Source organism: Nuphar pumila, chromosome 15 (assembly GCF_984573655.1).
Source record: "Nuphar pumila chromosome 15, dmNupPumi1.hap1.1, whole genome shotgun sequence".
Taxonomy (NCBI): Eukaryota; Viridiplantae; Streptophyta; class Magnoliopsida; order Nymphaeales; family Nymphaeaceae; genus Nuphar; species Nuphar pumila.
The window spans coordinates 13270394-13403357 of record NC_143263.1 but is presented as its reverse complement, the minus strand read 5'-3'; the positions used below and the strand labels follow the sequence as shown (position 1 = coordinate 13403357).

General features: G+C 37.4%; 2 protein-coding genes and 1 pseudogene across 3 annotated transcripts in view; 2 read left to right on the top strand and 1 right to left on the bottom strand.

Annotated features, from left to right (window-relative positions):
• The first annotated feature begins 17836 nt into the window (after positions 1 to 17836).
• LOC149814557 (MYB-like transcription factor ETC3) lies at positions 17837 to 22657 on the top strand. The gene is made up of 3 exons (XM_089989783.1): positions 17837 to 17974; positions 18137 to 18224; positions 22387 to 22657. Exons 1-3 carry the CDS (start codon positions 17911 to 17913, stop codon positions 22478 to 22480), a joined length of 246 nt encoding a protein of 81 aa, XP_089845909.1. The 5' UTR covers positions 17837 to 17910; the 3' UTR covers positions 22481 to 22657.
• An 18304-nt stretch (positions 22658 to 40961) lies between these two features.
• LOC149814556 (uncharacterized) lies at positions 40962 to 128369 on the bottom strand (annotated as a pseudogene). Its single transcript, XR_016428120.1, has 17 exons — positions 128043 to 128369; positions 121277 to 121350; positions 86248 to 86328; positions 86080 to 86169; positions 85742 to 85885; positions 85495 to 85582; positions 80400 to 80754; positions 79968 to 80215; positions 78933 to 79039; positions 66123 to 66836; positions 65400 to 65493; positions 65229 to 65315; positions 64961 to 65035; positions 64777 to 64851; positions 63296 to 63376; positions 49790 to 50017; positions 40962 to 41357 (listed from the first exon to the last, which is right to left on the bottom strand). The product of XR_016428120.1 is annotated as an uncharacterized LOC149814556 (transcript).
• Positions 128370 to 129339: 970 nt separating this feature from the next.
• The window catches only part of LOC149814555 (uncharacterized), a 5875-nt gene continuing 2250 nt past the window's right edge, over positions 129340 to 132964 (top strand). The window contains exon 1 of the mRNA XM_089990383.1: positions 129340 to 129684. Within this exon, the coding sequence (XP_089846509.1) occupies positions 129340 to 129684 (345 nt within the window). The remainder of the gene's footprint in view (positions 129685 to 132964) is intronic.

The window sequence follows — 132964 nt, the reverse complement described above, 5'->3', positions numbered from 1 at the left end:
TTTAAAAATCGAGATTCAAAACCTGTTATTTTGCACCGTCAGGATTTTAGCAGAATCAGGACCAACTTGCGGAAGCGATTTCTCCCTAACCAGAGATGATTTTTCCGATCCGTAAAAAGAGTTGTTTTCTAAATTGAATCTAGTTTGTTCATACCAAATTTCAGCGATTTCTATGGTGTTTTCATACCAGTTTCGGGTAAAAACCATAACCCTGTCACCCTGTGTCATTTTAACGGCTCAGATTTTGATCCATTTTGTTTGAATTTTATTTTCCTAATGGAAGATCATTTTTCAATTCTGTAAAACGGGTTCTTTTTGTTTATGTGTCTAGTTTATCCCTGTAAATTTTCAGAATTTTTCATGGTCAATTACTATTTTATTTTGATTAAATACCAGAACCTTGTATCCAGATTTTATAAATGTTCTGATTTTGGCCCCCATATCATGACTGTTGTAGCACTTCTTCAACAAATCGTTATTTGATTGGCAATATTCTTCAGCAAATTATTATTATAATTTTTTTGAGTCTCTAATGAGTCTCTACTATGATTTGTAGTATTTTTGGCTCTCCAACGAGTCTCACAATGATTTATAGTGTTGTTCGATCTTTTAACTATGATTTATAGTGCTTTCGGGTCTCCAACGAGCCCCACAACGATTTGTAGTGTTTTTCGGTCTTTTAACTATGATTTATAATATTTTCGGGTCTCTAACTAGACCCACAACGATTTATAGTGTTGTTGGACCTCGCTATAGCGATTTGTAGTGTTTCTCGCTAAACACTACAACGATTTGTGATACAAATCGCTATCCGAATCAGGACCAACTTGTCAGGGTCATATCTCCCTAACCAGAGATCGGATTTCAAATCCGTAAAAAGTGGTGTCTTCGTTATGAAGTCTAGTTTATTCTTGTAAATTTGCAGCGATTTCTATGGTCATTTGATACCTCATTTGGATCTAAAACCAGACCCCTATCAGTCTGCCTTATTTGAGTGACATAGGTTTTTATTTCATTTTGTAAGAGTCATATCTCCCCAACGAAAGATAATTTTTCAAATCCGTAAAAAGGGTTTTCTTCCTCTATGTGTCCAGTTTATATCTGGAAAGTTTTATAACTTTTTATGCTCATTTGATATTTCGAACCTGTTAAAAACTGAGACATGTTATAAAATGTTATAAAACTTAAAAAGTTTGAAACTTCCTCTATGTGTCTCGATTTTTAACAGGTTTGAAATATCAAATGAGTATAAAAAGTTATAAAACTTTCCATATATAAACTAGACACATAGAAAAAGAAAACCCTTTTTACGGATTTGGAAAATGATCATCCGTTGGGGAGATATGACTCTTACAAAATGAAATAAAAACCTATGTCACTCAAATAAGGCAGACTGATAGGGGTCTGGTTTTAGATCCAAATGAGGTATCAAATGACCATAGAAATCGCTGAAAATTTACAGGAATAAACTAGACTTCATAACAAAGACACTACTTTTTACGGATTTGAAATCCGATCTGTGGTTAGGGAGATATGACCCTGACAAGTTGGTCCTGATTCGGATAGCGATTTGTATCACAAATCGCTGTAGTGTTTAGCGAGAAACACTACAAATCGCTAAACACTACAGCGATTTGTGATACAAATCGCTATCCGAATCAGGACCAACTTGTCAGGGCCATATCTCCTTAACCAGAGATCGGATTTCAAATCCGTAAAAAGTGGTATCTTTGTTATGAAGTCTAGTTTATTCCTGTAAATTTTCAGCGATTTCTATGGTCATTTGATACCCCATTTGGATCTACAACCAGACCCCTATCAGTCTGTCTTATTTGAGTGACATAGGTTTTTATTTCATTTTGTAAGAGTCATATCTCCCCAACGGAAGATCATTTTCCAAATCCGTAAAAAGGGTTTTCTTCCTTTATGTGTTTAGTTTATATCTAGAAAGTTTTATAACTTTTTATGCTCATTTGATATTTCAAACCTGTTAAAAATTGAGACTCATAGAGGAAGTTTCAAACTTTTTAAGTTTTATAACATTTTATAACATGTCTCGGTTTTTAACAGGTTCGAAATATCAAATGAGCATAAAAAGTTATAAAACTTTCTAGATATAAACTAGACACATAGAGGAAGAAAACCCTTTTTACGGATTTGAAAAATTATCTTTTGTTGGGGAGATATGACTCTTACAAAATGAAATAAAAACCTATGTCACTCAAATAAGGCAGACTGATAGAGGTCTGGTTTTAGATCCAAATGAGGTATCAAATGACCATAGAAATCGCTGCAAATTTACAAGAAAAACTAGACTTCATAACGAAGACACCACTTTTTACGGATTTGAAATCCGATCTCTGGTTAGGGAGATATGACCCTGACAAGTTGGTCATAATTCAGATAGCGATTTGTATCACAAATCGCTGTAGTGTTTAGCGAGAAACACTACAAATCGCTATAGCGAGATCCAACAACACTATAAATCGCTGTGGGTCTCGTTAGAGACCCGAAAATAGTATAAATCATAGTTAAAAGACCGAAAAACACTACAAATCGTTGTGGAGCTCGTTGGAGACCCCAAAGCACTATAAATCATAGTTAAAAGATCGAAAACACTATAAATCATTATGAGGCTCGTTGAAGACCTAAAAATACTATAAATCATAGTAGAGACTCATTAGAGACTCAAAAAAATCATAACAATAATTTGCTGAAGAATATTGCCAAACAAATAACGATTTGTTGAAGAAGTGCTACAATAGTCATGATATGGGGGCCAAAATCAGAACATTTATAAAATCTGGATACAAGGTTCTGGTATTTAATCAAAATAAAATAATAATTGACCATGAAAAATTCTGAAAATTTACAGGGATGAACTAGACACATAAACGAAGAGAACCCGTTTTACAGAATTGAAAAATGATCTTCCATTAGGAAACTAAAATTCAAACAAAATGGATCAAAATATGAGCCATTAAAATGACACAAGGTGATAGGGTTATGGTTTTTGACCCGAAACTGGTACGAACACACCGTAGAAATCGCTAATATTTGGTATGAGCAAACTAGATTCAATTTAGAAAACAACCCTTTTTACGGATCGGAAAGATCATCTCTGGTTAGGGAGAAACCACTTCCGCAAGTTGGTCCTGATTCTGCTAAAATCCTGACGGTGTAAAATAACAGGTTTTGAATCTCGATTTTTAAAGTGGGTCAAACAAACTCAGAATGATCTGATTTTTGGTGGAGAGCATGAAGACATATGCATGAAGTTGCAGTAAAAATTTAAAATTAAAATGAGCTCTGGTTACATACAAATCGATAGATCTAAAATGCACAAGAATTCAAAGTATAATCTAGAAAGCAACTGAACATGATGAAAGCAAACTGCACATGCGTGAATGTTCAAACATGAGATCTAATGCCTTAAAATATGAATGGGTAAAAACTTTGAATCAGACTCCACAACTCTTCAAGTTGAATGATGCTACCCACGTTGGGAGGAGCCCCCAGACCCCTCTCCTATAAGGGTAAAAACTCTGAATCAGGATCTACAACTCATTTAGTTGAATGATGCTACCCACGCTGGGATGAACCCCCGGACCCCCCTCTTGTAAGGGCAAAAACTCTAAATCAGGCACATAAGTAGAGAGAGAAGGGAGAGAGAGTGAGAGGGTTGGTGTTCATGGCCTTCTCCAGGAGGAACCCTTTACCTCCCTTAATTTCCTCTAGAGAGAGAGAGAGGGTTTTACAGTGTTTTACGAAGAAGGAAGAAGAAGAAGATGACGATGGAGCAATGTAGGATCGTCTGTTGGATGTGCACAGAAGTAGAGAGAGAAGCGAGAGAGAGTGAGAGAGTTGTTGTTCATGGCCTTCTCCAGGAAGAACTCTTTGTTTCCCTTGATTTCTTCTCTAGAGAGAGAGAGGGTTTTACAGTGTTTTACGGAGAAAGAAGAAGAAGACATGCTTGTCCTTTTTTTGAACAGAAAAAGAAGAAGACTTTGAAGAGTCAACATCATCCTCGACTTTCTGGATGGAGGACATGTTTGTCCTTTTTTTGAATTGTTTGTTTTTTCTTTTTTGAATGAAGGGCATTTTTGTTATTTTCTCAAACCATCACTTTATAAGAAGAATAGCAAGAAAGGGTACTTAAGTCTTTGCAACAACACAGTTATGTCAACATACACGGGAATACGAGCCCGATGTGCTTGTATACGTGGTGCTCATTCAAAGCCCCGAACACAGACGTGGGATTCGGTGAATCATCGGGGGCGAACATACACAACCCAATTCATAGAACAAACATCTCAATATTCATCTAACAAAAACAGAAGTTGCAAAAAGAGTACCTTAAACAATTAGAAACAATGAAACTCAGTTTCTTAGAATGAAATTAAACCCCAAAGCTACAAGCATCCTTTTTCAAAAATGTGTTATGGTACCATACTTCTAACAAAACATGGGCTACTCCACAGTATTCCTTTATCTCGATCCCCTTCTCTCCCACCTTCTTTTATACACTAGAAGACTGCCAATTTCACCGTAGCTTTGTTTTTTCTTAGTAAAAGAAGAATTAGGAGAACCATAAACTACTGATCTCCAATAATTGCGTTTCCAGATCACCCAATTTCCTCATGCTTTAACAGTTCTTTTTTGCTTCTTGGCAACCTTCAGCTTTCCCTGTTTCTGACCAGCACTGGAAAACCCCATTGAAATACAGAGAGAGAGAGAGAGAGAGAGAGAGAGAGAGAGAGAGAGAGAGAGAGAGAGAGAGAGAGAGAGAGAGAGATTTGTAATGTGTTACCTCAGAGGGTGAACGGAGTGGTGTGGATGGAGGAAGAGGGCAAGGAAGACGGCGCCATCTCCTAGTCGAGGGACACCGCGGAGGGCAAGGACGAGCTCAGAGCTCTCCCATCCTTCAAGTCCCTGCTCGACGACGACTGCTACATCTAGAACATCGTCACCCACCATGACGAAGCCAAGGACCTCGCCGTCCTCGCCCCTTCCTCGAACCGGGCCCACCGCACCGTCGACTCCTCCTCCTCCTGCTCCCCTTCCTCCGTCTTCAACCTCGAACCCTCCTTCCTCCCACAGAAACCCTGCCTTTCTTCCCTCCTCAACGCCGACTGCTCCAATCCGTTCGACCCCGGCATCGATCTCGGCTGCCACGGCGGGTTCTTGGCCTCCTTGCAAGGAAACCTTAACCTCAATCCGGCCGCAGATGCGAGCGATCACCTGGGCTCAATGATCCCTGGCTGCAGGTTAGGCGTCCTAAATGGTGGAGGAGGAGAGGAGAGGAGAGAGAGAGAGAGAGAGAGAGAGAGAGAGAGAGCTTGCTCTAAATGGGCTTTTTTATATAGCAAATTAGCAACGGATTCAAGACAAAAAATTTCTATCGCAAAATCTGTTGCTAATTAGTGACGGTTTAGAAATAAAAAAAAAAATTATCGCGACATCCCTCGCTACTTTATGACAGATTAGTGAAACAAAAAATCATCACTAATCTGTGTCTAATTTGCAACAGATTTTGAAACAAAATTTTTTCGTTGCTACGTAGCGACGGTCAATTTTATGAACAACTAGTTTTTTTGAGCTAATTTGTCGCAAATTTGCGACGAATTATTTTCATCGCAAATTTCTGTCGCTAATTAACATTTTTCTTTTAGTGTTACCCTGTTGGGGTTAAAGTGATTCCTCAGTCATGATAATCTCAGACTTTCTTTACATCATCCTTCACTCCCAAATAAATATCACACATGTGCTTCAAATCTCCCCACCAATGTCCACTCATTGACTCCTCATAATACTTAAATCTGGTGATTTGTGTTATGACCTCCAACATAATGGTCATCTCAATATGTCTGAACTAGAATGTGTTGGTTGTCACATTCCAGAACTACACAACAACCTCTATGAGGAGGTGACAAATGTTTCATAGTGTAATCTCTAAATTTTTTTGAAAATGCATATGATACTGATAGATATAGGAATGACTCGTGCTTGAAACTAGTTGAATCAGTGCATGTGGCCTGTATGATCACTCTCTTCACCTTGCAACTTCTATAGTATATATATGTCAATTTAATAAGTGATTGAATGTAAAATAGAAAATAATTTCAAATATCTTATAAACATTTATATAAAAAATAACAAATGACCAAAGTACCTATTCAGGAAAACCATACTTTCTTCCCTACTTTGATCTCTTCCTTGGAGCTAGCACTTTCTTCTCCGCATCCTTCCCTTACTGAGGTGCATCCTTCTTTTTTTGCAGAGTTTCTCTTCCTCTTGCTGAGGTGTCTCATCCCCTTGTGGAGGTTCCTCCCCCCATTCTCCTTGTTAAGGTGCCTCCTCCGCCTCTCTATCATCCATATTCTTTGAGGCCACGTCTTCAACTTTATCTATTCAGTCATTAAGGTTGGCAACAACCTCTGAGTTAGTGCATGGGTCAAACTTCTTGTTCGTTAGGTCACACTAAAAAGCACAAAATTTATTCATCAATGAGAATAAATTATTAGTCATAGATACCATTACTACACCAACAACACCACCACTACATAATAAAACAACTTAAAAAAAATTAAGCTATGAACTAAACTAAAACCATGAGCCTCAAACCTCTAGGATTTAGAAGATGAAAGTGCTCATAGCCATCAAACAATGTTTGTGTATAGTCCATATTAGTTGTAGCAACCATTATTACACCAGCAACAACAACACTGCATAAAAAACAACTTAAAGGAAATTAAGCTATGAACTAAACTAAAACCATGAGCCTCAGACCTCTAGGATTTAGAAGATGAAAGTGCTCATAGCTATCAAACAATGTTTGTATATAGTCCATATTAGTCGTAGCTACCATTACTACACCAACAACAACACCACTCCATACAAAACAACTTAAATGAAATTAAGCTATGAACTAAACTAAAACCATGAGCCTCAGACCTCTAGGATTTAGAAGATGAAAGTGCGCATAGCCATCAAACAATATTTGCATATAGTCTAGAAAAGCTAAGCTAAAAAAATAAGCTTAAAAAGCATCAAACAATGTTTAATTATATCAGATAAGAAAAAATTTTGCAATGCCTCTAGGATTTAGAAGATGAAAGTGCTCATAGTTAACTCATTATCTCACTGTAGAAGCAAGAGCCTCAAGCCATTTAACGAAGTAGTTGAACCACTATCCAGTTGTGTTAATAAAACCCACTCTTTATGAAGGTAAACTAGTACTACTGTAGTTTCTTTTTTTTGCATGAAGGATAAAGAGAGGAACAAAAGAAAAGATGCAACAATATAAAAAAAAGTTATGTTCTTCGTATTTGGTAAACATTAAGAAAAAGGGTTAGTAAAAAACTCATCAAAAATATTATGCTTACTGAAAAGCTCATCATTAAGAATGTGCTTATCGAAAAATTCACCGATGAAAAGAAAAAGTGGCTGAAAATAGTTTCCAAAAAAATTGCCAGATTTTCTTGCGAAAAATCAAGAAAGGGACCATAAAGAAACTATAGAATATGTAAAAATAACCCTGGGGTGTGAACAATCATTTTTTATACCTTTGAAAAGTCATATTTATTATAGTATAAAAAATACAAACATGAAAGAACATCACACATTTAGATATGCGGTATTTGTGTTGTTAGTAACATATTTGCGTATCTCCACACAATTAGATATGTGATCTTATTATAAAATATATGATTTTACTGCATTATTTGTGAAGTTACGACTAAAGGAGGCTTGCATAAGTTATATTTGCATGCTTCACGAGGACCACACAAAATAAGGTACTAATATATATTTAAGTGACGATTAAAGAAAGAAGATTTGTACGGTCTTCAACAACTTTGTTACCAGATATATGTGATTTTATTAAGGTATTTATGAAGTTACAATCTTAAAAAGGTGCACAAAATTTGTTTTTTTGTGCTTTATGAAGACTGAAAAAAATAGGTGTGAACATACACTTAAGTGATGGTTAAAGAAAGGAGAAATGAGGTTCATACGATTTTTTGTGACTTTGGTATAAAATATGAAATTTTACTAAGACATTTGTGATTTTATGATTAATAGATAAGACCACATAAATAACATAATTTTTTGCATGCTTCTTGATAGCAAAAAATAAAAAGTGTGTGGACCTCTTTTTAAGTGAGAGTTTGCGATACCCGATGAGCAAAACGAACTTTGTGAGTTTCGCACATGCGAAGGGTAAAAAGGTCCAAACGAAATTGGTTATCTGTGGTTTTGATCATCTTAAGGATTTTGGCAAATTGTGTGGTTTTTAGAAAAACATATCATTTTTACCATACAGTGTATTAGTTTTCCGTACGAAGATGAGAGAGTAGAACCGAACTATTGTATATGTTCAGCCCTATCACACAACCACGGCTCTTGTGCGGACCCCCTATGAAACAAAAGGTGTCCTAAGATAACAGTGGCAGATATAAAACATCCGCAGTTTTTTTCAATTGAGTTCCGCAATGGATTTTTCAAATGCGTAATTGTTCATAGATTGACACTTTCAACAAGTTAGGTGACACACGATGTGCTTCACAACCTAAGAAGGTGGATCAGTCCACTCGGACACCAAAAAACATGAGAGAGAGAGAGAGAGAGAGAGAGAGAGAGAGAGAGAGAGAGAGAGAGAGAAAGAGAGTGTGGAGGGAGGGTCAGAAAAGTACAGAAAAAAGCAAAAGATGACTCACTTTTTGCCAGATCCTTTTCGTTCATAGAAGATTAGAAAAGGTCTAGGAATTCACAGAAATGGTGGATCTACTCGGGCTGGATCTCAAATTTAGTTGAATTGTCAAGGTTTTTGAACAGAAGAGAGCGTAGTAGTGAATTGCCCAGTGCTATTTTCTGTTGCTTGCTACTACCAGAACCATCAGAAATGTTAGCCGCTTGACCAGAATGCCCTAGCGATAGTGTTGAAATATTTGATTTGTAAAAAATATAGAAAAGCAACGCCTGACTTTAAAGTTTGGTTGTTCCTGCAATTTATCGCCACCTGTAAATTTACTGTACTTTTCTTGTGGTTGAACCAAGGTTACCACAAACTTCACTTGCATGTAGGAAACCCGTTTCATAAGAAACCTATTCGAAAATGTGAAACAATGGTCAGAAAACTTATGTGGGAAACTCATAGGAAATACGTTTCATGGGAGAAACCAATTTTCCATCAATTTCGAAACACATCTACTTTGTATAAAAACATATTTTTCATGTATTTCTCTTAAATAAAAATCTTTTTGAATAATAAAAAGCTGAGACAAATACACACATATACAAGTTCCAGGCTTCACATGAGCCTAAAAAGTTCTCACTTTCTGTTTCCGTTTCCCAAAAAATATCCCATTTCCGTTTCCCTTCCCCTTCCTGCCAAGCCCGTAGTGAATAAGTTGTCTGATCATCTTCTGTTTTCTTCAAATTAAGAGAGAAGCATACAATCACGTATAGTGCTGCCGGTGGGTTGGATTTGGTTTGTAGCTGGCAGGTCCTACAATTGGTCTATCATTCGGCCATTCACAATGTCGAAGCTCTCGTTGGTCGAAAAATCTCAGTGAGAAATATCTGTTGTCAAATCAAATTTTATCTTTTGCAAAATTCTCAGAAACATATATATATATATATACGAAACTGTAAATTGTATATAAGATTATAAAATATCACATTTTTTATAGTGTTAATATCAGATAAAATGCAATATTTTCAAAATAAGTGGTGCATTGAAATTATTGTAACTTTTCTTAAATATATCACCCTTCTGACATAACAATAAATTTGTGATATTTTCAAAATATAGCTGATATATGTGAGATCAGTCACCCTTACCTTGTCAATGTTTGATATGTAACTAAAATCTGTCTGTCATTTACGGGCCGTCGTTCAGGGCAGATAGGGATGGCAGTGTACCAGGGGGAAGGCGCGTTTGGACCAGGAATGGAGGATATGAAATGGACATGGAGGTTAAAATCAAAACTCGTGCGAGAATGGAGGTAGGGATGGACTTACGCTTTTCCCCGCCCCACTCTCCGATCCTTCTTTAGTGCTGGTAGTGGACCGAAGAGAAATGGAGCCCTGCCCTGCCTTGCCCCGTTTGGACCGGGAAATGAAGGACATAAAACAAGGATGAAGGTTAAAATCAAAACCCGTGCGAGGATGGAAGGTAGGATTTTGAAACGGGGCGAGGGTGGAGACCTTGTCCCCCGCCCCTGTCCACTGCCATCCCTAAGGGCCGAGTCCTTTGTGATCATTGGGGTCATATTTTTGCTTTGCTGCAATTGGGTGTCCTTTCACTTTAGAGGTCATTCCTCTAGCATGCTGGTTGTATTTGGGCTATTAAATAAGGTTGGTGAAGGGATGTATTGGGTTAATAAACCAGAGGACTGTTTTCCAGAAATAAACATATCAAATGTAATTGTATTGTATTGATTTGTTAGGGGGGCGGTTTACCGCATCTTGTTGAATAAAAGAAAAAAACTAAAGTGTATATGTCTTTGTCAGGAGAAACTTTTTGTTATGAAGTAGTTCACCTCAAACGTGCTGATTTCAGATATTAATTATGGTACTATTTGCACATGAGATCAGGTGGCGGATATTATATACCAACTTTGGAGCCCTCACAAGTCTTACAGCCATTTAAGGCTCAAGGGAAAGGGGAATGTTTCTACATAAAAACGGGTAATTTCTGTGCACACAAACAGTTCTTAGGGTCCCACAGTTTCTCTGCAACACCCATTTTTATCATATCATATGTCAGTCTTAGCTGTTGAACCAATGGCTACAATTAGCTCACAATGGCACCTAGAATTTGAACTAATCGTAGCCGTCAAGATGCATCAATTGGACAGCTAGGATCTGACATATGATGCTCGGCTGGAAGTTTGTTGCAGTGTTGCTTTCTCGATTCTCTGCTGGAAGTTTTGAATTGGGATGCAAACATTCCCCCAAATGCCCACCGTATGATAGGCCATACTTATCAGGATACGAAATGGCTACAGAAGATGTGAAGTGGAAGTAGGAAAGCAAGTGCCAAAAAGTAGTATTAAATGGGAAGGGAGAGCCCCAAGGGGGGTTGGCGTGGTATGGTGGGGCAATGGCTGCTAGACGGGCAGTCAAGGTTTGGTTCTCATGGGTGTCACCCTTCTGCTCTAGCCAATGAGTAGCATAGGCCTTGGGAGCAGGGGTTGTAGCTAGGGATGGCAGTGGGGCGGGGCGGGGGATAAGGTCTCCACCCCCGCCCCACCTCAAGATTTTATCCTCCACCCCGCCCCGCCTCCCTGGCGGGGATGGATTTTATCCTCCACCCCCGCCTTCATCCCCGTTTCATGTCCTCCATCCCCGGTTCAAACAGGGATGAGGCGGGGATATTGCGGGGAAAAGTGGTCGGGGCTGGGTTGAGGCGGGGATCGTGGCGGGGACGGGGCGGGGCGGAGAAAAGTGCACGTCCATCCCCGTTTCATACCCTTCATCCCCGGTCCAAACAGGGCGAGGCGGGGCCCCGCTTTCCCCCGGTCCACTGCCATCCCTAGTCGTAGCCTCAGAGTTTTACGACGATAACTGTAGGTATGGCAGGCTGAGCCTGGATGACCAGGTCTTAATACCCGGTGTGGTTTCTTTAGGTTATAAATTAAAAAAAAAAAATTGTGGATGGAGATTCATTTTAAAAGAGATTGAAATAAAAAAAAAAATTAAGAAGTCAGGAAACGATGAGAAAATGAAGAAGAAGCTATGGAGAAATAAAAATTAATAGATTTAATATGAAAAACATAAAAAACAATGGAGAAGCAAAGGGGAAGCACGTAAGAAGTAGTAGGAATCGAATAAAAAGCAAGAGAAGCGAGTGGAAAGCGTGTGCGCTTCACAAAAATTAAAGCGAGTTTCTCCCATACTTGCTTCGAAAATATGCTTCTTGGGTAGCGTGCTTCCTCCTCTAAGTGGGTTCTTTCTGTGACTATAGGATAAACACTTTCAAGCGCTCTTACATTTTAGGCTTGGCTCTCATCCATCCATTTGATATGCCTTTAGATGCCATTGATTCAAAGCACAAACGGTTCTCATGGGCGAGCCCTATTAGTCTGGTCCGTTACAATATTTCCATGATGGTCAACCATATTTTTACAAATTTTCATCATACCGAAAAAGGTCAATAAAAGGCTGGTTAATATTTTCCAAAATTTCATTTGGAGTGGGAAGGCCGATGGAAAGTCTAGACCTTTGCTGCCTTGGGATGTTGTTTAGCAACCCTTCGGGGGTGGAGTTCTTGGGTGCACCACCTTGGCTGTTTTAATAAGGCACTTGTTTATAGATGGTTGTGGGTAATTGGTAAGAACGAAGGAAGGATTAGTTATGGAATTAGGTGGAAACACAAAAGTGGAAGGGAGGATATGGTTTATAGAAGGGTTGGTCGCAAGTGGTTGGGGAGTTTTCTTGTTTCGTAAAGGTAATTATTTGGGATGGTTGTAACACCTTTTTTGGCTTGATGCGTAGAGGGGTGAGCGACCTCTAAGGGAGGAATACCCAAACTTGTATCATGCAGCCTTTAAAAAGTATCGTAGGGTACATAAATTCAATTTAGGTCCAAATTGATTTGTGCAAATTCACATCCACTCCGGATCCAAATTTGACTTTTAAATCTAAATTCAAATCTCATATACAAATTCACATTAAATTAAATAAAAAAATCACACTTAATTAAATTTAATTTCAAATTCAATTAAGACTCAAATTAATGTGTAATTCAAATTTAAATTGACACTCATATTAAATTTTAATTTAATCAAATTAAAGTATAGAATTTATCATTTAATTAATTAATAAAAAAATCAAAGGTATTACAACTACCACAATTTTTTTTTATTATGACTAGCAATGTCTTGTCAATTTTGAGTGTATTGAGAATTTTTAGTTTGATTGGTATTTTTTTCTCTTGTTGAAATTCCTTGAATCCACGCCCCTTTTAATTGAAGTGTTGACTCTCATTTCCTCTCTTCTTGTATTGACCACACTCACCAAAATAGGTCACTTGGGATTGATCAAAGCAAGGGTATTAATTATATCTTTATAAGAAGAAACATGAGGTCTTAACATACTCACAAACAATTTGGAACCCTAGCCTAACCCTTGCAACAACCAAAATGTTTTAACCTTGTTCTCAACCGGTGTTTCAATAGTAGCAAGGTCATTACTGTAAAACCCATAATTTTTAAAGATTATTAATAAATAAAGAACTTATTTTTTTATCTTTAAATTAGAAATGTGTTTCTAGCTTTTGAATTTCATTTATTTATTTATTACATATTCATTTATTCATTCAAGTCAATCAGGATATAATTTGCATTTATAGAACTATTTTGGGCTATAAATCACTATATATATATATTATATTTAAATATATTTTTGATGAAGTTTGTAAATTATTGGAGTGTATTTGTGTGTTATTTGGCTCTTGGTAATGATTTATAGGGTAATTTGCTATTTTTGGCTAATCTTGTTATAATTGGCATTTTTTGGGAGTTTTTGGCATTTGTGATTGCACACGAAGGGTTCGTTGTATTGCTTGGGTAGCGGTCTTTGCGGACTTTGAAACTCCTCAGTCTTTTGAGTTTCGATTCATTGTTCTTCACATTATTAAGGTCAGATACCTTAACTGAACTTATAGAGAGTATGTTTAGGTACTAATTGTGTAAGCATGATGTTGCACTGAATATCTAAATAAATTACAAATATAAGTTTTGCTCACACACTTCACTTAGTTGTGAATATCTAGGACTCTTATGATTGTAGTTCGAAGATCATGCTTGTCATGATTGTAGTTAGTAGAATATGGAGTGTGTTTGTTGTAGGTACACATATATGTGGGTTTGAATGCCTATGCACTTATGAATGTATAATATGTACGCAATGTGTGTCATCATACTTTAGTTTGCACATACTATGTTGCTTTATGTGTTTCTATGAATTCGATACATGGTGCACATATAACTACTATGGATATGTATAAGTCATGTTTGATGCATATTGTGAATGTTATATATATTGTTTTGTCATATAATGAACTCATTTATTCTTGTATAGAAGAAAGTATGCGAATGTTATAAATTGTTTTGAACTTGTATGTCTTGTTTGCTTGAGAAATATATGTGTATGATATACTGTAGGATTGTCAATGAGATTTTGACCAACCCTTACACAATTATATCTAAGGTGATATATCGATTCATGTGGTGAAAAATGCATATGACTTTTATCATGTGTGAAAATATCAAATTACGTAGGAGTTATGTATGTTGAGGTTTAGTTGTTTCGTATTATGAAATGTGCATGTTCACGTATGCATGCATAAAACTCATGTTTTGTTTACACATACTCCGAGATTCAATTTACGAAGAGCAATGTTCTTTGGGGCGATGATATGATGCGTAAGATAATATGCTTATGTATGATATGATTTAAATGCCACGTGAAATGAAATTGTGAATGCATGCGATGCATGTTTAAGTTCAATAGTGAACTTTGGTTTATGAAGCCTTATTGGTTAAATGTGTGATTTTATAATTTTAATGTCATATGAAGTGATGTATGGTGTGATGCTTTGATTGTATACATGCTTATGCCCGTGTTGATGGCTATCGACCCTCAGAGTGGTCAATTGTATTGATGCATGTATCACAATAGTTTTCACTGGATATGGTACCCATTGAGAAACTGTTATCAAAGGATTCTCTGTGAGGGTGTGCATGACCAGATTAGGTGATCCGGCTAGAGCGGTAAGTCTCTGTGAGGAAGTGCATTATCAAAGAGCGGGTAGCCCTCAAAGATGATATATTCCTGTGAGGAAGTGCATTGTCCAAGACCAGTCAGACCATGCGTCTAAGGCGGTAACTCCTTGTGAAGTTGTACATTTCTCAGACCAGGTGATTCGACATGGATTTTGTAAATCTTTATTATGAATAAATGAAATGTTATGATGAATTGTGATGATCTTCTGAGTTGATTGAGATAGTCAATTATGAATCTATAGATTTGACTTTTCTATTATAGCATGATTATATATTGAACTCAGATATGATAATCAGATCCTTATTGATTTTAGATCTTGATATGAGGTTATGATTGTGACTTTTATGTTAGCGTATAGGTGAATGACACATCACGCCTACAAATGACTAGTTTTGACTTATTAGGTGAATGATACATCACACCTACATAGTTTCATTACAAATGATTGTCTGAGTAAATATATCACATCTGTGTATCATGATTGATGTGTATCATGAATATATAACTAAATTACTTGTAAGGTATGTGTGTGTGTTTCACGTTGGAATGGTCAAATGTGATTTGATTTATTATTTATAAGAATTATGAATACATATGAAAATGATGCAATGATCTGAATGTCTTATATATATATGTGATGACTTGAATGCATATAGATTATGCTTTATTACGTGAGTTAAGGTTGAATAAAATATTAAGTGATGAAATGCTTTTAAATGATTTATCTTCGAATGCTTGAAATGAATGACTCATAAGACATTGTTCCTTTATCTATCACTTGACGATGGATGCATATTATATCTTTACCTTTAAATGCTTGATATGTTTTCTTTAAGTTTGAGTTTGAGTTGCTTTACTAGAATTTAGCGAGTCTGACCCCGTTTTATGGGAAACAAGTAATGCAGGTAAAATATGATAAGTAGTTTGAGCGAAGGGCTAGTCGAGCTGCATCCTCGAGGGTTCACTCTTACCTTGCGATCTTGGTATTCATGATCTTTTCGTTTTAAGTACTTGATCATATAGAAACTGAAGTATTGTTTTATACTCTGATCTGAAACAAAATTAAAACTCTTCATATTTTAGTCTTATATTGTACGTGGTTTGAAATGTGCATATCCCGTACATTTTGATTTGATTGTTATCTTTAGTGTAACCACGTCCAAAGTCTTAACCGTTTTTAAAAATCATTTCCGCATTATAAGATCTGATTTACTTATACTTATAAAAAAAAATTGGTTTCAAAATTTTAATATGTGAACTATAATTAAGGTTAAACTTTTTGGGGCATTACAAATGGTATCAGAGTAGTTTGGTAACAGTGGCCACGAGATGCGAGTAAGACGATCGTCGCAAGTAAGGTATTCATTTCTAAATCCTATAGATGCACATATATGAAAGATGTCAATATTAAATGTGAAAGACCTGTATGATATGTGATGTTTGAAATGTTGTTGATGTTTCAAATCCAAATTTGACTTTTAAATCTAAATTCAAATCTCATATCCAAATTCACATTAAATTATATTCAAATTAAATTAAATAAAAAAATCACACTTCATTAAATCTAATTTCAAATTCAAATTCAATTAAGACTCAAATTAATGTGTAATTCAAATTTAAATTGACACTCATATTAAATTTTAATTTAACCAAATTAAAGCATAAAATTTGTCATTTAATTAATTAATAAAAAAAAACAAAGGTATTACAACTATCAGGATTTTGTTTTATTATGACTAGCAATGTCTTGTTGATTTTGAATGTATTGAGAGTTTTTAGCTTGACTGGTATTTTTCTCTCTTGTTGGAATTCCTCCAATCCACGCTCCCTTGAATTGAAGTGTTGATTATCATTTCCTCTCTTCCTGTATTGACTATACTCATGAAAGTAGGTCACTTGGGGTTGATGAAAGCAAGGGTATTATATCTTTATAGGAAAGAACATGAGGTTTTAACATAGTGACAAACAATTTGGGACCCTAGCCTAACCCTTGCAACAACCAAAATGTTTTAACCTTGTTCTCAACCGGTGTAGCAAGGTCATTACAGTTATGAATCCTGAGAGTGAAAGAGGAGAGACAAGCTACACTGGTGGGAATCAAATCTTGACAGCTTGTTTAGCAGCCAAAGGCCCCCACCCCACTAAGCCAACCCCCCTTGGGAGCTGATAATAATTTTTAATTGTCACTTACCATAACTGAAAAACACGGAAGCAGATCAGGTCATGTTGGACATGAGCGTTTTTGCTCATGCCGATATCGTGGCCATCCGATTTGCATTTTAAAAAGCTCAAAAGTCCACAAAACCACGTGGCATTCATCCAAAATGCAAACAGACGGCCACGATGTCGGCATGAGCAAAAACGCTCATGTTCAGCATGACCTGATCTGCTTCCGAAAAACACGCCTTTGGATTACTTCCTTGATTCGATGCTTTGTGGTTTTCCATAACTGATATACACTGTGCCACTCATTTCTTTGTCACATTCCATAGCTGGCTCTTATGTGTACTTTCTTTCATTCAATGCATTGTCACTTACCATAAACACTTTCTGCCTTCATTCATTGCATTGCCAATCACCATAGCTGGCTCACACTGTTTTGGATTCCTCTCATCTGTACAAAAATTTACCCGATCCTGATTGGTCATCAAATCGTCTTCCTTAGCTCTATGAAAAACCAAATTCTGCATATCTTGAATTTCAATAAGATTTAGATGACCAGCCACACCAATCTGTAGGAGCCCACTGCTTGGCTGGCCTTGTCTTAGTTGATCTAGGAACTTCATTGTGTTTGAAAGATTTGGAAATTAGAATTAATCGTCTCTACTGACTTTCGCTCGCGTTCGGCACAGTACGTAACAGCTGGGGTTGACAGTGCAACTACTGGTCAACCCCTTCTCTTGTTTGTTGGGTGATCACCTGTCGTTCATACTTGGAACTCGGTTCTCCAACAGTTTTTCTCTTGCATCGATGATGATCGTCCCGAACAGAGGTAACTCTTATTAAACCCCTCCCATTCCCTCATTCAATATTCCTCAACAACTCTTTCCTTTCTTCACCAAGTTTTCCTCACCGCAATCCCTCCCTCCCATTTGTGTCAACTCCTTTTTGGGTTAGATGGTAGGCATGAGTAATAAGCGTCGTCGAAAGATGGCGAAAACTTATAGATGTGATTCCGAGGGTTGGTTTTCTTTTCTTTTTCTCCGTTTCCTTTCATTTCATTTCATGGTTCTTTTTAATTTGCTGTGTTTTTTTTTTATCTTAACTTGGCATCAGTTAAGGTGGAGAGAGTGTCTTTTGTGTCTCTTTTGAAGTTAAAAAGGATTTGTGGTTTCATTGACAGAGGTGAGTAGCATTGAGTGGGAGTGCATCAAGATGACGGAGCAAGAAGAAGATCTCATTTACAGGATGCACAGGCTTGTTGGTAACAGGTGACTCTCCTGAACATCAATTAACCTTGTTTTTTTGTTTTTTTTATGGGGAAGGAATCCTCACCGAGAACCGGCCTCCCTGCCAGGTAAAAACTTGAACTCAGGGTCGAGGATACGACCACCCAGCTTAGGTGCACCCCAACCTTTTTTTTTTTGTTTATTCTCGGTTTTTCTTTTGGCTACTTTCATTTTTTCTCTTATAGCCTGTTTGTTTAGGAACGTGAAAACCACCCAGAGAGGTGTAAACCCCGGCTTACCCCTTGAGCCCAGAGAGCCACAGGATTCGGCTTGCCCAAGGGGAGGAATCTAACCCAGGCTGACCGTCTAGCAGCCAAGTCCCGTTCCAACTACGCTACCCCTCGGGTCTATGGGCCGTTTGTTTCACTGAAGAAAGAACGCAATCGTTTTCAGAGGGTTAGACGAAACAGCGTTTCTCTCGTGAATGATTCTGAAATGCCATCCAATGGTATTAGCACCCTTCCCTGAGAAGGCACTTTCCCACCTCATACGACATATGATGAAAACCGTCATATCCCCATCCTAGCCATCCAGATACTTGGTTGGACGGCCAAGATCTGAATATGATGCGCGGCACGGCATCCCATGTCGTAAGATAGGATCCTTTTTTCTATTTTTGAGGGAGACATGTGCTTGGCTGTTATTCGTTTGGATGCATGTGAAAACGCACCAAGTTGATGAACTCGAAAGAATTCTTCCTGTTGAGGAGCTCTAGATTTCATGAACTTTGGGTTCTCGTTTCTAGTGCCACCCCGGAGTAGTGTCCCAAGAACAGCTAAAAGTAGGGGTGGGAACCGGCCTGACAGCCTGATGAGCCAAGCCGACCCTGCTCCGCCATGAGACGGGTTTAGGCCATGATTTTAGGCTCAGGTCCATTAGGTGTCAGGCCAAAACCGAGCCCGTTATATACATGGGCCGGCCTCCGACCTGTGGGCTGCCGAACCGGTGGGCTTGAGTTATTTATTAATTATTTTAATAATATAAACATTTTAAAAATTAAATATGACATGGTAACATGAATAACTATCATTATTTACCTAATTAGTAGCATCGAAACTTGCTATTTATAAATTATTACTATTTACTTAATTAGTTGCATGAGAACTTGTTATTCTCTCGTTAACCCATAATTTGAGTTATACATTTTAAGATTGGGCCCGGGCTGGACCCATCCCGCTTCACACAGCTGGGACCAATGTTGTCAGTATTGGTATTGGGCCCTTAATCATTTAGCTGAATCAGCTAAAAATTAATTAAAAAATATTTTATGTCAATCAGAACGTGACACGTGTTAAAACCATTAAAACTATTAATTTTAAACATTTTATATTTATTAAAAAATAACAGGATGAAAGCATACAAGGGATGATCACATGAGCATTTGGGCTTTTTGCAAGGGTAAGGCGTGTCATGGTGACACAAATCACGCTGACACGACCATGGCACATATATACACTCTTCTAATATTTTTTTTAGTATGATGTTAAAATACTTATTAGTAATATTTTTAATAAGAAATACAATTTTATATATTAAAAGACCAAAAAATAGTTTTTTATTGATAAAAAAAAAAAACTGTATGGTCGTATCCTACTTTTGAAAAAGTTCAAACTCTGAATTGAGTGTCAGGTAGTACCCGTAACATTGTGTTGTGACAGTCTTGGAAGTAGAACCAGAGAGCCGCGGACAGAAAGCAAACCATGGTTCCCAATTTCTGCTGTGAACTGTTTGGGATATGCCCTCCGTTTCTCTGAGTGGCATTATTTAGGACCAAATGATACTGGCGCTGAAGTAGAGCCGTACCAATGGGGGGGGGCTCGGCTTGTCTGATAGGAGCAGCTAGTCACATTGTGTTGGGACGTTGCAGGTTCAAAACCCAATGTTATAGTTGTGTAACTGGTAGGGTCTGCCTAACCCCAGCTTGCCTTTCAAAAAAAAAATTCTTTTTTTCTTATTAGATTTTTGTTTTCTAGTTAGCCCGGCCTTGTAGATGTGATTCACATGTGGACTGTTTTTCTTAGCATCCACATTTAGATCGCCAGATTGCAACTAGTGAATTGGGTTTTCTTTGCTATTCAAAAATAGACAACCAAAAACGCCTAAAGATTTCTCTGTTTATGAAAAACAATATTTTCATGTCAAGAATACATGATCCAAGGGTCCATCCCTAAGAATTGAACAATGTTTTTTTCGACAGAGAAAGCTGGGATTAGGCTGACCCCTACCAGTTATACAACCATACCATTGGGATTCGAACTTTCAATGTCCCAATACAAGGTGCACTCCTGCCAGACAAGCGGTTCTGGCCCATTCTGCCCCATAGTTTTGAAGTGTTTTACGATAGATCTGAACTGTTAGATGTGTTTTGCATGCTCGATTTATCGACTCTTGATCATGTTTTTTGATGAAAAAATATGTTTTTATGAGCCGGAAAAGGCTGGTACTTTCATAACCATTGATTTTGGATCACCGGAAAACCTGTATACAGGTCAGATTTCAGTGATCCAAAATCCGGCTCCCATTAACCAAAACCTATAGATCACATTTATGGTATTGGATGTGACAAAAAAATGCAAAAAACAATGATTTTTGATGGAGCAGAACCAGAAGGTAGGTAGAAGTAGTATATATATATATATATATATATATATATATATATATATATATATATATATATATATATATATTGTGGGTCTAATATCTCAAAGGAGGGAACTGACTCATCGCAAGAGGACCTGCCTATTGTGGCTCAAATTAGTTATACATGTGAATGCTACGAGGAACCCATTGTTATCAGGGTACTGTCTGGGTTAATGTTCTCAGTATCGGTATTGGCCCTGAATTGTTTGGCCAACGATTCAGGTGAATCTGCTGATACCGATTCTCAAGTGAATTGTTCTAAATCAGCTAAAAAACAATTAAAAATATTGTGTCAAGACATGTTAATAATAAAAAATCAATTTTGAGCATTTTTTATATTTATTAAAAATAACTGATATTCAGGTTAGTATCCTATCGATTTTCTGCTGATATGAGATACATATTGGCCGATACAGGCCAATACTAACAACATTGGTCTGGGTTATGCCTGCATTCACATTTCGTTGAGCATATGAACTTTGATAAGGAAACAGGGATTTGCCTGATCAGGTTGTCTGGGTCCAGGGTAAAAATGGGTTTCGTACATGTTTCATTCATGTGAAACGTGAAAATGTTGACAGTGTATACCTGTCACAAGGACACAGCTAAACGGACCCGACACGCTGGCTTTTTGCAATTTTTCCATTAAGAATAGTACACAAGACACAAGGACACGTTGGAGTGTCCCTGTGACATAAGTCATGTAGACCAACGTCTCTGCCACTAGTGTATATACTTTGAAGTTCTCGACATTGACAGTGTTTGACCTGGTAAATGATGGGCGTGAACCAAGTTTGGCTGGTTGATTAACACTAAACCAAAGGGCACAGTGTAGTAGTGTAAAACACAAATGAAAGCCATGTAGGCCCTGTTTGGAATCTGGTAGCTGGGATGGAATCTTATGCCTTTATGCATTTGAAGTGGCAGCTGCCAAATCCATTCTTTAGTATAAATACAAAGGAGAAAGGGCCTCACTTCCCATTCTAAATGCATGAACGCCCATCCCAGCTACCAGATTCCAAACAGGCCCTTATATTCGCAGCGGAGGGACACATATATAGTTATTCCACTTGCACCCAGCCCGCCCATATTGGACCTTTCCGCACATATGCTGGTCATTTCATCGCGGACGCTGACCAAGAATTTGTCATAAGTAATGTCTGCTCTGTGGTCTGAGTTCATCCAGAAACCTGGGTATGTTGAGTTTCACCTAACTTGGTTGAACAGGGCCCTCCACATGAAACTCATGTTAATTGTGGTTTAAGACATCCATACAATGTCACCATCGCCCCAACTGGGCTCCAATTGTGTAGCAGGAGCAGTTGGTTCACGTCACCTTGTGTTGGGACGTTGAAAGTTCGAATCCCAATGGTATTTTGTTTTATAACTGGTAGGGGTCTGCCTAACCCCAGCTTCTCTGTCTAAAAAAACAATGTCACCATTGAAACCAGGTTTATGCGACCAGTGCTTGATATCTCTTTTAATTATTGTGTGATTGTTGCAGGTGGGCGCTGATCGCCGGCCGCATTCCAGGCAGAAAAGCAGAGGAAATAGAGAGGTTTTGGATAATGAGACATGGGGGAAGTGAAGGTCTTTAGAGGATATAACATACATAGAGATTAAGTCATTCAATTGCCTTCTTAAATCCGATCAATGGTGGTTTTCTATTTTTTTTAGTTGTTCTTTCAAGTGTGTTAAAATCTCCCCTTTGTTCTTCTGTTTTCATCTTCGTTTCCTTTCTCTAGACTTTGTTGTGCCTCCGATGGAAGTATCTGCATCCCCTATGTAAGGAAATGTTGTCGTTTGTGCTTAATTAAGATGCAATAATGTCGTTATTAAAACATTAATACTCTTTTATTACTCTCCTATTGTTTGGATTTTTTAAATAAAAAATTGACATATTTTTCAAAAAAAACCTAACAATTTGCCAAAATTTGCATGGTGACGAAAACTGCAAATGTTGGGTGTTAAAATAACTATTTTAACCTTTGAATGTGTGAACCTTTTGAGGATATGCAAATTTCTTATGTGACAGATTTTACTACGAATTTTTAACCCAAAAAATTAAATACTTAAAAAAAAATAAAAAACTAGATAGAAATATATTTTCAACGATATCTGAATTGCTGAAAAATGATGAACGAACACTGAGATACAACCCCGATAGTGTTTCTAAAAAAGATGAACATGTGTGGTTGCGCCAAGCTTTGTTATTCTATATTATTTTTTGCCACTTACGTCAAAAATTTGAAAAAGTAATAAAAAAAAAGACAAGAAGATCAACACATTAATATGGTATTATACATTCGGTTTGCAAAAAAAAAATGCAAATCTATCTTTTATTATATGGTACGATACATCCGAAAAGTCTATCTTTTAGAGGACGTTTCTTCCAAATCACTCATCAAATCAAGGCGATCTTAGTAGCGTTGTAACGCTAATGTGTCGATTTATATATCCTTTTTATTGTTTTTTCAAATTCTCAGTGCAGGTGGCAAAAAAATAACATAGAATAATCGGGCTTGGCATAATCACACTTATCTTCTTTTTCCAGAACACTGTTACAACTGTATTTCAATGCTCGTTCATTATTTTTCAGCGATTCAGATATCGTTGAAAAGATATTTTTGTCTAGTTTTTTTTTTGTTTCACCAAAATCCTTAAATTTTTAAGTCAAAAATCAATAATAAAGTCTATCATAGAAAAAAATTTGCATATCCTCATAAGGTATGTACATGTGAAGGTTAAATGATTATTTTAACACCCAACATTTATGGTTTTGGTCATCAGGCAAATTTTGGCAAATTAAGTTTTTTTTTAGAAACATGACATTTTTGTCGTACATTTTTCGTTTTTTAAACCATGGTATGAACTACAACAAGTTCAAAGATTCACAAGAGACCTGCATATTGTATATATGACGTAGGGGCATGCAACTCTAGCTTGATTATCCCTATAAAAGAATAAAAAAATGATATAAGGATTTTTTTTATATTTACATGGACAAACGACCCTTAGGATTAAAGACTTAGTCGCGTTGGTTCTGCTTGTTGTACTTACAATCACTATTCTGGCAGCGTAAAACTCCATGAGCAAACCTTTGGTATAAAGGCATGCTTTTGTTCTTTTTGTAGTTTCATGTAAATCTATCTCTCTCTCTCTCACTCTCTCTTTCTATGCCAGCTAGGCTATATAGATAAAGCACCTTAAGGGTGTGTTCGATGGTGCATCCAAGATTGAACTTATCAACATAACATAACAGACATAACACATGTGTTGTAACAACTGTACTATATCTCGTGTTTGTTTCGACTGGATAAGAAGTTGTGTTCTTTGTGTCAAGTGTTTAATTTTTACGTTGTGAGAATAACTTGGACACCTATGGATAATGGGTTGGATAACTTCATTTCGGATCGTACAACTCGACCGTACAACCATATGAGTGTTTTAACATGTTTATTATAGATTTTAGACCCGGCTATGGATCTCAAATTGAATCTAAAAACTGAAAAATATTTAAAATTTAGGTAATTGGAGAAAAAATAAGAATTGATATTTTATATATGTATAAATACTTTATTTGGTGTCATATTGGATCTAATTATGAAAGTCTAGCAAAAAATTATGGATTTTAGCCCCAAATATAAATCTCAAGCTGTCACTACAAGAAAATGTGTTTTTAGCGGCAACCAAAAAAGTTGCTTTTAAAAACAAGGCAATAACAATACTATAAGTATCGCCATTATAGACTGAGTCTATAATGGCGACCTTAAATATCAGCGTTATAGATGCAAGTCTTTAACAACGACTATAAATATTGTCATTATTGCTAAGTCTATAACGATGATATTTAACGACAAGTCTTTAATGACCATTGAATGTTGTCGTGATAAATCAATAATGACAACACTAGAATGTCACTGTTACTAGGTTTACTCTATAACGATGAATTTGCAAAGTCGTCATTATATAGTTACTCTATAATGACGACATGCAAAGTCGTCGTTCACTACAAGAAAAATGTTATTTAGCGACATAAATAATTCATCGCAAAGCTGCGATGGATTAGCGAGAGAAAACTATCCATCCCTAAAATTGGAATTAGTTGCAGAATTAGCGACAAAAAAAATTTATCGCAAATGCCGTCACAAATTTGTGATGGATTAGCGACAGAAAAATTTTGTCTCACACTCCGTCGCAACTTCGCGGTGGATGAGCGACATCGTTTTTTCGTCACAAATTTGTGATGACGTTTGCGATAGAATTTTGCCGTCGCTAATCCATCGCTAAATTTTCTATAAAACCTTAATGCAAGCCCCCTTTCTTTTCCCTTTCCGTTTCATTCATCGCACACCCCCGCCCTTTCTCTTGCCCCGTTGCTCACCCTTCTCCCCCTTCTAGCGATCGCCTCCCTCTCCAGCAGCTTCGCCGGTGACCTTTCTCTCGCCCCCTCTTGCTTGTCTCCTCTCTCTTTCCCTCTTGCTCGACTGTCGACGCCGACGACCTCCTCTCCCAGGTCTCTCTCTCTCTCTCTCTCTCACACACACACACACACACACACACACACCCAGCGGGCCGGTGGAAGGGGTCGAGACCCCCCCCCTCCCCCTTTCCGCCTATTTTGGAGATTTCGACAAGGGCCAATGGCCCCTGTCCTGATTTTTTTTTTTGAAGTCGGTAGGGGCCATTGGCCCCTGCTTTCCCCTTTTCAAGAGTTGTAGGGGCCTTTGGCCTCTGCCCCCCCCCCCCTTTTTTTTTCTTCTTGGTCCGGCAGGGGCTATTGGCCCCCCTCTTTTATTTTCGACAGGGGTCGATGCCCCTGCCCCTCTTTTATTTTCGGCAGGAGTCGATGCCCCTGTCCCTCTTTTATTTTTGGCAAGGGCCGATATCCGTGCCCCTCTCTCGCCCCCGCCCTTTCTCACCTTGCTCGCTCGATGTAACCCCGGCCTCCGCCGCACTCCACAGCCGACCCGTGACAGGATCCCCTTCGTCGGTGAGTTTGTAGGTATATTGCCTCTCTCTCTGTCAGGCGGTGGTGGAGCCCCTGCCGCCTCTTGATGGGTTGCTACTTGTGTCGTATATAAATGTGCTTTATAGGTACACAGCTGAGCTAATTGCGCGATGCTTAGTGCTAAGCATCGCATGCGGCTAAAAATGCAATGCAAAAAGAAATAAGAGAAAAATGCAAAGGCAATAGCATACAAATCGGGTAAATACCCGTGGTGAGTAAGTGATGCAAGCACATCACAGGTTATTTAATTTCTTGGATGCAACAATTTTCTGTTCACACACTTACTTAGTTGTGGATATCTAGGACTGCTTTGATAAAGTTCGGAGATCATGCTGAGCATGATTTTAATGTATGAAAATAGAAGTGCTCTTATTTTTGAAGTTCGAATTTCATGCTAGTCATAGTAGTAGTTAGCGAGATATTGGAGTGTGTTTGCTGCAGGTACATGTTTGATATTATTTTAATATGAATGATTTAAATGTATTGCAATGTTTGATGTGACTGTATCCATGCTTGCATGGAATTATTTTCAATTTGATTATGCCTTCCATGTAAAATTGTATCTTGAAAACATGCTTCAAATGAATATATCGTGTTATGAATGAGTTTACACATGAAAATGAATGATAATTTATCAATGTTTCAAATGAATGGTTTTGCACATGAAAATATTAAGTTATCAATGCATGCATCATAGTTTTTGTGATTGAATGGCATCATATATATATATATATATATATATATATATGTGTGTGTGTGTGTGTGTGTGATATATATTAAATCATTACATCTACCATGAATGCATGATAAATTAGTTATTTTCTTCATCATAGCATTCTTATGATTCTCTTTTAACTGATTAGGATAATATCCATAACATCATAAACAAAATGGCTGCAAACCGTGAATGAATGTACCGTACGATAGTTGACAATGAGGTATCGCTTGAATATATAGATGGTGTTGACAATTTTATTGAATTTGCAGCAACTGTCAGTACAGTGGCCTCCTAAGTTACTATGGTCGGGGACAAAGTTCTTCAAACCCAAGAAGGAGAAAACACATATCCACATGATGGTCCCCTAATACCCATCGTTGAAGATGAGGTCCTCGACCCAAAAGTAACCAACATATCCACATGATGGTCCCCCTCTCTTTCATAGTAGAGGATGAGTTCCACAATTGAACTAGAATAACAAGATTGCATTCACTTGCAAGTCAACCGCTCGTAGATCCCACAAAGTTGCCCCTAATGCTTGTGGTTGAGGATAAGGTTTACATTAGATCCTTACAAGAAGCACAAATCCATGGGATGTCCCTTAAGCCACCGGGGTCAGGGACAACCTCCTCAAACACAAAGCGAGAGGATACTCCAATTGTTAGACAATAGTCAAAACAGATCCTCGTGCAGTCACCTCATCTTTCCAAGTGTAACAATTAATTAAGTATGATCTTATAATTTTTATTTTTATTTTTTTTTCAGATGCAATCCATCATACCTCCTAGGTACCTTAGGATCCACACCGGGAAACACGATACTTTACAAGTACCTTGGGGTCCATACTCGGCAGCAAGAGTCACACATACTTGTGTACAACACCCTATCAACCATGCTTTTCCCATAAAATTAAATTCACATAACACATCACATTTTGCAGGCAAAATATTTGCCTAAAAGCATATACCATGCACATACATTGTGCAATAAAACATAAAAATATATAAAATCTGATTTTCTACTTGACCTCCGCCATATACTATATAACATCCTCCATTCATTTTCTCAAAGTTGGCAATAAGCACGAACCTAATATGATCATGACTTTACCCTTAGGTGAGTCATAACCGAAATCTCATTTCTATGTTCCATATGATACTACATCATGTTCCACAAATTCTAAGTATGATTTTTCAATTAACCTAGCATGTACCTACACATTGTGTGAAAGCGGTAATTGCTAAAGCATACAGCCATAATTAATTTTTTGAAAATCATGTTCTACATTCATAATTGAGCATGCACTACAAATCAAGACCGTATTAGCATAAGTTTGATTTCATCTAGCATGTATCTATAAATTTCAATGCTAGAGTTACATATTAAAGCATGCTATCATTACTCTAAAACCCAATCATGGGATCAAGTTAACATGTGATTGAATTTAATTTATTCAAAATATTATACATGCTATGATTCAAATATGTATCCGAAAAATCCTGCTGATTTTTAATGTATCATTGAACTATTGGACTGAACATGCTATGATTTAACACATCAAGAATACAAATCATAAGAGTATCCATGCTATGACTTTGTGCCTACCAAGATTTTAAATATATATATCATGAAAACATGACATATGCCTATATTTCAAATCTGATTTTTAATCAACAATGTAAACATCAATTTTGCATGTTATGATTCAAATAAAAAACAAAAATTTAAATTCTACCATCTCTCTCTCTCTCTCTCTCTCTCTATATATATATATATATATATATATATATATATATATATATATTTGCTCAAACGGAGGTCACTCATGCTGAGCGTCCATCGCGTGTCATGATGAATGCTCAGCACCCTTTTTGCGCAAAAAACTTTTACTGGTGCTATTTTAGCACCAATAAAAGTCTTCATTTTGTAAAAAAAAAAAAACTTTTTAGTGGCACTAAAATAGCGCCACTAAAAGTCTTAGCAAAAACTTTTTGACTTTTAGTGTTTTTGCGCAAAAAAGACGTTGAGCATCCATCGCATGCTCAATGCTAGGGATGCACACAAGTCGAGTTCGAGCAGAGCCTGGGCTGTTCAAAATCGGTTCAGTTCAAAATGACTTTGTCCAAGCTCAGCTCGAGCTTGTAAGGTATTGTCCAAACTCGGCTCTGTTCTGAGCTCGAGACGAGCTTAAACAAGATATAATAATAAAAAATTGTGAAGGACGGATTTGTTCCCCTAACCTCTTTAATGTTACTAAGTGACCCACCGTTAAGCCAAAGCACATCTTTAATGAATATTATCACTAAAACAGTTATACACATAATAAATATTCTCAGCGAAAAAGGCACAAAACATGGGATTCCAATCACGTTTTGAAGAAAGACCAACGTCTTACCCATTATAGTAACAATGCACTTTTGAATTTACTTGCAAAGATATTATATATAATGGGTTTACAACAAACCTAGACTTATCAAGCATGTTGAGCGTTATCGGGCTCGACAGGTCTTTCAAGCTTAGCTCGTCCGGTTCAAGTTCAACTCATTTACAAAGCGGAAGATCCCGAGCCAAGCTTTAATTGAGCCCAGCCCAAGCCGACTCGATTCAGTGTGCATCCCTACTCAGCGTCAGCATGAGTGACCTCCGTTTGAGCACCTAAACGAGTGAGCAATTTAGTCCAAACCAGATTTTTATTCATACACCAAAAATCTTTTTATGCTTAGTTTTAAAATTCTAAATATAGTCTCATAAAAATCAGCGAACCAGTTTATGCCAAAAGAAAACTGGTTCATACAAAAAAACTGGTTCACACAGAAATCTCATAGTGGCATGCATTCAACATACAAAAATCAATTTTTACCATGAGTGTAACATACAAAAAATGCATTTTTAGCATGCATATAACATACAAAAAACCAAATTTAGCATGCATATAACATACAAAAATCATTTTTTTGCATGCATTCAACATATAAAAATTCATTATTAGCATGCATATAACGTACCAAAATCTCTAACATGCTCATGCTACGATCAAGCCAAGTCTTAGGATACATATCTTAAACTAGCTAGAAAATCCCCAAAAACAAAACAAAATGTGCCACCAAATGAATCTCCACTGAAGTACAACTCCACCAAAGGGACTCCTACGGCTTCTCAAGAGAGAGAGTGTGTGTATGTGTGGTGGTGGTGGCGGTGGTGGTGGGTGGGGGTGGGGGTGGGGGTGGGGGGGGGGGGGGGCTCCAAAGTGGAGGTGGTAGAGAAGAGGGAAAGAAGAGAGTAAGGAGAAGAGGGGAGAAGAGAGAGAGAGAGAGAGAGAGATGGTCGGCAGAGAAAGGAGGGAAGGAAAAGGGGGGCCATGATGACCTAGGGGGGAGGTGTCAAGGAGTGAAGAGGGTTGGGTTGCCCTTGTCATATTTCCATGCAAACTTTTCTTTTTGCCCCTCTAGCTCAAATAAATGCCAAATGGGTCCAAACCCTACTCAAAATGCTCTCATGCAACCCCCTACTTGCCAAAATGCCATTTCAATCTGGATCACAATCCAAATTCAAATTTCAAAATGATCCAAACACTCCTACAAGACCAAAATGCATGGATTTTGGATCAGGTCCAAATCTAGAGAATTCCAACACAGAACTCGAAAATTACAGAAAAAATGTGATGGGCTCAAAAATCGAGTGTTACAAAAGATTACCTAGCGATGCTTTTTATCCGTAGCCTCCTTCTATTTTGCAGTATTTTCTATGAGATTTTTCTTTACTTGTTTACTAATCTTGTGAAGTGCATCTATACTTTCTTTTAAAACGCAAGCTGGGGTTAGGAAGACCCCTACCAGATATCTCTAAGCCCCCATGTGGCAGAGGAATTCCAACCTGGGCTTTAGCTTGGCACAGGACCCCCCTTACTAAATGGGATACCACCTCGGTGGTGAAGTGCATCTATTCTTTCTCGAACAGATTTATGGACTGGCCCAACTGATTGCATATAAACTATGTCTTGCTTTTTCCTATTTTCGTTCTAGGGGCATTTGATTAGTCCTCTACAACAAGCTGGTAAGAAATCTTTGCCCCATCAGGATAGCTGGGTTCCAACATCCAGTGGTAAGTCAATTTATGGCACAAGCTAGGTCTTACTGACAACATATTCTTAACCTAGAGTAGCACATAGGATGAATTTATTGAGAGAGGATAGTTTAAAATGTTCACAACATTTGATAATATTGAGGCCTCAGTTGCATATTTGGTAATTGCAGTGGTGGGCGCAGACAACAATCAGTCGTTTGGATTCCCAGCAAATCATAAAACTGTAGCTTTATGGTAGAAAGATTTCCCAATAATTGAAAATTTTGCTATTATTTGTATCATACAAATACAAAAAGAATTGGCAAAGGTACATTTAGGAGTGTTTTTGCGTCAGTTTTCTGTGGTAGCAGGGGCCGAAAGGATGCAATTCACATAATTGGAGAATCTAGGAATTGTTGTCGGGTAAAATTGCATAATTATTATCATATTTGTGAAGAGAACTTTTTGCAATCAAGATGGGCCATGCAATTTATATCAACTTCCAATTTATCCAACATTTCATAAATTTCAGCTGCATCAGGATGATATCTGTCTTCTACATAGAATATATGCAGTGTTCCTCACTTCTATCGATCGAACTACAACCTGGATCTTTCTCAACTAACAACCTGTTCCTAATGCTTCGCACATCACTCCACCTACAAGCTGCAGCATAAATATTTGACATTGTCACATATGAAGATGTTTGTTTAGGATCTAATGCACATATCCTATCAGCTACCCTTTCACCCATCTCCACATTCGACAAAAACCTGCAAGCACTAAGCAAAGCTCCCCAAACAACAGTATCAGGTCTGATTGGCATATTGCATACAAACTCTTGTGCTTCATTCAGGTATCCCAAACGACCAAGAAGATGAACAATGCAAGCATAGTGCTCTAAGGTAGGAACTAGAGAGTATGTTTCATTCATAGATTTAAAATACTTCATCCCTTTATTCACCAGCCTACTGTGGCTGCAAGCTGATAGAAGGCCCACAAAAGTAACCTGGTTTGGTTTTATGCCATCCTTCAACAACTGCTCAAATAGACAAATTGACTCTTTTCCTAATCCATGACGTGCATACCCATTGATCAGTGCAGTCCATGCAGATACGTTACGCTCATGCATAAGAAATAATGCTCGTTGAGCACTGCCTATATCACCGCACTTTGCATGCATGTCAACACAGGAAGTTCCGACATATATATACGTCTGAACCAATAGGTAATTTAACCGCTTGAGCATGAACTAATCTCCCCAGCTGTAGATATCCAAGACCTGCACATGCACATAATATGCTTGACAATGTTGATCTGTTGGGTTGCACTGCGCATTCATGCATTTGCACATAAAGCATGAGTGCTTCACCAGGAAGCTGATTCTGTAGATAACCAGAAATCAGAGCATTCCAAGTTACCGTATTCTGCTTCTCCCCTTCCATCGCTTCAAATAATATTCTCGCTTCATCTAGCTCACCATTCCATGCGTAGCCTGATATCATGGTGTTAAAAGAAACTAGACATTTCTCAGGCATGGAATCAAAGATACGCCTTGCTTCCCTGTTCCTACCATATCGTGCATATCCCTTAATCATTATATTATAAGTTACAGAATTCAATTCGACCATTTTAGAGAAAACATTTTCTGCACAACCGAGTCTGCTATTTGATATTAAACCATCTAGCAATGCATTGCAGGAATTTAAACAAGGTTTCTCCATTTGAGAGAATACATACAATGCATCATCAATTCTCTCACACCTGCAATAGAAATCAATTAGTGTAGTAGAGATGTAGAAATCATCCTTGTAGCCCCTTGCAATTAAGCAACCATGAATCTTCTTCCCCAATTTTAAATCTTTCAAGCAAGCAACAGCTCTAACGATGCTACCAAATGTAAACTCATTCGGAGCTACACCAGAAACCAGCATCATATTAAATAATTCATTAGCCTTTGTTGATTCTCCCCTATGCGTATAACCTGAAATCATCGTAGTCCATGAGACCATCTCTACTTGGAATCGTATCAAACAAAAGATTGGCATCATTCATCCGATCACACCTTATATAGGCCACCAACAGTAGCACTCACAAGACCACACTCTTTGTTGAAAAAAAAAACGCAAACCGAATGCAACCACTTCTCAAACGAAGACGATGACAACAAAGTACCTAGAAGAAGAACACTTCTAGGTCTTGCACATAACACATAGAATAACTCCTTCCACACGAGCTCCAAAAAAAAACCCTTATCATCTAAGGGATACCACAAAAATATATATACTTCGATTCACAAGAGCAAGGGATAATAAAGAAAATAAAGAACACAATAAGAAAGAGAGACACACCAATTTTACCGTGAAAACCCTCTCAAAATGAGAGGTAAAAACCACGGGGTTGAGAGCAACCCAACAACAACTCCACTATGTGATATAAAGAATGGTTACAAAAGGGCATACACAATGTCTACCCACAATAAGCCCACAAATCACCACAATAGAGAAACATCAAAGCAAATAAAGAGATGGAAGTGAAAGAATATCACTTAATCAATAGTGATGACCTTCCCACAACAAAAGTCCTTTTTATCTTGCCCTAATCTTTACAAAACAAGAAGAGGATAAGAAAGAAGATGAAGAACACTAACAATCAAAGCTTTTCTTCTTTCTTTCTCCTTCTCTCCCACTCTTTTTCTCTCTTTCTCACAATCTTGTGGAAGCCCCACACAAAACAAAAGGAAGAAACCCTCTTCCCTCTCTTTCTTTCTCTCTTTTCTTTAAAGAGCAAATCCCAAAAGGACTCCACCAAGCATACCATCCATCGTGCCCTCTTTTCTCCTTTTTTTTTCTTTTTTACCTTTTCAATTTTAGTCCTTCACTTCTTGTTATTTTGCTCCTTTTCAAGCCTAAAAAAAATGCAAGGTGAAGTGCATCTCTTCACCTTCCTTGGATCGGGTCCTCCACATGGAGGGGACCCAAATTCAACACATCTCCCCCTCACAGACTATGTGGAGGACTTCGCCAAACCGGTGATAGAGCAACATACTTCAAGCTTACCACGAGGCAACTCCTTGGTCATCATATCTGCACCATTATCATCTGTATGAATCTTCTCAAGCTCAAGTAGCTTTGCATCTAACACATCACATATCCAATGATACCTCTCATCAATGTACTTCGACCTTGCATGAAAAGTAGAATTCTTGCCAAGAAACGCACTCTGACTGTCACAATACAAAACATATTTCTCTTGAGTAAAACCAAGTTCTTGCATAAATTTCTTCATCCACACTAACTCTTTATTGGCTTCTGTCACTGCAATGAACTATACCTTTGTAGTCGATAGTGCCACACATTTCTGAAGTCTTGACTGACAAGACACTGCACCACCTGCTGAAGTAATCAAATATCCAGATATAGACTTTCTAGAATCAACATCACCTGCCATATCTGAATCTGTATAACCTACTAAAGTAGGTTTCTACTCACCAAAATAAAGACACAAATTGCTTGTGCCTCGAAGATATCTCAAAATCCACTTCAGAGCATTCCAATGCTCTCTACCAGTATTTGAGAGAAATTTGTTAACAACCCCAACTGCATGAGCTATATCTGGCCTCGTACACACCATTGCATACATCAAACTGCCAACTGCTAAAGCATAGAGAATCTTTTGCATATCCTCTTTCTCTTTATCTCTAGAAGAACTCTGCTTCACACTCAACTTGAACAGTACTCCAAGTGGGGTGTTCATTGTCTTTGCCTTATCCATGTTGAATCTTTGAAGTACTTTATCAATATACTTCTCTTGTGATAGCCATAACTTCTTTACCTTTCTATCACAAATAATCTTCATGCCCAAAATCTGACTTGCGACTCCCAAGTCCTTCATAGCAAATGATTTGCCCAACTCTTTCTTCAAGTTAGCAATTTTTGAAGTGTTCTTGCCCACAATGAGCATGCCATCAATATAGAGCAACAAAATGACAAAATCATCAATTGAAATTTTCTTTACAAAAACACAATGGTCTGAAGTAGTCTTCTTGTAACCATGCTCTCCCATAAAAGACTCAAACTTCTTATACCACTGTCTGAGAGCTTGTTTCAAACCATACAAGCTCTTTCTCGATCTACAGGCATAGTCTTCATTTCCCTTCCTTTCTTCTCAAACCCTTCAGGTTGCACCATGTATATCTCTTCCTCAAGATCACCATAGAGAAAGGTTGTCTTCACATCCATCTGCTCAACTTCCAAATCGAGACTTGCTACCAAGCTCAAAGCAACTCTGATAGAAGATATTTCAACAACTGTCGAGAAGATCACTTCAAAGTCAACACCTTTCTTCTGACTAAAACCTTTTACAACCAACCTAGCTTTATATCGTGGGTGTAATGAGTTCTCATCTCGCTTCACTCTAAAAACCCAACGATTCTTCAAAGCTCTTTTACCTTTAGGCAACTGTACAAGCTCAAAAGTATGATTGTCATAAAGAGATTGCATCTCATCTTTCATTGCTTCAATCCATTTCTCTTTTTGCACATCTTGCATAGCTTCATCATAGCTCTCAGGTTTTTCACCATCAGTCAACAGACATACTCATGTGCAGGATATCTAGTGGATGGTTGTCTCTCTCTAGTAGATCTGCGAAGTAGCTCTGCAACTGAAGAGGAACCTGTCGCATGTTGCTCGACATTATCACCATCAGACATATCTGACATGCCAACATTCTGCTATGAATCTTCAACATCCTCATGTATGTCATCTTCAACTGAATTTGAAAAAGATGATAAAGGAACATGATCCATATCAATCAAGCTATCATTGCTTTGAGATTTTTCCTTCACCACTTTCTCAATGTCTTCAATGGTTTGATCTTCAACAAAGACAACATCTCTGCTTCTGACAAACTTCTTCTCAATAGGATCATACAACCTATACCCAAACTCATCCTGACCATATCCCAAGAATATACATTGTCGTGTCTTTGCTTTCAACTTTGTCCTTTCATCTTTAGGAACATGCACAAAAGCTTTGCACTAAAAAACATACAAATGGTCATAAGAAACATTCTTTCTAAACCAAACTCTATCAAGAACATCACCATCTAAAAGAATATGAGGAAATAAGTTAATAACATGGGCCACTGTGCACAATGCTTTGCCTCTGATAACAAACATCTAACTCTTTCAACAAGAGTTCTATTCATTCTCTCAGCTACACTATTCAACTGAGGAGTCTTATGAGGAGTCTTTTGATGACTTATACCATGCATCTTACAATACTCATCAAATGGTCCCAAATATTCATCTCCATTGTCAGTTCAAATGCACTTCAACTTCTTCTCTGTCTGTCTCTCAACAAGAGCATTAAATTGCTTGAATGCATCATCTTTTCTCTTCAAAGCATAGACCCATAACTTTCTTGAATAATCATCAATAAAAGTCACAAAATAAAATGTACCTCCAAGCGAACTCTCTTTCAAAGGACCACATACATCTGAGTGAACCAATTCTAAAATTTTCTTTTTTCTTGATAGAGGATGACTCTTGAAAGATACTCTCATTTGCTTTCCAACCAAGCAATGAGTACATCTTTTCAACTTCTCTTTCTTCACTCCAAGAAGTAGATTCTTCTTTATCAAACATTCAATGCCCTTTTTGCTCATATGACTCAACCTCTTGTGCCATAATTCAACTGACTTCTCATTTTCAGTTGCATTCACGACATTCTTTGAAATCAATGCCTGCAAAACATACAAATTGTTGCACTCCTTTCCACGAGCCATAACCAATGAGCCTCTAGTGAGCTTCCATTGTCCATCATTGAATGTACTACAAAAGCCTTCATCACCAAGCTTTCCCACTAAAATTAAATTCAAGCGAACATCTAGCACATACATAACATCTTTAAGCATCAACATAGTTTCATTGGTGGTTTGCAAATTTACATCACCAACACCAACAACTTTAGACAAACCATCATTGCTCATTCTCAACACTCCAAAGTCACCCAGAGTATAAGTAGTAAAGAACTCCCTATTTGAAGTAACATAGAGAGAGACACCACTGTCTATCACCCAACTAGTATCATAACTAGTCAAGTTCACCACATCATCATCATAGACAACTACTAACTCAGTCAAAGTAGTCGCGGTGACACGATCACCATTCTCAATATTCTTCTTTTCTTGCTTTTTACAATTCTTGTTCTCTCTCTTCAACTGAAAATAATATTTCTTAATGTGCCTTTTTTTCTGCAATGATGACAATCCATATTCTTGTATCTTGATCTTGATTTGCTTCGGCTTTTATCTCTACCCTTCTCACCCTTAAATTTACTTTTCTCCCCATTCTCAGTGACAAATGCCTCTAACTGTGGAGAATAACCTTGAGATTTCCTTCTCATCTCTTCATTGAGGACACTGACTTTAACAAGCTTCATAGAAACAACACCATTATGAGCGGAGTTGGTGAGTGAGACACTAAATGTCTCATGAATCTGGTAGAGTAGCAAGCATCCAAAGACATAATTTTATCTTCAAATTTAATACTCATGCCACACAACTGATTAATAATCCCTTGAAACTTATTCAACTGGTAAGCTATAGAGCTTCCTTCTTTATGCTTGAGTTGGATCATCCGTCAAAGCAAATACAATTTGTTGTTGTCGATCTTCGAAGCATACAAATTTTCAAGCTTAGTCCACAATGTCCTTGCATGATTCTCATGTTGAATATGATTATAGACATTCTCATCAACGAATTGCCGAATAAAACCACACACTTGCTCATTCTCAAATTCTCATTCTTCATCACTTTTAGATTCGGGTTTTTGAGTAGCAAACACCGAAAGATACAAAACCTTAACACACAAAATATCTTTCATCATGTTCTTCCATAAATTATAATTTGTGTCATTCAAACTAATCATCTGGCTTATGCTTATATCCATTCTTGAACCTGAGGCTATGATACCAGTGATGTTGGAAAAAATGAGCGCAAACCGAATGCAACCACTTCTGAAACGAAGGCGATGACAACAAAGTACTTAGAAGAACACTTCTATGCCTTGCACATAATACATAGAATAACTCCTTCCACCCGAGCTCCAAAATAAAACCCTTATCATCCAAAGGATACGACAAAAATATATATACTTCAATTCATAAAAGCAAGAGATAATAAAAAAAATAAAGAACACAATAAGAGAGAGACACACACCAATTTTAACGTAGAAAACCCTCTCAAAATGAGAGGTAAAAACCACGGGGTTGAGAGCAACCCAACAACAACTCCACTATGTGATATAAAGAATGACTACAAAGGGGCATACACAATGCCTACCCACAATAAGATCACAAATCACTACAATAGAGAAACATCAAAGCAAATAAAGAAGTGGAAGTGAAAGAATATCACCTAATCAATAGTGATGACCTTCCCACAATAAAAGCCCATTTTCTCTTGCCCTAATCTTTACAAAACAAGAAGGGAATAAGAAAGAAGATGAAGAACACCAACAATCAAAGCTTTTCTTCTTTCTTTCTTCTCTCCCACTCTCTTTCTCACAATCTTGTGGAAGTCCTACACAAAACAAGAGGAAGAAACCCTCTTCAATCTCTTTCTTTCTCTCTTTTCTTCAAAGAGCAAAACTCAAAAGGACTCCACCAAGCATACCATCCATAGTGCCCTCTTTTCTCCTTTTTCTTTCTTTTTCACCTTTTCAATTTTAGTCCCTCACTTCTTGTTATTTTGCTCATTTTCAAGCCTAAAAAAAAAATGCAAGGTGAAGTGCATCTCTTCACCTTCCTTGGATGAGGTCCTCCACATGGAGGGGACCCAAATCCAACACTCCTCTGACTCTGCTCATCAAAAACCTGCCGTGCATCGTCCACCATTCCGCACTGGGCATAAAAATCCAATAAAGAGCACCCTCAGTACTCACAATTGACATAGCCAGTTCTCAACACAACACAATGTATCATCTTCCCAAAGCATAAATTCTTCAAACCAGCACAGATATTTAAAACAGATCGAAAACTTATCGAATTGAGACTCGCACCAACCCGATGCATCTCAACAACCAATTTCAAGGCTTCAGTTCTAAGTCCCCACTTTGAATACCCAGCAATCATGGTGTTCCAAGACACCACATTTCTACTCAGCATACTATCAAACAGCCTGCGAGCCTTATCCAACTCTCCACTCTGTGAATGCTTAGTTATCAAGACGTTCATGAGAACTACGTCTCCCTCCGACGTTTAATCAACATCACGGCGCTCAGCGATGCTTTTAACAAGTAACGGAGGCTCGCTAATCTTCTGAGACATTTCGTCGAACGCTTGGTGCGCCAACCAACGGGAATCTTGTGCCATTTCGCGGTAATGTTTCCAGCTTCTGAACGACGCCAACTTTGGAGTCATCTCGTACGTACAATCAAGACCCAAGTGATCAAACGAACTGCTGTTCTAGTAGAAAGATAATCGGTTGTGATCAATGCTACTGTCGACCTACATAGGAAGAATCAGTCACCAAAACAAACCATGCACTCTTGTACTGTAGAGAAGTGAGACGAGGAATCAAAGGGCAGATTTCACGGTAGGATGACGCCTCAGAATCAAGACAGCGCTTACGCCGCTGCCATTTGTGCAGGTAAAGAGGTGCTTTAGTGGCCATATGTTGAGTTCTTCACATGGTAACATGCATGGAATTAAAGGTAGCAGAGCAGAGGTCACATCGTGGCGTACTGAAGTAAAAAAATGTGGACAATAATTTTTTTGGAAAACCTTGTTAATTTTACAAGTCACGTCGTGAGTTCTTGATCCTAGGGCGTGTTTGATGGCGCCAATTTTTCTCCTCATCAAACACGTTAAAAGCTTTCCCACACGACTTTTTTACCCTTGTTTTCGAGGAGAATATTCAAACATGCCCTTAAGCTCACACTTCGTTAAGAAATCCTTTTTTTTTTTTACTGCAGCAGTGATATGTGCTGGACCCAAAGAAAACACCATAGTTTTTGCCTTTTGTGCAATGTTAAGAAGCAATAAGCAAATTGATAAAAAGCTGGTCACTTAATTTATTTTTATTTTTTGGTTTATGTTGGACTACTATCGCATACTTAAATCAATTTGTTTAGCAAAAGTTCCAAAAGTAAAACTAATCGGTTAATGTACTATTTAGGTTCAACTTCAAAGTTCAAACCATTATGACTGGTGGGTTTAACCAAATCCAACTCTTAGGTTTAATATGGATTAGGCTTTAGATGAAACTGGATCAAGGGGCAATCACATTGCACATATTTTATGTGCTGCTACACCTGAGCACCCTCCATCTTTCCCATAGCCTGTCATCTGTGGGGCCCAACAGCAGATGGTGGGTGCTCAAGTGCAGCAGCACATTTGAAATGTGTAATGTGATTGCAACTGAACTTTTTCCTGTTTAGATCTACTTATTTTTTAACACACATATCCCTGTGGTTCACACCTATATTATTAGACTCATTGTTTCACCCAATGTTGGCAGTATGGTATCGGCCCTGAATCATTTGCCCAACGATTCAGGTGAATAGGCAGATATCGATTCGCAAGTGAATCATTCTGAATCCATTAAAAAAATAATTAAAAAATATTTTGTATCAATAAACGTGGTAAAACCATTAAAAATAGTTTTAAGCATTTTTTTACATTTATTAAAAAATAGCCGATTCAGGTTTCACCTCTGGATTCATTAAAATCATTTAATCCCATTAGATCCAGCCTAGACGCAATGTCGGCACATCCAAATGTATAAATATTGTTACCAATAGTTTGTCATCCAGATAATGACGGTATGTACTTGTCTATTGCTCATAAATATTTATAAACAATGTTTCTATTTATTATTTTTAACAGTAAAAATGTGTACATTTGACAGCCTAAGGGAAAATCATCCAACGCCTATGGTACATTGGCAAAGACCATTGGTTTGTAAAACCCTTGAGGTGGGCAGGAGTATACCCAGTTTTGATATTGGGGGAATAGTTCAAAGTAGCCCTTAAACTACTATGGGTGCCCAGTTTGGATCACAATTGTCAAAGTTCAGTCCTTGGCATGCCAATTATTTCGTAAAAGGGGATCCATATAACATAAATAGCAGTTGGATTCAGCTTGGAACTAGATCTGGCATGCAGGCAGTACGTGTGTGTGTGTGTGTGTGTGTGTGCATGCACGTATGGGGAAATGGCATAATCTGGATAGGTCCAACATTTTCATCCTACTGCACGCATGTGATGCTATGGTAGAGATGATTATGCTTGTCAACTTGGATTTTATTAACTGGAAAAGATAATCGTGCAAACGTTTTATCACCACAATGAAACAAGACCATATTAACCAAGTGACTCAAAGCAATATGAAGTATTTAAAATGACTGAAAATTTACAAATTACAAGAAATTACAGACACAAATTGGTTAAACTGACATGGATGATCGCAGACCAGAATAGGGAAATTATCAATCTGAACATGAGATTTCTCTGTAATCCCCAAACTTGGTAAGCTACCAACAGAATGATCTGCTTCTCTCTTGCCAAGAGTCTTTTACACTTAAAGACAGAATGCTAAAAGCAAGTTGCCTGACTAATGCATGAGACCAGCATTCAGGGCTTCGAGGGCGAAGGCGATGTTGGAGGTTTAAAATCTGGATACTGTAAAAGAAGAAATAAACATATAGCAAGCATGACATAATGAAGATATACAAACTTCAGTTATGACAAATTGAGAAAAGAGAAAAAGTCATTACATAACAAGCTTTAGAAGGGCATCTTCTGACAAGCAATATAAGAAATGATTAAACACATGCACTTCATACTAATGAGAGCCTCTAATTTTCCCATCATCTATGTCATTAAACTGCTACCTAATTCCAGCTATAAGCCAATAAGCTGACGTCATTCCAATAATTTCTCACTGAAAGCCTTTTTTTAATAGATGTCAAGAAAGCTGATAGTATGATTCCCCAGTCATGGTGGTAAAAAGGACCCCTCCCAGTAATGAAATCATAACCAAAAGAACACTCACAATACCACTAAGAGCATACAAGAAAGTGCTTAAGCACAAACCCACAAAGACAAATCACTAGCCACAAATGGGCAAACACCAACCACTAAGGCACACTCACAATGATTCACAATAGCACACGAGAGCACAAATAATATAAAAAGTAATATTTTATTCACTGTTAATTGCTTAAGAAAAGCTCACAAAAAAATATGGGAGAAATCTCATATATAGAGAGAGCAAAGGGAACAAGAGGGCTACTCTAACTAGCCGTTGGGAGTCCCAACGGCTAGAAAGAAAAGAAAAACAAAAATAAAAAAAAATAAAAATGTACAAAAATGCCCCTAATGGGCATAACCTATTACAATAAAAGAAAAAGACAAAAAATGCCCCTAATGGGCATAACCTATTACAAAAAAAAATCATAGGAATCTTAAGAATATATATATAATGACTATACAATTTAACACTCAAACTTAATGTGTGATAACCGAAAGTTTGCCAAGAAAAGAAATGCAACGAGATGAAGGTAAAGCCTTAGTAAAAAAATCTACCAGCAAACATTTGAAAGTCACATATAGTAACTCAATTGTTCTTCTTAAGTACTCTTCTCTAACACAGTGACAATCAATCTCTATATGCAAGACTTGATCGACTTCTTCTTCGGCAGAGCATTGGTAGTATTTATCTTTCATGTCATTGAACACTCATTTAACTGTTATTTGCTTTTGTTATGAATGATTAACATTGTAAAGAAAGTGAGTTATTGAAACAAGAATAAAGAAAAAAAATTTAGTCATGTTTTCTCTGTGTGAACTATGTACATTTCTCTTTGGGAAGTAATACCAACCGAACTCGTGTTAAAAGTTGTAATCTTATAGACAATCTCATAAACAATCTCATATGTAAATATTCCATCATATGTAATCTTTTATTTTTTAGTTTAGTTACAATAGGATATCCAGTTAATAGGTAGTTTAGTTTTTTACTTTTTTCTTTTTGGACTGATTTGAGCTTATGCTTTTTGACCAAGTCAAAAAGCAAAAGCTAACTAGACAACCTTAGACTTTTGCTTTTTGACTAAGTCAAAAAACAAAGTCCAAGAGAGAGTCGTTGGACCCTCCAACGGCTTTATTAGAGCCGTTGGAGAGTCCAACGACTCTCTCTAGCCTCCTTATTACTTGTATAAATATGGGGCAATACCCCATGCTTTTGTATTCACTTTGGATGTGGGTTTTCCCCACTTGAATGAGATATTTTCATTTTTTCTCTCTTGATGTGTGTACTTTTTTTTTAGTATTTTTTGTGAGTGTATTGAATGAACCCTTGTGTTCATTGAAGAGATCTTTTGTGAGTTTGCTTTTGAAGTTCCGTTTGAAGCTCTATTTCCTTACAACTCGGACTCCCGAGGTCCCAGATCGGGGTGTTACATTTACCTAAATTTATTCTAACATCAATGCAGTCATCTAAAAGTATCTAGTTTCTTCTCATAAAACGTGTATAATTTGATGTGTGTGTGTACAACTTCCATATAGACAACCATACGCTGGGATGCAGAGCACAAATTGACAAGAGATCCCAATCCAAGCCAACATGTCAGGATTTAATAAACAGCAAAGACATCATTAGTAGAAGTCAATATAATCATCTATCCATCCTATGGCATCCTCGTCAAGCATACATTTATGTTTCTTTGTTGATCCAAATTAAGAGCAGAGAAATTTCCTTCTCCAGTCCACCACCACTGTACCTCAAGAATAATTAAATAACAATCGAGAAAATAGGTCAATAATATTGGAGAAGACAAAGTCAGTTGACATATTTCAATTTTATTAAGCCTCAAAATTTGTTCATTATATATAGAAAAACTCTACTAGTCTAAGTGTGATGTTCTCTTTCCGAATTAAGATGAAAGTTCCTTAATTAGAGAACGACCATTCTATGAGTGAAAAATGGGAGTACTTACAAAATCAGGTAAGTGCTTGTCTTACGATGTAATTAAGTAAATATTTGCATAAACAACTCAGTTACATGAACTTTGCTTTTCGGATCAATTTTATGCTCTACTTTGATAGAGATATAGCTGTAATGAAAAGAGGCGGAAGCACCAATAGGGCAAAAAGTCACTCTTTAAGAGTGACTACTAGAGCCAAGAACACAAACACCAAATGTGCACACACAAAACTCTCAAATATAGAAAATGACTTAAAGTCATAAGTTGGATTTATTGAAGAAAGGAAGAGAAGGGTGTAAAAACCCATGCTTATAAGGGGAGAATACCTCCTCTATTTATAGAGGAGGGAGGCTCTAAAAAGGAACCACAAGGGGGCGCCCTTGTAGTCGTTGGGAGCCCCAACGGTCAGAAATCTGACTGTTGGAGCCCCAACGACTACAAGTGTGGGGCCCCTTGTGGTCATTACAAAAGTGAAAAAATAAAAGAAAAAAAGGTAAAAGAAAAAAGGAAAAAAGTAAAAAAGAAAAAATAGAAAAGTACATTGGTGGTTTTACAATAACACCCCTATCGGGTATTTCACTAAAAAAGAAATAGTATATATACATATATGTATATATATACTTATATATATACGAATGTATATATATATATAAGTATATGTATATATATATACATATTTTAACACGCCCCCTCAAACTTTACGGGGAGAAGACCGAAAGTTTGCTAAGGAGGAACATAAATCGTGGAGTTGGAAGCGCCTTGGTGAAGAAGTCAACCAGTTGATACTCTGAAGTGACATATGGCAATGTGATGGTCCCTTTGAGATATTCGTCTCGAACATAATGACAATCCATTTCGATATGCTTGGTCCGCTCATGAAAGGTGTGATTGCTGGCAATGTATATCGCACTCTTGTTATCACAACAGAGCTTGGTGGGAGTGGAAATGGGAACGCCCATGTCACCAAGAAGACTTCTGAGCCATACAATTTCCATAGTTGTCATCGCCATAGCCTGATATTCAGCTTCAGTAGATGATAAGGAGACCTTCTGTTGCTTCTTGCATCTCCACGAGATGAGTGATTCACCTAAAAAAATACAAAAACCCGTAATTGAGATTCGATCATTAGGATTTCCTCCCCAATCAGCATCAGTAAAAACAGTCAATTCAAAAGATGAGGAAGAGGATAAGAAGAGTCCCTTGGAGATGGTATTTTTGATATATCGCACAATTCTCATTACGGCCGCCATATGAACCGTGGTAGGTGCGTGCTGAAACTGGCTTGCTGCATGAACCGCATGAGCTATGTCAGGACGGGTGATGGATAGATAGGTGAGGGATCCAATTAATTGACGGTAGGGAGTTGGATCTTCAAGAAGAACACCATCTTCAAGTCTTAGTTTCGCATTGATAACTTCGGAAGTCTCAACTTTCTTTTCATCAGATATTCCAGATTTGGTACAAATTTCTGCAGCTAACTTCATTTGAGATAAGATGTATCCTCGTGCGGAATAAGCCACTTCAATTCATAAAAAATATCTCAAATAACCAAGGTCAGACATATCAAAAGTATCTTTTAGCATAGACTTAACATCATTTACTCCCTTTTTGTCATTCCCAGTGATGATCATATCATCAACATACAGCAGAAGCATAATCATGGAGTCACCTGTCCTTTTAACAAAAAGAGCAGTGTCAGTATAGCAAGAAGAAAAACCTAAATTGATTAATACAGTACTAAACCTGTCATACCAAGCTTTAGGAGCTTGCTTAAGTCCATATAAAGCCTTTTTTAATTTTAAAACTTTTCCATTTAAATTCATACCTGGAGGTGGTTCCATATAAACTTCTTCATTTAAATTACCATTCAAGAAGGCATTTTTAACATCAAGTTGAAAGATTGTCCATTTTTTAACAGAAGCTATAGCAATAAGGGCTCGAACACTAGTCATTCGAGCAACTGGGGCAAACGTTTCATCATAGTCTACCCCAAACTCTTGGGCATATCCTTTGGCTACTAACCTAGCCTTATATCTTTCTAATGAACCATCACTCTTAGTTTTTACTTTAAACACCCATCTACATCCAATGGGTTTCTTGCCATTGGGAGGATCAATGATTTCCCAAGTTTGCGCCTTTTTAAGGGCATTAAGTTCAAGCTCCATAGTTTCATTCCAATGAGCATATTGTTTAGCATCATTGTAATGAGATGGTTCATGAAAGGAGTGAAGAGCAAGTAAACATGCTTGATAATTAGGAGAAAAAGAGTCATAAGAAACAAATCTATTTGGTATCTTGGGAATGCGATTTGATCTTCTTTGAGAGGTTTCTTCTATCGACTCATTTTGAGAAAATCTTTCAAGGGCACAAGGAGGATTTCTTTCATTCCTTCTAGAGTAGACTTGTATTTGTCTTGAAGCATTTTCTTCTAAGTTTTGATCATTATTTGGATGTTCAACAAGATCTTCATTAAGAGGTTCACTAGGATCAACATGATCATCTATGATGTTTTCTTGAGGTAACAAGTCAAATAAAAAAGAATAGTCAATATTTTCATTTGGTTGATGCGAAAAACCATTTTCTTCTTCGAGGAATGTGACATCTTTTGAGATATAAAGTTTATTCTTAAGTATGTCAAAGCATCGATATCTTTTTTGTTTTTCGCCATATCCCAAGAAAATACATTCAATAGCCCTAGGAGAAAGTTTATCATTTTTGCGAGTTAAAACAAAGCATTTACATCGAAAAATTCTTAATCTTTTATAATCGGGAGACATATTGTAGAGTTTTTCAAATGGAGAAAGATTTTTCAAAGAGGATGAAGGGATTCTATTGATGAGATATGTTGAGGTTAGAACCGCTTCGGCCCAAAAGAATTTTGGGATATTTTTTGAAATCAATAATGTTCTTGTAGTTTCTATTATATGCCTATGCTTTCTTTCCGCAAGACCATTTTGTTGCGGAGTGTTGGGACACGAACGTTGATGACAAATTCCATTTTCTTTTAAGTAACTTTGAAAATCATTAGACATATATTCACCTCCCGAATCGGACCTAAGAATAGATAGATTTCCCAAAAATTGATTTTTAACCATTGCATGAAATTCTTTAAAGAAGGAGAAGGCTTCGGATTTGCGATTTAGGAAGTATATCCACGTAAATCTAGTGAAGTCATCAATAAAGACCACATAATACGAAAAACCTCCTTTAGACAAAATTGAGGAGGGTCCCCATACATCGGAATGAACAAGTTCAAATGACCGAGTGGTAAAGTAACTTCTTTGAGGAAACGGAGTAGCTTTAGATTTCTCAAAAATGCAATCTTTACAAGTCATGTGATTGTCTTTACAAGTATTGTTCAAAAAAGGGAAAAGAGACATTTTTACAAAATTTGGATGACCAAGTCTCTCATGCCAAATTCCAATACTTTTGTCTTTAACAAGATTGCAAGATGACTTAGATGGAAGCGTCAAAAAGTCCATAAAATAGAGATCACCCCTTCTATGGCCTTGCCCAATCAGCTTCCCTGACTGGAGATCCTGCACGGTGCAATCTTTAGGTGAGAAAGAGACTTGGCATCCATGGTCGGTGATTTGGGAAACGGAAAAAAGATTTAAATTAATTTTTGGAACGACTCTTACTTTAGGAACGAAAAAGTTTTGAAAATTTTTGAAGTCAAGTGTTCCAATACTTTCAATTTTCAATGACGTTCCATCGGCCGTTGAAACATAGGAGGACATGGGTTCGGAAAAAACATTTGAAAGAGAGTTTTTATGAGATGTCATATGAAAAGAAGCACCAGATTCTAGTATCCACATACCTGGAGGTGATGAAGAGTAGGCGATGGCGGCTCCGGATGTTGAAGGAGAAGACTTGAGAAGGTGTTGGAGAACTTCGGAGATATGATTAAGAGTTTCTTTGATATCTCCTTCTTTGGTACTTTCTTCCTTCTTTGGAGAACTTTCTCCAACCGCGGCAACCTTTCCTTTAAGCTTTGGACAAACCAGTCTAATGTGCCCCGGTTCATTACAATAGTGGCATATAATTCCCTTTCTAGGCCCATTGCTAATCTTGTTAAAGTGGGGAGGTCTATATGCTTTAACATTTGATCCGGGCCTATTAACGGCCAAAACTTCATCACTTCTAATGCTCAAGCCAAGTCGAGTTTCTTCTTGACAAATCTCGGCAAGGGCATCTTCAATAGGTAGGGCTTTGCTTCTATGGAGAAGAGATGCCCTCACTTGTTCAAATTCCGGGTGAAGGCCATGAAGGAATTGAAAAAAGTGCTCCTTTTCAATTTGTTCCCTTCTTAGTTTAATATCTTGTGGAGCAACCCATTTAGGCTCAAGAAGGGCAAGCTCATCCCAAAGAGGGGTTAGAGAGCTAAAATAGTCCCGGACACTCATATCCATTTGTTTAGTGGAACGAATTTTTTCTTGACAAAAAAATTGCCGAGCAAGATCCTTTTGGGTATACATACCCTTAAGGAAAAACCAAGCCTCATTGGCCCTTCTAAATTTGGCAATATTAGCACAATTTTTAAGGTCTACATTGTTCATAAACCATGCCAAAATTTTGGCATGGTTACTTTCCCAATCCTCAATTTTGGATTGATGTTCATTAATGGCTTTGATGCGCTCATCGCCATCTAAAGCTTTTTCAACTTCATTTTCAATTTTGGTAAGAACAAGAGAGGGTTTGGGAGTAGTTCCCATAACAAAGCCCCAAAGTTTCTTACCTCTTAGATGATTTTCCATAGCGGAGGCCCACATGAGATAGTTGGACCCATTTAGCTTGAAAGAAAGATCCACTTTAGAGTCACGTTTCATCGGCACCAAATATACTTCCTTTCTTCAAAACTTTGAGAGGCACGCGTTCCAAGATGACAAAGGAAAAGCCCAATCACCAACCGAGCTTTGATACCATGTAATAAAAAGAGGCGGAAGCACCAATAGGGCAAAAAGTCACTCTTTAAGAGTGACTACTAGAGCCAAGAACACAAACACCAAATGTGCACACACAAAACTCTCAAATATAGAAAATGACTTAAAGTCATAAGTTGGATTTATTGAAGAAAGGAAGAGAAGGGTGTAAAAACCCATGCTTACAAGGGGAGAATACCTCCTCTATTTATAGAGGAGGGAGGCTCTAAAAAGGAACCACAAGGGGGCTCCCTTGTAGTCGTTGGGAGCCCCAACGGTCAGAAATCTGACCGTTGGAGCCCCAACGACTACAAGTGTGGGGCCCCTTGTGGTCATTACAAAAGTGAAAAAATAAAAGAAAAAAGGTAAAAGAAAAAAGGAAAAAAGTAAAAAAGAAAAAATAGAAAAGTACATTGGTGGTTTTACAATAATACCCCTATCGGGTATTTCACTAAAGAAGAAATAGTATATATACATATATGTATATATATACTTATATATATACGAATGTATATATATATATAAGTATATGTATATATATATATACATAATTTAACAATAGCCTAGTCAAATCTTAATACAAAACCCAAAAGATCCACTAAATGACCTCAAATAGAGTGGAGATTGGCCAAACATACCTCACCAAGATAAGCTTACCAACGGCACAAAATTCAAACTCTAGTGAGCAGTTTAAAATTTATGCCATATTAAAGTCAGATCTGTCAGTGTGCTCTTCATACAGACTAAACTAGATCTGTTAGTATGCTCTTCAAATGGACTCAACCATAACTTAGATGGTCCAGATTATTCATGGATCCACTCAGGTCATCTGTTCCAGATCACTAGTCTCGACGTTTGGATTTAGTAGCAAAAGACCATCTTCATTTCCTGTGATCTTTTTATCCCTCTTTCATACTTTCTCCAATTGAACACATAGAGTAGTAATCTCTTGGTAAAGTATGGTCCACAAATCTAATAAATGTCCTCAGAAAATATAAAAATATAAAATTTATAACATTATTTTAACAAGATGACACTATGAGGCTATAATGCTGACAATGATAACTGTAGAATGAGTAATTGGGAATTTGCCATCACTTTTTAAAACAATTAAAAATAAAAATGCAAAAGTAATAAGACAGTTATATATCAGAAGAACAAAGTGATACACAAGGAAGATAACCATGATGGAAATCAAACTTACATAGGGATATGGTGATAAAGGTCTTGGTATTTGTGGAAGGGTTGCATATGTAATTTCTGGCTTCGGTACTGAGTTGATCTCTGTTTCTGTCACAGAAGATTTAGCTTCTAGTTCTGTTTCCTCTTTGGCAGTAACTACAATTATGTCAGATTTCTGTTCTTGCACAGCAGACACAGCTGTAACAGAAGCTGCCTCTGCTTTCACTGGTAGAAAAGCCTTCCCGACCAGCTGCAAGGTCAAAAGAAAAAGTTAGATCAAGAAACATGCACTAAAATAGATAAGAAACTGCAAGTAATGAATTCAGATAATCATAAAAAAGAAAATGATCAACAGGAAAAAAAATATCAAGAGAAGAAATATTAAATACTTGGGCATCATAATAAATAGAAATATCAAATACTGAATATGAAACACAACTGATAAGACAGAACTGCTTCAGAAGCAACAAAAAATGTAACATAATGTGTTGAAGATGCATTTCATATTTCTTTGAGTCTATGTTCTTTTTCAAGCATTACATGTACAATACTTGTGCAAGTATTTATCACTAGTAGGCTACTATAGTTTTTCTCAATGCCTTTCATGAAGTATAGGAGAAAGTTTAACTTAATAATGAATTCAAGGGGAAATCTTGCAGACATTTTTAAGCATAGTCTAAGGCATTAGTTTAACATTAGTGCTATAAAGTTCATTGACTTACTTATACTCATTCAATAGCCTTGGGGCAGAAAACCTAACATTTGCTATATCAGCACTAAAAGAACAAGCTTGGAGAAAAGATGAGACAACTATATTGAAAATAACAAAGGTGCCTAGGGAATACAACTAAACAAATAAATCAAGATGTTTATGTCTGGACACAGATGGTATTAAAAAAAAAGATCATGAACTCTTGTTACCAATTCTTGCTGATTGTTTTTTTCAAAATGTTGCCAGTTTTGTACAAATCACTGGTTAGACATTTGGTGATGGAAATCCTGATCTGAACACAATACCCTAATGCATGTGAAATCTTCTTGACATGATCGTGCACTTTGTCTGATCAGGAAATAAAAATCACAGAAAATTACCAAAATTTTGTTGCTTCAAATGAGTAATGAGTTCATAAAACCTTATCAGCAAAATCGGTCTCATATTTTTCTGTGCACATGAATGAATAAACAGATATGCAGGATAGATTTAGCATCGGACTTGTTGTAAACTGAGGTTCATTTTTGTATATGGTCTTAGTTGACGGGTTAGACTAAGACCCATTAGCCCCTATGCATAAATGTCTAAAAGGTATAAGTATAAGGGCATTTTTGTCAAAAGTTTTTAAACTTAATATGAGAATAAAGTGAGGGTGGAACAAACCCAAAGCCCTCTTTCTCCTCTTCGCCTTTTTCTTCTTCTATTCCTCTTCTTCCTCTTTCTCCTTTCCTCTCTCTATTTCCACTCTTTCTTTCATTCTTCTTTTGCAGATTTGACACGATGTAGGGCCTTCAAGAACATGGTATCATAGCTTTTAAAAGGCCCTACAGGTTCTTTTTTTTTTCTGCGCAAACTGGCCACCAGGGGCGCCACTTAAGAGGTCACGACTTGAAGAGAAGGCTATTGAGTTTGGGTGAGTTAGCTTCCACCAAAATGGCATTTTACGGGAATTATCATGATTTTTGGGATAAGTTAACAGAATGTTTTGGAATTTTTATGGTATTTTCGGACACCGGGCCTGTTTTGGATTTTTTGAAGTGGTTGATGCAAACATTTAATATCAAACAGTATTTAAGGTTGGAATGAGTTGTGATTGGCTGGTAGAAGGTGTAGAAATTGAGTAAATCAAAGGATGTGGAGTTATGCCCTTGTTTGGAGGAGTTTTGTGCATTCTTATATGTTAAAATATGTATCTAGGCTAGGGTCATATTGCTGGTTGAAATGAAATGGGGATCTTCGAAACACGAGCTTTGATTAACAAGAGCAAGTGTCAAGAATGACACTAAAGCATAACCCTTAAAAAGGGTATAACTGGAAACAAAATAAAAATGTATTCTTTATTGATATGAAAAACCAATTGCTTAAGAAGCATTGGAGTGAAATACAAGAGGGGCTGCACCCCTTTATATACACAGCTGAAAGAGGACTCAATAGAGCTGTTGGGCACAGTCCAACAGCTCTATTTAGAGCTGTTGGAATGTGTCAGTCCAACAACTCTATTGCTAGTCAAGTCTGGACAGGACTTGACTAGCAACAGTCATTCTAGTTCAAACTGAACTAGATGACATAAAGACAAAAAATAAAAATAAAGGAAAAAAAATACAGAAAAGAAAGAAATTAAAAATGTATTTATATATATATATATATATAATAATATAATATTATTATATATACATATATGTACAGTTTTACATTTTAACACTCCCCCTCAAACTTACGGTACAATGAGCGAAAGTTTGTCTAAGAGAAAGTGAAATCGGGGAGCAGCGAGAGGCTTTGTAAAGAGGTCTGCTAACTGATATTCTGAAGTGACATATGGCAGATCAATTATCCCGTGTAGATATTCCTCTCTGACGTAGTGACAATCCATTTCGATATGTTTGGTGCGTTCGTGGAATGTTCTGTTACTGGCAATGTAGATCGCACTTTTGTTGTCACAACACATTTGTGAAGCCTTTGTTGCTTCAACTCCCATGTCAGCAAGCAGTCGTCGGAGCCAAACTACTTCCATGGTCGTGGTTGCCATGGCTCTGTATTCAGCTTCGGTGGATGAGAGAGATACCTTCTGCTGCTTTTTACACCTCCACGAGATTAATGATTCCCCTAAAAAGACACAAAAGCCAGTGGTTGAGTGTCTGTTATTGGGATCACCTCCCCAATCAGCATCAGTATATGCAATTAAATCAAGAGAAGAGGAGGAAGATAAGAAAAGTCCTCGTGAAAGAGAGGACTTGATGTATCTGATAATATGCATGACTGCTCCCATATGAACAGAAGTAGGAGCATGTTGAAATTGACTTGCTGTATGAACAGCATGTGCTATATCTGGTCTGGTAATGGATAGATAGGAAAGTGCCCCGACAAGTTGTCTGTAAGGAGTAGGGTCTGCAAGAAGTTCTCCATCATCAATCTTCATTTTAACATTAACAACTTCTGGAGTGTCAACTTTCTTATCATCAGTAATACCAGACCTGAAAACAATATCAAAAGCAAATTTAGTCTGAGATAATAAATATCCTCTAGGAGAATAAGCAACTTCAATGCCTAAAAAATATCTCAACAAGCCCAAATCAGTCATTTCAAAATGAGATTTAAGAAGTGTTTTGATTGTTTCAACTCCCTGTTTATCGCTTCCGGTGATGATCATATCATCCACATAGAGAAGAAGCACAATGATCCCTGCATCAGAATTCTTAATAAACAAAGCAGTGTCAGTTAAACAGAATTGAAAACCAATATCAATCATAACACGACTAAACCTATCATACCAAGCTTTTGGTGCTTGTTTAAGTCCATAAAGAGCTTTTTCTAAGCGAAGGACTTTACCCTTAGGAATACTTAGACCAGGAGGGGGTTCCATATATACTTCTTCAACTAGCTTTCCATTTAAAAAAGCATTTTTGACATCCATTTGAAAAATAGACCATTTTTTGATAGAAGCTAAGGCAATTAAGGTTCGGACAGTAGTCATACGAGCCACCGGAGCAAAGGTTTCTTCATAATCAATCCCATATTCTTGGGCATAACCTTTGGCTACTAAACGGGCTTTATATCTTTCAAGAGTACCATCACTCTTGGTTTTAATTTTATAAACCCATCGACATCCTATAGTTTTCTTCCCTGGAGGAAGATCTTGAATATTCCATGTAGAAGCCTTTTCAAGTGCATCTAATTCAACTTTCATGGCTTCTATCCATTTGATATCATTTTTTTGCTTGAAAATATGTGGATGGTTCTTCATATGAGTGAATTAATGCAATAATTGCCCTATATGTGGGTGAGAAAGACTCGTATGATACAAACTTTTCTGGAGGCCTCGAGATTCGGGATGATTGTCTAGTTGGAATGTTAGAATATTTCTCAAGTGCACATGGAGTATTAGACTCTTGTCGCCTGGAATATTGAATACTAGTATCTCTATGAACTTCTTCATTTTCAACATTAAGATCAATAATTCTTGGATCATCATCAAAGTTACAATCAAGGTCATATTCATCAGATGTTGATGTTAGATCTAGCAAAAAGGAGTACTCAGTGACGTCTTTTAATTTTCTAAAATCAAAGAAGCTCTCATTTTCAAGAAAGGAAACATTTCTAGACACATATAGTTTATTATTTTTGAAGTCAAAACATCTATAACCTTTCTGGTTTTCAGCATATCCTAAAAAGGCACAGGGAATCGCACGAGGGGAAAGTTTATCATTTTTGTTAGTAAATATGAAACATTTGCACCCAAATATTCTTAATCTAGAGTAGTCTGGAGAAATGTTCATAAGTTTTTCAATGGGAGTGATATTTTGTAACGAAGAAGATGGCATCCTATTAATGAGATAGGTGGCAGTTAAGGCAGCTTCTGCCCAAAAGTCTTTAGGGACTTGATTTGCTATTAATAAAGTTCTAGTGGTTTCTATAATATGGCGATGTTTTCGTTCTGCCAGTCCATTTTATTGAGGTGTATAAGGACAAGATCTTTGATGTGTGATGCCATGCAATTTAAGATAATTTTGAAAATCTGTGGATAAAAACTCTCCCCCTGAATCTGTGCGAAAAATAGTAATATCATTTTGAAATTTGTTTTTAACCATATTATGAAAAGTTTGAAAGTATGAAAATACTTCAGACTTATGTTTGAGAAAGTACATCCACGTATGTCGGGAGAAATCATCGACAAAAATAACATAGTAAACAAATCCTCCTTTAGAAATTACTGGTGCAGGACCCCAAACATCCGAGTGTATTAATTCAAGTGGCCTTGAAGAGAAAAAGGTTCTGTTCTGAAATGGTAATCTTTTCATTTTGCCGAGAATACAATCTTTACAATCAAATGATTCAGAGTTACAAAATTTCCCTAGATTTGGAAAATGTTGGATTTTGGCTATATGTGGGTGACCAAGTCTCTTATGCCACAGTTCCAACTCTATTTTTTGAATATTATAACAAAAAGCTTTCTTCGGCATTTCCAAAAAATCCATGTAATAGAGTCCTCCTTCTCTATGGCCTTCCCCAATCAGCTTGCCTGACTGGCGATCCTGTACCCAACAACCATGAGAAGAAAAAGAAATATTACACCCATAATCAGAAATTTGAGATACAGATAAAAGATTTAAATTTAATTTGGGAACATGTCTAATTTCTGGAATAAAAAAAATTTTTGTTTTATAAAATTTTTCAAAATCTCCTATTCCTTCTATTTCAAGAGAAGTCCCATCAGCAGTAAAGACCTTTGACACACTTGTTTTATTTTTAACACATTTGGATAGACTTTGATTATTTGGGGTCATATGAAAAGATGCACCAGAGTCAAGAAGCCAAGAAATTTTACCTAAATCAGAAAAAGATGAGGCTGCTGCGCCGATTGAAGCTTCAGATGAGGAAGAGGCACCTTTGATGAGAGGCTGAAGGATCTCCATTAGTTGGGCCAGGGAAACTGGTGCATCCTGATCTTTAGGCTCCGATCCAGCAATTGCAACTCTTTTTTCTCTCAGCTCCTTAAGTTTGGGACATTGTGGCCTGTAGTGTCCCGGTTCATGACAGTGATGACAAATAACTTTCTTCTTATCATAGTCACCATTTTGTCGGTTAAAGTGAGGAGGCCTATATGATCGAACATGATTCCCTGGTCTAGACACGGCTAAAACGGAATCATCTTCAATTTTTAAAGAACCTTTCCGGAGACGATTTTCTTCCATTGTTAACTCTTCAATAGTTTCAACAATAGAAGGAATTTTTCCCCGGTGAAGTAGGGCCGATTTAGTGGTTTCAAATTCCGGCCTTAATCCAGTGATAAACTGGTAAAAATGTTCAACATCGAGTTGTTTCTGACGAAGCTCGATGTCTTCGACACAATGCCACTTTGGTTCTAAAAGGGAAAGTTCTTCCCAAAGTTTGGACAACCCATTGTAATATTCACGAATAGTTTTGTCTCCTTGTGTCATCATTCGAACTTTTTCTTGGAGGTTGCACACGTGTGCAATATCTTTAAGGGAATACATATTCTTAAGGTATTCCCATGCCTTATCGGCATGATCAAATTTGGCAAGACTTGAGCATTTTTTAGTGTCAACGCTATTGATAAGCCATGACATTATCTTCGCATGAGATATTCTCCATTCTTTCCATTTCTTCTCGTATGAGGCAATAGCCTTGATTTTCTCTTCTTCCGATAGAGGGACGTCTTTATCTCCCTCCTTTTTAGTAAGAGATAGCTTAGGTTCCGAATCAGAACCATCCACAATCCCCCATAAGCCTTTTCCCCATATATGGTGCTTCATGATTGAAGCCCATGTTACATAGTTCGTATCGCTTAGTTTCATAGGCATGATGGTGACTTTATCATTGTCATCCATCGATTACAAGGAGAGAAAGAATAGGGATAGAAGAGAAACAAGAAGGAAAATGAGAAAGAAAGAAAAAAAAAAACAATACAACAAAATGTGAAATCTTCTCCAATGAAGTGATAAAACACTTCTCTTCAAGTGGCGAACACTTTTGCAAACGGGCACGGAAACCGAGGCAGCTTTTCCTCAAGATTTAGTACTTCCGCGGCTCTGATACCATGAAATGAAATGGGGATCTTCGAAACACGAGCTTTGATTAACAAGAGCAAGTGTCAAGAATGACACTAAAGCATAACCCTTAAAAAGGGTATAATTGGAAACAAAATAAAAATAAAAATGTATTCTTTATTGATATGAAAAACCAATTGCTTAAGAAGCATTGGAGTGAAATACAAGAGGGGCTGCACCCCTTTATATACACAGCTGAAAGAGGACTCAATAGAGCTGTTGGGCACAGTCCAACAGCTCTATTTAGAGCTGTTGGAATGTGTCAGTCCAACAGCTCTAGTGTCAGTCCAACAGCTCTATTGCTAGTCAAGTCTGGACAGGACTTGACTAGCAACAGTCATTCTAGTTCAAACTGAACTAGATGACATAAAGACAAAAAATAAAAATAAAGGAAAAAAAATACAGAAAAGAAAGAAATTAAAAATGTATTTATATATATATATAATAATATAATATTATTATATATACATATATGTACAGTTTTACATTTTAACAGTTTGTCTAGGGTTGATACTTGTAACTGCACTTGTAAGGTGGTGAAGAGTGCTTGTTGTGTGTGACACTCCGTAAAGTGTAGTATTTGTGCTCAGGTAAGTGCACTTGGTAAGAAATTCTCTAGTAAAGAGAAGATGGCTGCAAATAATCCTCCAATGAATGATTCTAGTGTTGAATCATCTACTACACGCGTGCTGAAGGTTCCAAGTGGGGAATTGTCCTCTCTAAATGAAAACTCAAGTTTCCAAATCACTAATGTTAAGTTTGATGGAAGGAATTATGAAATGTGGTCTCGGTCTGTAAGGATTGCTATAGGTGCAACGAAGAAACTAGGCTACATAAATGGAGGAATTGTGAAGCCATAAGGAAATGACCCTAATTATGGACAATAGAGTGAAGATTTTCTCGTAATGGCATGGCTTCTACAATCTATGGATATCCTTCTATTGGTGAGACCTTCATGAATTTTGATACCGCTAAAGAAATATGGGATGCCGTGTTTGATGCCTACTCAAGAATGACCGATGTGGCGAAGAAATGTGACATCATGGATAGGATTCATAACTGTAAACAAGGGGATCACACTTTGAATGAATATTACAATGAGCATCAAACACTTTGGGAAGAATTGAGCCTCTATGATAAAGTTAGGTGCCCCCATTGCGTGAAAGAGAGGCGAGAAGAGTTAGAAGAAAGAAAGGTATTTAGTTTGTTGCACGGACTTGATAGTGATTATGATTACATCAAGTCAAGTATTATGGATCGTGAAGAGCTAACTTATACACCTTACTTGAAAGATAGGAAGACAGAAAGAATGTAATCTCCTCGCATGAACAAAACATTGAAAGGCCAGCTCTCCTGAGTTAGAATCCCTCTCGAAATGGAGGGGTGAGAGGGGAAAAGGAAGAGGGGGAGCATCATCACGTGGACATGTTAGAGGTTTTACTTTTGGAAATGAGAAGGATAAACTCAAATGCAATCATTGTGAGAAGACAAGGCACACCAAGGAACAATGCTAGGATTTAGTGGGAAGGCCAACACAAGGTAATCAAGCTTACAATATGGGACAAGAAAAGAAGGAAGATTCTAGGGATAAGGAGATGGATCTCCTAAGGAAAAGAATAGAAGAGCTGGAACTGAAGACATCTAGCCAATATAAGGAGATTGTGTCATCCTCCACACACGATGGGTATGAAATTTTTATTCTCAAGCTATCAAGCATTTAACCATAATATGAGTTTGAAATTGGCTGATGGGTCACCGTCACATGTTCTCAGGAAATGAATGGTTCACATGACTAACTTACCTTTGTATTCAGTACTTCATACACTTAAATTTCCTATCAAGCCATTATCTGTGAGTTTCTTACAAGGTTGCCAAACTAGGAAGCGGAAGCGGGAAGCGAGAAGCGAGGCATTTTAAAATTTACAAGAAGCGGGAAGCAAAGTTTCAATTTAAAAGCAAAATATGAATAAAAAATGAAGCAATATGGAATCAAACAAGAAACAAATAAAAACTAAAATAAAATTGATTGTTCTCATATTTCATGATTTTTCTATAAAACAGTTAAATTTTTGTTAAAATCTAACAATGATGGTTACCAATTTAAAGAAAGTACATGGAAAGTGAGTGAAAGCATGAGAGAAAATACATGAAAAAGATGAAAAGAAACGTGAGAAAAGCATATAGTATGCATAGACCATGTGTATGAGAAGCATAGAAGAAGCGTGGGGGAATCAAGCTTCCCATGAAGTTTTGGAAGCGAGGAGTATCGTGCTTCCGAAGCGAGTTTCCGGGAAGCGAGCTTCCCACCTACCTAAGAAGCTTTCGGTAACTCTGGTTTCTTACCAAAGATCTAAATTGTTGTGTGATATTCTTTTCAAATTACTGTGTATTTCAAGACATGAAGATGAGGCAGATCTTTGGTCATAGACATGAGAAGAAGGGATTGTATACCTTGAGTGCTTCCCAAGCCTTGGTGTCTAGTAGTGACCAATTGTCATATAATGAAAAGTCTATTTTGTTGATACACTGAAGACTAGGGCATTCACCTTGTGTAGGTTGCAAGTTTTGTACCCTGATTTGGTCAGAGTTAGCAATAGTTGTGTCATCCAGTGTGAAACTTATCAGAATGCCAAGCAACGTAAGACCTTCTTTCTTGTTAATCCTTCGAGGAGTTCTACACCTTTTGAGCTTGTCCATTTTGATTTATGGGGTCCAGCCCCTGTAATGTCTATTTTTAGACACAAATACTTTGTTACCTTTGTTGATGACTTTTCTCGAATGACAATTATTTACTTGTTGAAATCTAAAGATGAAGTGTGTTCCATGTTTCAAATGTATCACAAGATGGTTGAGACTCAATACCATGCATCAGTAAAGGTCCTTCATTCTGATAATGGGAGAGTATATCTCCTAGACTCTATAGAGTTACCTAGAGATCATGGTATTGAATCTCAAACCTCATGTCCTAACACCCCTTAGCAAAATGAAGTTGTTGAAAGAAAAAACACACTTATTAGAAGTTACTTGTGCCTTATTATTTGAAATGAATATGCCTAAGAGCTATTGGTCTGACGTGATAACTGCAGCTTACCTTATCAATTGTATGCCCTCTGAAGTCCTTGAAGGGAAGTCTCCCATCAATGTTCTCAATCCAGATGCTCAAACTTTCCTTGTTACACCTAGAGTATTTGGTTGCACTTGTTATGTGCATGTAGCAAATGCTTACTAGTATAAACTTGACCCTAGGGCTAGGAAATGTATATTCATTGGGTAACCTCCTTCTCAATATGGTTATAAGTGTTACAATCCAGTCACTAAGAAAAGATATATCTCTATGGATGTCACTTTCTTTGAGGATGCTCCGTATTATAAGCATAGTGAAGTGGAAGAGGATCCCCAGATTAGATATGAGGTTGGACCCTACTTACCTATGGTTCCAATTGAAAATCCACCTCAAGAAGAAAATAAAAGGAGTGAAGATAAACCTGAGTGTCTCCAAACCTACTCAAGGGGAAAAAGGAATATATTTATGTCTTCCATGTCCACTCCAAGAGATAAGCCGGATTCAAGGACTCTAGTGGACACGCATGAAGGTGTAACCCAAGATATTTCACAACTAGTAATTGATCTTGACTTTTGCAATTTGAAAGGGAAAGAGATCTTGCACCCTAAATCCTATGTGCAACTTTGTATCATACCATTTTGTGTCCCAGTGCTACCCATTCCCAAGAATGTAGAAGAGGCAATGAAAACTCCACAGTGGAGAGATGCAATGATGTAAGAGATGGAAGCACTTGAAAGGAATAAGACTTGTGAGCTTGTTATTCTACCTTATGAAAAAAAGGTAGTTAGATGTAAATGGGTGTACACCATAAAGTTCAAACCAGATGGATTAATTGAGAGACAAAGCAAGACTTGCGGCAAAATGATACACTCAAACTTATGAAATTGATTATCAAGAAACATTTGGACCTATGGCAAAGTTGAACTCCATTAGGGTGCTTCTCTCCCTAATAGCCTATAGAGCATGGCCACTGCAACAGCATAATGTTAAAAATGCCTTTCTATATGGAGATCTGAAGGAGGAGGTATATATATCTTTGCCCCTTGGGTTTCTACAAGAAGAAGGTAATGTAGTCTGCAAACTTAAAAAGGCAATTTATGGATTGAAACAATCTCCTCAAGCATGGTTTGAGAGGTTCAATAAAGCCATTATTAACTTTGGATACTCTAAGTGCACCTTTGATCATACACTATCAAAAAGTATTCTCATCTCACAGCTCTCATTGTGTATATGGATGATATAGTTGTTATAGGTGATGATGAAGGGGAAATTGCAAAGCTAAAAGTGTACTTGAGGAGTACCTTTGATAACAAAGATTTGGGGAAGTTAAAAGTATTTCTTGGGGATAGAAGTTCTCATATCAAAAAGGAGTATTATCCTCTCTCCAAGAAAGTACATGTTAGATCTATTAAAAGAGATTAGCATGGAAAATTGCAAGCCCATGGATACTCCTATGAACCAAAATCATAAACTTCATAAAAAAGATAGAGAACCATTTGAAGACATGGGAAAATACAAAAGGTTGGTAGGGAAACTAATCTACCTCACCATTACTCGAGCAGATATTTCATATGCAATGGCAGTGCTTAGTAGGTATATGCACTCCCCAGCTATTAATCATGTGCAAGCCGTCTCAAGAGTGCTAAGATACCTAAAGAAAAATCCAAGAAGAGGACTTCTATATACCAACCACAATCATTTTGATGTAGACATCTATACAGATGCAGAGTGGGCAGGCTCCTTGGATGATAGAAGATCAACCTCTGGTCTTTGTGTTTTTGTAGAAGGAATCCTCATCTCATGGAAAAGAAAAAAGCAAGATGTTGTATCTCAATCAAGTGTCGAGGCTGAGTATAGAGCCATGGCCCTTGGGGCATGTGAGGGACTTTGGCTCAGCGTATGCTTCCTGAGTTGAGGATTGAAACAACTCTTCCTATGACTATTTGTTGTGACAACAACTCAGCCATTTATATCTCCAATGATCCCATACTTCATGAGTGCACCAAGCATATTGACATTGATTTTCACTTTATTACTAAAAAGATTGAGAAAGGGATCTTTAATGTGATAAATGTTCACACTCAAGATCAATGATAGATGTACTTACAAAGGCAATAGAAAAGGCAAAACATGATGAATTTGTAAGCAAGTTGGGAATGATAGAGTCAACATCTTTCATTCCAACTTGACGGAGAGTGTTGTAAAATGAGGTCCATTTTTGTATATGGTCTTAGTTGACCGGTTAGACTAAGACCCATTAGCCTCTATGCATAAATGTCTATAAGGTGCAAGTATAAAGGCATTTTTGTCAAAAGTTTTCAAACTTAATATGAGAATGAAGTGAGGGTGGAATAAACCTTAAACCCTCTTTCTCCTCTGTCTTTTTCTTCTTCTATTCCTCTTGTTCCTCTTTCTCCTTTCCTCTCTCTCTCTCTTTCACTGTTCTTTTGCAGATTTGACACGATGCAGGGCCTTCAAGAATAGGACTATTACCTTGACACTGAAGCAACCAAGATTTATCTAATCTAGCAATAAATGACAGATGCTAACTGTTAATCAGTTCAGAACTCTGACTGCCCTGTATGTGTATACAGTCCATGATTACCTTTCTGGAAAAATTGTGATGTATGACATGAATTGATGTCTCACATCAGACCAACTAATTTAACTTGGACAAATTCAAATAATTTCCATCCTCAATCAACATAGAAAGCTCAAGTCAACATCCAATTAAATAATTGATGATGGCAGTGCTAACTATCCAGTTTTCTTTTTTCCATAAATATCGTATGACACCCAGCAAGTAGCTTACTGGTGATTGGATATGAATTTATTATAACTTACACATTTCATGGTAAAGTGGTGTGCCTTTAATTATTGACTAATGAAGGAATAATAGATCAGGCCATTTCTCAAAATTGTGGTTTCTATGGTAGGAGTATTGGAAACTAAGTTTGAGAAATGATGCAGCAAGAAATGTCCACTGCCCCAATCAGAAAGAGACTAGTATCTCAATCTGTAAGAATTGATTCTCATTTAGTGGTGATATGATATAAACTCAACCAGATTCACTCCGATCACTTTCTCTGTGTCATAATTTCTATCCCAACAGCAGCATCCCCTAGTCAAGTGTAACATAAAATTTATGACAATGGTTCTAATTATTGACGTTGGTGCATATTCCTGCATCCAATGGCATAATCTATTGGAAACATCATACTCGATGACATTTTTTCTGTAGGCTTTGCTATATAGGGATTATTTTGACTTGTTTAGTTGGAAAAAGCGTCAAGTATTCAAGTAGATAAAATATTTAACAATCTAGATAAATACTAAACAATCTAGATTCTCACCATGGCACTCCCAAACTCCTTACATAATTTCAGGTTGTAAATAAAAATATGAAGAAGGCAAAATACATGCAACTTTCAGATGTCTCAGACAGTAAAACAGCAGCTTTGATATAGCAATGGGAAACCAAAGTGCTTGATAGTTTATATGACCATAAAAAGTGAAGTTAAATCTCCATTTATAGTGATGAATAGAAAAATGAAATGAATTTCCTTTAGGTGAAGGAGAAAGGGAAAATGAGGAAAATTCTGTGACAAACAATCGACTTACTATGGATTATCTTTTTCAGCAGTCTTATAACATGCTATAAGAAGCAAACATGAGGTCAGGTTATACCTTTATCTCATCGACAAGTTCTTTTGGGGCCACCTTGGTATTCAAGAATTCATCAATCTGACGGAGAGTAACCTTGCGGTCCTATCAAAGAAACAAAACAAATGACGCGATCAATAAATTTGTATACATAAATTGCAAGCACTGATTGCAACCTGCTCAACCAAAAATGCACATAAATAAACAAATAAATATATATGTATATGTATGTATGTATAAAGTGACAGGTTTAATGCTAAACTTTTTCTAGATTACCAAAACATCAGAATAAGTTCTGCAGATGGGTCCTTCCAGTGAAGTGAGTGAAGCAGAAAATGAGAGCTCACATAAAATTGATTGTCATATCTAATATAGTGGCATCAAAATCCACATGTTGGTTGCAAATTTTGAAATCATCTTTAGACAGAAGACATTTTCACCAACATTGTGAAAAGAGCTAGTGCAAGGAGAGGTGCTAAGGGAACTCCATCTGAAGCATAAGCCTCAAAGTGTAAAGCATATACCTTACAATATAGAAAAAATTATCAAAACCAAAAAGAAAAAGTGCAAGCAGATGGACATAAATACATTCTTTATGAGACCAACACTTTGTACATACAAATCAAGAAAGAAGAGACAAGAAGAGGAAGAAAAGCAGAGGGTGGGGGGAATTCCACAATGGACAGGCTACCCCAAGAAGAGAAAGAAAGAGGCAATCATGAACAAAGATTAACAAAGGTTAACAGTGTCAAATGGAAGGAAAGAAAGAAACACAAAAACAGACACAAAGAGGATAGGGGGGCTTACTGGTTAGGAAAAAGTGGGTTACCATATCTCATATCTAATAGTTCCTACACCAACGTGGTGTGGCTTGATGTAGATAGAGTTAATAATGAATTTATTTTCCCTCTAATTTAACCCAATATTCATTTTAACAACCTAAGAGAAAAATCACTTGTCCAAAACGTCAATAGTTGAAATCACTAGTAGCAGCCTTTGATCTTGGTAACATTATCAAAATTCTCTTTGTGTACTTGTGTGAGGGTGGAAAGTTCAGTATGAAATTCATTTTCTTAGTGTTTCTTTATTCCATCCGAAAGTTGACGTCAGCCACCACAGACCAGCTCTTAACATGAGGCATGTCCTCAACCTGGGAAATGCACTTCAAAGTGCATGAGGTGTAACTTTCATGAACCTTTGAGCTTTATTTTTAAGCCTTGAGGCATAAGCCCCCACCTCAAGGGTTAAAAAGTGAGCCGCAAGGCCAATTTTTGATAAAATTGGTTTTCATGGTACATTTAGTATTAAACATTCTTCAGGTCCAAATCAGTACATTGGGAACTACTGTTTTTACCATGGCATGTAGATGAAATCTAGACAATCAATTTTTCCAGTGTTTATGCTGCAAAAAGACCATGATATCATGCACAATAAATGAGAAATGAATATTATCCTATTTCTATAAAACTGTACAAGATAGGAATTAGGAGGATTCAGGAACCAACTTCTGCAAATAGCAGCTTGTTAAGAATAAACTGAACGACTGCAGCTGATCCCAAGAGTTGAAGCACTGTCTCTATCTGTAGAATAGTAACTAGTAGTAATCAGCAGATCAAGATTTTGTAATAACAAGACTAACTTTGGGTCGGTATGCATTTGTATAAAACTCAAAAAATATCAACTTCCAACCTCTGAAAAGGCCAATGCACCAAGCCCAGTTGCTGCTGCTAGACCAAGAGTTGTAGGAAGAACATCAGCGCCTTCCTGCAGCAATTTTTTTTTCATCAATACCCTGATGAGGATATGAAGCATGGCCAAATTCGAAACAGAAATAAACACAAGGATACAATTCGTGCCAGATAAAACATTACTCCAAAAAAAAGGAACTTCCAACATGCAATAATCTCCCCTTGCTTATACAAATTCCACATTCAACAGAGAGAAAAACTCAACATACCCCTAGTGCATCATTAATCGCTTCTGATAAATTGCTGAAATCAATATTGAATGTTTTCTTCGGTTGTAACCAGGGAAGGTCACTATTCTGGATAAGAGAAACATCTCAGATATATATTTTTTCAAGAACAATCACAGAAGAAAAGATGCTAATAAATTTTAAATTAGAAACCATCCATCCTCGAGCTCCATCCTTTAATGCAAAAGCAGCTTTGAAGCCATTGGCAGTGACCAGCTCTGCAACCTTTGCAGAATTTCCATCAAATCTGATATACAACAGATTTTCAACAATGCTAAGAATGACGTTATTTTTAGTAAGGAAAAGAAGGAAAGGAGAAAATAACGAAAGCAAAGAGAAAACTTTAAGAAATGCAAGACCAAGACCAAAAACATTATTCAGGAACGATAATATTATTACAGGAAGTGGAAATTTAACATAAATTTGTGTCTTATAATAATGATGGACATTGGAGAAGACATGTTTTGAACAACTCAAACACCAATGACACATTGAGAAACAAATATTCTCCAAGTATCATAGTACTCAACATGGTTTAAATCATTTTCAATTTCTTTCATGTTACAATTCTCGAGGTCAAATAATCTGATCTATCAGAGGTGCCGCCATCACTAGCCACTAGCAACGGTAAAAACTTTCATGCGTTCTCAAGGGGGCATTCAAGAAAATCTTCACCACTATCGATTTTTACACTTAGTTCACAATATCGTAACTTGGTTGCCTTGTGAAGAAAGTTTCTTTCTGTTGTGATAGTTTCATAGTTAAATTAGACAAATCCAATAAACAATGTGCTAAGTTAACCTGAAATAAAAAAGAGTTGAAACGTGCTTTCATAAAACTCTTAAACAATAAAAGCGCTTCATTATCCTCACTTACTTGTCAAGAATGAACAATGTAGTATTGCTTGAATCCTTAAATTTAGCAGAAACTTTCTTCAAAAACGCCTCATTGTCACCTCCATATGCAATTGATACCACCCTCTTCTTAAAACTTCTGATATCAGGACTACCCGCTTCCCTTATCTCCTGCAATCCTCTGATGTCCAACAATTGTGCCTCCCCATCTTCACCCAACTTGGCATAAGCACTTTTAGCAGATTCAACTCCCCATCGTTTTGGCTTACCAAAAACCAATGACAAAACCAGAGGAACCGCTAAAGCAGCAAACCCTCCTGCTAAAATCAGAGGATTCTCAGTGCCAAACCTAACCACACTATCAACCACACCCCCAACATCAAATTCGGGAGAGCCCCCGTACGTAGAGGCATCTACGGACTGCTCCAGTGCTTCTTCATACGTAAGAGCCTCTGCAAAAGCACCACCACCAAATGTAGAAGACAGGAACACTGAAGCAGCACCAAGAAACGCAAAATTGGGAGATGGGTTTAGGCTAGAAGGTGGCAATGAGAGTTTGTGTGAGGGATTAAAGGGGTTGAAAGAGAAGAGCTTTCTGGGTTCCGTTCTCCTCTCAGAAACAGAGGTGTTCTTGTGAATTGAGAATGGCACAAGGCCAGCTGCAGTGAGAACATCCATTGCAGAACCCAAACCAGTGAACAAAAGATACCCACTTTGCTCCCCGGATAGAACTACACTATTTTAATGACTGGGCCTGTATGAGAGACCTTAGCTAGCTTGAGAAATGGGATAGTTTTGGGTCTGACCTCTCTCTCTCTCTCTGTGCAAGAAAGTTGTGACAGGGCAAGGTTTTGGCATTGTGGCAATGACCAATGACAGGGTGCCAACTAGGCTTGTGAGGATTAAAGGATGGCATTCACAACCAGGTTTCTCTAGAAACCGAGGGAGATTTTATGCGATTGAAAAAGGGGTTCTCGTATATTGCGCTACGTTGGTACTGAAACTTGTCAAGAGTACGAGGCTAGAGGGTGAGATGCTTCCACGTCACACGAAGCCGCAACAAGATTGATTCCCAAGATGGTATTCGTGGAAAGATTTATCGCCGACTTATGGATGTGTATGTTTGTAACGCCCTGTGATTCTTTGATCTTGTGATTGTAAATAACAATTATCATGTTTACTCAAGATTAGCAGAATTATGAAAAAGTAAAAGCTGTGATTGTGATTGCCCCTTGTGAATGTTTTGCCTGTTTTTTCCCTTGAATCATGTAAAGTTAGATGACGAAGTTGACCTTTTGATTAGCAATCACATCTTGTACTTTCTCGCTTATAACCAAAGCAAAACACATCAGTAAATGAAAATACTAAACGGAATACCATCTCATATTTGAGTGAATCTCATGTGATTTTAAATCATAAGTGAAATATTTGACTTGAAATCACAACTTCAAATCACGTGATTCCATGTCATGCAACCAAACATGTAAAAAGTACGGTAAGTTAAGTTGCAACGTGGCTCCATGAGACTAGTTTTTACTCTCGCCAAATTTCAACGACAACCCACTTTGCATCCAACGCAATTGAGAATTGAACCACTATAGATTTGATTAACTTTTTACATAAAAACTGTCACGAACAAGAAACACAGTATGTATGCAAACAGATCGGATTCATGCTAAATCTGAATCTAAATCAGAAATGTGAGCATTTGATCCAGATCCAAATAAGATTTGATGAGGTGAGGTTGAATCTTGATCCAAAATATGTGGTAATATGGGATCTAGTAAAAAAAATTAAAAGGAAAGCTGTTTACATGTAAAAATGCAACCAGATCAGATGGATCTTATTCCAGTTGGATCAGACTTACGGTATTGATCTGAATGCAAAAACAATCCAATTTAAAAGATCCACATATCTGATCTGAGTGCACATGAGGATAACATGTCCGACCGAGATTTGATACCCGACTGTATCCAATCAGTTTGCATCCCTATTGCCCAAGGTGCTCTTTCGCCATAGGAAAATCCAAGAAAATTTGTGACCCTCATGTCTAGAGTACTATTTCGTGATAGAAAAGCCTAGAAAACGTAGGGTGAAAAATGATAGTATTGTATAACAAAAATGATGTGGCTCCCAAAAAACCTCAAAATTTGCAAAAAATCTATCCAATGACCATACCTGCAAATGTTGGATGTTAAAATATTAATTTTAACCTTTGCATGCGTGAACCTTTTGAGATATGCGAATTTTCTCTTTACCAAACTTTATAATTGATTTTTGGCCAAAAAATTTAAGGATGGGCACATTTTTTTGCCACTTGCATAAAAAATCTAAAAAACAATAAAAAAATAAAAAAATATCCTCCGAAAAATAGACTTTTCGGATATATCACACCCTGTAACTAAAAGATAAATTCACATGATTTTTTTTGTAGACCTTATGAAATCCACATAAAATATAAGCAAAAATAACTAATATTTGGGAGGGGGAATTTCGCATAAAATATAGGCGAGGACGAGCAAGTCCGCATATATTTTATGTGAGGATGAGGAAGTGTACATATATTTTATGCGGATTTCGTTAGGTCTTTCCTATAAAATATATTCATACTTCTTCATCCTCGCATAAAATATATGTGAACTTTCTCATCATCGCCAAAAATTAAAGCAGGCTTCCTCATCCTCGCATAAAATACATGTGGACTTCCTCATCCTCACACAAAATATATGCATGCTTCATCATCCTCGCATAAAATATATGCGAACTTCGTCATCCTTACAATTATTGGTCAATTTTTGCCTATATTTTATGCATATTTCTTCATCCTTACCTATATTTTATTCGGATTTCATGAGGTCCAAAAAAAGATTGTGTTAATCTACCTTTTAATTAGATGGTGTGATACATTAAAAAATATATCTTTCAGAGGAGGCTTCTTTCCAATCACTTATCAAATCAAGATGATTTTGGTAACATTGAAAAGCTAACGTAATGATCTATATCTGTCATTTTTGCTATTTTTTCAGATTTTTGATGCAGATGATATGAAAATAGCATATAGCAGACAAAAAAGGCCTAGTTATGCTTGTTTATCTCTTACTTTTGGAATCCTATCAAAGTTATATCTCAATGCCCGTTCATCAGTTTTCAGGGAATCATATGCCATTGAAAAGGTATTTTTATTTAGTTTTTTTGTTTTATTTTGTGTTTTTTTCAAAATTCTTAGCTTTTTAGGTCGAAATATACTTTGAAATATAGATTATTAAGTTATTCCAATCTTCAGAGCATGCTTCAATTCTAATATTAGAACTCTGAAACAAGAAACCTAAACAAGTTTTTTTGTTTTAACTCAAAATAGAAAAGTTACATGTAACTTTCTAACGATTGTAAAAATGCAAGTTTTCGATGTCGAATCAGAGATATACAGATCTGAAAATAATCACATATTTGAGAAAAAATCACATGTATTTAAGAAGTTTGCATGTGCAAAAGGTAAAAAGACTTTAAAAACAAATATTTATAATTGTGGACATAAAGAGAATAGTAAAAATTGTGGATTTTTTATAGAAACGCATCATTTTTGTCATACAATATTGCCATTTTCCGAACTTAGGGTATTCAAGTCTGTACAGGTGTAGGATTGGGCTCCATTTAGGCCTCATAACAGAAACCTTGTCTGACCTTTTGGGCAAGTCCAGCAAGTAGCTTAATTGGGTCTTGGCCTTTGCTCGGCCTAAGGACGAGCATGACTTGGTATGATGCAACGAGCAAACATGCCAGTTGTCCTGCTATTGGATAAACAAAGCAAGAAAACCATAATCTATGCCAAAAAGGAGATGAAGAAGGCCTCATATTTTATTATGTCAGATTCAAATCCAGATGTTTTAGTAAGACCCCATTAATTATCTCCCCCACTCGAAAATAAAGATAAACTCTCTGCTAAAAACAAGATGCAGATGAAAAATGTGAAGCCTTAGGACTTGACCAACTCTACAAAAATGTTTTCACTATAGACGGCTAAAGTACAAGTCAGTAAACAGTAGCAGAGATGTGCAATAACTTGTTAAGCACATGATGCTATTTTCAAACATGCGTTGAAAGTAATCTCTTTTCAAGCCTAATTACCAATCAATTTCTGTGGACGTGATCATGAACTTTTCTGAAAGTCATGACCGAGTTCATCAACATCTCTTTGGAACAAATCCATTAGGGTTCAAGATTCCTATTTTCATTGCTTTAGTGCCAACTTCTTTTCACTTTGACGGGAAATGAGATTGTTGGATTTAGGTAGTGGATGGATCCAGTGTGGCAATAGGGTCTCACAAGAAGACCCTCAAGAGGTGGGCCAATTAAATGCAATTTTGTGATACAACTTCTATCTTAATATTAATATTAATAGTATCTAGTAGCTGCATTAAGATGGTTATGGAGGGGGTTATTCAGTTAATGGAAGAATTAATTCATTAATCCATGATTGTCTATATAACAAGACCATGGTCATGAGATATAGGATATAAGCAATATGTGAGCTCAAATGGAGGACCATGAAAGTCCATGCTTGGAGATGGGCTCGCTCAAATAGATAGTGCATGAGGGATACACAAAGATGGATATTTGAGTCCTCCTGCGACATGCCCCACCGATTCAATGACCTCCACCAAAATCTAATTTTAAGAACTTATCAAGTTCCAATAATAGTATCGGGTCATTGATCCAATTTGAGTCTGAACAAGTATTGCCCATGACCATTAATGTTTCCATCGGATCCATTTCCCATACTTAGGGATATGCTCTTCTGAACACACCAAGTAGTCGCGCAGCAGCAGCGATTCGAGGTGTGAACGAGATTCATGGGCTAAATCGTACATATAATTAAACTCCAAAATCCTCATAATTGCAGTACTCCAAACGCTCGAGCCCTTCTCTCTCTAGAAAACAAGGAAACAAAACAACCCACCAATTTCATCATCCTTTGTGCATGTTTCGGTTTTTTCGATGAGTTTCTGATCGGTGGCAGAGATGGTGGGGGTGGCTAGCAACGCCATAAACAACACCGCGTCGAGCTCGAGGGTAAACGGGCTGGTAGAGAGGCGGAGACACTCCGACTCTGACCCATTCGCGGCCTCCGACGATGCCGACGAAGAGCTCCACCCATTCCTCCGTCGGTCGCGAGCGGTGGTGGGGTCATTCTGACGGCCCCTCGGGACGGTTCACACAAGGAGGACGGCCATCACCTGCCTCACGCTGCTACTTGTGGTCTCCTACTTCTTCAAGATCTTATCCATGGACCTCGACATCTGGCTGGCCGGACTAAAGGATCCCGTCGACGGCTAGGTGGTGGTGCAGATGGTCATCAACGCATTTGCCAAGAGCGAGCACCCTGTGTCGAGGCACAGAACCAGGAGCAAGGAGCTAACGGGGCAAAGATCGGCACCTCGGTCTTAAAATGTCCCCCTCCATCGGGCGAGCGATTCAAGGGGGCTCAAGGGGAAAGGCAAGGTCATGTATTATGCGACGGCGGCGCAGGGAGCCATGGCCGCCAGAAGTTTGTCGTATCAGGCGATGGGAATCGTCATCGGATATTTGGGACTACATGTTTGTTCCATTTTTTTCCTTTTTTTCTATGTTTTTTCGCATGAAATTCATTAGAGGCATCTCCCAATCGCACGCCACCGCCAAACTTATTGTCTTCGGTCATGCGCAATCACCGGGCTCCTCGTCTTCGACAGCACACCACCGCCGGACGGAAATTCTAGACGGTGCTTGTTGTTGAAGTAGGTGACTGAAGGAAAGAAAAAAAGGGGAAAAGGGCGAAGCATTAGGCTTTCAGAAGGGTCGAGAACCCTTCAGTTTTTTTCCCATTTATTCTTTTTTTATATATTTTATTTCTTTAATGAATATTTTCTTAGTTAGTCCATGAACCTTTTGATGATTCCCTTTTCGAGAGCCCTGCTTTTTTCAGTACTGAAGCTCTATTTTTATGAAATTCTAGAAACTCACATGTTCTGTAAAAAATTTTAAGACAGGGTTAGTGACCTTCATTTTTTCCATCACAGGCTTTTGACCTTTTTTGATATTACATAAAGGTGCTTAAATTTTATTGGCTGAATACCTTCGGTGCTTTATTTTGACAAAGACAAGTTTGAATATATTATTTAGATCATGAATCATTTTATGAGTTTGATATTGGTATAAAGTAATCTACAATGGGTTAGAATCTTGATATTTAGTTCTATGATAAAAAAACTCATGGTTTATTTTTTAATTCAAGATTAGATCTCTACCATAATATGAGAGAGTTTGAACATTTCAGCATGCATCTATATTGGTTACATTTGATTTTGAAATGCTTCATGTGATTTCTTATTGTTTTGATATGCTTTATAACTTGTTCATGTTCGGATCCTATTAATATATAGATATGGTATGACTTAGTATTAGTCTAGTTTTTATGATGAATGCTATTCAGATCAATCAAATATTAAATCACATTAGTCTAAATTGATTTTGGATTCAGATAGACCAACTTGGATTGAACTTGATTGGATCTGCTGCTATAGATCAATAAAGCTGGCATGAGAGTAGGTTGAAATATGTCAAATTTTAATAGACATGATTGGATCAGGTAAAACAATATTGAATCGGATTGAACTTGAATAGATTTGAATAAATATAGTTGAATTTAGTTTGGATCCAGGCAACACCATTGGATTAAGTTAAAGCTATTGGACTTGCTTGCACAATTATTATATTTGAATGAGTTATCTTATGAGTTTTGAGGTTATATAAATGTCGAGTCAAATAATTCAACATAGATCAAAGTATGAAAATCTAATTTTAGAGTTATTTTTGACTCAAAACTCGTGGTGTGATATAAACCTAGTTATGGTCGGAATGAAATCCATACATGATACATGTGAGTTGAATTCATATTGGCACTATGAGATCTAGTAAGGTTTTATACGATTGTATATTACTTTATTGCATGTGCTTAGCCCTTGTTTGGTCTTATTATATATGAATCTATTATCATTTTAAATTAATATAATGATATTTAAGTTTATTTAATTTGGGACAATGAATATTTTAATTCATGTATAATTTTGGGCTATTTCTTGTTGTGTCCTCTTATTGAATGAATCTAGAAATAGATTCAGAAAAGTATAATGTCGGTTATGTTGTATAGATCCATTTGAATTTGGAACCTAAAAATATGGATTTGGACAATAGTCATATCCTATGTGACCCATGGTTTTTCCTTAAGCTATTTAAGCGTACATAAAAATCTATTTTTTCTATGAATCATGTTGAACTTGATGATAACATCTTAAGACAGTTTTGGATATGGACTCATATAAATCCAACGAATATGGGTATAAATTTTTTTATTTGGATTCGATAATGGATCTGAACTTATAAGTTCACATGTTTATCATTTAATTACTTATTTTCATATTTGATAAGATTAAAGCATTAAAAAATAATTAACTTTATAATGTTTGGTATACCTAAATGGTAATGAGACATAAAATGATATCTCTCATTGGATATGGATCTTGTGCATATTTAAATTAAATCTGGATATAAGACTTAGACTTTACTTCTAATGCATATTATTTACAGTTTGTGATGTCTTAATGCACATATTGCTTAATTGCAATGTGTTCAAAAAGTGAAAGTTGTATTATAATTTGCATATACATGTGGATATTTATCTGCATATGATGATAAATAATCATCATAAGTCATGCTTTTATAGTTTACTTGTATGAATGTATTAAAGGATATTTTTTCATGTTTTAGAATCTTTATGCATGGTATGCAACATAGGGGTATTCATATTTTTAGTAATTATATTTATGAATGTTTTGATCTGGATATATCGATCCAAAATGATCAGGTGGTGGTTAACCTGATAAGAGTTAAAGCATGTTGTATATCTTGATGATGCACATGGATAATAAGAATATTGTTTATAGTAAAAATTTGAATAACGAGAGTATTACTATGTTTGGCAAATCAAAATTTATCATGAATTTATGAGTTGATGAAAATTCATAGTACTCCATTAGTGTGCATGTAGACCTTATACGAAATTATTAATAATGTTCTATGGTATTATCATGAAAGATATAAAAAAACAAATAAATAAAAAAATGAGACCCACATTATGATGTATTGGAATGAATATGACAACCTTATGATATATGTGCAAAACAATTTACTATGATTTGGTTTGCAGCTTTAGACTACATATATAGTTGATGACGCAATGAAGGATGAAAACTAGAAATAAAATTTTTACACGTCATTGCACATTAAGGGTTATAATTAAAAAAATTGACATAATGAGAAACCCACATGATTATGTGAAATGAATGCGTGAAAGGATCATGATGAAAAAACATAATCCTAATTTGTGAATATTATCATGATAGAAATATATCATGAAGAAAAAATCTAATAAAACCTCATGATGTCATGATCAAACCCTTACTATATGTAGGAAGAATCACGGTTCATATAATGATAGAAAGTACATATAACTATGTGGAAAATAACTCATTGCATGCTTGAAAACCTCATACTTGAAAATGAATGATGAAAAAATCTATATAATTATGTGAGAAAGAACCCATAACATTTGAAAAAAAATATCGTATATAAATATTGATATAAACCTTGAAATTGTGCAAGTTTATTTGGTGCATACTTTGGTTATGAAGTGTTATATGTGATATATGTACCAATTGTGATATAATATGCATGTTTGCCCCGTATGGCCAAGTGAGAGATGTTGGATCCAGGTACTAGATCCAGTGTGGTCATAGGGTCTCACTAGAAGAACCCCAAGAGCCACTCAGATGGTGAGCTAGTTAAGTACAATTTTGCATTATAACCCATCTTAATATTGATATTAATGGTATTTAGTGACTGCATTAAGATGGTTATGAAAAAGTATTGAGTTAATGGGGTATTATCTCTAAGTTAATGGAAGAATTAATCCAGCCATCCATGGTTTCTTATATAAAAAGTTCATGTGGATGTACATAGATGGAAATTTGAGTCTTCTTCTACCGACATGCCCCACTGATTCAGTGACCTACACCAAAACCGAGTTTTAGGAACTTATCAAATTCCAACGGAGACAAGCTGCTTGTGGTTTGGCTTGCACTCGGCTCCTAAATAGTTCATTCAAACTTATATAATGAGCTTCACAAGCCTGTTACTTCCAGCTTCAAAACAATGTATTCATTTTGTAAATGGCCCAGCTCAAGCTCGGCTCATTTAGCTTGAGCTCGGCTTGCCACAAAAACAAGCCGAGCTTAAACACCTCAAGTCCGGTTCATTCAGCTTGTTTACCAGCGCTACCTATAGTCTCCAAATTTTTGAGTTAATCTGGAAATCCAATAGGGGATAGAGAATACCAACCTAAAGACCCTTTTTTCTGTCTTTTTACTTCTGAACTCCATTCATTTTAATTAGATAAAGAATATTTCCCATTAATTGTGAACCTGAGAAATAAACTTTGGCAGCTGTGGCTGCCACCTGCAAATTTATCCAAGTTTTCTATTCAAATTCCTACTCATGTTTATGAATAACCCCATATACGCCCCTTATTTTGTATAACTGACAAGAACTTGACATAGTATTCTGGGTCAGATCTATATTTTAGAGGTATATGTCAATATATGGGTCCAATATTATATGACCAAACCACCAAGGAGACCATATAATAAATAAAGTACGGATTTGGGTTTGTTTTTCTTAACATTCTCGAGGATCAAAAAGAAGAGACAGAAGTGCTTCATGTCATTTCAACAATCTATTCTGAAAGCTAGTTATAAACATTGATCTAACTGCCGATGAAGGCAGGACAAACATACATCCATTTAGGGCTGTCAACGAGTAGGGTAGCCGACCATCATGGTGTGCACAAACCTGCCCAAATAACAAAGTGCAGGTTCAAGTTTTGCTGGGTCATAAAAATGAAATCCCAAACCAGGATCCTACACATAGCGTACTCGGGTCGGATTGGGTACCCAAGAAAAATCATAACTCAAATCCAGCCCGCATATTGCTCGGGTCGACACAAATATTATTAAGGTCAACATTTTTTATGCACATGCTCGAGAATTCAGCTTCAGGTCGGGCACTAAGTAGTTGACAACTCTGTATACATTTTAACAACTCTGTTATTGCAGATCTTTAAAAATTTTGCTTTATAGTTATTCATAATCACATGATTTTTTAAAAACTCTTTGTCGAAAGTAATTTTTCAATTGTTTGAGTCTTTTGTTAGCCACTAGAATTGTTCACAATCGGTAAGCTTTTCGTTATATAATTGATTATACAAATTAGATATTTTCACTTCAATGATTTTCAATTGTTTTTCATTGTATGAGAATCCATTGAACGAGAACCTATTCAACCACTTATTGTTAGTGTAAAAAACATAAACAAGTTATACTGCCCAACAAATATTCATATAATTTTATAACATTATTTGTCTCATGTCATCATTGTCTTCGTCCTCTCCCATCGATATGATATACTCATTATCATCAATATCATCATGATTGTTGCGACTATTAATTAACTGTTCGATTGCACCAACTAAATCAAAATTCATTGTATCCATCGCTTCATTTACTTTTATACATACCTCATTCCTGCATTTTCAACATTCAAGATTAACCATCAAAATATCATATTTATTATCATAACTACATATCAATAATAAATTACATCAAAATTACTTGTACCTAACATTGTTGTATACCTGAAAAAACTGTATGTCATTCAAATTATTGTGATGAAGATCACTGACACTGGTTTGCCCATGTTATTTCATATCCTTTGCAGTGATCATTTAATCATGTACTACATCAATATTGTTCACCGTTTGAAACAGTTGGATGATCGACAAAGGACTTAGCTCAATAGATGGTGCTTGAGATAGATGTACATTTTCTACTTCTTCTCTAGCTTTGCAAGCAACTATGTAAATATCACCATAAAATAACATCGATTTTACATAATCACCGTCCAACATAGCTATCTATATATGTTGGATGTTTAGGTTCGAAGAAAAACTATATGAGATGATCATTGACTCTTCCACATATTCGGTTTTACGAGACATCAAGTTCATAAATTCTTTATAGCTATTATTTTTTGAAATGATTACAGATCGCCAAGTAGGATAATTAGTGTTACAATAATGTACTATAACCATTTCAGAGTTCATCATTAACTACCTACACCACCCACACAACATATCATTAATCTAATACAAATAACATGTGAGAAACGATCATCCATGTACACTTCATATATTCAATTAACATAACTACTTACAACAACCACTCTGAAAACCAATTACTAACAATAAACTTTTAACCTTTATTCAATGGTTGTGCACACTAAACTCTAGCTCCATTACACCAACACATAAACATCAGATATTAATTAAAGGTCAATAAAACAAATATAAATCATCTACAACAAAAATAAATATATATCTATTAAAAAACTCTAAACATAGTAAATCCTAAACAGTAAATCTGATGGCTGGAGAAGTCGATGACAAAACAGAAAAATATATAAAAAACATCCAATAGCAACAATCAAACAAAAATATGCATGGAGATATTAAATGATCATATCTACAAAAAAAAAGAAAAAGTTCAAAGTGAAAAACAAACAATATGTATATATTTTTTTGTATGAAACTCACCTTTATATGAGAAAGTCGATGACAAGAATGATACCACAACCTCCTCAGAATGCATCATCAAATTACATGAGAATCACTGAAAGGGTCCTAAAGCAAAGTTCTTTGCAAACACAAACGAGAAGAAGAAACCCTAAGTAAAAAATGAGTTTGTATATGATTCGCGAACTCCGCAAGTAATAAGAAAATTGCATATATATATAATAAATTCACAAATATTTAAGATATTTATGATTTTAGTGGTTTCTCTTTAAGTAGAGGTTCACATATATATTTATGTGAAATCATGAAGTACATGCAAACAAGTACGATATTTGTGATTTTAGCGGTCTAACCGGATATACACAAATATATTTATGCAAAATCATGAAGTATATATAACAAAGTTAGATATTTACAATTTTAGTGGTTTCAGTTTCACTGAATATTCGCAAATAAATTTATGCAAGTTCGTGAAATCCACGTAAGAAAACATGTGATTCTGAATTTAAGTGAGTTTGCACTAGCTGATGGACACTACAATTTTATCGCAATAACATGTCAATTTGCATCTGCAAAGGGTAAAACGATCCTAACGATATTGAGCATTTACGATTTTGGACATCTAAAGAATAGCAAAAATTATAGGGTTTTAAAAAACCGTGTCAAATTAGTCGTACATCATTTTTCGTTCTTCATTCTATATGCGGAAAAAAAGAACGAAAGGTTCAATGGAACTTTGTGACTGTAATTTACCAACAATTAAAAGGGCAAAACTTAAGATGGTGCATCCCTCCAATGCAGCATGTGCCCTGGTGTAACATTGTGTCGGAGAATAATTATGGTCTTTGTATAGAAATCACGCATTCCATCTTACCTACTATTGCCTTCACAAAGAGATCCATCCATCCTCTATCAACAAAACAGTTCAGTAAAATGTGTTGTACTGAAAAAGCTAAATGGGGAGGTCGCTGTAGTTGGTTTTTCTGAGAACACTTGGTGATGATGATAATACAGAACATGGACCATTCTTAATCAACTTAGATTTTTTTTATAGGAACTGGAATTAAGTGATAGAGTAGAAAAAGAAAAGAAAATCATGACTTTTTAGGGTACCAGCAAGTGTGAGCTCGAACATTGTATATGGGCTTAAATCTACCACCAATAATTTGGTATCCCACATTATCGCAGCCTCGCATCCCATCATCCAGGTTCTCTGTTACCTCCCAACACCCCAAAAATAAAAAAATAGGAATAAAAGAGTTAATCAAAACAAAAAGGTAGAAGAAAAAAAAAAGCAAAATTTTACATTCTTTAGAAAGAGATATTCTAGACAAAGGGGAAAACACTGCTATCAACTCCAACTATGTTGGGATACAAGCAATAATGTTAACACCTCTTAACACTTCTGGAAGGCCAACGTGTCAGTATTTGACACTTGGACACTGACACTCCTAGACACTTCATTTTTCAATATACAAGGGTTAAAAAAAGGACACTCCATGACGCATATCTGACACTTTTGAGTGTCTTCGATGTGTCAATCTTGTTTAAACCCTATTTTCTCTTTCATATATTTTATGGGGTCCTAATTCCACAAAAATGAATAGGTATACATTTTTACTATATACAAAGGGCTCGGTCTCTCTCTTTCTCTCAATTGTGGAGTCCAACTAGTTGGTAAAAATACTCTCTTTTGTTGTTACCAGCCCTGCTCAGTCCCATTTTTAACAAGTTTGATGAATTGAGTAGTGCCACATATAGGGAAGAGAGAGCTGAGAACTGAGAACGTCTCTTCTTTATGAAATAGTTCTTTTAGTTTTTACTTAATTACTGTTCTCTCTCTCATATAGCGGTATCCACGTATCTAGTATTTCAAACCCCCCACCGTGTCCAACACTTTGTACCCGTGTCCCAGACTGACACCCGTGTCACCCTGTTCCTGATACCAACATCAGGTTTACAGTTTGGAACTCTCCAAATAATGTAAAATGTCCCGCATAAAAGGAAGAAGAAAAAGTTTCAGAAGTTGTGCACGTGCAACCATGAAGTTTTTTGTGCTTTCCGAGATTCAACTTACAATAAGCATGGATGGCGTAACCATGATAATGAGGCTTGTTCAGCAAAAAAAAAAACATGGAGGTATCAGAAAAGATCGAAAAAGTAATCCAAACCTTGCCCAATCTCCCAAATGGACAAACCAGCTCCCCAAGAACGAGCTTCATCAAGTCTAACAGAAATTGACATCAATGATGGATAAAAAACAGCATGCCGATGGTTCCTGTTATCTGAGTATAGGAAAAAGTGTTCTGCAATATCATTATTCCAGTGGAGAGCAGGCTGAAGCTTCTCTAACAGGGTTAAGTACTCCTTGCCAGTAATAGGACCACCACCTAAATCTGGTTGTATGACAAAAAAGTACTTAATAAGATGCATAAATAAACAATATTAGCAAAACCAACAGAGACCAAGAATTAAAAGAAACCGTGGACTACACAAAATGAGTAACGAGGAGATTTCACAAAATCGTTCAACTTTCCAAAACTAAAATATGGTTGGATGGTGAAAATATAGATCACATACCTTTGGAAATTACAAAATCATTCCCATAAAAGTTCATGCCAATAAGAATCTTATGTGCAAGCTTCTGTTGACTACTTTTGGAGCCATTGAGTAGCTGTTTTAAGGAGGAGTTGATCCAGTTCAAAGGTGCATTAGGACCAGGGTATTGAGCATTTGAGAAGTCATAGGTCATTAGAGAAAACCAATCCACAGCTTCACTTAAGCTCTGCAAATCTTTTGATGTAAAATCATGCACTTGAAATACTTCAGAATGTGGAGCAGGTATAACATACACCAACTGTAGAGTACGACTTTTGTCTTGCATGGAATGTGTTGAATGCAGCTTTTCGGCCAGCTGATTAATGAACTGCAACGCCTATGATAAAAAAGAAAGCATTTAATCTAAAGTATACAGATGCAAGAGAAAAGAAAAGATGAAAATGGATAAAAGTCGGAAAAAAATCATTAGTGCATTTGAACAGAGGCACATCATGTGTACTTTAAAATGCTCATCCTGTGTATTTTTAAAACTATTTCAGGTTAACATTACTGGGAACTGGCAACAGGCACAGGTGAGCAAGGTACTTCAATTAGAGCTGGTTTGGCATTAGCCGACCTAACCCAATACACACAACAATAATCACATTTGGATTAAAAAAAAAGCCAGGCCCAATTAGCTAATTCTGCCAGGTCTGAGGTCCAAATATTATATTGCCCAGACCACTGGATTGGGCTTTTATAAACAGCCCAAATCTGACCAAGGAACTGATCATGATCCTGTTAAATTCTGAGTAAATTACCCAAAAGATGGGGAATCAATTAAACCAAAAACTCCAGCTTCTTCACCCAAAAAAAAAAGGTTATGGAAATTACACACTCAAGTCCAGAACCATGGATCAGGTCCGACTGGGTGCAGATCCAGACATGGTATAGTTGCTTCAAAGTTGAATCCAGACCCAGACCTGACCCATTTGGCCCAAGTCCAATCCAATAACAGCCCTAATTTCCACGAATATACTTGGTTTGATGTTTTAGGTGAACAAACCAAAACATGAATCTTGTCTTTGTTTTTCTCTATAGCTATCTTACCAAAATCCCCGGACTAATTAATCAGTACTCTATTTCAAAGCATCTGCAGGTTTCAGAAAATGATATTTGTTGTATTATGATCTCTCCCCCCTTCTAGCAAGATCACTCTCTCTATTTGCTCACTGCAAGAATCCTTTTTAGGTAGAGCTGGTAAACAAGAAAAGCTGCTCACAAGGATCAGGCTGAAATCTATTTTTGGCACAGTATGCAATATAATTAAAGATATGTATGAAGGAGTAGTAACCAATGTCCGCACTTGTGGAGGGGTGACAACCAATTTCCCGATAACGGTTGGGTTACATCAAGGATCTGCTTTAAGCCCTTTCCTATTTGCAATAGTGATGGATGAGCTTACGAGATCAATTCAAGAAAATGTACCGTGGTGTATGTTGTTTGCTGATGATATTGTTTTGATTGATGAGTCTAGAGCTGGGGTTAATGCTAAGTTAGAATTATGGAGACAGACATTGGAAGCTAGAGGTTTTAAGTTGAGTAAGAGTAAGACTGAATATATGGAATGTCGGTTTAGTAAGCAACGAAGTAGTGATGGGAGTGTAGTGAAGCTTGGTGAGCAAGATATACCGGTGAATGATTATTTCAAATATTTGGGATCCATCATTCAAAAGTATGGAGAAATTGATGGAGATGTAAATCATAGGATAAAGGTTGGGTGGATGAAATGGAAAAGTGCTACTGGAGTGCTGTGCGATCGTAGAATGCCATTGCGGTTGAAGGGAAAGTTTTATAGGACGACTATTAGACCCGCTTTACTATATGGTACGGAATGTTGGGCTGCCAAGAGACATCATATTCAAAAAATGAGTGTAGCTGAGATGCGGATGCTTAGATGGATGTGTGGAAATACAATAAAAGATAAGATTCGGAACGAAGAGATACGTAAGAAGGTAGGTGTTGCACCCATTGAAAATAAGATGCGAGAGAATCGTTTACGGTGGTTTGGACATATTCGGCGAAGGCCTAATGATGCTCCAGTTAGAAGGTTGGAGAAATGAGAAAATATATTAGTTAAAAGAGGTCGGGGTAGGCCTAGGAAGACTTGGATGGAGATGATAGGAAAGGATATGAATGCTTTGAACCTCACCGAGGACATGGCGTTGGATAGAAATGATTGGAGGAAAAGGATTCATGTGGAAGACCCAAAATGAATTTCTTTTTTGGTTCATATCGCTGACCCCAATTGTTTTGGGATGAAGGCGTAGTTGTTGTTGTTGTTGTTGTATGCAATATAAATGAAATCTCTCTCCCTCTTTCTCTTATATAAAATTACTAATAGGTTGTGTTTCTAAACGTGGAGATGATTTTTATGCAAAACTCAGGCTCAGCAAGAGCTTGAGGAAGAAATCTCAAACAGGTAGGCCAAGTGTCAAGCAACCTTACGGCTCTGAATTGCAGAGACTGCATGCATGTGTTTGGTTCCACTAGTATGCTTGCAACCCTATTTTTAGGTTTCAACAAGATGGACATTGGCTGCCATTCTTTGTGATAGACAGCTAGCAACACCCCATCCAAGGCCCTACAGAATTTATTGGAGAAGATGCATATAGATCTGAAGAAAGAAGGCAGGATACATGAAGATTACTCCATTATTATTTCCATGGGCTTCAACATTATTTAGGGTTGACATCATACACCAAATTCCTAATTATCTATCACTTTTCAGGTTTTTATTTCCATTACTACTATTTTAATCTGAATCATAGTCACCTATATCGTTAAAGGTAATTTCTTGGCGAGGGTATTTCTCGGAGAGATTTTCAAAAGTTGAATATATCGGGAATATGTCAGCAAGATATAAAAAAATAAATAAAAAATCTAAAAAATAAGTAAAAATATAGAAAATATAAAAATTAAAGAAAACTAAGATAAAGACCTTAAAATAGACAAGATAAACTGATAAATGAGCAACTAAGTTAGCAGCTAACAACTAACAAACAATCTCCAAAATGCCCCTTTTAAAACCCTTAAAACATGTTTCTACTTTTATTTCCTATTTTACCCTTCAAAACTTTTTAAAACTCCACGTTTTAAAGTTTTGAATAATCCGAAAAATGCACTTTTTTCAGAAACAGTCCCTAACGACACTCGATTTGGGGATTTTCTCAAATCTCACCCAATAGTTGAGATTTTTTGGAAATCATTCAATTTTTATTAATAGTAATTTTTTTTGTTTTTAAAATCCTCCATTTATCATATTTTTTGAAAACAAGATCAACAACAACAACAACAACTACGCCTTCATCCCAAAACAATTGAGGTCGGCGATATGAACCAAAAAAGAAAATCATTTTGGGTCTTCCACATGAATCCTTCTCCTCCAATCATTTCTATCCAATGCCATGTCCTCGATGAGGTTCAAAGCATTCATATCCTTTCCTATCATCTCCATCCAAGTCTTCCTAGGCCTACCCCGACCTCTTTTAACTAATATATTTTCCCATTTCTCCATCCTTCTAACTGGAACATCATTAGGCCTTCGCCGAATATGTCCAAACCACCGTAAACGATTCTCTCTCATCTTATTTTCAATGGGTGCAACGCCTACCTTCTTACGTATCTCCTCGTTCCGAATCTTATCTTTTATTGTATTTCCACACATCCATCTAAGCATACGCATCTCAGCTACACTCATTTTTTGAATATGATGTCTCTTGGCAGCCCAACATTCCGTACCATATAGTAAAGCGGGCCTAATAGTCGTCCTATAAAACTTTCCCTTCAACCGCAATGGCATACAAGATCGTTTGAAAAAAATTCACGAAATGTGCAAAACTCGTCGATTTGATTTAAACCAAATCAAACCAAATTTTTATGCCAAGGTCACTTTTTTTTTAAATTATAGTGATTTTTCCAAATTCTTATCTTTAATAAATTTGTTTTAAAAAAAAAAAAGCAAAATCTGAAAACAGACGCAGTTTTCTGTAGCGATATTTATCGCCAGAAATATAATTTGCCGAAATATTGAAAATAGCTGATAATATCATGATATTTTATGAAACCTTGAAATAGCTGATAATATCACGATATTTTCAATATATCGGCGATATCAGTGACTCTGATCTGAATAAGGGAAAGCTAAAGCATAAAATAGTTGACCTGATGACTATATGTGATACCAGATCAGTAAGTATGCAGGCCCATTAAGATATACACCGCATGGAGAAACTAGAAGTGCTTTGTTCCAATCTATGTTTATCTGCTGTGGCTCTTTATTTGATTACAACAGAAAAATTACTCAGAAACTAAGCCTTGCATTTTATTGGATTATAACAGAAAAATTGGCATCCAAAGAGAAAGCATTTTATTTTCAAAACCAAGAAGGTAATTTATAAAGCATGTTAAGAGGGATTAACAAGAGGAGCTTGGTTTCAGTAGTACAAGACTGGTCATTTATACCAAGCAGATAGAACAGAAAATGATTATTAGAGTTGTTTAGAATATATAGTTGAAACAATACTTGATTGCCTTGTTCCTTAAAAACCATCCCCAATAAAAGTTTGCCAAATGTAAGGGGGTGACAGCTTTTTCCTATAATCCTTCCCTTTCCTGGACATGGTGGCAACACAATGTTGACTTGACTTTGAGATCCTATATGTAGACACCCTGTCACCACTCATACAGAATCAACATTATTATACAAACAGCATGTTGTTGTTAGTTATTATCCATCATTTTATGCTGAAAATCAGGTTATGTAAAAAAACTTATTGTGCTGAATTTGATGTTACTACCAGCATACACTCATTTTATAAAATACAGATATTGGACGAGGACAAGATCTAGTTCTATCATTGCTATAGTTCATTCATGATCTCCTTCCTGTCTTTTAGGCTCTATTTCACCTAGCTTCCGATACTAGAACCCACTTTTTCTAGTAAACCATCTCATCACAATAGTTAACATGCGTGTGAACATCATAATTGCAGAATATATCACTCCAGCATTCCTGAAATTTCACACACTGAATATTTTAGCTAGTAATTAGAAGAGAGAACTAGTTAGATATTACCAAGCTTCGCATGTTCGGATCATGCAATACTCCATAAGCAGCCCATCTTGACCAGGACTCCAGTACAATTCCATCATATCCCATCACCCTATATAAATAGTCACCAAGAAAATGAGTGATGATGCACACAAGGTAATTAAACAACTGGCTGCATCGGATTGTGGGTGGCAGTACTACAAGATATCAACAAGTGGAAGTAAGACAAGGAGAATGGATTTGGAGAAATATTGAAAGAAGGATAACATACTCGCACTCTTTTAGTATGAGATTGATAGCCTTATCCCAAGTCTTCTTTCTCAACATCTCATTAGGAAATGCCTCTAGAACCACTCTAGGTAATACCTGCAAATATGAAAACACAACTTGCAATGCTTAAACTAGATCACCTCCACTTAAAGGTATTAAAAGTTTAGTTCCAATTGGTCATGTATGGTGCAAGTCATGTAAAGATATTGTGTATTTACTTTTAGTACAAATGATAGGCAGGATGGTTAAGAATAAAGCAAAAATCTCTAAAAGTAATAGAATTACCATATCAACAAACAAGAAAATAATTGCACTTGCAAAAGACATTGCAAAAATGACATTACCAGCGGATGTCCATTGTTTTTTACTTCAGAAACCCAACCAATGTCAGCATTATGCTGTCCCACCAGTAGCAATTTGGACCCCTCACTGTGAACAAAAGAACATTCAGTACATAGGAAAAGGTACTTCCATACAAATCGGGAGCACAGTTATTGTGAGACAGACCTCTTTATCTCATACCACACAGGTGAGACATGTGTGAACTTTGAACTAAAACTTTTTGCCATATCATATCCTTTGGAATTCCTGCACAACAAACTACCATTATTACCATATTGCAAAGGGTTCATGAACATTCTCAAAAAGACTTGCACTTTAGGCAAGATATGCATTCCAAATGAGAAGTAAAAATTTCCGTAACAAAATGTCTTCAAAGATGAACTATGGAGATAATGCAGTAAATGCTTTCAAATGGAGTAAAATACATACACCTTACTTCTAACATCTGCAGATATAACAATAAAGTTACAGGAAACATAAGCAATAATAGATTGATGATAGACAAAAGTGACATGTCAGATGGTGCATAGCATAGTAAGAAATGAAACTTCACACTGAAACCTCCATGAACAAGTCAGATAGACAATGTTCAGTCTTGAAGTGACTGATAGCATGTTGCTTTTCTCTAATGTAGTGGCAAGTGTTTATACACATCTAAACACTCTGAATGCCATTAAGGTTATCTCTCAGAAGAATTAAGAGAGAGAGAGAGAGGTTTTATCGAGAAAATGGAGATATTTTAAATAATAATAATTGAAAAGATAGAAAAATAAAATGATGAACTTAATGGAAAATATCATGTTCATAATGCACTTTTAAATTTTATAAAATATTGCAATATTTTTCAGTTCATATCAATTCTGAGAAAACCTACAAAACCATGATAAATTCAATTTATTTTGAGAGTTGGTGAATGTGTGAGAGTGCACATTTGTGCATGTGTGATTTCGTGTGCACATGCATGTGTGCTTGTCTTGTTAAATCACTTTAGGTTGAAGCTAAGAGTGCTTAACTAAGCCGAAATCACCAATCTCCTTTCAGCATACACAATGCTACTTTAAAACACCCCCAAACCCTTGCTTAACCCCACTTGCTCACCCCTCTCCCTCTCTGCACTCTGTTGCCCACCTGCATGCCAGAGATCCCCCTGCCGAAGCTACACTGCTTTCTCCCTCTCGCCTCTATCCCTCACTGTGCTCCACCTCTTCTTCCTATCTACCTGCCAGATAGACCCTCTTCCCACCGTGCCCTATACATGTTGCTCGACCCACCATCATCTTCTCCACCAGAGGCAAGCACCTTAGAGAAAGCCCACTGGAGAGAGCGCTCTCTTCACCGTGCCCTCTACCTGCTGCACGATCTGCCGTCATCTTCTCAACCAGAGGCAAGCTCTATGAGTACTACTCCGACTCAAGGTCTCTCTCTCTCTCTCTCTCTCTCTCTATTGGTGAGCTCTGGCTAGGTGTTTGGATAAGTGGGTGTAGTGTTTGGGTTATCCTTGTTTTGTGTTTGTCGTAATCTTTTAGATTCCAATTTTTCTTGTGTGGGAATTAGTACCATGTGTTGATGCAGTGGGATCGTATTTTTGCTTATGCTGGGTTTTCCTTGTTTTGTGTTATCTTTTGTATTCCAACTTTTTTTTGTGTAGGAATTTAGTACCATGTGTTGGTGTAGTGGGATCGTGTTTCTATTTATGCTAGGTTTTCCTTCTTTTGTGTTTGTTGTTATCTTTTGTATTCTAAAATTTTCATGTGTAGGAATTTAGTATTGTGTGTTGGTGTAGTGGATCTTATTTTTGCTTTAGGAAAAATGCGAATTTTATTCACAGTGGTTTGTAGTAATACCATAGTTTGCAATTTTTTTGTTCTGTTTTAGTGTTAATTGTCTTCTTTGTTTGCTTTCTATATTTTTACATGATAGAGGGGACTTGGTTGCTTTGGTTATATTTGTTCAAGTTGTGTTTAATAAACTTGCTCGTTGAGGAGACCGAATCTTTGATGCTAAGAAGAAAGATGAGGGTAAATAAGGAGAAGAATGATATAGTAGGTTATGTAATATCGCATATTTTCACACTTAGTTAAATTTGAGATAATTTGGCTAAGTATAGAAGAAAAATTGTTAGATTCTCAATTTTAGGCCGATGCCTTTGAGTCTGGGCTTGGCCCAGATCTCATTGTCAAGGCCTAAATGAGCCACTTAAAACGTGAGAAAAAGTTTTATTTTTTACTTTTAAATTCAAGCGAAATTCGGGTTATTTTTGGGCGAAATTCAGAATTTATATTCATGTTATATATCGTTGGATGCGTCTCAAAATTTCGAGCACAACGATATTTTACTTTTTTGAATTTGGGCTTTGGTTGACCCAAAAATCACATTCTTTCGAAAACAGATAAGTTTGTCGGCTCGGATTTGGATCGGACCGGATCTGATGAATTTGATCCAAATTAATATGGATCTAGACTCTATCCAAGACCCATATTAATCTGATATTGATCCAACTCAAGACCCATTTGGATTTTTGGAGATGGATTTGGATCTTGGATCCGAATCCAAATCCATGTCGATCAAATTTCTAACTTTAAATCCATTTTGCACCTTTAAATTGAAGTTAATTGGTGTTAAGAAGCCTCCCAAGTTAATATGGCAACTTTTGGAAGCTTTCAAATATTTATTTATTATTTAATATTTATTAATTAATTAATTTTATTCAATTCCGAAGTTTATTTTTTATGGTTGTTTAGAACTTCTTAATAGAGTCCCTATACATGCCTAAGAAGACTTAAGAAGGTTTGAGAAAAGACTTAAAAAATGAAAACTTTGAAAAAGTCAAAATAAGAGAGTTTTGAAAATTTTGGAAACTAAAGAATAAGAGTCTCAAACCGAGGAAACTCTCCATCTCCAGCCCATCTAGAAAGGGTGGGAGAAGGGGGGGGGGGGGGGGGGGGCTCAAAAAAAAAAAAGAGGAAGGAAAGAAAAAGAGAAAGGGAAAAAGAAAGAGGAGAGAGAAGGAGAGGAAAAGAGAAGAAGAAGAGGGAGATCAATTGATCTCTAGCCATCCAACGTTTTCACCATCAAATCCATATTTCTTTTCGATTTACAGTTAAGGTACGAGTTTCCTCTCTTGATTCAAGTGAGAAATTGAATATAGATTGGATTTTCATGCAATATTTTGATGAAAATCCATGAAAAAAGCGTGAATCCGAATATTTACTCTAAAATACATGGTTGGGGATTTACGAGTCCTCTTTATTGGATGTATTTTTAATTCTATGCGTCCGGTCAAAAAAAAAAAGAAATTTTGTATAAGTCTATTGTCATAGTAAAACATAACTTTATTTATTATAAGAGCTCCTTATTGGGTGTGTGCTCTATTATAAAAATTGATTCCCACGATTAGTCTAAAGTATGGATCGTTGGAGGCACGTAGCATGTGAAAGAAATTCAGTATCATGCATATTTCAATTTTTTTTTCAGCACAAGTATGTTAAGATTGGGTGCATATCTGAAAATAGGTTTAGTCATGCAAGCATACTTGGTTTTGAAATTTGTATATGGTTGCATACCAAGTCTATTTGAATGTAAATTTACCGATCTCATAATAAAGTATCTCTCGGATTGATTGATCCGATTTTCTAGTTTCACGTTTCCTGTGAATACTCGTGGCTACTCGACTGGCTGTGTATTGGAAGATCTGCATCAAATTCCACCCATAGCGTGACTGCGTTGATTCCCTCGTTGTTTTAAAGAACAACACGTCGGCACCCATTAACGTGAAGCTCCGAGGCTCTCGCGGCATCAAAATGGTATCAGAGCACAACTCCTCCTCCTTGATCAACGACATGACGCAAGAAGCGAGGAACGGTCCTACGAGCGGAAAGGCGCGAGAGAAGATCATGAAGCGGATACTCGACATGGTGAGGGAGATGCAAGAAGATATGCTACGCCTAGAAAAGGAGGTAGCCAGTTTGTCGAAGCGTATGGATGGATGCAAAGAATGGCTCGAGGCCATCGAGTCGTCTAGGAAGACGCACGCAACGTCCATGCTGAAAACGAGTGGTGGATTAGGCGTCGATGTTGCTGGTTTCGCGGATGTAAGAGCAGTCGATCCAATCCGGCCAACCTTCCACCAACCTGTCGTGCAACTGAATGGCGTCAAAGTGAGCCTGCACAGGGATGCTGGCCCACCTGTCCTTCTAAGACCGATAGTCTTCGTACCGGCCGGCCAGCCTCCGTTTTCGACACTGAATCCCACTAATGATGGTTGCCTCCCAAAGGGGACGATCGACGATGGGACCTCTATCGTTGGTTTGAGTTGTCCGACGGATCATCACTTGGAGATTGACGCTCATGTTGGAGGTGCTAATGGCATTGCTTTTGCTCACCCTAACAAACAACTCAGTATAATCATCTGTGGGGATGACAAGATTATCAAGGTGTGGGAAGCAGTTGTTGGTGCTAAACAGTTTACATTTGAGGGTCATGAAGCTCCTATCTATTCAGTATGTTCTTATGAAAGGACCGTGTTCAGTTTATCTTGTCCACTGCTCTTGATAGGGAGATCAAGGCATGGTTGTATGACAACATGGGTTCTAGAATTGATCATGATGCACTTGGTCGTTGGTATACCACAATAGCCTACAATGTTTTTGGGAACAAGATCCTGAACGGGGATTTCTCTATGGACGGTGAGCAGAGCCACTATGCATCCGGGGCAGATATAGTGAAGTTTTCAGAAGGTGGTCCAGTTTTTGGTAAGTATGCTTGTATTGTTGGTATTCTAGCCAAACCCTTAAGACCGCGTGCTGGAGGGACATAAATTCAGCTTGTGCTTCCATGGGGTACCATAGCAGATGGTATAAACTGTCAATTTCAAAACCAATCTACAGGCTTTGATTTGGAGTCGTCCAGGAATATCGCTATATGTTGCTTATCGTCAATGTGTTTGATTTATATGCATATCGTGGTGACAACAAGTCGTTAGAGCCGACTTCTTCCCAACCAGGAGAGAATGATGCAGAGCAGGTCCGAAACGTCTCAGACGTCACAGACCCAACAACAACATGAAGAACGATCCGGGTCCCAGACTGGACCCGAGACCCGAATCCATCAGACGTCTTTAAAAGCCCTCTTTTAGGGCTTCGTGGAGAAAAAGAAGAAAAAATATTCATATTGCAACAACCTTTTACTTTTCTCCTGTTTTCTTTATTTTGATTTTCCTCTGTCACGTCAGTTTTGCAACAACCCTTTATTTCTTTTTGTTATTACTTCCTTTCTTCCCTATTGTTTATTATTTCCATTATTTCTTTTCAGTTTCACGTCAGTCTTTGCAGCCTTTCTTCACTTTGTTTATTTGGTATTCCAGTCGCAAGTTTCAGTTTTACTTATTACCTGTCATATTCATTGTGCTCCCTTACCGATCTCATAATAAAGTATCACTCGGATTGATTGATCCGATTTTCTGGTTTCACGTTTCCTGTGAATACTCGTGGCTACTCGACTGGCTGTGCATTGGAAGACCCGCATCAATGTCCATCCATAGCATGACTGCGTTGATTCCCTCATTGTTTCAAAGAGCAGCAACACGTCGACACCCATTATCGTGAAGCTCCGAGGCTCTCGCTGCATCAGGATTGTAAAACTGTACACGCATGTATAACTGAATGAAAGTATGTGTATTCATGCATACGTGAATTGTTGTGTTTTTGCATGGGTTAATGTTAAAAAGAGTAGGTTTAGTTGTATGCTCTATGACGATTATTTGTATACAGAATTTATGTGAAAACTGAGTGTAAAACTCAGCATGTGCACGTATAGACTACAAGCGAATCCGTCTATATATGCATATCTGGAATGTAATTCTGCATAAGTGTGCTCACTTGTTAGTGAATCTAGATATACAAGTGTATCTGAATGGAAGATTTCATGTACATACATGATGGATTTCATACATGCATACCTGTGTGATAAACCGGCACACACATACATACCAGAAAGCATGTATATATTGTTTGAGGCATTAGAGAGAATGAAAGCCTAAGAGCTAGTGAAACTGCCGGATCGGAAAAATGTGGTGGGATGCAAATGGGTGTATAAGAGTAGATGGTTCAATAGAAAAATATAAAGCTCGACTTGTGGTAAAAGGGTGTAGCCAACAATATAGGATAAATTTTGCTGAGACGTTTGCCCTAGTTGCTCTTATGACCACTATTAAAACCTTGTTAGTGTTAAAATACATGTGCATACATATATATATTAATATATATATATATATACAATATACCTGATAGAGGTATTTTAATTTTTTTACATAGTTGTTTCTAGAAACAACTATTTTAATTAAGTAGATTTTTGTTTTTTATAATTTTTAGCTTTTATTTCTTGATATTTTCTCTTTTTCTTTAATAGCATTGGAGGCCCCATCGTTGGGACCCCCAATGGTCATAAATATGACCGTTGGGGGCTCCCAACGACTCCATATGGGAGCCCCCAATGGCCTCTCACTACTCTTCTTTTGTGTATAAATAGGGGTCTTCACCCCTTGTATTGCATGGCATTCCAAGGCTCTCTCTAATAAAGATTTTATTTCTTTTCATGCTTGTGTAACCTTTTTAGGCTTTTGTATTGTCCCTTGTGGACTTCTTGTAGTTCTCTTGTGCCTTAGTGCTTATCCACTATTGGACTTTGTGAATGCTTGTGCATTCTTGGGTTATATTTCCGCATACTTCATTATATGGTATCAGAACAAGGTTCTGCCCTTGATTTTTTTTAAAACTATCCATTGATAGTTTGTGATTTGAAAATTGCTTTCACTCTTTTTGCTCATCCTTTCTCTAAGTCACTATGGAGAGTGGGCACAAGATTGATCTCTCCTTCAAGCTAAACAACACCAACTAAATGATGTGGGCATCCGTCATGGAGAACGACCTCAAGGGCAAAAAGCTTTGGGGATATATAATGAGTTTCATTCCGGAACCACAACCCAAACTTACCAAAATGGAAAGAGGACAAGAAAAAGCTCTAGAGGAAAATGCGCGCACCAAAGCCATTGAAGATCACCAATCCAAGATTGAGGATTGGGAAAGTAAACATGCAAAAATACTTGAATGGTTTATGAACAACGTGGAGTTGAAGATTTGTGCCAAAATAACCAAATTCCGCAAAGCAAACGAAGTATGGTTCTTCATGAAAGATATGTATACCCAAAAAGACCTTGCGAGACAATACCATTAAGCAAGGGAACATGAGCGTTCATAATTATTTTAGCACACTTAGCCCCTTGTGGGATGAATTGTCTCTTCTTGAACCCAAATGGGTTGCAAGTGAAGATGTTGAACTTAGAAGAGAACAAATGAAAAAAAAATACTTTTTCTAATTTTTACATGGGCTTAGGCTCAAATATGAATAAGTTAGATCCTCTCTCCTTCATAGATCTAAGCCTCTTTCCTTAGAAGATGTTGTTGCCAAAATATGCTAAGAGAAAACTTGTTTTGGTATGATAAAAGGAGATGAAGTTTTAGCTGTGTCCAAACCCGACAAACTTATAAGCCTCCACACTTTGGGAGGCAAAATGACTATTATGAAACTATAGGAAAGTCATTTGCCATCATTGCCATGAACCGGGACATATAAGGCCAAATTGAAACAAGTTAAATGAAGCTCCTAAAAACAAAGTTGCTTTCGTCGAAGAAACTACACCAAGGAAGGAAGAACCAACCAAAGGAAAGGATTCTTTTTCACTTGCTCAACTATCGGAGGACTACAAATTCTACTCAAATCTCCATCTACATCGAGTGTCGCAATTGCCTCTTCCTCTCCTCCAGGTATGTCTTCTTGGATCCTTGATTCGGGGGTTTCTTTTCATATGACACCTCTTGAGAATGGTTTATTCGAATTATGCTCTAATTAAAAAAACCTCTTATATTTCAACTGCCGATGGAACATCTTTACAAATTAAAAGTGTTGAAACTTTAATTTCTTCTAAAACCTTTTTTGTGCCAAATGTTAGAGTTGTTCTACAACTAAATCTAAATCTTCTTTCCATTTCTCAAATATCCGATCATGGATGTAGAATCTCCTTCTCATCTAAGGGTTGCTCCGTGCAGGATCTCTAATCCAGGAAGCTGATCAGGCAAGGCCATAGGAAAGAAGATCTCTACTACATGAATTATTTAAACCTTCTTACCAACTCTTTTGTAATTATGTCCAAGATAAAAATATTGAAACTTGGCATAAAAGACTTGGACATCCCAGCTTCTCTAAGATGTATCATTTTTCTTTTAGAAAAAAAATTGTAATGAGAAAAATTTTGCTTGTAAGGATTGCATTTTTGGAAAAATGAAATCCACTTCTTTTCCAAATGAACCTTAGTTTCTAAGAGGCCTTTTGAATTAATTCATTCGGATGTTAGGGGACCTTCTCCCGTCATATCAAAATGAGGATACTCATATTATGTGACGTTTATTGATGATTTTACTAGATATGTATGGATATACTTTCTTAGTTTAAAATCCGATGTCTTCTCATTCTTTAAAAAATTTCATATGGTTATCAAAAATCAATTTTCAAGCAAAATCTCTATCCTTAGATCCGATTCGGGTGGTGAGTATTTATCAAATGAGTTTCAAAATTATTTAAAAACAAATGAAATTTGTCATAAAAGATCATGTCCTAGAACTCTCCAACAAAATGGATTAGCCAAAAGGAAACATAGACACATCTTGGAAACTACTAGGACACTACTTATCTCTAAGAAAATTCTGAAAAGTTTTTGGGCCAAAGCCGTTCTAACATCAACCTATTTAATAAATAGAATGACCTCATCATCTTTGCAAAATATATCTTCCTATGAAAAATTATTTGAAAAAATACCCGATTTCAATAGATTAAGATTTTTTTGTTGCAAGTGCTTTGTACTTTTTCATAAAAGAGATAAATTGTCTCCCAAAGATATTGAATGTGTATTCTTAGGTTACGGAGAAAACAAAAAAGGATATAAATGTTTTGTTTCAAAAAATAAGAAACTATATGTTTCTAAAGATGTAACATTATGAAAATGGTTTTGAGAAGTCCAAAGACAACAATGAAGTTGAATATATCTTTTTATTTGATCTTTTACCAAAAGAAGAGTTAATCTCTAATGATAATTCTTTGAATGATGAAGGGGATATTCTCCTAAATATCAATGAAAATGATAATGAAAATATTGAGGAAAGAATACATATAAGTGACGACATTGTTAATAGACCTATACAAACGCATATCTGGCGTGATAAAAAAAATCCTATAAATGCTTTAGAAAAATATTCCCAAGGTTCAAACTTAGAGAAAACTTCTCTTAGGAGATCCAATCGTATTTTCAATCCCCCAAATAGGTTTGTATCCTACGACACATTAGCACCAAAATATAGATCATGCCTAATTGCATTACATTCATTTCATGAACCATCCTATTATAACGAAGCATAAAAATCTTTCTCAATGGGTTGAAGCTATGAATTTAGAACTTAGTGCTCTTGAAAAATCTAAAACTTGTGAGATAACTTTGTTATCCATAGGAAAGAAATCTATAGGATGTAGATGAGTTTTTAAAGTTAAGACTAAGAGTGATGGGTCCTTAGAATGTTATAAAGCTAGATTAGTGGCTAAGGGATATTCTCAAGAATATGGTATTGACTACGAAAAAAACATTTGTCTCTGTTGCCAGAATGACTAGTGTTAGGACCCTCATAGCTATAGCATCTATCAAACAATGGCCCATTTACCAACTAGATGTAAAAAATGCTTTTTTGAATGGTGAATTAAGTGAAGAAGTAACTCCGCCTGTGTATAATTGTTTAGTTATACACTGTCGGTCCCAAGCCTGGATAAAGGAGGAGGGTTGCGGTAGGCCAGTGACAGCCAACATAAAAACTTAGTCACACCCTATGTGTAACGCCCCGAAATTTAACCCAAATTTTTAGGGATTTTTTTTTTTAATCGGAGACAACTAATAATTCCCGGGTTAAGCATTTCAGAACGATACAGGAAGGTAAAAGCAAACCACACCATTTATTTCCAGTTCAATAATAATAAAATCCAACATCAGAGTTTTCACATTGTGAGTCTCAAAACAAAAATCTCAATCTGAAAGAAAGCAGAATCGCCAGGGAACAAATAGATCAGGTCTTGGTCAGCGCCTCATCCCGCATCGCTCATAGAACTACTCTTCTCCTGAAAATGATAAAAATTATAGGAATTAGACTACCACGTCTAAGTAGAGAAACTGTATTCTTAATGCAGGTAAACCATGGACCTAGTATGTGATGTGGAATTTCAGCTTATTAAGAAGTACACAAAAAGACTATGTAAAAGCAGTAACAGACGTATATTTAAGCATGCAAACAGATGAGGCAGCAGTTATAATTAAACAATTAAAGCATATTCTACAACAATAACAACAGTGATGCATAACATTCATGTAGCAAATTATCCTATGAATCTGAGTATCTCATCTCTACACATTTCAGGACTTCATTTTATTACAAGCTCAGAACATCCTGGAAAAATATAAACATGTCTCTCTAGAACTCCACTCACTGTGATACCTAACATGTTCTAAGTGATGTTTATCTTTTCTTATCCCGCGGGTACACACGGGCCGAGGCAACCATCACAGAAGAGAATGTTCGGGGGTATATTATTCAACGGTGTTTTATTAACCCGAACATTCTAACTGTGATTGAAATCCCAAGGGAGCGGCCAGTGACCGAGAGAACCTCCCAAAGGCCAAAACAAAACAGGATGCATCCCTAACTTCTGCAGAAGAACAAAGAGCTACCACCTAGGACATATTGGTAGTCCGCCCCCCCCCCAACTCCGAGGACTGGGGACCAACGAGTTGCTTTACGCTCGAACAAATAAACACGTCCCCGGAGTCTTGTACCACCTACCCTCTCCAAGGTAAGCCCGAATCTGAGTGGGTTAATCTTTTCATTTAGTTATTTTCCCGAAGTATGGGGCATTTCCCCAACTTCCTTCTGCTATCATAGCAGTAGAATTCCCAACCTGTCATTTTATCAAGGTGTATAAACCATCTAAATCTTTTTTTTCCATATTGATTGCTTAAACCCACTCAAAGTGCTCCGGTGCCTTTAAACCAGTCAAGCACGAATTACATTTAAGTTTCTTATCAGTATTATGATCATTATTCTAAATGCCTTGGTACTTTTAAACCAATCGGACACAAATGCCCCGGGATCTTTCACCCAGTCAGGCCCACAGAAATTAACCTTCAATTTCTCTCACCAATGTTGTTAACATTAAGTATATGCTCATTACCCAAAGTACCTACATCAGGTACCCAATCCATATTGCCCAATTAGGCAAGGTTTTCCAAGCAACCCCCTTGCGGGAAGGCACATATCCATATGTCACTAAGTACACCATCATATATTTGAACTGAATGTAACAACCGTAAACATATGCAGACTTCTGTATACGTTCAACAAGGGTGTATGTGGTCAGTTATCACAATTCATCTTGCAATTTTTCCATAAAGCAGAAAATTGGGAAAAAGTAAAACAATGCATAGATATCAATTTCATAGGCAGCTGGATAGTAACCCGAACATCCTCATAATAGAAAAAAAAACATTAAGTATCAGTTGATGTGTAGCTTTCTATGAAACCGAATGTCATCGTAATGGGCAGCTAACTATGTAGTGAGCATCAGATTAGTGTGAATTGAATGAAGTAGAGTATCCTCATAACAGGCACCATTTTGCTAACATAATCTAAAGTACGCATGCCATATTTCACAGACTTGGTTAAAATACACAGACAATAATAATAACATAATTAGGTACCCTATGCCTAAAAGAAATACATGAATTTCCATTTCAGTTTGGCCGCCACACAGCCTACATTAAGCATGCTCTGTTCACAAAAATAACAGGCACTATTCAGCAACCATAATCTCAAATAAGTATGCTGTATTTCTCAGACTCATGCCAAAATACACAGTCAAAAATAAAACATGATCAGATACACCATGCCTAAAAGAATTAAATGTATTTCAATTGCAGTTTGGCTACCACACAACCTACATTAAGCAGGCTCTGTTTCACAAATTACACATACGCAGGCCAACATAGCTCACAAGAAAGGGACTACTGAACAAATGCAATCAAGGAATGGGACCCTTCCCCAACTTATTCAGCTAAATAAAAGAAAACAGAAACTAAATGCAATCACAGAATTAAAAACTGGATCTGCTGGCAATTTAAATTTTCATTGAACCCGACTCAAAGCAATGCATCATGAATCGTGCAAAAAAAATGATACAGATTCTCCCCTCCCTTTTATCCTAATTTTGTCCCTAAGCACACACTGAACCGACCTAATTTTCTTTCGATTTGGCCAGTGGCATCGAATCCGATCACATCAGTGAGGCAGTGATCAAAGATTCTTATAATTAATCAAACTGTTCTTTAAAAACCTATAGTTTTTCCCATGTTTTCTTCTTTCTTCTGTTCTAACCTAATCTTCCAATTAAATGACCCTAACTATTAAGAACCCATATCCTTAATCAGCACAACCAATCCACGGTCTACTAATCTCGTTAAGAGCCACTGTCCTTACTCTGCAAAAATGGAAATTGAGGTACTAAATGTGAAGGGTCATACTGTACACCCTCCCCTAACAAGATTAAGCAAGAATTCTGTCACATTCAAAGTCCCCTCATTTTATTTCACGAACCCCCCCCCCCCTTTTTGAGGTAGGTGTTCCCGTGTGATTTTGGGGCTGCATAAGAGCCGACATCACCCCCACATTGCAGAGCTCGAAGGGGAAAACCCCTTGCCAATCGACCGATTTGGGTTTTTGGAAAACCCACACCCCACCAAGCCCATGACTGACCTGAAAAAAAATTACAGACCCTACCATTTTCCGGCGAAGGAGTTGCGGCAGCCACGCAAGGAGGTCGGTTGGCGTCACCCGACAAAGCTTCGAGCAGCAGTCCTAAAACTCGGAGGGCGATCCGAAAGTTAGAGAGAGATAGAGAGAGAGAGAGAGAGAAAGAAGGGGATAGCGAGAGAAAGGAGAAAGGGGTTCGGAGGTCCCTCTTTGTAGGAGGGAGGCCACCCGAAAAGGAAGGAAAACCTACCTTCCCGGCGGCTGCGTGTGCTCCCCCACCTCCCCATCTCCTTATGTGTTAGGGTTCGGCTGAACCCTAACACCCGATGTCTCGAGGGAGAAGGTTTCCCCCTTTCAAAAAGTCCCCCTTTTTTTTTTTTTATCGGGCAACCCATATCGGGTTGCCCTTTTTAACCCCTCTTTTCATTTAACAGGGTGTGGGTCGGGTCCGGGTCCGAACCACGACCCGCGATGCCGGATCCGATTGCGGTTTGGATCCGGGTTGCGTGGATAGCAGTGGATCCAGGGGTTGGATCCACTTGGGTCCAACAGTGGGTTTGAAAAAAAATATTATTATTATTTATTTATTTATATAGTATTACTAAAATACCCAAATATGCACATTTTTCTTTTGGATCCGCTAATGGATCCCAGGCCCAATTCACGTTAATTAACTAAATATATATATAAATATAATTTCTTTATGCTGCATAAAGTTTGCGGTTATTACATCCTTTTCTCCTAAAAAGAATTTCGTCCTCGAAATTTACCTGTAGGTGCTTACTCGAAAAGATTGGGGTACTTCTCCCGCATATTAGCTTCTGGTTCCCACGTGCTTTCGTCAATGCCATGGTGTTGCCATCTCACCTTAACGAGAGGAATGGTCTTTGATCTCAAGACTCGCTCACTTCGTTCCAATATCTCTACTGGTTTTTCTTCCATTGTTAGGTCTTCCCTTATATCTACGTCCTCATATTGGATGACATGTGACGGATCCTGAAGATATTTTCTTAACATAGATACATGGAATACATTATGTATCTGAGCATACTGAGGAGGTAGGGCTATACGATAGGCCGTTTCTCCAATCCGTTCCAAAATCTCAAAAGGTCCGACATATCTGGGACTCAATTTTCCTTTCTTACCAAAGCGAAACACACTTTTGGTGGGTGATACTTTCACAAAAACCCTATCCCCCACATCAAAAGTGAGTTCTCTGCGCCTTTGATCTGCATAACTTTTTTGTCGACTCTAGGCTGTGAGCAGTCTATCTCTTATCATCTTGATCTGTTGGGTGTAATGTTGTAACACGATTGGTGATTCTATCGACCGTTCTCCAATTTCGTCCCAATACACAGGCGATCTACAGGGTCTTCCATACAGAGCTTCGAAAGGAGCCATGCCGATACTCGCATGGTAACTATTATTGTAAGCATATTCGGCTAAAATAACATGCTTGTCCCACTCACCTTTCCACTCCAGCATACATGCTCGCAACATATCTTCTAGTGTCTGGATAGTCCTCTCTGATTGTCCGTCAGTCTGAGGGTGAAAAGCAGTACTCAGCTTTAGTTTCGTACCCAAGGCTTGTTGTAACTGACCCCAAAACCGAGAAGTAAATCGAGGATCTCGATCTGATATAATAGAAACTGGTACTCCATGCAGTCGAACAACCTCTCTGATGTATAAGTCTGCTAAGCTCTCGAGGGATTGATTTATTCGTATGGGTAGAAAGTGAGCCGATTTGGTCAATCGATCCACTATTACCCATATAGCGTCATGTTGTTTCCGTGTTTTGGGCAAACCCACCACGAAGTCCATGGTGATTTCTTCCCATTTCCACTGTGGAATCTCCATTTGCTGCATCATTCCACCAGGCTTCTGATGTTCCACCTTGACTTGCTGACAAGTCAAACACTTCGAGACATAACTTGCGACCTCACGCTTCATTCCATTCCACCAATACCCTCGTTGTAAATCTTTAAACATTTTTGTGCCTCCTGGGTGTATGGTGTACTTGGACCTATGTGCTTCACCCAATAGTTCTTCTTTCAACTTGGGATCACTAGGGACCCAAAGTCGCTTCTTCATCCAAATACTACCATCTTCTTTGAGTGAGAAATGTGAATTTTCTTGTTGGGCTAGTGACTTCAATTTCTCATATTGGGGATCCTCTTTCTGACCTTCAATAATCTTTGTAAGGATCTCCGGATGGGCAGATAAATTCGATAACTTGATACTTCCCACGATATCTGAGAACGGTTTCCAATCAATGAATTCCGCCACCAAATTCCACCCTTTTGTCAAAAGACTAGACAAACTGCAACCAGCTTTTCGGCTGAGAGAGTCAGCTACCACATTTGCCTTTACTGGGTGATAGGAAATGGTAAAATCGTAATCCTTTATAAATTCCAACCATCGTCGTTGTCGCATGTTCAACTCTTTCTGGGAAAACAGGTACTTGAGACTTTTGTGATCAGTAAATACCTCGAATTGTTCCTCATACAGGTAATGTCGCCATATTTTCAAAGCGAACACTACGGCTGCCAATTCGAGATCATGAGTTGGATAGTTTCGTTCATGAATCTTTAATTGGCGAGAGGCATATGCTATCACCTTACCATTTTGCATTAACACACATCCCAACCCAGTACCTGATGCGTCTGAGTAGACTATAAAACCACCATGTCCTGAAGGTAAAGCCAGCACTGGTGCGGTGGTAAGCTTCTTCTTTAAAATTTGGAAACTCTCATCGCACTTATCTGTCCATTCGAACTTAATTCCTTTCCTCAGAAGCTTGGTCATGGGCATGGCAATCTGTGAAAAGTCTTGAATGAATCTTCTATAATAGCCTGCTAATCCTAGAAAACTCCTGATATCGCTGATATTCTTCGGTTGACCCCAATTTAATACAGCTTCAACTTTAGCCGGGTCCACAGCGACTCCATCTCGTGATATGACATGACCCAAGAACATTACCTTCTCGAGCCAGAATTCGCACTTGGAGAATTTGGCGAACAACTGGTGTTCCTTGAGAGTCCCCAATACGGTTCTCAAATGTTCACGATGTTGCTCTACGCTTTCAGAGTATATAAGTATATCATCAATAAAAACAATCACAAAAGTATCCAAGTACGCTCTGAATACCCGATTCATCAAATCCATGAATGCGGCGGGAGCATTTGTCAGTCCGAATGGCATAACTACGAACTCGTAGTGACCGTACCGTGTTCTAAAGGCGGTCTTGGGAATATCCTCGTCCTTGATCCGAAGTTGGTGATACCCAGATCTAAGATCGATTTTTGAAAACACCTTAGCCTTTTGCAATTGGTCGAACAAGTCTTCAATGCGAGGTAGGGGATACTTATTTTTGACTGTTGCTTGATTCAACATCCGATAGTCTATACACAACCTCATAGAACCATCTTTCTTCTTTACAAAAAAAACTGGTGCTCCCCATGGTGACACGCTTGGTCTAATGAAACCTTGTTCCATCAACTCTTGGAGTTGTTTCTTCAGGTCCTCCAACTCTACTGGAGCCATACGATAAGGTGCTTTCGAGATCGGTGCCGTCCCAGGCAACAACTCGATATGAAAATCCACCTCACGCTGTGGAGGTAATCCAGGCAACTCATCCGGAAACACTTCTGGGAATTCACGAACCACTTCAAGTTCTTCTAATGGTGTGACCTTCAACTCGCAGGAGAATACATTTACTAGGAATGCCCGGCACCCCTGTCGCATATACTTCTGAGCCTTTAATATAGATACAATTCGACCCTTCACTGTAGGTCTAGAGAGCCGAAACTCAACCTTTGGCAATCCTGGTCGGGACAAAACCACTTTTCCTTGGCGGCAGAGAACATTGGCATAATGTTCATATAACCAATCCATCCCCAATATGACATCATATTCAGTCATATCGAGCAAGATTAGGTCAGCAGGTAAGTTCTGCCCTTCCAGTACAATTACGACATCAGGGATGTAGTTTACACATATCGAATTATATCCTATCGGATTATACACATATAATTCATGTTTCAGAGATTCAGTATGTGCACCAAGTAATTTTGCAAACTCTACGGATATGAACGAATGTGTAGCACCACAGTCAAATAGAACAAGTGCAGCACAGCCATTGACAAATACCGTACCTTGTACCAGATTTCCTTTCTCCAACTCCTCCGCAGTGGTGGCATATACTCGTCCAGGCACCCTCTTCTGTGCATTTTGCTGTGGTGTTTGCTGCGGCTGAGATGGTTGATGTTGCTGCCCTCCTCCGGCATTATGTTTCTGCATATCCGCCATCTTCTTGTGGCACTGACGGGCATAATGACCCATCTTTCCACAGTAGAGACATGCTCCGGTGTCTCTGGGGCAAGGTTGTCCGTAGTGGGACCGGTTGCACTTCTGGCACACCCGATTTTGTCCTTGTTGTTGCGGAGGACGATTTCCACCATTGTACTTTTGCTTCTTGTAAGGTGGTTGGTACTTCTTGCCCCCGTTGTGCTGCGGCGGACCGGCTCCCCGTTTTCCCGGTGTGTCCTTTTGACTCTTCCTTGATCGCTCCCATTCTTCATTCAGCATAGTAGCCACTTCAATGGCTTGTGCGAGAGTGGACGGCATATTTATCATCACTCGTGGTCGTAATCCGTCCTTGAGTCCGCACACATACCTAGTTGCTCTGACTTTATCATTCGCGAACAAATTTGGGCAATAACGCTCCAAGGTCCGAAATTTGGTAGTGTATTCCACCAAATTCATATTTCCTTGAGTAAGCTCCAAGAACTCCTGATGCTTCTGATCACGAGCGTACTGGGGGAAATATGTCTCTAAAAATGTCCGCTTGAAATCTTCCCATGGAATAGTATCCTCCCCGGCAAAGTGGATGGTTCGGGTTGTGTCCCACCATTTCTGTGCATCTTCCGTCAAGCGGTAAGTGCCGAAGTCCGTTTGCTTATCCTCGGGAACAGACAGAACCCGAAAAGCTCGTTCTGTCTCTGCAATCCAACTCTCGGCTAGTTCAGGATCGGCCTTGCCTGAGAAGGTAGGCGGGTTCAACTTCAAGAACTTCTCATACGTGATTGTGTTCGTGTTATGCCTTTCACTTATGGCTGCGGTTAACTCCGCCTGGTGGCGCATTTGGGTATCCATTGTCTGAGCCAGATTACCGAGAGTTTCCATCATGAAACCCCTTTGGTCCTGCCATTCGTTCGCCGTGCTCGAACTAGCCTGGGATCGACGATACATCTAATAACCATTTCAATACACACAGTTTTACTATCTTTGAATTGTAGCGTTCCTAAAATCATTACAGATATATATTTATACTTATATAGGAGAAACAATGTAATTATCATGACTACTAAAGTAAAATAAATAAAATATACTCACAGAGCGATCTCAGGATGTGGCATGACCGTAAACTTTGATTTATTGTTCCCAGGCTCTGATACCATAACTGTAACGCCCCGAAATTTAACCCAAATTTTTAGGGATTTTTTTTTTTTTAAAGCGGAGACAACTAATAATTCCCGGGTTAAGCATTTCAGAACGATACAGGAAGGTAAAAGCAAACCACACCATTTATTTTCAGTTCAATAATAATAAAATCCAACATCAGAGTTTTCACATTGTGAGTCTCAAAACAAAAATCTCAATCTGAAAGAAAGCAGAATCGTCAGGGAACAAATAGATCAGGTCTTGGTCAGCGCCTCATCCTGCATCGCTCATAGAACTAGAATTAAGTGAAGAAGTAACTCCGCCTGTGTATAATTGTTTAGTTATACACTGTCGGTCCCAAGCCCGGATAAAGGAGGAGGGTTGCGGTAGGCCAGTGACAGCCAACATAAAAACTTAGTCACACCCTATGAATATGAACCAATATGAGAATTTTGTTGGGGCGTTCCCTACTGAGCGACGTGCTGTACTCTATAGGCCCGGAGGCAGTGATAAATGGGCAAGGGTTGCTAGGTCGTCGCCCAGAAGCGACGCGTCACACCGACGCCCGGGTGTGGTGTCAAATAGGCAAGGGTTCTCTCACTTTGTTGGACGAGTGGGGGGTAAAGAAGATAGTTCAAGATCATAAAATTAGGTTAGCCACTTGGAACATAGGGTCTTTAACTAGTAAGTTGGTAGAGTTAGTAGATATTATGTGTAGGAGAAAGATGGATATTTTATGTCTACAAGATACCAAATGGGTAGGTGAGAAAGCAAAAGTGATAGAACCTTGGGGATATAAGATTTGGTATACAGGAAGAAATAGGAATAAGAATGGAGTATGGATTGTTATTAGTCGTGAGTTTATAGATAATGTAGTTGAGGTCCGTAGGAAGAGTGATAGGATTTTACTTATTAAATTAGTATTAGGTACAGATATTATTAATATTATTAGTGTTTATGCACCTCAAATAGGTTTAGATGATTTCATTAAGCATCAATTTTGAGAAGATTTAGATGGAGTAGTATAAGGGATATCTTATGGATAAAAGCTTTTCATCGGCGGTGACCTTAATGGACATGTAGGCATTAGTAGGGATGGATTTGAGAGTATCCATGGAGGCTATGGTATAAGAGAAAGAAACGAAAGTGAAGAAAGGATTTTAGATTTTGGTTTGTCCTATGATATGATCTTAGCAAACACTTGGTTTAGGAAGAGGGAGTCTCACCTAGTAACATTTAAAAGTGGGGTTAATACGAGTCAGATATATTTTTTTTTACTTAGAAAGAGAGATAGGGGTTGTTGCATCGATTGTAAGGTTATACCGGGAGAAAATGTAGCTACACAACATAGAGTCTTAATTTTAGATCTTAGAATTAGAAAATGCCGCAAAAGGGATAGACATAGGATAAATCCTAGAATTAAGTGGTGGGCACTGAAATGAGCTAAACAAGGAATGTTTATAGAGCAGGTAGTTAAAGAAGTTGATTGGTGTCTCGAGAAGGATTCAGAATCAATGTGGAATAAGATAGCGGGTGGCATGAGAAAGGTCGCTAAGGAGGTATTGGGTGAGTCTAAAGGCGGTGCACCACTAGGTAAAGATACATCATGGTGGAACGAGGATGTCAAATTAGCTATTAAGGTTAAAAGAGAGTGTTATAGAAATCTAAGTAAGAGTCGTGATAATGAGAATTTGGAGAAGTATATGATAGCAAAGAAAGAAGCTAAAAAAGTAGTTCGAAACGCGAGGGACAAGATATATAAGGAGGTTTATGACAAGTTGGATACCAAAGAGGGCGAGAAGGATATTTATAGGCTTGCAAAGATGAGAGATAGGAAATCGAGGGATCTCGGTATGGTTAGATGTATCAAAGATGAAACACAAAGGGTTTTAGTCAAAGATGAGGAGATTAAGAATAGATGGAAAGATTATTTTGATAAGCTATTTAATGGAAGTCATGCTCAGAATCTTGGAGACTTCTCCATTCTTTTTCATGAGATGAATCATGACTTCGTGCGTAAGATTCAAAAGAAAAAAATTGAAGAGGCTTTGAAGAAAATGAAATCAAGAAGGGCAGTTAGCCCAGATGGTATACTTATCGAGGCTTGGAAATGCTTGGGTGAGAAAGGTTTAGAATGATTGACAAATCTTTTTAACAAGATTTGGCAGACAAATAAGATGCCTAATGAGTGGAGGAAGAGTACTTTGGTGCCTCTATATAAGAATAAGGGTGATATACAAGATTGCACAAACTATCGTGGTATAAAATTCATGAGTCATACTATGAAACTTTGGGAGAGGGTGATTGAGTATAGGTTGAGGAAGGTTGTCATGATATCGGAGAATCAATTTGGTTTTATGCCTGAAAGATCAACTATGGAAGCTATATATCTTCTTAGACAACTTATTGAGAGATATAGAGAGAGGAAGAAAGATTTGCATATGGTTTTTATTGATTTGGAGAAGGCATACGATAGAGTACCTAGGGATGTTCTTTGGTGGACAATGATGAAGAAAGGTGTTTCTCTCAAGTACATTAGTATAATTAAAGATACGTACAAAATAGTAACCAATGTCCGCACTTGTGGAGGGGTGACAACCAATTTTCCTATAACGATTGGGTTACATCAAGGATCTGCATTAAGCCCTTTCCTATTTGCTATAGTGATGGATGAGCTTACGAGATCAATTCAAGAAAATATGTCGTGGTATATGTTGTTTGCTGATGATATTGTTTTGATTGATGAGTCTAGAGCTGGGGTTAATGCTAAGTTAGAATTATGGAGACAGACATTGGAAGCAAGAGGTTTTAAGTTGAGTAAGAGTAAGACAGAATATATGGAATGTCGGTTTAGTAAGCAACGAAGTAGTGATGGGAGTGTAGTGAAGCTTGGTGAGCAAGAAATATCGGTGGATGACTGTTTCAAATATTTGGGATCTATCATTCAAAAGTATGGAGAAATTGATGGAGATGTAAATCATAAGATAAAGGTTGGGTGGATCAAATGAAAAAGTGCAACTGGAGTGTTGTGCGATCGTAGAATGCTATTGCGGTTGAAGGGAAAGTTTTATAGGATGACAATTAGGCCCTCTTTACTATATGGTACGGAATGTTGGGCTGCCAAGAGACATCATATTAAAAAAATGAGTGTAGCTGAGATGCGTATGCTTAGATGGATGTGTGGAAATACAATAAAAGATAAGATTCAAAACGAGGAGATACGTAAGAAGGTAGGCGTTGCATCTATTGAAAATAAGATGAGAGAATTGTTTACGGTGGTTTGGACATATTCGGCGAAGGCCTAATGATGCTCCAGTTAGAAGGATGGAGAAATGGGAAAATATATTAGTTAAAAGAGGTCGGGGTAGGCCTAAGAAGACTTGGATGGAGATGATAGGAAAGGATATGAATGCTTTGAACCTCACCGAGGACATGGCATTGGATAGAAATGATTGGAGGAGAAGGATTCATGTGGAAGACCCAAAATGATTTTCTTTTTTGGTTCATATTGCCGACCCCAATTGTTTTGGGATGAAGGTGTAGTTGTTGTTGTTGTTGTTGAATTAAGTAAAGTTTACATGAATCCTTTATCGGGGGTTTGCATTGGGAACAGAAAAATTCTTAAACTTAAAAAAACCTTATATGGTCTAAAAGAAGCCTCAAAAGCTTAGCATGATAAATTTAGTAATGTGATGACTCATCTGGGTTTTCATTCGTGTTATACTGACACTGCTCTTTTTGTGAAAAGTTCAAGTTCTATGGTGGTTATTCTTCTACTTTATGTAGATGATATGATTATTACTGGAAGTGATAAACAAGGAATCAATGACATTAAAAAAAACTTAAAAGAAAATTTTGATATGTCCGATCTAGGATTCTTAAGATACTTCTTAGGTATTGAAGTTGCATACTCTCTCATAGGGTACATTCTTTCTCAAATGAAACTTGCAGCTGACATTTGTACTAAGTCTCGTATTTCAGATGATAAGAAGATAGAAACCCCTGAAGTCATTAATGCCAAATTGAGCCTTGAAGATGGGACTCTACTCGAAGATCCTACGCCTTACCGTCAACTTGTTGGATCTCTTACATACTTGTCCATCACTCGGCCAGACATACTCACACAGTTCATTCAATCAGTTAGTTTCAACATGCTCCTACCACTGTGTACATGAGTGTTGCCTTAATAATTATCAGATACATCAAGAATACCATAACCAAAGGGGTTTTTATTTCCTCATCCTCTTCACTTGATTTGTTTGCTTATACTGATGCTGATCGGGGTGAAAATCTCAATGATATAGTCTCAATTACAGGTTTTTGTGTATTTTTAGGTGACTCGATGATCTCATGGAGATGCAAGAAGCAACACAAAGTATCGTTATCCTCAACTGAAGATGAATATCATGCAGTGGCCACTACAACCATGGAGCTTGTGTGGCTTCGAAGTCTTCTCAGTGATATGGGCATAGTCCTCTCCACACCTTCGAAGATGTGTTGTGATAACAAAAGTGCAATTTACATCGCAAGCAACCATACCTTCCACGAGCGTACTAAGCATATTGAGATGGACTGTTACTATGTACGTAACGAATTTCTGAGAGGAACTATTACATTGCCATATGTCACATCAGAGTACCAGTTGGCGGACTTCTTCAACAAAGCTCTTCTTGCTCCTCGCTTTATTTTTTTTCTTAACAAACTTTCGGTCATCTTCTTGTAAAGTTTGAGTGGGGGTGTTAAAATACATGCATATATATATATATATATATATATATATATATATATATATATATATATACTTGATAGGGTATTTTAGTCTTTTTAAATAGTTATATATATATACCTAATAGGGGTATTTTAGTCTTTTTAAATAGTTGTTTCTAAAAACAACTATTTTAATTAGGTAGATTCTTTTTTATAGTTTTTACTTTTTATTTCTTGTCATTTTCTCTGTTTTTAAATAGCATTGGGGGTCCCGACATAGAGTCATTGGGGGCTCCCAACGAATCCATGTGGGAGCCCCCAATGGCCTCTCACTCCTCTTCTTTTGTGTATAAATAGGGGTCTTCACCCCTTGTATTGCATGGCATTTCAATGCTTTCTCTAATAAAGATTTTTTTTTTTTCATGCTTGTGTAGCCTTTTTAGGCTTTTGTATTGTCCCTTGTGGACATCTTGTATTTCTCTTGTGCCTTAGTGTTTGTCCATTATTGAACTTTATGAATGCTCGTGCATTCTTAGGTTATATTTTCACATACTTCATTATAGTTAGCAGTGACAACTATTAGAAGGTGGGACTTATGGCAGCTAGATGTTAAAAATGCCTTAAATGGTGATTTGGAAGAGAAAGTATACATGGAGTTTTCCTGGGGAGTGGTTGATAAGTGCTAAATTGTATATATATATATATATATTTATTTATTTATATATGGTGTACATATATATATATATATATTAATATATGTATTTATTTATTTTTCTTTCTTTATTTTATTTATTTATTTATCTAGTTCATTTAGTTGACTAGTCTTGGAGTCGTTGGAGCTAGTCCAACAGCTACAAATAGAGTCGTTTGACTAGCGCCAATGACTCTATTGAGTCTCCCTTTCTCCTCTTCTCTTGTGTATAAATAGGGGTTATTGCCTCTCTTAATGTACACATGCTTCTTTCATGTTTTGTGATAAATAAAGATTATTTATTTTTAGCTTTCTTGTGGATACCCCTTGTGTGGGTTTTGGTTGTGTGTCAATGAATATGAAAACAAGCATCATTGGAAACAAGGCAATGAGTATGACAAAAAAAAGTTATTTACTATAATTGTCATGAACCAGGACACATTAAACCTCAATGTCCGAAGTTTAGAAGAAGGGAGGAAAAGAAGGTAGCTTTGGTCGGTTCTCCATAATAGTCAAATGATGCAAAAACTCATGATGCATCTGTATCCATGTCTCAACCAATGAAAATCCTCCAACCTCTCCTTAGAGGGGCATCTTCTTCAACTGGAGCTGCAGTTTCATCATTCTCTGATTTTGATAAAACTTCTTTTCTTCTTGATTCTGGTGCTTCTTTTCATATGACCCCCATTAGTAACATTTTATCTGAATATCACACCAACTCATGTGTGTCAAATGTTTTTACAACCGATGGTACATCTCTTAAAATAAAAGTAGGAAATTTCAAAAATTTTCAAAACTTCAAAAAATTTATTATTCCAAAAGTTAGATATATTCCTAAGTTAAACTTAAATCTTTTTTCTGTTTTACAAATATCTGACCATGGATGTAATGTCTTCTCTTCTGATGGTTGTTGGGTGTAGGATCGCCAATCAGGAAAGTTGATTAGGGAAGGCCATAGAGAAGAAGGCCTCTACTACATGGATTTTTTGAAAATACTCAAGGATAGTTTTTATTGTAATGTTTAAAATTTGGATTTGAATTTGAATTTGAATTTGAGGAAGAAACGACTTGGTCATCCTAGTGTATCCAAAATCCAACACCTTCCAAGTTTGAAAAATTTTGTAATTCTGAAAATTTTATGTACAAAGATTGTATTCTTGGTAAAATGAAGAGATTACCATTCTTTGAAAGAACTTTTGTTTCTTCTAGACCGCTTGAGTTAATACATTCAGCTGTATGGGTGCCAACACCAGTTACATCAAAAGGTGGATATGTGTACTATGTGTTTTTTGTTGATGATTTTTCTAGGCATACTTGGATCTACTTCTTTAAGCAAAAATCTGAAGTTTTCTCACATTTTCAAATATTTCATAACTTAGTCAAAAATAAATTTGAAAGGGATATTTTTATTTTTCGTACTGATTTAAGGGTAAAATTTTTATCAAAGGAATTTAAAAATTATTTAAACTTGCATGATATCACACATCAAAGATCTTGCCCTCACACACCACAATAAAATGGTTTGGCCGAACAAAAACACAAGCATATTATGGAAACAACCAGAAATTTACTAATAGCAAATCAATTACCAAAAGAATTTTGAATTGACAGAATGCCATCCTCATCTTTGCAAAATATAACATCAATTGAAAAACTCTTTAAATTAGTTCGAGACTATTCAAGATTACGAGTTTTTTGGTGCAAATGTTTTGTTTTTAATAATAGAAATGATAAACTTTCTTCTCGTACCATTCCTTGTGCCTTTTTAATTTTAGGTTATGCAGATAACAAAAAAAACTACAAATGCTTTGATCTTAAAAATAAACAATTATATGTTTCAAGGAATGTTTCTTTCTTAGAAAAGGAAAGTTTGTTTGACTTTGAAAAGAGTAAGTAACTGAGTATTCATTTTTATTTGATTTAGTATCAAATTATGATAACTATGATTATGAATGTGACCTTGACAATGGTCTGGATATATGTGACATTGATAATGGTCATGATAATGTGATTAATAAAGAACAATCCCATAGGGACAAAGACTATTTACAATATTCTAGGCGTAGGGATCCCAATCACTCATGTTTACTAGAAAAGTATTCTGAATCAATTGAAACACAAACCAGAAGGTCATCAAGAATTTCTAAACCACCAATGAAATTTGTATCCTGACTCTTTTCCTCCAAAATATAAGGTGTTCATTGCTTTAATCTATTCATACGTAGAACCTTCAACTTATGCTCAAGCTAAGTAGATGGATATATAAGGTTAAAACTGTTGAGAACAGGTGGTTTTAAGTTAAGTCTTTTTATATTAGAGGCTATTTGAAATTTTGTTTTCATAATGGGCTTGGATGTAATTATTCTTTTTAGCCTCTCTCTATTTAACATAGAGAGAAGCCCTAATAATACAAGTTAACGAGTTTTCAATTGTGCAGCCGACTCTCTCTCTCTCTCTCTCTCTCTCTCTACACACAGGTGGTTGTGCATCACATCTTCCTTCCACATGGTATCAGAGCCCTCGATCTTGGGAGCGTGATCAACAGAGACTGATCTTCACCAACGAAAAAAAAAACCACGACTTCTTGAAATCAGGTTTGCTGTTGTTTGTTGTGGAAGATCTGATAACAGATCTGGGATGTTACCCAGATCTGTCGTCAGATCTAAGGAGCAGATGTGGAGTCGTAACCCTTGAGCTCCTCAGTTTGGAGTTTTTTTTCTCTGTCGTGATTGCCTAGATCTCCTACCGTGACCTTTTGTTGCCGAGTTTTGTTCCTGCCGTGACGTGAGTTTTGTGTTTGTTGCCGAGTTGTGTTCTTGCTGTTTGGGAGCAGTAGAAATCTTCATTTCCTGTGTTGTCGTGATTGTCGAGTTCTTTCCTGTGCTGATTGCGTGTGATCAAAATTTTGTTGTGATTGCCGAGTTCTTTCCTGTGCTGATTGCGTGTGATCAAAATTCATTTAATGTGTTGTTGCTTGTGATCGAGATATGATTGATCTGTTTAACTGTGCCCTGAAGGCTTATTGGCTGTCGTGCCTTATATGTTTGGAGAACAGCAGGTGTCGTGATTGTTTTTTTTCTGCGATTGCATATTATCGTTGGTCGTGATGTGTTTGGGCGCAGCAATGTTCGTGATTCCTGGACTTTAGTTGGCTGGTTTATTTCAGAATATGGATTTCAGCAGTCGTGATTCCCTGCTGTGAAAGAAGCATGTTAGTTTAAGTTATCCTTCTGTCATGAAAAACAACAGGCGTGATTCCCTGCTGTGTTGGATATTTCCCTGTTTGTGGGCAGCTGTTTTTTTTTTGTGGAAACAGCAGGTGTGATTCCCTACTGTGTTGAAAATTCTTCTTGAGCAATTGTTGTTCAAGTGAGGTAATCTAATTTTTTTTTTAAAATTGAATTACATCTTCAGTATGGCTGAAACTTCGAAATATGATTCCAAAATGGAACATATTGAGGAGTATAAGGCTTTTGCCAACCCCTTCTCATACGGCTCTTCCGTACGGTTGAATGAAACCAACTATGCCAGGTGGTCCAGAACTTTTATGATGTCGATATCTGGACATCGTCGAAAACATATTTTGTTGGAAGATGAACCCACTGAGAAATTGGGAAAATATGTTACTTGGGATGAAGATAATGACATAGTTATGTCATGGATCATGAATAGTGTTGAACCACATATTGCAGATGGATTGATCTACTATAATACAGCCAAACTGATGTGGGACAATCTTCGTGATACATACTCACAAGAAACGAATATGAGTCGTATCCTGCAAGTCGAACAGGAGATATATAATTTGCAACAGGGAGATCAGACCTTGGCCCAGTACTATGCCTTTGTCAAAGCTGTGTTTGAAAAACTTAATGCTCACAGGCCTCTTTGTTGCTCGAAGCAAAAGGATCATCAAGAACAAACCATGGTTGCTCGCTTTCTTACAGGTCTCTCTTCAGAATTTTCTGTTGCAAAAGTTCAAATGTTGACTGGATCAGATGTTCCTACTCTTGCTGATGCATACAATCGTCTAAGTAGACTTGCAATCTCTCTTCCACAATCTCAGCCTGTGACTCAGTCATCTGCTCTTGTTGTCTCATCTGGTTATGGGCGTGGAAATATTCAGAATATCAGAGGACGAGGTCGTGAACGTGGTATGGGAGGCAGAGGAAAGCTTCAATGTACATTCTGTGGAAAATCTGGACATTTAGAAGATCGTTGATGGGATAAGCATGGTCGGCCAACCTCTTCTTCATCAAAGTCATGCTCCTAAAGCAAATGTTACTACTATCGAGGCAACGAATGTACAGGATAATATCTCTGCAAGTGACAGTAGTATCACCCTCAGTCGTGCTGAATATGATGAGTTGATAGCTCTTCGTCCTTTGAGTTTCACCCCTCCTGTAGCTGGTGTTGCCTATTCAACCGGAAATTATCTTCATCCGACTGACAGTAAGTGGATTATTGACTCTGGTTCATCCAGACATTTGTGTGGAAATTCACTTGTTTTTTCAGATATAAAGGATATTAATGTTCATCGAGGAGTCTCATTAGCCAATGGGAGTTCCTCCCCGATTGTTGGTCAGGGAAATATTTTTATATCCTCCTCATTACAGTTGCAAAATGTTCTTCATGCTCCAAACTTTCCTCAAAGTTTACTCTCTGTTAGTTGCCTTATAAGAGAACAAAACTGTAGAGTAATATTTGATCTGATGGGTTGTCAATTTCAGGATTTGCTGACGGGGAAGAAGATTGGTAGAGGCTATGAAGAAAATGGAGTTTACTACTTACATCTTCCAATGGGTAATGTTCATGCTGCAGTGGAACACTCATTCAGTCCTGTTCAGTGGCATCGTCGTCTTGGTCATCCTTCATTGTCAAAGCTTCATTCGGTCTTTCCTCAAATTCCTTCCACCACATCATTTCAGTGTGAAGCATGTCAGTTGGGAAAGCATCATCGAAGTTCGTTCCCTTCGAGTCAGAGTCAGTCTAGTAATAAAGCTTTTGATTCCTACTAGGACTCAGTGTCGTTACTATCTTGTTATTGTTGATGATTTCTCTAAGTTGTCATGGGTTTTTTAATAAAGGAACGATCTGAAGTTCCAAGTATTATCAAATCCTTAATTCTTGAAATAAAAACTCAGTTTGAATCTATTGTCAAGATTGTTTGCACTGATAATGCTCTCGAGTTTAAATCAAAAGGTTTGTTACAATTTTACCAAGATAATGGCATCCAACCCCAAACTTCCTATGCCTATTCATCTCAACAAAATGGGGTGGCTGAGCCAAAACATCGGCACCTGCTTGATGTTGCTCGGACTATTATGATTTAATCCAATGTTCCTGCGTTATATTGGGGTGATACGATTACCACTGCTTGCTATCTGATCAACCGTATGCCTTCGTCTTCTGTGGGTGATCAAATTCCATTACATATCCTAAAACCCAATAACCCACTCTTCTCCTTCTCGCCCAAAATATTTGGATGTGTTTGTTTTGTACACAAACTTGGCCCTGGCCGTGATAAATTAGCTGCTCAAGCTACAAAATGCATATTTATAGGTTATCCCAAAAATCAAAAGGGATATTGATGTTATGATCCTATTTCTCACCGAGAGTATGTCAGTGCGGATGTATCTTTCTTGGAATCCACTCCATATTACTCTAGTACCGGTTCCCCGCTGCAGGTTGATCCAACTGAGTCTTTTTCATTACCTATACCTCCTTTTCATTTAGAATTCGTGCCCTCAATACTGAACCAAACTTCATCCTCTTCCAGATTTCATAATCCTCCATTGGTATATGTGCGTAGAGCTCCACCTCTGCAAGTGCCTTCATCTTCTTCTTCCCCTGAGGTAAGTTCTACTAACAATAGTGATCTTCATGATGATGATAACAGGCCTATTGCTCTACGAAAGGGGACACGACAATATACCTTATATCCCATATCTCATTTTGTCTCCGATGCCAGAATTGGAAATCAGATGAAGTCTTTTATTTCAGCCTTATCTGCTGAAACTATTCCTCTGAACTATCAGCAGGCAGAGCTTGATAATCGCTGGAAGCTGGCTATGCAAGAAGAAATGAATGCTTTAGTATCTCAGCATACATGGGATCTTATTGATTCCCCAGCAGATGCTGACATTGTTGGATGTAAATGAGTATATACAATAAAGTACAAATTTGATGGTTCTATTGAAAGGTACAAGGCCAGATTAGTAGCAAAAGGGTATACTCAGACATATGGTATTGATTTCTTTGAAACATTTTCTCCTGTTGCACGTATGGGTATCATTCGTCTTGTTCTCTCAGTAGTTGTTCAGTATGGTTGGAGCTTGTACCAATTAGATGTGAAAAATGCATTTCTATATGGGGATTTATCTAAGACTGTTTACATGCAAAAACCTCCAGAATTCGAGGTTGAGGGGGAGTGTCAGAAGGTGTGTAGATTGAGAAATACGATTTATGGCTTGAAACAAAGTCCTCGTGCATGGTTTCAAAAGTTGTTTGAAGTGATGTCTCGCTTTGGCTTTAATAGGTCAGCAGCAGATCATACACTATTTATAAAGAAAACTAGCTCTGGCATAGTTGTTATGGTGGTATATATGGATGACATCATTCTTATAGGAGATGATGTGAAAGTTATTGAAGCCACAAAGGCTCATCTTCAAAAACACTTTGTTACAAAAGACCTTGGTTCACTCAGGTATTTTTTGGGTATAGAAGTTGCCAGGAGCCGTGAAGGGATGGTTTTGTCTCAACGGAAGTATGTTCTTCACTTATTAAAGGAAACAAGAATGTTGGGAGCTAAACCAACAAATATTCCCATGGACCATAAAGTTCAGTTGTTTGAAGAAGGGTCAAAACCGGTTGATAGCAAAAGCTATCGCTCCCTAGTAGGGAAGTTACTGTATGTAACTGTGACCAAGCCGGATATTGCTTTAGCAGTAAGCAAAGTTAGTCCGTTTATGGACAAACCAACTGAGGTACACTGGAATGCAACTATTATGATTCTCAGATATCTAAAATCTTCTTCAGGAAAGGGGTTATTGTTCAAGAAAGGTGGAACTCTGAAGATAGTGGCCTATTCTGATGCTGACTATGCAGGATCTGTAGTGGATAGAAAATCTACCACAGGATTCTGTGTGTTTCTGGGAGATAACTTGATTTCTTGGAGAAGTAACTGTTCTTCATGATCTTCAAGTGAAGGTTTCCTCTCCCATGACCATGATGTGCGATAACAAAGTTGCAACATATATAGCGAACAATCCTGTATTTTATGAGAGAACAAAGCACATTGAGGTTGATTGCCACTATGTAAGAGATATGGTTCAAGCTGGTCATATCACTACCAAATATCTAAAGTCGGAAGACCAAGTTGCAGATATGTTTACAAAACCTCTTGCTAGACCAAATTTCTCAAAATGTTGTGACAAGTTGAGCATGATTGATATCTATGCTCCAGCTTGAGGGGGAGTGTTGAGAATAGGTGGTTTTAAGTTAAGTCTTTTTATATTAGAGGCTATTTGAAATTTTGTTTTCATAATGGGCTTAGATGTAATTATTCTTTTTAGCCTCTCTCTATTTAACATAGAGAGAAGCCCTAATAATACAAGTTAACGAGTTTTCAATTATGCAGCCGACTCTCTCTCTCTCTCTCTCTCTCTCTCTCTATACACACAGGTGGTTGTGCATCACGTCTTCCTTCCACAAAAACCAAGAGGGATAAACTCTTAAAATGTATAAAGCTAGGTTAGTTGTCAAAGGATATTCTCAAGAATATAACATAGATTACGAAGAAACCTTTGCTCCAGTTGGTAGGTTGACCACGGTTAGGACCCTAGTAGCCTTAGCTTTTGTTAGAAGATGGCCTATATTACAAATGGATGTAAAAATACATTTATTAATGGAACCTTGGTTGAAGATATTTATATGGAGGCACCACCTAGTATTAATATCTCTAAGGGTAATGTTTTTCGTTTGAACAAAGCTCACTATGGTCTGAAACAAGCATCAAAGGCCTGGTATGACAAGTTTAGTCGAGTTATACTTGATATTAGCTTCAGAACTTGTTTAACTGACACTATCATGTTTGTTAAAGCTTCTAGTACATGTATTATTATTCTTCTCTACGAGGATGATATGATCATCATCGAAAGAGATAAATAAGAAGTTGAAAATATTAAAAAACTTTTCAAATTTTTTTTTGAAATGACTGATTTGGGTTTATTAAAGTATTTTTTAGGAATTGAAGTTGCTTACTCCTAGAGAGTACTTATTGTCTCAGTTTAAATTTGCCTTTGACATTGTCTCCAATTTTGAAATCACAAATGATAAGAGAGTTGATACTCCAGAGATTGTCAACACCAAGATGCGACTTGATGATAGAGAACCTTTTGAGGATTCTACTCCTTACAGACAACTTATTGGATCACTATCTTACCTTTCAATTACTAGACCTGATATAGCACACGCTATACACACAGCTAGTCAATTTCAATATGCTCCTACTTTTGTTCACATGGGAGCAGTCTTGCACATTATTAGATATCTTAAAAACTCTTTTCTCAAGGCCTTTTTTTATTTGTTTCACTTTCATTAGATTTAATTGATTATACTGATGTTGCCTGGGGAGGTGATCCCAATAATAGATACTCAACCACAAGTTTTTATGTTTTTCTAGGGGACTCTCTGATCGCGTGGCGATGCAAGAAGCAACATAAGGTCTCACTTTAATCAATTAAAGCTGAATATCAGCTATGACAACAACAATGATGGAGGTTATCTGGCTCATAAGATTGTTGGCTGATATGGGAGTTCAAGTGACCGGTGTCTCACGCATGTGTTGTGACAACAAGAGTGCGATCTATATTGCCAACAATCAAACTTTTCATAAACGTACTAAACATATTGAAATGGATTGTCACTACATTTAAGAGGAGTATATTCATGAGACTATTGATCTACCTTATGTTACATCAGAATATCAGTTAGCAGATTTTTCCACCAAACCTTTCGCTGCCCCCAAATATCACTTTCGTTTAGACAAACTTTTGGTTATTGGACCGTAAGTTTGAAAGAGAGTGTTAAATTGTACATATATATTTATATATATGGTATATGTATATATATAATATATATTTATATATGTGTATTTACATATGTACATACGAATGTATGTAAATATGTTATATACATATATACATATATGTGTATATATATTAATATATGTATTTATTTATTTATTCTTTCTTTATTTTATTTATTTATTTATCTAGTTCATTTTGAACTAGAGGTCCAACTAGTCAACATTTAGTTGACTAGTCTTGGAGCCGTTGGAGCTAGTCCAACAGTTACAAATAGAGTCATTGGACTAGCTCCAACAACTCTATTGAGTCTCCCTTTCCCCTCTTCTCTTGTGTATAAATAGGGGTTATCCTCTCTCTCAATGTACACATGCTTCTTCCATGTTTTGTGATAAATAAAGATATTATCCATTTTTAGCTCTCTTGTGGATACCCCTTGTGTGGGTTTTGGTTGTGTCCTTAGTGGACATTTGTTGTACTTGTTTACTTGATTCTTTGGTGGACATATTGTGGTTGTTTGAAAAGAACTTGTTTCCTTACAATAAGGAGGGTATATGGTCTGAAGCAAGCTCTAAGAGTTTGGTTTGACAAATTCAATATTACAATCAGGAGATTGGGATTCAAGAAAAGCTTTCATAGTCTTGCACTATTTGTAGCATCCTCTACTCAAGGGTAGTATATACTTTTGTTGTATATAGATGATATGATAATTGTGGGGGATGACACGGTCATGATCGAGAATGTCAAATCTCGATTAGTAAAAAGCTTCAAAATGAAAGACTTGGCCAAGTTAAAATATTTCTTAGGGTTAGAGATCACATGCTCTCAAAGATGTTAACTATTGACTCAACATAAGTATGTGGTGAACTGTGCCACGAATGACCTGTGAACTAGGTAGCGCAACCTTGTTTGCAAGGGAGTGCCTTTCTAGTGACCATTGGGACTTTAGATGGAAGTATGGAACCAATAAAAATTGAATTACTATATGCTCAAAACTCATGAGAAGTAAATGAAAAGAAAAAAGCAAGATGTATATTTTTTCAAAAACTTCCAAACAAGTTGATAGGAAACCTCACAAATTGGATAAAAGTGCCCGATGATCCATCAGGCACCTGGACTGGGATTGGCTGGGTTTGGGCTACATATGCAACCCAACACCTGAGTTATACTATAGTAAAAAGAAACCACTGAATTTGTCCAAAAGAGAAACTATAGAGGAAATGAATAAAGGAATCCCTAGTATGGCATCCAAACTGCTTGATGCCTTACGAAGAGGAAAAAGCAATGCAGTAAAATCCTCATTCATGCCATCATAAAGAAAAAAGGCCAACTTTCTGAATATAAATATTTTCATGACAAGGGCCACCACATCAGTTGATAGAATCTAACCACCAACGGATGCTAAAACATGCTTACATAAAGAATCAAACAAAAGGGTCATTGAGAATGAGCTAATGATTCAACAAAATCTTTGGAAACCTACTTGTCATTTCTTGAATTCAACTCCTATGATTATTCAACAAGTGTCTAGAGGAATCTGATATTACAAATGATATACATCATAAGTCATAATCTAAACCATGGTTGCCAGTTGAGGAAGCGGGAGCGGGAAGCGATACGGGAAGCGGGAGCGGGAAGCGAGGCACTTTCAAAATTTTAGGAAGCGGGGAAGCGTGGGACCACTTAGGAGCGATTCGGGAAGTGTCTCGGAAGCGACCTAGGAAGCGACCTAGGAAGCGTCTCGGAAGCGAGGGGGAAGCGAAAAAAATAAAAATAAAAAATAAAAAATACAAAAAAATTGAAAAAAACAGGGGAAGCGTGGGGGAAGCGAGGGGGAAGCGTGATGGGAAGCGTGCTTCCCATTAAAGGGAAGCGCGTCCCCCATTAAAGGGAAACGCGTCCCCCATTAAAGGGAAGCGCGCTTCCCAAAAAAGGGGGACACTTCCCCCCACGCTTCGGAAGCGCGACGTTCTGCGCTTCCGAAGCGCGCTTCCCCTTTTAGCTAGGCGCTTCCGGTAACCCTAATCTAAACTATCAGAAAGATATGGTCTATTTTCATCAAAGATGGAGAGGATTGGAACTGCGACCCAAAAAAAGATCTGAAGTTCATGTTCAAGCCAGAAAAAACATTGCTAGTAAAAAAAAATCAGTCAATAGTGCCAAAACATAAAACTAATGCACCTGAAGGATAAAATCAGTAAAATTGGTACAAGTCCAAAAACTTCCCTCATTTACAGGATATAGATATATCACACCTTTTTAATTAGTTTATGAAAAGCAGCTCAAAAGTTAGTTGCATAAAGCATCATGAAGAACGCCCTTGAAAAACTAATATGGCAAAAAAAGACAAAAAGAGAAAGTAAATGGTATTTCCATACCATGGTGTGACATATGCCAGAATAGGATGTTGAAAGTGTCGATGAGAAGCATTTTCTGATGTCTTGGAGTTCTCCTGAGTTTCTTAAAGTAAAGATCAAAACAGTGTCAGCAGATATCTAACAAAGAATTTCCATGAGAAACTTGAAGAATGTACTGCATTTGAACATAAGATGAACTCCCAGAATAGTCACATTGTATGCAATTTTCTTAGTTTGTGTTCTTGATTTAATTGAAAATATCCAGTGTCTAAATGAGAACAACTATAGGGAAACATGGATGAGTTCTTCCTCCACAAATGAAAGTATGAAGAATTCTAAAAGTGGCATTTGGTTGCACAATAGAACTCACCCACCTTTTATTCATGCCCCCCAAAAAATTCAAGCTGCATTCACTTTGCCCATAAAGATAACCCACCAAGTCCAGATGCAGTTCTTTGTTCAATGGTAAGAGACCCAAGTTACAAGAACCAATGATTAAATTTAAAAAAATATAGAAAAAACAATAATCAGCTTTTGCAGTCAACAATTCCTAGTTTGGTATGACTAAGAATTCTAAATGCCCTCCAGTCCAACAGCTGTATTTGAATTAATAATTTTTCCCAAGAGTAAAATCGAGACCTCAATTCTAAAAAACAATAACTACAACCTGTGCAGTAAACTTGGGTACTAGAAAAATCACTCCAAAGTTGGACCATCCTAACGCCCTGTAAGTAAATCATGACATTTTTTGTTGCTCTGCAGTTTGGCCAGAATTTCTTTTCTAGTGTACAACTTGTTTATAACCCCTGTTGACTAGGGTTTTATCTTCAGGGTTTCAAATTTCCATTTTTTTATTTATTTTAGAGACTGAGTTTTAAACTGTGTACCAAGCCTCATTCAAATACACTTATGGAATACTTATTATCAATGGTCAAATCCATGCATAAGGATTCTGAAGATCTAAGTCCCTCAACCATAGATGGGTCAGGTTTCTCAAGGTCACATTTTTCTAAAACTGAGAAAAAGGTACAGAGAGAGAGAGAGAGCCAAAAGAAAAAAAACACCAGACCACTTTTGTTCTTTTCACTCTACAAAAAGTTGGCAGAGATCTCAAGATATTCTCTCATTGAGAAAGTCTTCGCCATATTGTCCAAAGTAGTTTTTTTATTTATTTAAAGTTGTGATGTCAAAATTATAAAAAAAAATGATGCAACATATATCATTTACAACTTGCACATCATTATCTAGGACTTAGCATCCGAAATTCCTCAATTACGGCGTGAATTGGCTCGTGCGAGACTAATCCGATTGTGTACATCACCAATCACATCCATCCATATGCGGGACGAGATTGTCGTCCAGTACCTCTGGCAATTCCAGTCGGCTTCAAAGATCTTTGTACTTTTGAAGGAAATTCCATTTTCCTTTGTCGGAATCTCACAATGATTGGGTGATTAAAGTGGAGATCGGGCCTCGCGCATCCACAACCGAGGTAATTCACTCATCCGATTGCATTGCTTTGCATCTCTGGCCGATCACCGATGAAGACCATTTTCTTTTTCTACATCTACACGTATCGAATCCTAGCAGCAACCTCTTCCAAAAAACAAAGGGCTGGATGAATAACAATGTCTTTCTTAGTTTCATCTGTAAATAACCAATATGATTGTACCAAAGCTACCAGAAGCTTCTTAGGTAGGTGGAAAGCGTGCTTCCCGAAAACTCACTTCGGAAGCGTGATACTCCTTGCTTCTGAAACTTCATGGGAATTTCAATTCCCCACACTTCTTCTATGTTTCCCTACATGCTTTTCTCACATTTCTTTTCATGTTTTTCATGTGCTTCCTCTCATGCTTCCACTCACTTCCCATGTGCTTTCAATAAATTAGTAACCATCTTTGTTAGAATTTAACAAAAATTTAATTCTTTTACTGAAAAAATGACGATGCGTTTAGAGATGATAGACCCCTCATTTCCCTCAAATACCCTATTCAGGAGATCTTTTCGGCAATGGAGCATCAATTTCAGTAGTAGAAAAGCAAAGCAAGGAAAGCTCCAGTTTAGACGAACTCTACTCCCTCTAGCTGTAAGCTTTGTCTTATCTTGATTCAAGCTCTTCCCCTCTATAGGGGTAGGGGAAGCTACTCTGATTCAAGGCAATTTATCCTCTATTAAGGGAAGTTCACCTCTCTATTGATCTAGAGCTTTTGCTCTCTCGTTGGTTTAGTTAGTTGCACTTTTGACTTTGTCTCTTGTTGTTGATCAAGCCCAACTACTGTTTTCCTATCCCCTTGATGAACCAACAATAAATCATGCTTCTCATGATGACTTTGAAGAGAATGCACAAGTCCTCTATTGGGGATCAACGCTATCCGCGTCCTACAAGCCCATCAATCCTAAAAGAAAGACAAGATGAGGGGAGCATAGCTTCCATCCATTTTCAAATACAATCCAAAATATTTTTCCTCTGGGCTCAACACGTTCTTTTTACATCCTATTGCACCACATCTAACCTAACTTAGATGATTGACTTTCTTCCCAATCTTTCCATTCTCCCATTCAGAGAGTTCTATAGGATCCTGTCTGTGATCTTTTCTTTGCCCCATTTTTTATCGACCCTAGGGTAAGGTGCACTAAGTGCTGGTTTTCCTTCCCATCCAGGTCCTCTTGTCATCTGTGTGGGAGCTCTATAACTCCACTTCCTAGGATAGCCTTTTCTTCGGTTTTACTATTCACTAGGTGCAAGTTCTCTCTTCCCTCCGTAACCGCCGAAAGTGCCTTATCCTCAATATAGTCAAGGGTGTATTCTGTATTCTCTCCCTCATATCTCCTTCTCTATGCATACCAGTAATTCTTTCACAGTTCAAACTCCCTTCAACTGCTAACTCTTAGCAATATCCATTTTTTTTAGATTGGCAAGCTGGGGTTAGGCGAACCCCGACCAGTACAGCAACTCAAGAAATAAGAAGAACGCTAATGGAGTTCTGGAAACAAATCTGGAGGTTTATCCTTCCAGAGTTGATCTCCTTGGAGAACTTCAAGTTTTGCCAAACATCTAGGAATATAATTGCATTCTTTAGCAACTAGACAACATCTGAAGCGAGCAAAGCTATGAGTCAAACTGAATATCTCATTCATACTTCGAGTGCATCCACCACGCCCTTCAAGCATTTTGTTTGTTGCTCCCACAATATCCCGCCTTGAAGATTCAAGGATAACCTTACTTTCTTTTGGAACCAGGTTCAAAATGTGATTCCACACTTCCCATTCTTTCACATGACCTTGTGAATGTCTGCATAGAACTCCCATGAACAGATTGTTCGCCACACAATCTCTAATGGTGAAGCCAACTCTCCAGCAAGAAGTGAACATACTATAGATATTTACTTTAATCCATTCCCGGTGCTGGACATATCCATGGACCAGCATGAAGCCACTGCCAAAAAATTTATGATTTCGACCTCTAGGAACACGAAGAACCTGGCTTCTAACTTCATTTAAAACAGTGCAACATATGACTGCCTCATAATGGAAAACATTTTGAAAGATTTGTTCACATCTCACCTCCCAAATCTTCTGAACTACTATCTGAAATGCCACCAACCAAGATTTGTGCACCACCTTGTCTTTAAACCCATGCTTTCACCACCAGCAAAGAGAATGCTGTAGGTTTCCTTGCGGAATTTTCCACCTCCCAAAATAACCGGCAACTTGCTTCCAAACCTAGTAGCGACCTTGCAAGCCATGAAAATATGATCAGCTGTTTTAGTTGTTAATATATATATATATATATATATATATATATATATATATATATATATATATATATATTGTCTAGTCTGTCTAATTTGCCCGATAGGGGCATTTTCATCTTTTCACATAGTTGTTTATAGAAACAACTATTTTTCTAGTTTAGGATTTTATATTTATTCAAAATGTAATATTTTCTTTTTTTTTTATTGCATTGGGGCCCCCATCATGGAGTTGTTGGGGCCCCAATGGTCATAAATATGACCGTTGGGAGCTCCCAATAAATCTACAGGAGAGCTCCCAATGGTCTCTCTCTCCTCATTTGATGTATATAAATAGGAGATGTTCTCCCTTGTTCTTCTTAAGTTTTTCAAGCTCTCTTTAATAAAGTTTTGTATTCTTTACTTGTTGGCATTGCCTTTTTAAGGCTTTTTGTATTGTTCCATCTTAGACTTCTTGCTTGTAAGCTCCTTGTGCCTTTGCACTTGTCCATTATTGAACTTATTTGCATCTTTGGGTTATAATTCTGCATACTTCATTACATGGTATCAGAGCAAAGTTGCGATCTTGGTCTTGTTAAAGATGATTATTGAAAGATTGTGATTTGAGAATATTTTTCATATTCTTTTCCCTTCTTCTTTCCAAGTCACTATGGAAAATGAGTATAAAATTGATCTCTTTTTCAAGTTGAATGGTATCAACTATATGATGTGGGCATCTACCATGGAGAATAACCTTAAAGGCAAAGAGCTTTGGGGATATGTGATGGGCTTTATTCTAGAACCACAACTCAAGCTCACCAAAATGGAAGGAGGACAAGAAAAGGCTGTAGAAGGTAATGCTTGCACCAAAGCTATTGAAGATCACCAATCGAAGATAGAAGATTGAAAAAGTAAACATGCAAAGATCCTTGCATGGTTTATGAACAATGTTAAGCTCAAGATATATGCCAACATAACTAAATTTTACAAGGCAAACGAGGCATGGTTCTTCATGAAAGGTATGTATACACAAAAAGATCTTGCAAGATATTTTTTTCTCCAAGAAAAAATATGTACCATTAAGCAAGGGGACATGAGTGTCCGTGATTATTTTAGCACTCTTAGTCCTTTATGAGATGAACTATCTCTTCTTGAACCCAAATGGGTTGCTAGTGAAGATGTTGAACTAAGAAGAGAGTAAATGGAAAAAAAATATTTTTTTCAATTTCTACATGGGCTTAGGCTCGAATATGAACAAGTTAGATATTTCCTCCTTCATAGATCTAAGCCTCTTCCTCTAGAGGATGCCGTTGCCGAAATATGTCAAGAGAAAACTCGTCTTGGTATGATAAAAGGAGGAGATAAAGTGTTAGTCGTATCCAAACTCGGCAATCACGTGAAAACTTACAAGTCTCCACACTTTGAGAGGCAAAATAGCTATAATGAAGGCTATAAAAAAGTCATTTGCCATCATTGCCACGAACCGGGTCATATACGACCTAATTATCCAAAGTTATATGAAAACCCAAAGAACAAAGTTGATTTTGTTGAAGAAACTACACCAATGAAGGAATAACCAATTAAAGCAAAGGATTCTTTTTCGCTTGCTCAATTATCGGAGGCACTTCAAATGCTACTCAAATTTTCATCGACATCGGGTGCCACAATAGCCTCATCTTTTCTTCCAGGTATGTCTTCTTTGATATTTGATTCGGGGGCCTCTTTTCATATGACATCTCTTGAGAATGGTTTATCCGACTTATGCACTAATTCAAAAACCTCCTATGTTTCAACTATCGATGGAACATCTTTACAAATTAAAAGTATTGAAACTTTAAATTCTTCTAAAAACTTTTTTTTGCCAAAAGTAAGGGTTGTTCTACAACTAAATTTAAATCTTCTTTCCATTTTACAAATTTTCAATCATGGATGTTGAATCTCCTTCTCATCTAAGGGTTGCTCTCTGCAGGATCTCCAGTTCGGAAAGCTTATTGGGCAAGGCCATAGGAAGGAAGATCTCTACTACATGAACTATTTAAATTTTTTCCTCGACTCTTTTGTAATTATGTCCAAGATAAAAATAATGAATTAAATAACCAACACTAGAAGGACCGCAAAAAGGTTAATAAAAAAATAGCAACTCGCTCCCTGGCCATCCCTCGTTATCAACACAAGAGCATTGCTCTGGATATAATAATGCTGTCCAATGGCCTCAATCAACTTGTCTTAAGAAAATCCTCGAGTCCAATTCAACCAAGTAAACCCCCAGGCCAAAAAAATAACCACTATCTGAGAACCGACCAGGTTCCCCCCTTCGGACTTAAAGCAGTCCACCAGGATAAGGCCCCTAATGATTTCCTTGTTAAAAATGATTGATGTTGGGGAGCTTCCCCTTAATATTTCTCTTTGCGAAATGCCCTAAGATGCAATCCATTTTCTAGAGAAGTGGAGAAGATTGAGTAGTTTCCAAATCCTTAAAACAGAGGATCAGAGACTTCAGAAGTGGGGGATAATTGGGAAACTAATGGGGAAAATGGAAAAATAACACTTCTCCTATTTTCTCCTGGCTATGATATCTCTCACCTAGAATTGAATGTAAAGCCCAAATCCCCTTGAAGTGGAGACTAAATTTAAGCTAAGTGGATTATACACATGCCTAGTGTGACACTCTCTTGACAGGTAGGATGACAATCGATACTGAATGCATGGCCTTCTAGCATCATCACGCGCAACAGTTACTCTATAACTTTCACCTAATGAAAAAGAAATAAAACGCACCAATAACGTCAAATCTTGCATCTTCAATTACACAATCTACAGTGAACCGATTGCCACGAGTTTGGTTTGTTGTAGTGTTCACAGCAGAGCTCAGTACAAAGTAATGATGACAACAGTAATAACACTAAGAAAACAATCCGATCACAAACAAGGACGATGAAAATGATGAAAAAAGGAGAAGTAACCATCAAAATGTTTGCGTGGAAAATAAATTGGTGTTTACGATTTCGACCGAAGATCAACCAGAACAAAGCAAATTTGTGGTGTTATGTACTTACGTTAAGGATTTCTTGGTACGAGACGTTGGGTTTCACGAGGCCTCTCTCGTACACGGACAGGTGAGTGCTCGGAGAGGAGATCGTATTTGGGCCGCCTCGTGATCGATACGCGACGAGGAAAAGGAGGAAGAGGCTGACTAATGCGAGTAGTAGCAGCACGCGGAAGAGAAAGAACAAGCGGGGCGCTTCCGGCGGGATGCTCTCCTGCCGGCAACGCAACTCCGCCTCGCTCGCCGGATTCTTCCTTCGCTCTCGTCTCCTCTGCATTTTTCCCCGTTCCTCTTCTCCGGTAAGAGTTGACGCGATATCCAACTTCCCTGAAAACTGGATTTTCTAAAAACCTGAAACTCGGCCGATCTCGGGAATTTCCTTGGTGGCAAATTTCAAGAATTGGGTCATATTTCCAGTCATGGGGATTTTCTAAGTTGCCAAGAGTGCCAAATCCAAAACCGCGGTTCTAGGAAATCCAAACGCGCCCTGTCGATGGTTCGGACCTGCACTAGATTTTGTGAGTTCAGGTCCGGATACGATTCTCCGGCACTGGGATACAGGTGTGGGTTCAACTGTACTTAGCATGGACATAACTAGACTCGGGTGTGGATATGGTTAATATAAACCAGACCTAGCGAAATAAATTTTTTTTTTAAATTAAAATTTGTTGGTCTTACATGGTAACCGCAATCGAACCCGGGTTTGATATGGCATTTCATAAATTATTCCTCAAAAAAAAACATGGCATTTCATAAATCATGCTTGAAACTTTCTCACAATTCTGACCCACATAATTAATTAGACTTATTATCAAATTTGGATTTTATCGGATATAATTTGTTTTTTTCTTACTCGGGAAACTGCCCCAGGCGAAGAGACCTAGCCGTGCTGGCTCAGCTCTCAACCACAGGGAATCGCCAAGCTAACTTACGCAGGAAGTAACTTTGGATTTGAACCTAAACAGCCCGTAAAACGGTGTAGGCCCTATCCCATTACACTAAACCCCTTGGGTCTTGGATATAATTTTGTTTCAAATGAATGGACCCAACATGGACGACTACAATTTGGATCAGGGGCAGCATTGCTTTAATTCGGGTCATCCAAAATGTATCATTTGCAACGTGGCAGCGGCCACGTTTTTTCATTTCCGGTTATGCCTCATGCATAATGACACGTATAGGCAAATACAAATTCCACCACAATGAATGATCAGAGATAACACAGGGAGGCCTGAGTCCGCCACCATTCTTTTTCCCTTCTCGATTTTTCCGGTGAATTCCGGCCACCTCTGTCTGTCTGTGGTACGATGGTGAAGCTAGCATCGGTGAGGGAGTGCCGATTGTATGGGCCATCTCGCATCCGGAATAAGTGGGAGTACATCAACGCAGGTTTGCACGTCTTCTGCGCTCTCCTTGTGGCTGCGGGCTTCGGGTGTCGACTCCGATGGGGTGGCGTAGCCGGCCTCTACATGATGCTGATTGGTTTGGCCCTCATCGCGGCCGTGAACATGCACGATCTCATGGCTCACCTTGCTGGGCTGCACTTGGGGTTCATGGGCTTGGATCTGCAGCTCCTTGTTGTGGAACTTGGGGCTCCGTCGGTGCAGTTCGCCGGATCCATCCTCACTTTCTTGGCCATTATCTTCTTCTTGGTTTGCATGACTCTCTCTCTCTCTCTCTCTCTCTCTCTCTCTCTCTCTCTCTCTTAACTTATCTAGCTAGTGGGGTGAGTTGTTTCATTTCTATAGAAGGGAAGAGTTTTTGTGGAAAAGGGCATGGATTTTCAAAATGTTCTACCGATTCAGCCTTTCCATCAAAGTTTCTTTTTTATTTATTACCTGAAGAAACTGCGTCTAGGATCGAAGACCTGGTCGCGCTGGCTCGGCCATATACCTACTATCATCGTCCTAGAAGCGTAAAACTCCGAGACTAGGACCCTTGTCCCCAGGGCCTATGCTGGGCGTGAGCTTGTACAAGGAAGCGACGCCTGCAGGATTTTAACCAAGACCTTCCTAAAACAGTTTAAGCCCCCAACCCACTATGCCATATGCCAACCCTCTTTGGGACAACATGCATGAACTCTGTTTGGAAACTGACAGTTGGGATCGGAGTTTATGCATTTGGTAGATACATGGTCAAACTACCTTACTGGTGGGTGTTTGGAAACTGATAGCTGGGATAGGAGTTCTCCCTATTATATTTGCACTAAAAAGTGGATTTGGTAGTTACCATGGTAGCTATCAATTCAAGGATTTAGCAGCTACCACTTTTCCAAATGAATAAATTCACTTGGACTACAAGTTTCCAAACAGCATATGGAGAAGTTTGAAAGGGATAAGTACACCTGAAAAGATCAGGAAGGTGGTGGAAAAACTGGGGCCCATTTATGCCAGCATGGCACTTTCTCACCATAAATGCTTGAATGTTTGTTTCACTTATGGTGAGAAAGGAAGGGATAGATATGCCAGCTGAACAATTTCATATGAAAACTACATGAAATGAACTGGCAAAAAGAGACGAGTTTGATGCAAAACTCAGTCTCAGGCTGAGCTTGAGTGGGCAAGCTCAAGCGAGAGCAGCCCAAATGTCAAGCAACCATATGGTTCTGTGTTGCAGATACTGCATGCATGTGTTTGGTTCTACCACCATGCTTACACCCATATTTCTAGGTTTCTACAAGATGGAACGTCGCTGCCATCGTAATCACATTTGTGATGGACAGTTAGCAACACCCCATTCAAGATCTATTAGAATTTATAGGTGAAGATGTATCTAGATATGAAGTAAGAACACACAGGCTATATGAAGATTACAGCTCCAATATTATTATTGTGGGCTTTCATATTGATATCATACCCCAAAACTCTATTTTTCTATTGACTTTTCAAGATTTTAGTCCCACTTCTATTATTTTAATCTGAATAAGGGAAAGGTAGAGCATACAATCCTTGATTTGGGGATCATATGTACAATCACATGGTAAGTTTGCTGGCCCATTAAGATATACAGCTCAAGGAGAAACCAAAAGTGCATTATTCCATTATAACAAAATTGTGGCTCTTTGTTCGATTACAGTGGCAAAACTAGTCAGAACCTGAGGGGCCGTTTGTTTCATTCTGAATGGAGAGAAAAGAAGCCCATCTTTCCTGCTTTGGGTGAAACAAACACCCCCACACAAAAAGTAGTATGGGCCCACCCATTTAAACGGGTGGACGCATAAAATGCCATCAAAGTTGCGCCCTTGATGGCTTTTCCTCTTTCAAGGAAAAATGCCTTCCGCCCTACACGATGTAACAAACCGGCCATAAGCCTTACTCACTTGATGGTCGTTCCTAGGGGTGGCCAAACCTGACATGACCCGCCAACCCGCCTCTTAGGTGGGTTCGGGTTGGGCTTAAACTAACCCGTTTAATAAACGGGTCGGCCCACCCAACCTGTTTATTAAACGGGTCGGGTTCGTGTTAGGGGTATGCCAACCCGGCTGACCCGTTTAATAAACGGGTTAGGTGGGTGGGTCAGCCCACCAACCCGTTTACCCGACCCAACCCGTTTATAAACGGGTTGGCGGGTCATGTTGAGTTACCCATTTAATAAATGGGTCGGGTTTGTGTTTGCCACAGCCGACCCGTTTAATAAACGGTTCGGGTTCGGGTTGAGGTATGTTGACCCGCTGGGTTGACTCGCCAACCCGACCCAATTGCCACCCCTAGTTGTTCCTACAAAAACTACCAAAAATGCAGGTGTAGGTTACCAAGTGTTTTCCTTAGGGCTACTATGGCATACTAGGATCTTTGGCTCTTACTAATGGCGCGGTTGTGCCAGAACTAGACATGGTTCTTTGGACCGTTCCTGATAGTTTCAAGACCCACTAAACTTAGTTCTGATATTATTTGTAATGGTTTAGGTGTTTACTAAACTTATATTTGATACTAATTGTTGGCTGGCAAACTCCACTTATTTGAGGTCCTATACCAATTGATTAATTTGAGGGGCTGTCACAAATAGATTCCATGTAACGAAATTTGGGCAGAGCATGAGCTCTCTTGAACCGATTCAGGTTAGATACAACAAAAGACCCAAGCACAATGTTTACCTAAGTCAGTGCACCTAGTCGAGCTTGGATTTAGCAAGCCGACCCTAATTAGGTTGAGCCAAATTAAACTAACATTGATCGCTCACATATAGTGAGCTAAGCCAAACAAAAATCAACAATGAAATCAAAATTTCTTTACTTGAAACTATATAATACAAATGGGACTACAACCCCTATTTATAGTACTGATTGGTGGTAGCCTGATCCCCACCGCGATATATTACAAGAAAAACAAAATATAAAATATTGATCAAATACTAGTCTAAGTCCCACATACCTTGGGAAGACTAATATAACCTTCAAGAAGTTGGACTCCTGCCGACTTTTATAGAGACAGTAATAGTCTATATTAATTTGGTACCAAAGCTACGTCAATTTTGTTGACAAGTTAATTCTAACTACCTGATTGTGGTATTATAATGAGTGAGAAGTTTTTAAAGATTTTGTGTTAGTAAATTAAAGAAAGAAATGACATACTTAATTAGTCATTACCTTGTATAGCATTGAGAAGTTAAATCCGGTATGGTTACTAGAAAGCTTGCATGAGATCATATTTTCTTGCTGCTTCAAGCCTTACTTACTTGATGGTTGTTCCTACAAAAACTACCAAAAATGCAGGTGTAGGTTACCAAGTGTCATCTAAGATCAGTTTTCATCAAGGAAGGAATGAGGACCACCTTAAATCTATCATGTTTGTTGTTAGAGGTGTTCATGTTCTTATTTATCATAGTTCTCCAATGCATAATCCGCTTAGACATATAGGGGAACTGATTATCAGGCAGTTTCATAAAGCTAACAAGTGTTTGGTACATGTTTGAATAATTAGATGGTATTTGTTT

What these genes read in the sequence shown, in the direction of transcription:
- LOC149814557 (XM_089989783.1), top strand. Translation starts at nt 17,911, where the DNA reads ATGGTAGGCATGAGTAATAAGCGTCGTCGAAAGATGGCGAAAACTTAT. An exon ending in TTATAGATGTGATTCCGAGG is followed by an intron (nt 17,975 to 18,136) that starts GTTGGTTTTCTT and finishes TTTCATTGACAG; the next exon opens with AGGTGAGTAGCATTGAGTGG. An exon ending in CACAGGCTTGTTGGTAACAG is followed by an intron (nt 18,225 to 22,386) that starts GTGACTCTCCTG and finishes TGATTGTTGCAG; the next exon opens with GTGGGCGCTGATCGCCGGCC.